General features: G+C 37.8%; 3 protein-coding genes across 9 annotated transcripts; 1 reads left to right on the forward strand and 2 right to left on the reverse strand.

Annotated features, from left to right (window-relative positions):
* Positions 1-4,371: 4,371 nt before the first annotated feature.
* Dnase2b (deoxyribonuclease 2 beta) lies at positions 4,372-17,758 on the reverse strand. Of its 5 annotated transcripts, none has more exons than XM_047539147.1 (8): positions 17,687-17,758; positions 16,955-17,319; positions 14,877-15,054; positions 11,463-11,544; positions 10,741-10,848; positions 8,188-8,349; positions 6,745-6,942; positions 4,372-4,831 (listed from the first exon to the last, which is right to left on the reverse strand). In XM_047539147.1, exons 2-8 carry the CDS (start codon positions 17,065-17,067, stop codon positions 4,491-4,493), a joined length of 1,182 nt encoding a protein of 393 aa, XP_047395103.1. In that variant the 5' UTR covers positions 17,068-17,319; positions 17,687-17,758; the 3' UTR covers positions 4,372-4,490. The 5 variants fall into 5 exon arrangements, with proteins under 5 accessions (XP_047395103.1, XP_047395113.1, XP_047395123.1 ...); XM_047539157.1 differs by having other exon boundaries at positions 16,951-17,319; XM_047539167.1 differs by lacking the exon at positions 10,741-10,848.
* A 112-nt stretch (positions 17,759-17,870) lies between these two features.
* Positions 17,871-48,182, forward strand: LOC124975056 (uricase). Of its 2 annotated transcripts, XM_047538020.1 has the most exons (9): positions 17,882-17,947; positions 20,217-20,337; positions 29,560-29,778; positions 31,703-31,819; positions 31,918-31,996; positions 41,828-42,014; positions 43,468-43,591; positions 45,475-45,558; positions 47,663-48,182. In XM_047538020.1, the coding sequence occupies exons 3-9, from the start codon at positions 29,602-29,604 to the stop codon at positions 47,735-47,737; spliced, it is 843 nt and encodes a 280-aa protein (XP_047393976.1). In that variant the 5' UTR covers positions 17,882-17,947; positions 20,217-20,337; positions 29,560-29,601; the 3' UTR covers positions 47,738-48,182. The 2 variants fall into 2 exon arrangements, with proteins under 2 accessions (XP_047393926.1, XP_047393976.1); XM_047537970.1 differs by lacking the exon at positions 20,217-20,337 and having other exon boundaries at positions 17,871-17,947.
* Positions 48,183-65,599: 17,417 nt separating this feature from the next.
* Positions 65,600-117,508, reverse strand: Samd13 (sterile alpha motif domain containing 13). 2 transcript variants are annotated; one of them, XM_047517622.1, is made up of 4 exons: positions 117,404-117,458; positions 112,671-112,755; positions 81,455-81,566; positions 65,600-66,758 (listed from the first exon to the last, which is right to left on the reverse strand). In XM_047517622.1, the coding sequence occupies exons 2-4, from the start codon at positions 112,721-112,723 to the stop codon at positions 66,615-66,617; spliced, it is 309 nt and encodes a 102-aa protein (XP_047373578.1). In that variant the 5' UTR covers positions 112,724-112,755; positions 117,404-117,458; the 3' UTR covers positions 65,600-66,614. The 2 variants fall into 2 exon arrangements, with proteins under 2 accessions (XP_047373578.1, XP_047373586.1); XM_047517630.1 differs by lacking the exon at positions 112,671-112,755 and having other exon boundaries at positions 117,404-117,508.
* Positions 117,509-144,179: the final 26,671 nt, after the last annotated feature.

The following is a 144,179-nucleotide window of genomic DNA, read 5'->3' on the forward strand; positions in this document are numbered from 1 at the left end:
TTGCTTGTTATAAGCATGAATCTACTTAAGCTAGTGGGAGCTAAATATGAGACCTTTAATGAAAGAATATAGGGGTGTGTTTTTGTAGAGTTTGTGACCAGGGATGATATCTGGGCTCCATAAGGAACCCAACTGGATAGTTGGATAGTTGGAAATAGTTGGATAGTTGGAAATTGGTAACCCTCTTCCTGTGAACCTTTGCTTCTTGCAGTGTATCTTCACCATCCTGTAGCCTCTGCAACCCAGTATGTTCTACTTTCCCATGCATGTGGCAGAAAATTATGATCTTAGCTCCAATGCACGTGACCTTTCAGATCCAGTGCCAAAGCCCCCCAAATTCAGTCTTGGTACCCTTTCTTTAAGTTCTCTCCCAAATCCAATTGCCTTAGCTTGGCCTATGGTTTATTTTCTCTGGTGTCACAAACCCACTCTTGGTCCAGTAATTTGGAACTGGAGAGGAAAGTGTCACTTGATATCAACAGAAAGTGGGTAATACCTTTTCTAGAAGGGTGTGATGGTAGAGAAGAAATTATTTGTTATCTCCATGTTAGAACTGCCATCCTCCACCCTAGAGCCACAGGTCTATTTCTGTTTTTAATTTCTATTCTTCACACTCATGTTAAGTAGCTTCCACCCAAACACAATCTTACACTTTTTTTTTTTAAAGATACACTCCCAACTTAGACATGGATCTTTTCTTCTAGCTTTTTGTAGCATAGTTTAGAACTTAAATTTCATTCATTAATATATGCCACATCTTCCTCTTTCTCCCAAAGGCAATCAATAAAAATATCCACTATATTCCGAGGTGTTTTAGCTTCCTTTCAGTGATGTCATTCCCTAAAGTTTTTTCCCCAATCTTCCTACAGGAATCAGTATGGTCGGTTGACAGTCCTGGGGATATGCTTGAGAAAGATAGCATTGCTAATTCTCTTTGGTTTATTATGATTGACTTTAAGCTCCTTCTCAGGGAATTACCAACACCAAGATAAATTCCTTCCTCCTAAGGCCAGTATATGGTATCCTTGAATCAACAGGGCTATTCAGTTTCTTTCCAGGATTTTTCTTTCTCTCAAAGGAAGGTCTAGCCTCTTCCCATCTCCCCTTCAGCCATGTCTTTCATGTATGTACCCATAGGTCAACATCATTCTCTTTTTCTTCTTTCTGTCACATTCCTCTACTCTTTATTCTATGGAATCTGATTTTGATCGTTTTGCCTTCAATTTTTTTTAATGAACTTGGAGTGCAGTCACAATTCTAGAAAATCTGGATTTATCACTTTGGGGAGGAGGCTCCAACCTATTGTATATTTTTAGTACAATAGAATTCTCCAGTTTTGCATACTTTTTACTTTTCATTCATCTCTCTGTATATCATTGGATCAAGTTTTGACTCTACTTGTCTTTAAAGTTCTCACCTTGTACTTTTTGATTTTCCTCTAATAATGCTATTTTATTGGGATTATTTATACTCAGATGCTCTCTGAGAAGCCAAAACATTTTTTCAGTCCTTTTTGTATTTAAACATGTAAGTCTGCTAGAGAGCATGTACCATACCCATAGCTTATATTTGCAACAGATAGGAAGATCTGCTTATCATCAAACCATTAGTCCCATGAATTTTGGCAGGTATTAAGCTCTCAGGATAGATATTTTCCTCTATTGCCTTATATCCTTTTATTGTCTCTTGGAATAGAAATTAAAGGCATAGCTTCAGAGGTCAAATAAACCCCTGCAATAAGAGAAAAGTTACTGAAATTCTGTAAACTTTTGTTTCCTTGTCAGTACAATGGGGATAATAACATTTCCTAATGCACAGACTTGTTATGAAGATCAAATAAGAAAATGTGGGTTGAATGTTTACTGTATAGTAAATGCTCAGTAAGTGCTAGCTCTAATTATTGTGATTACTTTCATTAGATGGTAATGGTCTTGAATTGGGACCATAACTCAAACTTTATTAAGCAACTAGGTCTTATAAGATCATTATTATTCATATATGTAATAGTTCTATTTAGTGATGAGTCCTAAAAATACTAAGGTTGTTAGATTTGATTCTTCTTTGTTATAATTTTTTAAGTTGATAGGTTGCATGTATACTGATTTTTATCTCTTATCTTGATTGAAATATTTTTTGAAAAATATTTGAGAATCAACCTAATAAAGGAGGTGAAAGACCTCTACACTGAAAACTATAGAGCACTAAAGAAAGAAATTGAAGAAGATCTTAGAAGTTGGAAAGACCTCCCATGCTCCTGGATAGGCAGAATAATATTGTCAAAATGCTCATACTACCTAAAGCGTTATACAGATTTAATGAAATTCCTATTAAAATCCCAAGGACATTCTTCATAGAACTAGAAAAAACAATCATGAAGTTCTATAAAAGACCTAGTATAGTCAAAGCAATCCTTAGCAAGAAAAGTGAAGCAGGAGGCATAAAAATATCAGACCTTAAACTATGCCACAGAGATAGTAACAAAAACAGCATGGTATTGGTATCAAAACAGACATGTAGACCAATGGTACAGAATAGAAGACACAGAGCAAACCCACACAAATACAGTTACCTTATACTAGACAAAGGTGCCAAAAACATTCACTGGAGAAAAGATAGCCTATTTAACAAATGGTGCTGGGAAAAATGGAAAACCACATGTAACAAAATGAAATTAAACCTCTTTCTCTCACCCTACATGAAACTCAATTCAAAGTGAATCGAAGACTTAGGTACTAGAACAGAGACCCTGTGCCTAATAGAAGAAAAAGTAGGCCCAAATCTTCACCAAGTTGGTCTAAAATCTGACTTCCTTAATAAGACCCCTAAAGTGCAAGAAATAAAATAAAGAATCAATAAATGGGATGGATTCAAACTAAAAAGCTTCTTCTCAGCAAAAGAAACAATCAATAATGTGAAGAGAGAGCCTACAGATTGGGAGAAAATCTTTACCACATGCACCTCAGATAAAGCATTAATCTCTAGGATATATAAAGAACTCAAAAGACTTAACACCAAAAAACAAATAATCCAATCAATAAATAGGCTAAGGAACTGACCACACACTTCACTGAAGAAGATACATAATCAACAAATATATGAAAAGGTGTTCAACATCTCTAGCAATTAGAGAAATGCAAATCAAAACTACTCTAAGATTTGATCTCATTCCAGTCAGAATGGCAATCATCAATAATACAGGCAACAATAAATGTGGGGAAAAAGGTACACTCATACATTGCTGGTGGGAATGCAAATTGGTGCAACCACTATGGAAAGTAGTATGGAGGAGATTCCTCAGAAAACTTGGAGGGGAACCACCATTTGACCCAGCTATCCCACTCCTTGGTTTATACCCAAAGGACTTAAAATAAGCATACTACAGTGATGTGGCCACATCAATGTTTATAGCAGCTTAATTCACAATAGCTGAACTATGGAATCAACCTAGGTGCCCTTTAATAGATGAACGGATAAAGAAAATGTGAGATATATGTATTTGATGGATAATTACTCAGCTTTAAAGAAGAATGAAATTATGGCATTGGCGGAATATTTTCTCTGATATGCAAATGCTAATTCACAATAAGGGGGAGTGGGCCCTAGGGAAGACTAGAGTTACTTTAGATTAGAGGAGTGAAGGCAGGGGAGGTGATACAGGAACAGGAAGGATGGTAGAATGAAATAGACATTATTACCTTATGTGCATACATGACTGCATGACCAATGTGATTCTGCAACATGTATAATAAGAAAAATGAGAAATTCATGTATGACATATCAAAGTGCATAAATGCATTCTACTGTCATGTATAACTAATTAGAACAAATTAAAAAATTTAAAATATTACTCATTTCTAAAACTTCTTTTTTGTCCTATTTTGATGAGTAGGTGGGATTTAATTTCAAATTCCACCAGTTTTTTCAGCTGCTAACTATGTGCTAGTCTTGGTCTTAGGTGCTTGAATATACCTAGATATTATCTCTCTTGCTTAGATTTAAAAACCAGGGTTCACAGAATTCAAGTGAGCGGCCCAACACCATACATTTAGTAAGTAGCACCTGCAAGTATAACAGGTAAGACTCAAACATAAACCAGTGAGAAAGAACTTTAGGAGGAATATAACCAAATAGTGTGGAGGTACAGGGAGAGAGCTGTTTTTCTTAAAAAAAAAAAAAAAAGACAGGTAAAAAGTCAGGGAAGTCTTTGTTAAAGAGATAAAATTTAATCTATAAGATGACCAGTCAATCATGAGAAATTACTGTTCCCTAACACTTTTTCTTTCATCCCCTGTGTTTCCATTTTAGTTATGTATATAATTTTGTTTATGACACCCTAAATGAAAAGTATATAAATAACCACTGACTAGATCATAAAATGATAAACATTGGAAAGATGTGTTTTATTTGACAATATGTTGAACATATTTAGAGGCTTCTAATCTTTAAATAATGACTCTAATGCAAGATATGACATGTATTCTTTCACTGATTTAGTTACAGTCTTCATAATACAAAACTAATCTTTGAAATGCTTGGTAAATATGCCGATTCTGGGTACAAATGAATCCTCCACTTCTGAAGGCTTGGTATGGGCTCCGATTTAGGTCTCCAATACAAGTCCAGCGGGTTTTGGTGCCCTTTTGGGAAATACACCATTTAGCATGGTCCTGGTAAGAACCAAAATAAGATTGTCGAGATATCTTAATGGCTTTGATATTGTAGACATGGTAAGGAAGGGAGCAGTTTGAAGGAAGCTCTTGTCTCTTTCGCTGCCAGGTTTCTGTTAGCAAGTGTATCTTCAACTCTTGAGCCATCCAGGCTGCAAAGATGTCTAGGGTTCAGAAGGAAAGAAAGAAGTTGACATTTACACTTAGATAAATTCCCGAAAATATCCTCAGGAAGGGATATCATCATTCACCTCTGATAGATGGGTGTCACAAGTACAATAGTAATAACATAATTGAGACAGTGGATGGGAAAACTTTTCTAAATCCTGAAGTGGTACGCAAATAAATGCTATCATCATTACTATGATGAGGTTGGTGTCTGCAAATGTCTTGTTTCACAGAAACCACGAAGCAATATGTGTTCTTGTCCTGAAAGATGTTTGGAAAGAATAAGGCTAGAGAAGTAATCAGAGGCCAGTTCTTATAAGCCATGATAATATGTTTGAATTTTCCTGAACTAAAAGGGGAATTTTCTTAAAAGAAATGTTAATGGAGAATTAATAAAAACTGATTTATGATGATAGATATCAGTTGAGAGGCAGTGTGCAGGATGACTTGGGAAAGGTGGGTTTGAAAGGGGATAGGAAAAATGTAAGATTGTTACAATAACTAGCAGTAAACAGAGGTGTGGACTAGGATGGTGGCAGGGAGTTTGGAGAGGATGAGGTAATTGTGAAAGTTATTAAGGACCTGAAACTGAATGGATTTGGGGGCTTGATAGAGTAAGAAAAAGAAGGGATCAAGAATGCCTACATGACTGTAGCATGCCAGAAAAAGAGTGGGTCTGGGAGGTTGATGATGAGTTTGGCATCTTAATTGGTGTGGTTGTACCACCTCCAGGTAGAAATGTCCCACTGACCTTTGACTATATCACTTGGTACAGAGGTCTGGGTGGAAATCTAGACTTGGCAGTTACATGAGGATTTACTGGAAAGGCCTAGCATAGAATGTAGACTGAGATAAGACAGGACAGAGGACCACATGGCAATTCCATCACCTCTGAGTAGTCAGAGGAAGAGGATGTGGTTGAAGACAGATAAAAGGAGTGGAAGGAAGACCAAGAGAGGTATACTCCCAATACTGGTGGAGTGTTTCAGAAAGGAAGCATTTCAATGGTGCCAAATTTGCAGAGACTATTTTTTTCCTGTTCATTTTTGCATCTCTAGTGCCCAACATAGGACTTGGCAAATAGGCATTCAGTATATTGTATGCAATCTATAAAAGAAGGAAGAAGGCAAATAATCAAGGGAGTCAGTGAGGTCACCTAAGGCAGTCACTGGTGGCAGGGTTGCAGGGGAGTCATTGGTATCTACAGGCAGAAGCAAGACTGCAGTGAGAGAGCTTTGAGTGAGAGCCCTCATGAGGATTTTAAAAGAAATTTGGGAGAAAAAGAAAAAAACAGAGATGTGGGGAATTTTGAATTGAGAGAAAGTTTCTGGCATGTTTATATGCTATGAAAAAGAACTTGTGGAGTGGGAGACTTAAGCAGAAGAGGCAAAACAGAGCAAGTGGACAAATCAAGGCATTTTGAGACTAGAATGGATTCCAGAGAACAGGGAGTATATTGCTTCTGTTGGAATAGGAGAAACCCTGCTAAAAAGGAAGGAAGGGGCTGGGGCTTGATACTGAAGTGTTTTCTGCCTAGTGAACTTTGTTGTCTTGGTGGGTCAGGCGGCCTAGTAGGGTAAAGAATTTGAGAATAAGGAAGACTCAAAGTAGCTGCTTCGGAAATGGAAGAAGAAGGGAGAGCCACGCCATTCAGTGGCAGACTGAATATTCACTGGCCCCTGGCCGTATGGTTGTTAGATACTTCTGTGGTTTGTATCAGCAATTCTGCTATTGAAGTGGAAGAAGAATATTTTTAAGTTGATCCCTAACTTCCTTTTCCCTTTCCTTCTACTTTCTTCCCTCTTCTCCTTCTTTTCCCCTGAATAATTGAAATGTTTTCTCTAGGTAATTCATAGTGAATCTAACAGCAGAGTTACACAGCATATCATTTGATGATGGTCTTCCCTACCATCAAGAAAAGAATCCGATTTTGCAAAATGGAGGAAGTTTTGTCCCTGGGCTGACTGAAGTGTGGCGAGGTGCCGGTCAGGAGTCATTAATGAGCTCGACCTGGCACACAGCTGGGGCATGTGGACAAGGTCCTGGTGAAAGGTGGCCGGGATGGAACAGCTGTAGACATTTGGGTTGCAGACCAAGAGCTGAGAATCTGAATCAAGAAACATCGAAGAAAAGTTGAGAATTTAGATACAAATGGAAATGCCTATGGGGATTGTAGATGTTTTTGTAAATAAACAAACAACAAAAAAAAACCCCATACACAGGCATTCCCCTTTTTTAAGCAAAGGCCTTCAAATGGCTTTTGCTTACAGTCCCTGACACCTATTGAGCACTTCATACTTTCCAGACATAGTGCCATGAATTTTACATCATTTTATTCTTGTGATCCTCAGAGCAACCTATTAGTAGGCAAATTGTGTTGTTATCATTATCCTCATCTTACCTAAGAATTAATTGAGCCTTTATGTCACATGTCTGTGTTTATAAAAATTGTAACTGAGGAAATTAATATTCAAACTCAGATCATCTGACTTTGAAGACCATATGTTTTTTCTCCAATACATACATATACAAAAGTAGAGAAGACCTTGTTTCCAGAATAACCAATTCATCAGTGTGCATACCTTGTATCTACAAAGTTTAACTCTCTAATTACCTCGTGACGCCAACTAGCTAGACTAGAACATGACTTAGGCTCAGTGATCCTTGTTATAAGACAGAAATTTGATGAGAAACATCTTCTATACCTCTTTCTGAAGGCAACATGCTCTTCACTGCTATTTAGTCGCTTTCTCCGTCAAAAGCGATTGGTAAAGCGGTGTTCCTACTTTTCCTCCTCCCACACCATAGTTTGCCAAACATAAGTATTTTTGGCTATTTGAGCTTGAGATCTTAGAAAAAGTTTATCTGGCTCAGATGTGTCATGTTGGCAGGGTACAGGCAACATTTGGTCTGCAAAGTTTTCTTTCTTTCTTTTTTTTAAAAAATAAGATTGAACCCATATTTAAAAATCAGGATCTCTCTTTCTCTTTCACACACATATACCACACACCCTAAGTTTCTGGTTCCTCAGGAAAAATATGTAATCAGTGGGCATGTATTCCCAAAGAGTTACAATATGATGGCGCTGAAGCTTCCAGGGGGAAGTCAACACCCCTGCTTGTCACTGTCTTCGTGCCCATGCAACATCTGGCCCCTGAATTTATTTGAAACTACTGCCCCAGATGTCATTGGTAGAACAGGAACTGAGGACCAGTAAGCCTTAACATGGCAGACAGTGGTAGAATCCAGGTATCAGAGGGTCTATGAATAGATTAACAAATGAAATGACATTAATACATTTCTCAGTTCCTTCTCCAACATTGTTATGTCCTTTAACACATTCTGGCGTTACCTATTGCTTCATACTGGTTGTACTTAAAGGTTATACAGATGCCACTTTGTCCATTTCGTCTCCCAGTGGATGGGTAATTGTAGCCTTCTTCAGGAATTGGAGGAAACCGGGGAATAGAATGAATCAGCCAGAACCCCTGGATTCTGTTCCACAGCAGTAAACCTACCCAAGATATGTTTAATACAGATAAATTAGAAAAAAAAAAAAAAGAGTTCCTTTAAAAATAGTGTTCAGAGCTGCAACATTTAAACCTGTTTATGCTTTAGCTTAATGTTTTACTAGGCTAATAATCACAAGGATCATGTTCATTTTTCAAAGATTTCAGGAGCAATTCAGACACACATCACAATGCCTCATTACTATGATAAGCCACCACAAAAGGGAAGTAAGGGCAGCCACCCTGTGAAGAGTTAAGAGGAATTTCATGTTGAACTACAAGGAAAATTTGTTTTGGCAGAATGCAAATTTGCTAAATTGGAATTTGACCTTGTTAAACTATACAGTCACCTGGCAAGATTCAGACAGACTCTTCACTGCTAAACAGCTAACCTATTTTCAAAAGACTGTTAACAGAGTTAGAGAAAATATCAAATGAAGAAATGCATTTGCAGTGCTTTGTTTTAAGAAACTAATGCTCATTTATTGGAGAAGAGTCATTCAGTTCTACAGATCCGATAAAAAAGAGATAAAGAAGTAAAAAAAGAAGGCCATGCTAAAGTATCTCTAGAGCCTTAATAGCATAATTTCATTCGTGGTTTACTTACTAGAGTGGAAACCAAATGCCTGCTGATTATTTCTTTTTCAAAGGAGTACACTTAAAAAAGCCTGCTTTCGGCTGGGAACAGAGGTACATGCCTATAATTCCAGATACTCTGGAGGCTGAGACAGGAGGATTGAGAGTTTGAGATCAGCCTCAGAAACCTAGTGAGGAAACCCTGACTCAGAATAAAAAATAAAAAAGGGGATGTGGCTCAGTGGTAAGAAAATAAAGCATACACCATTGCTCTTTGGGAGGAAATAAAATCAATACTTAAGTGGAACATGTTAAGGGTTCTGTTGCCTAACAGAGCTGGATGGCCTCCAAGTACTCCCCTTTATCCAGATAAATGTGCTGTTTGCTGGAATCTCAACCTCCCAGTATGAATGCCACAAATGTTAGGGTTTCTGATGGCAAAGAGAGCCCCTTACCCCACAACTTGACATCAAACCTTGTTTTCTTTTTCTCCAAACCCTTGCAGCAACTAATAGGGTGGAGTCGAAATGGCAGTCAGAAGTTGCTGGAAGAGAGGTTGGAGCATGTGGCATGTTATAAAAATTGTTAGGGTACATGTAAATAGGGATATCAGGAGGAGAGCAACTTGACAAAATCAAGAGTTTTCATTGCTCATGAACTTTGAAAACCACTACAAATTATATTCTTAATCAGAGGTTGCAAATTAGGAGTCCATGGACTGGACACACACTGAAGATATATTTTATTAGGCTTGCAGAGTATTTTTAAAACTTTGATGTCATTGCCAACATTTAAAAACTGGAGGTAATTTCAAAGAATACTGATTTCCAACATTTCCTGAAAAACTGCAAGGTGAGAAATAATTGTACCCTTTAGTCTATGTATGTACCTGCAGGTTCAGCCCACCTCACTTGCTAATCTTACTTGTCTGCTCCCTGAGGATATTTGAGTTTGGAACCTTCTAAAGAATATTTATTGTCATTAGATAGTTATTCATGATATATTAAGTTTAAAAATAGTCATTATGATAGTTTTATAAAAATGATTTAATATAAGTATTTTAGAAAGAATTAAGTCTGCTTATCTATGGTTATCAGGATTACAGATTCTTTTGTTTACCTGCATTTTGAATTTTTCTGTAAATATACATAAAGGCATAGCTCATCAATAGAAGAATAACAAAAGTCACTATAACAAAAATCACTATATATAATAGTCAAATTAAGGGACCAACCTAGGTGCTCATTAATAGATAAAATGGGTAAAGAAAATGTGGCATGTATATACAATGGAGTTTTACACAGCTATAAAGAAGATCAAAATCATGTTATCTGCAGGAAAATAGATGGAACTGAAGAATATCATAGTAAGTGAAATAAGATAGACTCAGAAAGTTAAGGGGCGTGTATATTCTCTCATAATTAGAAGCCGGAGAAAAAAGGGGGAAAGAAATAGGGATCTCATAAAAATAGAAGGGAGACCAATAGGGCTGAGGAGGGGGATGGGGTGGGGAGGAGGAGGGAGATAGGGGAGGTACTAAGAGATGAAATTGACTAGGTTATGCTACATCTGTGTATGAATATATCACAATGAATCCCATTATTATGCATAATTATTATGTACCAATATGAAATTTTAAAAGGACTGTTTTTGAAAAACCCAACTATTAAAGTTTAAACAATGTAATTAAATCCACTGACTGCATCATAAAGAAAAACTTTTTTGTTTGTTTTATTGATACTGGGGACTTAACCCAGGGGCACTTTACTACTGAACTACATCCTTAGTCCTTATATTTCTTATTTTGAGGCAGGTCTCACTCAGTTGCTGAGGCTGGCCTGGAACTTGTGATTCTCTTGCCTCAGTGTTCCAACCTTCTGAGTCACTGGATAATAGGCATGCGTCACCACACACAACTGTAACACAAACTTTTAGGGCAAGAACAGAGTAGATGTGAAGTTTCATTTGTTCATTTGTTTGTAAAAAAAAAAGATAGCAAAATAACTTTCAAATTACTATATATGGTAACAATATGTAACAAAATATATTAAAAATTACTATGGTATAAAAAATTAAAAATACTTTTTCCAAAATGTTTATTCCTAATGGAACTGTACATTATAAAGGGTGAATTTTACTTGACATGTATTATAACGTAACTACAGAGTGTGTGTGTGTATGTGTGTGTGTACATATTATACACACTCATAATATAGACTTCTTGGGGTATGTATGTATAAATATAGAGATTTTTACACTAACTGGTATTCCCAGTAATCAGAACTTGGATTTTTGCTCATAAACATGTATATAAAAATGTTAAGAAATAAAATGGGATTCCCAGAAAGTGGTATTGCCAAGTCAGATTATATAATTATATTATAACCTGTTGTGGAAATCATACATTTCAATTAATCAAAATAGACAATTAAAAACAAAGGTTATCTCTTTAATATGGAATGTGAGAGCATTCAAGATGCAAGTTTTAAGAAAATGTTGATTTCTAATAGGAAAGAGAAATCAAGAGCTGTTGTCACAATACCTTTGGTGTGTCCATATTTTCTGCTATAATTCGCAGATGTAGGAGCTCCGTCATTATATATTAGATAAGCTGTGCTGTTACTCTGCAGGAATACATTAGGGTTATAACGGTGTAAATCTACTCACAAATGCTCACAGTATTTCTACCAGCTAGCCATCCTGCAATACAGTGCTTTTGTTAATACACATGAGAAGGCATCCATTTTCTTAATAGACAGCTCCTCCATCAATATGAATTCTATGGTATGCAAGACAATGGGGGTGAAGGGGAAAGGAAGTCCATTCTGAACCATGCATGGTTTTGACTCACATGACAGAAGTGCTATGCATTAGAATCTGCATGTGAGGGTATATTCCTATTTCTCTTGGTTGTTTTGGAACTGGATTCTTGTTAAGCAACTGATGTATGATAAAGGAGTGATGAACTATTTGTTCAGGAAATGAAGTAGGAACACTCAGCCAAGGATTATACCTGGGTGTTTTTCCATTGGTATTATAGGCACAGTGCAGAACAGGCTGTCAGGGTCTGATTTCCTCTGTCTACTTTGTGCTTCACTGCCTGGTCATAGCTTTGTATTTAATCAGGATTCCTCATTATCTGTTCCTCTTCTTCTCTGATATGGGAAGCTTTTTTCTTCAATCCATTTCTCAGTGTCACTTCACCTTTCTAACTTGATATTTCCCTGCTTCAAGAGAGTGGTGAAATTTAATGTGTGATATTGGATTTCCTCTGGTATGGAAAAACCTGAGACAATTCTTAAGTTAACTGAATCTCTGAGTCAAAATAAAGCTACTATTTTGATAGTGTCTCTTTGTCACCTTTTAGAAACTTGCTTATTATTGTTCTGGGTGGTTCCATTCCATTTGTGTCATGATGCAGTGACTTTTATTGAAGCCAATAATGTTGATATTGGAAAAATTTCAGTGACATAATAAAAGCAGGAGAAGCCAATCCATCTCCTTTAAAATGCCTTCTCTTTTCTTTCATAAAAGAAGAAGTCAATACTAAATCTCTTGCAGTTACTTAATTATTTGATGTAATCTAAAAACATTTTTTAAAATGTGCAACATGGGTAGCATTCCTGGCTACTGTACTTGGCATATCCAGGAAAGTGAGATATTTTCTTACCCTCATTTTCCATAATCGACCATAGCTACAGAATGTCATTTATGCCATTCTGTTCTCTGGAGATCTCTGACAGTTGTTTTATGAACTGACACTGAATGTGGTAATGAGGTCATTTGTGTGCCTTTGAGGTGCAATGTGGAGGGACTCTGGGAAGACCTGGTGTAGGACCATATTTTTACCATAGATGAAATTTATCATTCATCTATTATAAACTAAGGTTAAATGAGTTGTAGCCATGGTGGGAAGAAAGGCTATTATTGGTAATAGGGGAAGATAATACACTTAAGAATAGGTAAGCACGGTGTGTTTCTTTGGACAGTTTTATTCCTTCAATACATACATAGAGTATTGTTTATGTTACTGGATGTTGAAGAACAGGGGATCAGTCTCTGACCCTAGGCTAAAGGGAACACTTTAGGCAAGAACAGGCAACTTCAATATAGTTTGATCAGTGTTATTATGGCATCTGGAGGGTTCTTATTTGCAAAAGCAACAGAAGGGAAATAATTCCAAATGTATGCACATTATTGGCCTTAGTCACCCTTGACATTTGAGATTTAAAATTATTTGGTTTGATCTTACATTCCACTCTCTGTTAGAGTTCAATTCCAGGTCAGGGGACAGGAAAAGTTATGTTCTCAGAGTCACTTCTGGCACATTGTTTCAGCTTCCAAAGAACATTCAATCTTACCTAGCTATCACCCACTGCTGTTGCTCTGTGCCAATCAGACATGGAAACCTGCCCCTTTCCTGTCATTTTCTTTTCAGAACCAATCATTCAAGGCATTGTGTATGAATAGATTTTACTGAAGGTAAGAAACATTGAATGGTTTTATATCACCACAATGTCCTATGCAATCTCTATGTTTCTTATAATTTTTAATTCCTTGCTTCTTCTTCTCTCTCTCTCTCTCTCTCTCTCTCTCTCTCTCTCTCTCTCTTTGCAAAACAGTAACAGTTTAGCTCTTTTTCCCTCCTAGGCTCTGTGCCTGCCTTTGCACCTCATAAGATCATTATTGGATTCTGCCACACTATGTACCAAGTACTCCAACTAAGATGAATGACAGAGGCTTGACAATGTTACTTTTTCCTCTTTCCTGCCCCAGCAGTTCCTGTGATGGGGAAAGGAACAATGTAGGCATTTATTTTTTCACTAATGGCTTAAGCTCCTGGTCCCATTCTCAACCTCGGGAAGCAAAAGCAGCTGCAGGCAGTTTACATTTTGCATAATAGTCTATTTGATCAAAATGGATTTGTTGTTAAGATTAAATAATTTTAAAAAACACCTAGAACTGTGCTTGGCACATTACATGTACTCAAACAGCCTATGAAGTGGTATTAACTTTGAGATTTCTCTCCAAAGACTGCTCTTAATGGCAGGTGAATAAAATGAGTATCACTTTGAACAGTGACAGCTCCCTGCTCTTTCTGAGTAAATATTCAGACACACATATGTAGCAGTGCTAGAGGCTAAAGCAGTCTTGTAGTGAGCATTAAATTACTTGCCATATGTAGAAGCCCAGCACAGAGTCTGGCATATTATAGTTATTGTTAGGAAATGCATACATGAGTGTAATTGGATGTTAATTATTGCTTGATTTTACTTGTCACCCTTGTTGGAAAGCAATTGCTGTACAACAGATGGAGCCTGAAATACTGGGAGGCTGCCCACACTGAACCAGCAGGCCTGCTTACCTATGTCTTTGACTGGCTAGCTCATTGCCTGATGAAGTCCAAATACCAGGTTTAGTCTCCATTTAGGCAAGTTCTAGGACCTTGAAACTACAGTCTTAGCTGTCAACCTGCCATCTTGAAAATAATTAATCAGAAGACCCAGTGGAACCCTTTAGTTGGATTGTGGTTGCTTATCAGCTCCATGGCAGTAGGAACCCATAACTCATGGCATGTTGATCACTGATCTATGTTACCTTGTAGTAGAGGGGGCTCTTCTTCCTGCTTCTATTAGATGTATAAGATAACAAGCACTGAGGGAACTGGCAGAGGTTTTGGCAGCCAGAGACTTTAATAAGCAATTGGTTTGATACCATTGGACATGGTGCCAAGTGAAGCAACAATTTGGCATTACTGTAGCATATGATGACATTTCCTAGGTCTTGATCAGGTTGATTCATTTAGTTATCCTGGGATAGTTATGGGCTCATTTATTTTTAGTTACTGGGATTGGGGGTTAAATGTGTAAGTAGGAAAAATCTCCCACAGCTGCTTTTGGAAGCTTTGAATTCTGTTTTGTGCATTTTCTGTGATTCAAATAAATGATTAACATACCTTGGAGGCATATGCTTCATATAGCGGTTGTAATGTCCTTCCCAAAGCACTCTCAGTGGTATTCATTAACTGCTCACTCCTCCTCCAGCTTCTGATTGTGGAGTCTAAGTATAGGTACTGTAGCCCAGTCTCTCCACTTTCCTTGTCTTGCCTTTTAGGTAACTTATAAAAGATAAACCTAATGAAGGAAATATTTATGAATTACTATAACTTATTGATGAATTTCCTGGTTGCAATCTGTATTAAATATTTAAATATATCTCTTGCTTATGTTTCACAGAAAGCCTCTAGGAAAGGGATTTGCTCAAGCTCTCCACCTTTTTATTTGCTCCTCCTCAGGAAAGGAAATGTGAATCTGATCAGATATGTCCTAAGACAATGGCTGGCCTGGTGGATGGGGTCCTTGAAATGGAAGTCCCTGCACATCGAGAGAGGCTCTCTCTCTGCTATTTGCACAGACCTTATGGCTGCAGTGGGTAGATGACCAAGGACCAGACCTGGACTGGAGAAGTCTTGGGTTTGCTTCTGCTACAAGTGCTTGGCATTCTCATCTGCAGCTGGCTGGGTATGAGATTTGGAAGTTTTGAGGAGAGCTGGAGGTTCCTTTGAGCCTCTGGACCAAGTCTCATTTTTCGACTCGGTTTATCCAAATGCTCTGCATGGCAGATTTGGGCTGAATACTAACTAATTATGTAAGCCCTTCCTTTCCTCTTCTATTGTTTCCTGTTGTATCTCTTCTTTGGGTATCTCACAGGGAGGACAGGTGGCAGGGCCCACATAGCACTCAAGCAGTATTAGATCATCTAGCTCAGAGTTTCTCAATGTACTCATTTATGTTTTGAGCCAGACTATTCTTCGTCGTGGGGGCTGTCCTGTGTACTGTAGGATACCTGGCTTCCATGTGTTAGGTGCCAGTAGTCTCCCAAATTGTGACATCAAAATCCATATTACTTCCTGCCTCTGTATTACCTCATTGCTCCTCTATTGACCTGAAATGCTCTTGCACAGCCCTATTTTTTTCTAGCTACTCCATCATTGTTCTTAAAACTTAGCTCAAAAACTACTTCCTTGCCAGGCATGGTGGCACACGCCTGTAATCCCAGTGGCTTGGGAGGCTAAGGCAAGAGGATTGCAAGTTCAAAGCAACTTAGTGAGACCCTGCCTCAAAACAAATAAATAAATAGGTCTGTGACTCCATGGTTAAGTGCCCCTGAGTTCAAGCCCTGGTACCAAAACCAAACCAAAACAAACAAATCTACTTCCTCAAAGAAACCCTTTAGGTTCCCCAATACCCTACCTATGTCTTTATCATAAATCCGTGAATTCCTTAAAGGTAGGAGCTATGTTTTATTCATATCTCTATCTTCAAAACTCAGCACAGGGTCTAGTGGGAGCTCAGTAACGGAGTTTATCTATGTTCTCTAGCCTGAAGTTTACACAACGTTTGATGTCATTCATAATGGCAAACCTAAACACCCTAAGTAAAGAACGAAGAAGTGATCAAAGCTTTAGGAGAATCCAACTATAATGCAACACGGTGTTGCATCTCTTTTGACACTGTACAAGAGGTCGGTGACCTCCCATCGACTCCAACAGCTGCCCAACAAACCAAGGTCAACCAAACAGGGCTGTGTAGGACCGAATCCTCCCTGTTCTCCTAAGGAGAAACACATACTCCAGTTTCAGAAAAAGAGTCATTGGCTTTCTCTCCTTTGTCAATTTTCTTTGTCAAAAGGATGTTAAAAAGGTTCTGTTAGGAAAAGCCACATGTAATTAAAGAAATTGCCAGTTGACAGAAGTTGTCATCTCAATCCCATTTCTTCAGTGACCAACACTCCCTGCTGAGAGGACTGAATCAGTCCTGAGAGAGGCTGCTCAGCTCTCATTCCAGGACGTTCCTGCTTAGAAGCCTACCCCTGTGTAGGAATTTAGCCCATTTGCACATTTTAAGTGCTATTCTTTTTAAAGGAAGGAAACGAGGCGGAAGTTCTCCTTAGGAACATCACAGTCAGTCAGTCTGCCTCCTATACTTTGGCTTTCTACTTGAATACATCTATAATTTTATTTCCTTTACCTACCAATCCACAGCGTCACCTTCTTCATTTCGGCATGATATTGTTGCTGCCTTCAGGACTGCAAAGAGGCCAAGGGAGAGCAAAGCAAGGGTTGTTCTTAGAAGTCTTGCTGTCATTTTCTCTCTTGCGTTTATTCCGTGCCACAGCAGGAAACTTTCCCCATAGATGGTGGAATCCAAGTTTCAACTCGCTCTCAGGCTGCGCTGGCTCTGACATTTGATTCCATTTACCTCTGCTCTTCGCTGCTCAGGCATTTTCAGAATGGGATAAATCCCATGTAATCGTGTGATTCTGTCACAACATCCCAGCGTGACTCTGGATGCCTTTGTGCTGAATTGTTGATGAGTTTGCAAAGTCATCAAAAAGTTCTGGAGAGGAAAAAGGGATCTATATGTATATATATATATATATACATATATATATACACACACACACACATATATATGTATATATACATACACACATATATTTAAAGTGAACATTGTGTATATGAAGTTCAGTGGGCAAAGAACTCCATGTTGATAATAAGCAGATGTTGAATTAAAATTTTCATGTTTTTCCCCTCTGATATGAGAGCAAATGCATGTGATTCATACATTAAACAGAAATGAAAATCCTTGCCTTAATAATTAGGATCTGTTGCTTATAAAAATCTCTATTTTAAGAAAAGAATTGCTAGACAGCACTTTAAAAGGTTGCTTTAAAGTAAGAGCATATTTAGTTGCTGAATTTTACCAAGTGCTGACTGAGGTATCTTGTATCTTCTCCACCTCCCTGGTTTTGGCCACTCAATGTGGTGCTTTGCTTTTAAAGAGGCTTTGCTGTCTAACTGACTACTATGCAATCAGGCAAACATATTGATCGCCTACTCTTCAGATTAAATAAAAAATCTTACAAACACTGGTTTTGTCCAAACTATTCTTTCTCATTCTTGACACTGAATCTGAACCTGAAGGCCAAGGGAAAATGACCCATTACCATAACAACTCTAAAAAGGTGAGACTCATCTATTTTGGGAAGAGGAAAGGAATAAATAGACATCTGAAAAGAGTTTCTTTAAAAGCATGGTGCTCTTTAATCAATTATTAAAGATGCCATCACAGTAAATAGCAGTTAATGTCAGTCCTGGAAGTCACGGTGGCTCTAATCTGTCTCTCTGATTATGGATCCAGATCAGAGTCATTTAAAGGATCCAGATGGAGCTATACCCTTGCAAATCAGGCCACTTCTGTGACCCAACTGGCACTGTTTGGGGTTCGCAGAGTTCTTAGGAAAGGGAGGGTTCATGGATCTACTTCTCCTAAGACAGAATTTTATAAGGAACACTCTGGGCTACTGACCCACATTATGTGCAGTATCTGCAAAAAGGGCAGATTTCTGAACCTGATCTCAAATCCATTGTCAGAATCCTTCCAGTTGGGCTGAGAAATAGATATTTTTAATGAGCTTTTTATTGATGCTGGTGCACCCCCAGATTTTATACTCACTGTCCTGAGGTTCAGTTTTATCACTTCTGGTAGACTAAGAGCTTTCTGTAGGGAGAAGACAAAACTGGCTAAACCAAGCAACATTTTTCTTACTATTTTTCTATGGACATCATCTCATTTTATACAGGTTTCTACTGTGTTCAGAAAAAAAGGATTTCAATAACCTGAAACAACAACATTAACAAAATTGTGGCATAAAGATAAATTTTCTGTTAAAATGGAGTAAAATTGATTTTGTTTGTTTATGTTATCTTGCAAAAATTACAATGTTGAGAGCCCCAGGTATAGGGTGTTCATTAATATATTCAGAGAATATAAGAAATTTATTTTCAGTTATGTAGGCTAAAGACTATGTTGAAGTAGTTGAATAGGATATAAACAATTCCTGCTTTCTTTCCCTCATTACATGCTTGGCACAGTGCCTGGTAATAGCAAATGATCCTTAAATGTTAGCTAAGATCATTATTACCTTCCTGCAAGGTAGACTGTGGAACATTTGTATTAGGATGCTATTTGCTAAATCCAATTTTATTTAAAGGTCTGAAAATACACTGTTAGTTTGGTTTCTTTCAGCTGTCACTTTCAATAAACTCTCTCTCCTCCTTTTTCTGACCCAGACATGCTGGTTGTCAGTCAACAACTTCCCTTTTACAATTGTGATTATAGAATACCATACCAGACACTGAAGGTCTCCGGGGATTTCGACATGACCCTAAAGCCTAGATTCCAGTGTGCCCCTGTTTTTACTAAAAATAGCAACGTTATAGTCTGGAGAGAAACCCATGAATTTGGTAAATGAAGAAAATGCAAACAGGGAAGGATATTTTTCACAATATTATCTGCTTTTGGAGTCCAAATAGTATAAAAGTAAGAAAAGACCATGACTCCCTCACAACTCAGTCATTTCTAAAATAATAGAAAATGCCTTAGCTGGAACTTGGCCTTGTATGGCCAAAAAGAAAGAATTCTTCACTTTGTAACAGGTTTCTGATTTCATGGGTGAAGGTTTGCATTCACTCATCCAGTAATTCTGGAAAATTCCAGTCTCCATCTCATCAAATAGTGTGTATTCTACATTTGCTTTATCACATCTTTCTAGTACATTCCATGTCTCTTCCATCTGCTTTAGCTCCTTGTATGTCTGTATTAGTCCTTGATTCTTTATTGGGAGTCATCTTCCAGTTCTCTAATTCTCTATTCAGGAACATTAATCTGTGGCTTAATTTATCTCTTCCAAATAACATTTTTTGAGTTGTGTTTAATTCTTAATACATTTCTAGAAGTTTTATTGGTTTTGTTTTTTCTAGATTTGCTTGGTCTTTTTTTTTTTTTAACTCAGTCCTTTTTTATGGTCTCTCATTTCTTGATCATATACTCAGACTTTTATTTCTATCAAAATATTGAATATATTATTTTATATTTTGTATTTAATTCCAATAGTTGAAGTGTTTGCAGGTCAGACTTCGTGGTTATTTCTGCAACTCCCTCTCATGGCATCTTGCTATTGTGTGTACTTTTGATTTTTGACTGTAAATTCATGTTCCTTGAAGCTTTATCTGTGAAGGTTTGTTATGTTTTGTTTTGTTTTGTTAGATTAAGATAAAGTTGGGTTTTTCTAGTCCCTGGTCTATGCTGGCTTCATCAAAGTACAATCATCCTGTGAGGACTGCCAGGAGTCAGACCACTGAATTTATTTGTTTATTTGTTTATTTTCGTATTTGAAGTATGATTTACATATCATAAAATTTATCTGTTTAAGTTCAGTTTTCTTTTTCCAGACTTTCACAAGACTGTTGGGCTGAGTGGAATCTAGAATGTGACCTACTGAAGGAAAAAGTTGATGTACTTGTGTTAGGAGGAAGAGGGGACAACTTGAATTATTTTGATAAAAAGAGATAAGTAAGTATAGAAAAGGAATTGTTCATGAGAGATGTGATTTAAAGAACATGACTAAGAAGAGGGAAAGAGGACTGGAAAACTGTATTTGGTCAATACCTAGCCTCCTTCATGTTGGTCTAAGAGTGCCAGTTCTTCCTGGAAGCCATCCTTGATCTCCCCAATCTGACTTAGGTCTCCCTACAGTATATTCCCAGAGCTCACTGTATTATCTCAATTAGAGTTACTAACACAATATGTTACTAGTTAGTTGGTTATTTTTCTGAGTTTTCCTCTAGATAGTAGTGGTCAGAACACACTTGTGAGCCAGAGCCTATTTTTATAAATAAAGTTTTATTGGAACACAGCCATGCCCACTCATTTATGTATTAAATATAGCTACCTTTACCTTATAATGGCAGAGTTGAGTAGTTGAAACAGAGGCCTTACAGTCTGAGAAGGCTAAAATATTTACTTGTTCTTCATCAGTTGGTCTAGTGCATAACCTCTATGAGGGCAGCTTGATGTCTACCTTGCCTGCTCTTGCATCTCCAGACCTACAACAGTGCCTCCTGAATGAGGGACTGGATGAGAAAGGTTTCAGAGACTTCTGTCTATAGTGACATGAAATTTAGAATGAATTAAATTGAATCAGAGAAATAAAAAATGCAGGTATATAGTAGGCAGAATCCATTATAAAGAATTTCATTCTGATGAAATTCTGGGAGGCAGCAGTAGCTCTAAGGACTAGGCAGCCCTGGCTTCAGTCCCTGGCTCCTATTCTGACTGCAGTAAGCTTCAGCTACCTTTGCTAAAGGCAGGGACTCCTGATCTCTACCTTCAAAGAGAGCCCACAGGACTTAGGGACATGCTACCGCCTGGCATATAACTGGTGCCACTGAATGCTGGCTCCTTCTGACTCTGTTTATGTCTCTCCCATGACAAAGTTATTTCCTTGTCCTTGCAGATAGATTTAAAACAGTCCTTTCTTATTGTGGTTTTAAATGACCTCGAATAAATAAATTTCAGTGTTTTTTTGTCCAGATGAAAGCCATTGTTCATCTCAACCACATGCCTGTTCTTAAAGGCTTGAAGCTGGACTTTCATCCTGCCCCACAGGGCAGCCACCCTTCCATTTTTCCCCTGCTGAGAACACAAACATGATGACCATAAACACAGAATACACCTGAGTTTAGCCTCCCTTGTAATCACAAAAACATGACTACAGTGCTAGCAAAAGGGACGGTTTGGGTAGGGGCATGTCTTGTGCTGGTAAGTTTCTGACTATTATAGTGGTTTTTCAGTCTCTGCAGCACTCTCTGCTACGCCAGTCTGCCTGTCCCTGTCTGACATTGGGCAACTCATTTAACATCTCTGAGCTAGTTTATTTTAAAATAGGGATTCTTTTTGCCAACTCACAGAATTGTTGTGAGGAATAGATAAAACAATGTAGGTTCCAGTGGGTGGGAAATTAAATGGTAAAAATGGTATATAAATGCAAGTATCTGGTAGTGTGATTAATTCCCTCCTTCTGCTGGGATCTGCGTGTTTTCTTTCTCTCTAACGAGTATGACTGTAGCAGCATTGGTCAAGGAGATCAAAGTGGGTGTAAGGACTGTGATACAGTGGGAAAGAACATGTCACTTGCAGGCACAGTGGCTGGGCTCTCATCTGGCCTCTATTACCTAGTATCTATGTGACCTGGGAAGTTACCTAGCCCTAGTGTCTTCCTTTGTCAAACTTGGAATAATAATACCTATTTCACAGGACTCTCATAAAGGATTAGAGGAAATATTATGTGCACACTTTCTGACACATATCAAACCCTCCATAAATGGTTGCTGCCATTATTTTTATTTTCAGTGCTATATATTCAGAAATAAACATTTTCAATATAGGTCGGTCAGTAAAATTGTCTTCTAAACACATTTCTGGAAGTCTTTATCAATTACTTGAGTTGGGGTTTTCTACCCCTATTCTAGAAGTTCTGGGGGCCTTGCTCCAGAGTCCCTGCCCTAAACCTATTGGCGCAGTGGAGAAGTTGGCAGGGGAATTAGCATCTCTCTTGGCATTTGGTGATGAGTCTCACTTCCTTAGTAATAGGTAGAAGAATGAACACAACCAAGTACCTGTAACTGGGGTCTTTTTTAGGTAATAGGTTACACTTTCTTTCTATCATAATTATTATACTGTTCTTGAAACATCTGCTTGACAAAATCCCTTCAGAGTCACATTTTAAACATAATGCATATTCCTCTCAATAGCAATAAACCATTCTACAGGTTAAAGCAACATGTCATTTTTTACTGGATATCAACATTTTCCCGTCTAACATTTCCAGGCAGCCAAAAAATTAAAATAAAAATACCAGCTGCCTCTAAGATTATTACTCACTGTTATTGTCCTTAAATTATTATGCAATGTTAAGATCCACCAAAGTGATATTAAGATTGCCATGAGTACTCCTTTTTTCTTATTAGTTTAGCATTTTTCTCTGAAGTCTTTTTGTTCACAAATGCCCAAGAAAATAGTCTAGCAAAGAAGAAACTAAGGCAGAAAATTGGAAGAACCTCTCCAGCACATTCCAAAGATAGAGAAAGAGGCTATCTCCCTGCACAATTCTTCCTTCTATTCTAGAACATTGCAACTGAATTGTGATATTTATACATGTGTGATGAGTCCAAAATAACTAACATTTTTGTATCTCTTATTATGGAGGGCAGAGATGATCCTTACAGAGACTGTTCTAAGATTTGAAAGAAGATTCTAGTTACTTTAAAATTTAAATTTATAAATGTTTCTCCTTATTTGGCCTAATATTTTTCCAGTAGTTCTCCTCTAATTAAAATCTACTTATATGAACACATGCTTGATGAATAAACACACATACCAGACCAAAATTCATTTTTAAGTATTCTAAAGAGCTAAAATTAACAACCTTAATCAAAGTATTTTCCTTTGCCAGCAGAACAGAGGAATTCAATGGTTGGAACATGGCATACTGGAATCAAAAACATAAGACCACAGCTAAGAGAAGCCAATAAAATGAAAGAATTCTCTGCAAAAAATAAACAAGTTTGTATTAGAGGTTAAAATAGTTGGAAATTGTTCCATAATATTACTACTTCTGACAGTACTAAATTATGTAGAAAGGTTCATGGGTGGTTTCACAAGATTTTTTATTCTCTTAGAATAATTTAAACTCACAAGTGACACAAGCAGATATTGTTTCTTTTCCCTGTAAGAGTTCTTATAGGGTAAATATAGACTAGTGTAGGTTGGTCTCCCTCCACCCCTCTACTTCATCCTGTAACTTGAAAATATGAACCTGAAGCTGAATTGATGGAGTGACTTAATACTGGAAACAAATGTTCTCCCTACTATAATAAAAATGACCTAAATTTTCTGAAATAATCTGCAAACTGAGGAAGTTTGTTCCTTGGTCAAAATAGTTTCTGACAATTTACAAGGCACTGTCAAGTGCTGTGAGGAATATAGATGATTTGCTGTTGCCTTCAGATCATTGCATTGGAAATACTAGGACATGCACACAGATAAGATAATAGAGAAAGAAAGTGACCTCAATAGCTAGTGCCTGTTCACCACAGTGCGCTGCAAGGACAAAGAGACAGGCTTTACAGAGGAGTCTAGTGTGAGATGAGCCACGAGGCCTGGAGAGCACATTCCAGGCAGTGGGTGCTGATAGGTGGTTAAAATCTCAGAGAGACTTGAAGTCAAATCCCAGCTGAATGGCCAGAAAAATGGACTTCTTTCTGTGTTGGTCCTCAACTAGAGAATGAGGAAATTCATCTGGAATCTGGTACATGTAAGTATGAGTGTGCGAACATTAGTGTTCAAAGGAAGCCTGGATAAATGCAAAGAGGATAGAAAGCGTGGTGCTTGGGAGAGACGAATACCAGCTCTAGATAAAGATTTGTCCCCAGTGTGTATGAGCAGGTGGGATTCATTCAAAATAGGATTTTTTTCCCCCTGGTACTGGGCATTGAACCCAGGGATGCTCTACCACTGAGCTAAATCCCCAACCCTTTTTATTTTTATTTTGAGACAGGGTCTTGCTAAATCGCCCAGTCTGGCCTCCAGTTTGCAATCTTCCTGCCTCAGCCTCCTGAGTCACTGGAATTATAGTTGTGCATTGTAATATGATTCAAAATATGATTTATATTGACAGGGATTTTCTTTGTGACATCATAACAATGGCACAAAGCAATGTGCGCCTGTGTGGTATGGTATTCTCAATCCTCTTCATCAAAAAGAGAAGGCTCTCTCCCTAAATTTAGTGATGGAATTGATATCAAAACATTCCAACCACTACTTCTTGTCAAATTGGCAGGACAGATAATGATAATAGCTGACATTTAGTGACACTTACTAACTGCTAGTCACTGTCCTAATACTTACTTTCAATCTCAAAATTATTGGTAATAAGTACTACATTATCCTATTTTTCAGATCAGAAAAGGAAGGAATCAAAAGCTTAAGTAATTTGCACAGGACTACATAGCTAACAGGTGGTGCAGGCTGTCTGATGCCAGAGCCCATATACTCTAACCCTCTTCATACAATACTGCTTCACGGCATGCAGGAGACTGCACACCAAGAATGTTCAAGTCACCTCCGTGGTGCTATCTTATGGCCAGTGGGCAGACATGGCAAGTTGACCAAAGTGTTCTAATAATTTGGACCCAACTTAACACAGGGCAACGTTTCTTAAACTTTTATAAGGCACGGACTCTTTTGGAACCTAATGAGATCTGCACATGTGTTCCCCAGAAAAATCCACTCTATACCCTAAAAATGCATAGGTTTAGTGAAGATGTCATAGAAAACATATTTCCACCTAAAATCCATCTACTGGGACTTCTGGATGTTAACAGAACTCGGGCTAAAAACCCCTAGGCCTGTCATGACATCTTAATCATTGTAAACATGGTTTAGAGATAAGCAAACACTCATGATCTCATTGCAAAAGTGAAAATTGGTGTCATTTAAAACCCATGAGTTCCCTCCACCATTACTTTGTAGACAGGTATAATTCTCTATCCCTTTATATTTTAAGATATGCACAGGAAAGGAGATTCTTCTAGTGTAGAGACAGATAAAGATTTATTCCTGCTGACATTTTGTGCAGAGCATTACTCCAGGAAATTCAGTTTCCTTTTTTTTTTTTTTTTTTTTTTTGTGGTGCTGGGGATTGAACCCAGGACCTTATGCATGCTAGGCAAGTGCTTCAATCCTTGAGTTTCCTTTGGTAACTTGTTTCCTCAAACCACACACTGAAGGCTGAGGAAGGACAACCAAAGGTATGAGTATCAGTGATCATGAAACTTTTAATAAGGCCAATATACCTGAGTGTAGACAGATAGAAGTAGCAGCCATTTGATTTTACCTTCCCCAGCTTTGGTTTGTATATATTCTATCTCTACAAGTAGCTGGAAGGATCCTTTAATGTAAAGTTTGACACTAATTATTATTTATCAATGATAATTAGAACATTTATGGAGTGCATTGTTTTCTTTTCTATGGTTTTATGTTTGTCCCATGTATTCCTCACTTCAATCCCAAGAGGTGGACACTACTATTACTCCCTTTTTATAGATGGAGAAATTTGCTTTTAATCAGAGTTAATAGGTGACAGAACGAAGATTCCATGTGTGCTTCCTGACTTCAAAGTCCAAAGCCCATCCTCTCAGTCTCTGTGCTTGTCCAGTCCATGATTTGTTGTCAAGTCTTGCTGAGAGACTCTTTTGGGTGTTCCATACTGGACTTGTTCCATCCTGCTCCAGTTCAGACGGTTAGGTTCTTTTTATTCTGATTCATTGCTCAGAAACTTGCTTACTCAAGCTTTGCACTAGTCCCAATTTTTCTTAGCTTCCTCAGGATCTTGCTAAGAAATTCTGGCCTCTCCCTGATCTAAAATGATCTCTGGCCTGGGATCTCTGCATTGCACTTAGCACTGGGAACACTTTACATTGTGGACTCCCTCTGCTCTCATTTCTGTCCTTCCTGGGTCTCTGCTCTCCGTTCAGGCTGTGGTAATCCGAAGGCACAAGTTCCTATCTCCACTTTCTCAGGAAGAGGAAGTTCCTGATCGGGTCCTGGCTGAAGCAGTTCTTCCTGTATTGAAATCTTTTGTGTATTTTCATTGACTATTCTGTGTCATCACACAAGAAGCGGAGGTGGTTAGCAGCAACATCCATTCATTCATGACACATTTATCAAGCACCTATTTATGTTCCAGGCACTGTGCTGAGTGCTGGGGTTGCCATGGTGACCAAGAAAGAACTTGTTCCTGCTTTTGGAGTTTACTGTTTTGGAATGAATCAGGCACACGAAGAGGCAATTGCAGTACAATTTGACAAAGATTCTAAGGCAGTAACAAGTATTTTGGGAGAACATAAAAGGGTACCTACTCCAGACTTGAAGGACTGGGGCAGATTATCTGGAGGAAGTGTCATCTGAAATTTGAAGTTTAACTAGAAGAAATGAGGTAGGCGAAGAGGTTGGTGTTTGGGTAGTAAGAAAAAGAAAGAATGTTCTAGAAAGAGGAATAGCAAATTCAAAGGCCAACAGGCAGAGAAAGCTAGCACAGCCTGGGCAGCACAGTTAGCTGAGGAATGCTGAAGCACAGTCTGAAGCAGGGTATGAACAGATAGGAAGCAGGAGAGATGTGGATCTGAAGGGTGGCTGCCATGCAATTCCCCTGCATCACATAGATACCACTGCACAAGCTTCACTACTACAGCTTGGATGTTCACTGCAGGGGATGGAACTGAGGACCAGATTTCCTGGGTTGGGTCCTGCTGCATGTTGGAGGCAATAACTGATTTCAGAGATCTTTGGCCTGGGCCCCAGTTCATGTCACTTAGGGGCCCCAAGCAATCAAGTGCCTTTTCCCCCAGGTAGAATATCTTCTAGCTCAAGACATGACAGAGTCTTCTTCCTGCTGCTGCCAGACATGCTTTCCTTCTCCAAATTGGTGCCCCTAATTAATGTCCTTTGGCTGCTGTGGCTTCCATAGGCAGTTCTGATGTGGTCACTGTTGCTGCTCAGAACAGAGTCAGACCTGTATTCACCAGCAGCCTACAGGTAGAGGTGGTTATCTTCACTGATGCAAATGGGAACACCAAGGCTCAGAGACTTGAAATCACTTGTCACAAGCCACCAAGTTATAAGTGGTGAGCAGAATTTGGACCTGGTCTGATATCAAATCCCCTATGAAATCCCCAGTTTTTCCTTACCTGTTGGTATTACCGTTCTTATTAGACTCTCTCAGATATGCTGTCAGGTTCCTTATCGACCCTTTTTTTTGATTGCAAGTTTCCTGAAGGTTAGATCAGAAGCTTTGGAGGGACCTTTCCAAGAGTTTCCCCTTAGTCTCCTGGCTGGGAAGGACCAAATCCAGCCACTTCACCCCCACCCCCAGTGTGTTATATGACCTACAAGAGCTTGCCTCATCCAGCTCCATCCCCAGGATTTGAGACAGCCTTTCACACCACAGTTTGAAATAGCAATAATTTCTGTTCCCCTCAGAGGAACTGATCATTTTTTATGCAAACCAATTTTTTAGGTGACCCATTGTGTATCTGAGCATCCTAACTGTACTTTGGCAGTGAGGTTCCTTGTCATCTTACCCAGATTCCCACTGTGTGCTGTTTTTTGTTTATATTCATTTCTGTCACTTTCATTACCATTTTAATGTTCAATTTCCATGCTAAATGAAATAGGTTTTTTTCTCTCTCTGCTCCCTCCTCTCACACACCAGTAAAGCCCAGCGACTAGTCTTATGGATTCTGCCAGTGGAGATGGACATGTTTGCTAGCTAAGGCTCCAGCTTCAGACTAGGGTTCTAATGAATCACCAGGCTTTTTTTTTTTAATGTCTCTTCACTAAAAGCATAGTTCTCTCTGCAGCCAGATGGCCCTGGCTCTGCACTGCTGAAGGTAATCTGGACCCTGTCACCAATTATTCTTCTCCTTCCTGGCAGCAAATAGAAAAGGCAATTTTCAAATTGTTTCTATTGATCACAGGGCATTTTCTCCAGAATATCACTTTCTATATAAAAGGCCATAGTATTATTTCCAGTTAACATAGCCAAGAAATTTTAGAAACAGAAGGCAATTTACATAGTGGCCACTTTATAATTTGGAGTCTACAAACTTGAGTGTGAATCCGAACTGTCCTTTACTGTGAGCTAGACAAGTTGCTAAATCTCTTTGAACCTCAGTTTCTCTCTCCGTAAACCAAGGATATTAGTGTGCAGATCTGCTAAAAGGATTAGATTATTAGGAATTAAGTACGACAGAACAAGTTAGCATAGTTTTGACTCATGAGGTTCTTTTTTTTACTACTTACCATTTTAATAAGAAAGTCATTTACCTGTCTGTCTTCAGGACAATCTGATATATTTCACTTTTGGGGGGAATTTTTTTTCTATATAAGTTCCCATTCTTCCTCAAAGATGGGATGTGATATTGCTTTCATAACTACTCTGGATCTTTTATAATTGAATGAAAAAATTGAAGCTTAACAATATGGAGATTCCTCAGCAAACTTGGAATGGAACCATCATTGACCCAGCTATTCCACTCCTCAGTTTATACCCAAAGGATTTAAAATCAGCATACTACAGTGACACAGTCACATAAATGTTTATAGCAGTCCAATTCACAATAGCTAAACTGTGGTACCAACTTCGGTGCCCTTCAACAGATGAATAGATAAAGAAAATGTGATATATATACACAATGAAATATTATTCAGCCTTAAAGAATGAAATTATGGCCTTTGCTGATAAGTAAATGGAGCTGGAGAATATCATTCTAAATGAAATAAGTCAATCCCCCCAAAAGGCTGCATGTTTTCTTTGATATATGGATGCTAACTCACAGGAAGGGAGGCAGTATCTAGGGAAGAATAGAGGTACTTTGGATTAGAGAAAGGGGAGTGAAGGGAGGGGAGTGGGTATGAAGGTAGGAATGATAGTAGAATGAATCGGACATATGACCCTATGTACATGTATGATTACATGATCAGTGTAAAACTACATCGTGTACAATCAGAAGAATGAGAAGTTATACTTCATTTATGTATGATGTGTTAAAATGCATTCTACTGTCATATACAACTATTTAGAACAAATAAAAGTATTAAAGCTTAAAGAAATTTCAGCTGACTTTTTGCTTTCATTTAACCTTCTTCAATAAGATGATCATGTTTTCATTGCAGAATGATGAAGTGGAGTTTGTGCGAACTGGCTATGGGAAGGATATGGTAAAAGTTCTCCACATTCAACGAGATGGAAAATATCACAGCATTAAAGAGGTGGCGGCTTCAGTGCAACTTACTCTGAGTTCCAAAAAGGATTACCTGCATGGGGATAATTCAGACATCATTCCTACAGACACCATCAAGAACACAGTTCATGTCATGGCAAAGTTCAAAGGGGTAGGCATCGTTCTTCACAGGTGCTGCCTATCTTAAAGCAGAATTCACTGTAAGATAGCATGGGGATATTGCTTGATTTTTAAGGTTTTCATTACCGTTTCACCTATTTTTTGACATTTAAGCCATTTTTAAAAATTTCCTTCCTACCACAAGATTCTCAGTCTTTTGTTGTTATTGTTGTTTTTTTTTCCCCCAATCTCATGGTGCTGGGAATTTGAACTCTAGCCTTTCTGCTTGCAAAGCCAGCGCCCTACAGGATGGTCTATATCATCAGCACAAGATTCTCAGTCTTACAAAAAAATTAAGAAAAAATTTTGCTCCTCTTTTTTTTCTTTCTTCCTTCCTTCTTTCCTTCCTTCCTTCCTTCCTTCCTTCCTCCCTCCCTCCCTCCTTCCCTCCCTCCCTCTCTTTCTTTCTCCTCCTTATTCTCTCTTCTTCAATCTTTTAGAGTAATAATCCTATAAAACAAATCAATATATTATCTCTAATTAGCAATTATAGGCAAATCAGAGTCCTGGGAGGATTTCAGAATGCAATTTAATACATTTCTGTCATCTATTTCTTTGAGTCCTATCATTAGTTGTTTCTTTTAGAATGGTGTGCATTTACAGTAGAACATAACATTTCTCTTCTTCTTGTTACCTAGAAGAAAATATTGAGAATAAGATACATTCCTTTTTTATTGTTGAAATCTATTTAATGCCTTCCTAGCTTACTCCATTACCACTTACTTTCCATAGTGGTAGTTAATTGTACTCTTCAAGAGTGACCTAGATCTGATAGAACTTGATATTTTGCACTTCCACCTCCAGTTTCTTCAAGTGTGAATGAAACTGTGCTGGACCACCAGCAGACTTCTGGGCAATTCTAAATAAGTGTTTATTTGCCAAGAAATCTAAAAAGGCAAGAAATGTAGACTCAAAGTTTATTTTTTCATGTTTTTATGTTTTTTTTTTTCATGAAATCCACATCCATAACACATTAAATGAAAACACTAATTGCAATGTAATTTCTGCAAGGTCTATTTCCATTCTGAACCTTGCTCTTGCAAATCATAATGGCCCAGCAAAAGGGAAGAGCTGTGGAAAAAGAAATTGCTCTTAAAATTTTTTTGAGAATAGGACTGTGCTATGATATGAAAAAGGGTCAGCTACCACAGTATCCTATGTTTTCTGTTTTGGAGAAAAGTGAAGGAATAGACCTGAATGTTAAAACAATTTAAGTTTATTCATTAGATGAGTGACCATATAATTTCTTATCCAAACCAAGATACTTTTGAATGTGAAATGGGATGATATTTAATACTTATTCTGGGACAAATATAAAACAGATCTATGTTGGAGAAGCCTACAAATAGTCAACCTTAATTACACATAAAGGCATTAGTAATTCACAGACTGTGCTAGAACTTTAAAATATTGTCTAGAGGTTAATATAGAGAATTTGTGAAAACATGGTGGGCAGGTTTCTGGGAGTGCAAAGTCAGGAATTCTCAACAGAAAGCCCATTTGCAAGGCAAGACAGGCAAGATATTTCTTCATTAATATTTTTTCAATGGGAAACTGGGATACCCAATTGCAATGTTATGGAGGGTACTGTGGTTGATGTAGCTGATGACCGAGCTCACTATGAGAACAATCTGAATGATAAGTAACTTTTTATTCATCCACTGCTACATCCTCTCCCAAAAGACAGGTTTCTTTAAAAAACAGGTTAGATCTCAGCCTGGGATGGTAATCTATGAACACTTGGGAACTCCAGTGAGAACTTGGGATAAGAATCAGTTTGTCTCCTGAGAGTCTTTCTAATTCTGTTTCTTTTATTTTGTAAAGCAATCGACCAGATAGAGCTCAATGAGTATTTAAAAAATATTTTTAAATGGGGAAAGCATTTCTGTTTACTAGCATTTTGTTTCTTTTTACAGATCAAAACCATAGAAAACTTTGCTTTGAATATCTGTGAGCATTTCCTTTCTTCTTTTAACCATGTCATCCGAGCTCATGTCTACGTGGAAGAGGTCCCCTGGAAGCGTTTTGAAAAGGTTATCTCACTCATTTATGGTCCTGGTTTAATTAAAGAAATTGGCTTTGTTATATATGCTAAAATTTTATTGAAACCAAATTTTCCCCTAATTTTCAGAATGGAGTTAAACATGTCCATGCATTTATTCACACTCCCACTGGAACACACTTCTGTGAGGTTGAACAGATGAGGAGCGGTAAGAAACCATTTTTTCTGTTTTAATTCTGCAAAAGTAATTTCATGTTTTTTTGCCTTCTAAACAATTCTGCTTATTAACATATACAAAAACTGTAGAGAATTTTTAAGGATTTTACATCTGAGATGGGAATGAACATTGTGACTTTGGATTACATTAAAGAATTATCTACTTTTGCTTGAAAATATAAAAGTGGAACAATTAATTTTGTAACACAATCTGGAGGTTGAGTAGAATAGATCATTTTTGTTATCCAATTTTGAGGTAAGGCAGGAAAAAAAAGGCCCAAGCTGACAAGAACTAAAATCTCTGAACTTTGTCATCAATATTTTTTTGTACCATATCATGCTAAAATTATAGCAACTTCTATAGGAAATAGTTACTAAATAAGTGTTAAATTTTCTTGACACTTTATTTGCATAATAAACCACTAATAACAATATAATTTATATTAAATGAATCTTATTTAAAATAACAATAATAATTATATAATTCTAGTTACCAAGAAATTTAAAAATTAATGATAGAACATTATTATAATACAGACCTAATTGGTACTGATAATTAAGCAGAGCAAATATTAAATTTCCCAAGTCTCATGTTCCACTGATTTGTTGAGATTGTCGGGGCAGAGTTAAATAATTCACCAAGATTTAGATTAGATGATTTGTAAAAACCATGGAGCCAAAGATAGGAGAAATATCTTCATCCCAGTAAAAAAATAAGCTTCAATTATCATCAAAAATTGATTGTGTAGACTCTGAAATTTTTTTTCTGAATTTTCCTTTCCCTTTTGCCTTTGTCTCTCTATCATTCTTCTCTTACAATCTTCATTAAGAATTGAGGTGGCATCTGAGAGGTGTCAGAAATACTATAAGGTCAATAAAATAAAAGGTATCATTTCATTCTGCATTGTGTCCTTTTTAGAAAGTTCTAGTATACCAGTTATCATTTAATATTTTTAACTATCAATACAGAGTTTAGATATAGGTAGGGCCTTCTCAGTGTTTGATTGACAATTATAAGATTACGGATATGTGAAAGAGATTGAACAACTGTAGTAAATTGAAAAAATAATTTTTATCCTCTAATGTGAAATCACATCATATAACTCTCTGATTTTTTTTAGTTAAAATGAAAATAAACTTCTATCCTTCCTTTCCTCTTCCTCTCCTCTTTTCCTTTCTTTTTTATCTTCCTCTTTATCTCCCTCTCTTCCTTCCTTCCTTTCTTCCTTCCTTCTCTCTTGCCTTAGGTATGACTATGGAGGAGAGAGAAGAAAATTTTCTTGACTGTCAGTGGTTTCCTGCCCAAACCACAGAGACTACCTTCATAAAATAGATACTCTGAACCAACTTTGTCTAACTGAAATAGACTGCAAACCACATATATAATTTGAAATTTTTCTAGTAATCACACTAAAAGAACAAAAAGAATGAGAAAAATTAATTCTGATAATATATTTCATTTGACCCAATATAGCAAAAATATCTTTATGCAATAAATGTAAAAATCATAAATAAAATCTTTTACATTCTTTAAAAATATTAAGTCTTATCTCAGTGACTTAGGAGGCTGAGGTAGGAGGAACACAATTTCAAAGTTAGTCTCAGCTATTTAGTGAGGTCCTCAGCAACTTAGCAAGACTCTGTCTCAAAAAAAAAAAATATATATATATATATATACATATATTGTCTTTAAAATCCTGTGTATATTTTATATTTTCAGCACATCTTAAGTCACACTAACCATATTTCAAGTGCTTAATAGCCACATGTGGCTAGTGGCTATTTTATTGATCAGTGTATCTCTCAACTGGTTTTCAAATATGTTCAGGACACTGAACACATTCTTCATTTCACTTTCAATTATATAAAATAACAGCATGGGATAGAATTAGGCTTTGGGAGATCTTATTAAAAAATAAAAACATTTATGAAATGTTTATGAAAAGGGTTTATGTCATTCATTCCTATACCATTCATTTAACCATTAGATTTTGGGAACATATTACATACAAAAGGGCTGTAGATAAAGAGGTGCACATCTCTGATTCTATCCCCGACCTTAGTAAGTTTACAGGAGATGAATCACGGCAGGTAGATCTATAAACAGATTCACTGCAATATGAGAGACTAAACACCACAACGAAGGGATTTAAGGAATGATAAAGGAACAAAGAAGTACCAGAAACTAACTCTGACAAGGGAAGCCTGGAAGGCTTGACAGGGGAAAGGAAATATTCCAACTGACTTTTGAAAAATAATTCATAATATGTTGGGCATAGAATGGGAGAAAGGGGCATATAAGCAGAAGAAATGGGACACATATGGGTAGAATTCATGAAGGAGTAGAAGAAACTGAAATGTTTTGAGCACCAGCCTCAGGCGGAGCACTGTATTAGGCAAGTACTTGATTGTTGAAAAGTCAAAACATTTGAGGACCAGAAACAGGTTCAGTGGGTTTGGTTCCCAGAATGGAGGAGATGGAGATGAGGATGAAGAAGTTGATTCAGACTGGACTCTGAAGGGCTTCATGCACTGTACTAACAAGTTTAGTGTAACTCCGGGGCATATTTTTCCCCTCACAGCAGTTAAGCACAGAGGTCTTGCAGTCAGAATGAACCCTCGATTTGAATTTGAACTCTACTACCTAATAATTTTGTGATCGGGAACAAGTGATTTACACAATTTAAGTGGGTTTTCATTTGTAACATGAGGATGCTAATGCCCACTCTACAATTGTCCAGAGAAATGAAGGAGAGAAGTGTTAAACTTATTTTATTAGAGCATTTAGCACAGTGCCTGGCACAAAGGAAGCACTACTTAAATAACAGCCATAATTATTGTTTAGTATGACAATGGAGAACCACAGGAACCTGTAATGATCAGATGAGTGAGTGAGGGTGTATGCATGTCTGTGCTTTTGTTCAGTAACGCTGACCAAGGTCTGGTGAACAGGCTGGAGAAGCAGGCAGTAGTGAGACATTTGGAGAGATGGAGATGTGATAGGGTCTGAACTAAGGCAGTAGAAATAGAGATGGGAAGACTCAGATGTTGCTGTGGGCATCGTGTGAGGATGTGTGAAGTGTAGGTCTCACCGGTAGGTCTCAGTTTTTGTAGAGGGCTGGAGGGTTGGAGGTAAGGAGGACTAAAGTAGGAGGACTAAGGATGGGGGAATCAACTCATAAACAAGGAGGAAGTTTATGGGAGGAGGGTGGTAAGTGTTACAATATGGGATAGAGACATATTTAAGGACTATCAACACACTGATAGGTCAAACATGTGAAAAGAGATCATTCCAGAAAAGCACATAAAGTGAGAAGAGGAAAGATGAGGACCTGGGGAAAATTCCTTAGGTTAAGGATTGGGCCATTCAAAGAGTGAGACAGAAGAATGGTCAGAGAGGAGGTATGGGTCAATGATGTCATGAAAGCAGGAGAAAAAAAGTATAATTCAAGAAGTCAGGGATAATTTTTGATGTAACAGGAGGCATAACAAGTAGGTCTGTATGTAATAGCTCATCACAAGAAGCTTTATGTAAAAGTCGAGTTAAGTGTTTGTTTATGGGACCTCTGCTCCATGAAGTTACTCAGAAATCCAGGCTAATGACAACTTTACATTTTTAGTTCTTACTTTCTGGGGTTACTTGGGAGTTGATTCCTATGCCAGGCAACTAGGAGAGGCAAAGAAGTTGGAGGAGAAAAGGAGGGGGGCAAAACCTTGCAAGCATCAGCACCAGGCCTGAAATGGCACAGAGCACTTTTACTGGAGAGAGTCACATAATCAATCTGACTGCAAGAGAGGCAGAAAAATGCTGTACCCAAGAGGAAGAGGAAAAGATTTAGTCTCTGCCACAGGAGGGTTAAGAAGTTTGGTTAAAAGAGGACAAAACAAACAAACAAAAGAAACTCTGCTGTTGGCAAATAGACGCATCATTAGTGACTTCTACAAAAATACTTCTAGCACAGCCATCTAGGTGGAAGTGAAGTGGCCAATGATCTGCTATTTATTAAAAACAAAACTAAACAAAAACAAAAGTTTCTCTTTCTTCCCAGGAATTACCTAAAGTCAGTATCTACCTGAATTCTAATAACCTCGCCACTGTAAAATGGAAAAACTAACCAGGGCAATCAGGTTAAACCTTTTTCTTTCGGCAGAAAGCTACAGAGCTTCTGGGGACTGAGGTCACTGTGGCCTTAGTCCCCAGAGGCTCCAGATTGAATCATCTAGAGCCCAGCCCTCCTCTGAGGTCACTCAGGGCTGGCAGGGATCAGGGTATGGAAAGAGGCATCTTTTGCCCTAAGTGTACACAGGTACCCGTGTGCACAGGCATGTGAATGTGTATGTCTTCCAGGGTTGTGATACAAGGACAATGTTCATACACCGTCCCTCTTTGGAGAGTAGGCATATGTGCTCTTTGGTAAACAAGTTGAATTATTAATTTGCTTATTGTCTCAGAGATAAAACTGTAGGAATTGTGACCATGAGTCAATATGACAAGCATTGTTGTAAGAAATACCCTTGCGTGGGTTTAGTAGAAGAAAATAATCATCATCTTACACTCGCACACATACCAACTCCAATTGTGAAGGCTGCTGTTTCAAACCTGAGTAGTGTCTTTACTAGGGGGCTGATTAGAATCATGAGAATTCTTCCCCCTCAAACACATGCACTTAGTCACTCATTCCACCATTCAACTCCCAAAAGGAATTCTTCCCAGCAGGATAGGTGACTGGGCTTCTTTTGGTAGAATGGGTTCATTGCTGTTTATCAACTGATTGAATAGTTGGGGAAAGCCTACTGAGTCTCAGGGTCCATTTTAGGCCCTGGGGATTGCTCTAAGACTCCCATTACATTATTTCCTCCTAGTGGATCTTGAAAGTCATGACATCGAGCTGTATTTTTAGGTGTTCCAAAGTCTGCTGGTTCATTGAGAGACTCTTGAAGAGAGGAAGAAATTTGCTAACCTGAACAGCTGAGCATTGCTCTTGTGTTGGTGACTTCCCTAACCCTGAGAGGGGAGCTAGGCTCTGCAGAGGTGATGTAGTCTGCTGGTTTAGGTGTCATTTGGATCCTGGATCTTGGACTTTCTCAAGTTGTCTCTGTTGAACTACAAGCTTAGCCGAGCCTTGATGTCACTGGGATGATTGAGTCACTATTGAACTTAATCAGCCTAGAAACCTCTACACTGTTGGTATTAAAATTCACAATTCTTTAAGCATCACATTTCTCCTATTCTGACACTAATTATAAAAATCTAGCTAAAACATAACTAAATAGAGAAATGGAAGATGGAGTAGAGATTTCAAGTAAGAGACACTGTCTTCTGGTAGTAAAGAAAAAAAAGAAAGAAATGTTTATTTGATGTGAAGAGGTGGTGTTATGGCAGGGGGTTGATGAAATCCAAGTCCAGGAGAAGAGATTTAAGAGGTGATAAGCTTGACAGATGGGGAGGGGAGAACCAGGGCAGAGATGGCCTCTGCCAAGGAGCCTATTGATGTACTTCTGATATCAAGATGCAAGGTCTTCAGTTTCTTCACGATAAAAGTTCTTGACAAGCCAAAGTCTTACAATCACCTTGATCATTTCTTAGTTGTACCAAAGCATGATGGCCTTCCACCCAGGTGATGTCATCTCTCCCCATATAGAATCACAGGGAGGGGACTTTTGTGCACCCTGCATAAGCTAAATGGACTCTGAAAGGCAAATGCTATTTAATTGATCTTCACTTTTTTTCTAGCACTTTACAAGTTTGAGATATTCTAGTAGAATGATTTATATAGTTTTAAAATATCCTACTTTTAGCTATTTGTGTCCTTTTTGGAGGTGTTAAATGTGGAAGCAATTATCCTCTTCATGACAGGTTTTTTTTTTTTTTTCCCCTTGGCTCAGTGAAGCTTTGTGCTTTGTGACACCTGATGCGTAGGTAAGGATTGGGCTTATTTTCTATTAATTTGCTGTGAGATCTTTCCCTTAGAGAGCTAAAGGGTAGATATATGCTTCTCTGAGAGATAAACCACAGTCTGTTAAGTGTGTAGGAGGACACTAAGAGCTAGAAAAGATTATGTTCTAGCAAAGCAAAATGTGAAAAATCTTCTTTTTGCATTACTCCTTAACCATGGCAGGAAAGGGGAGGAAAAAGCTGATTAAGTGGTTTCACAGGAAGTAACCTAGAAAAGGACAGTCTTCTTGGTTGAATTACTTCTTGTTAGTCTAAATTGGAATCTCTTTTGAGTGTGTGTGAGGCATCATATTTTAGTTGTTGGCCCTAGGAATTTGAAAGCCTCAGGTCCTTACCAGTGTTTTGGAAGCTGGGGCACTGCCAACAGAGGAGATAAAATAAGCTCTCTGATTTCATCCAGTGTGTCTAATGTGTGCCAAGGAAAAAATTCCTATAACTTTGAAGAGAATAGTTTTTGTTGTTCATGAAACCATAGGAGCACCAGAGGAGATGGTTTGTGCTCTGCCAAAACTTGTGGCAACAGTTAATTGTTTTGGGGAACACGAGATATTTTATGCTGTGGGAAACCGTTGCCAAAATACACTAAAAATGCAACCATTTTCTCCATTTTCTGACTCTAGTGAAAGAGTATATCATTTTGAAGTGGCCTAGGGAGACTGACACTCCTCTGAGATCAATAAATCTCATCCCAGGGCTGACAATAGACTGGATGGCACAGGAGAAGTAGTTTTCAGAACCTGGTGAGGATTTTGAAAAGCATGGGAAACACTTACAGATGGTTGAAGTCAATAAGAAAAAGCCAATTGTGGCAAAATCACCAGAATGACTTACAGAGCACCTTCTATATGCAGCCATCTACTAGCCCTTCATGTGCATTGTCTTAAAGGTGTATCAACTCCAGGGAACAGATATGATTGTCATCTCCATTTTAGAGGTGAGAAAATTAAAGTAGAAAGAGATTAGGTAATTTCCTCAGGAATATAGTGCTCATAAAAAGGTAGGTTGAGGGCAGGAAAAGAACTGAGATTTGAATATAGGGAAATCTGAGTCCCAAAGCTGTGGAATCCAGAACCACTTTGCAATGCTGCATTCAGGAATCCTTCTATGAGTAAGAGCACTGGACAAGCTAAAGTCTGATTGGTTTACCCAGATGCAGAGAGTCAAGGCCAGCAGTATTGGAAAAGGTGAAGCAGGTTGTTTGTCTTTGGTTATCCTTCACCTTTTATTCCCTTCCCATAGTTTCTAGTACTTGTTTTAACTCCACTCCTGATTGCAAATCTGTGTTTCACTCCAATAGGATTGTGTTTTCTAGAAGGGATTACTGTTGGAGGTAGATAATATTAGTTTACAAAGGCTGGAGACAGAAATTTTCAAGGAATAAAAACATTTCCAAGATAGAAGTCATTTCTAAAACTGATGCTTCAATCTCCATTTTGGATCATCAAAGATGATATTTTCAGTCTGGGACCAGAGGCCCTCAAAGAACACTGTAGAATGAGAGGCAGCCACCTTCTCGTCTCTTGGAAAGGCCTCTTACAGTACAGGAATGGGGAAAGAGAGTTAAAGGGAAGAGAAAACATTGCACAGATGGAGAGTGATATAAAAAGGGGGCAGAAAAGCATGGAATTCATATGTGGTGCTGAATTTAAACTCCACCTCTGCCAGTTTCTAGCCATGTGACTATGGGCAGATGAATAAAAATCACCTGCATAAAAATACCTACTTCTAAACTTCTGAGGATTAAGTAAGATAAAGACTGAAAAAGGCAACAGTCAAAGGCATGACTACAGACAGGACATTCTCATTCAATATTGATCCCCCTCTCCTTTCCGGTTTCCACAATGTATGTGAGAGTTGGAAGGAATCAGGAAGGGAAACAGGGAAAAATTGATGGAAGTGAACTGAACTCTTATTCTTGACATGCATCAATCTTGCTACACTCATTTATTGAACAGGTAACTATTGATTACATCTTCAGTTCTCTTGGGTTTGACATTTAGACTCTTGCATTTAAAATGCGGATTCTGTGAGACCTTGTCATTGTACATTTAGGTCTGATAAACTCAGCCAACTGAAGGTGTTAAAGCATTGCTATCCTTCTCTCGATCCTTCTTCAGATGTAGCTTCCAACAAGAACTTCAGAAAGTTAAACGATTATCACTCTCTGTTACACCACATTATCCTGGAACACTATGCACAGAACAGTTTATTTAATCAGAACATATTTAATCAGCAAATCTATCACTAATTTCTGGTCATTGCTCTCTCTGGTAGGTGTACCCATATAGCACTAAAAATATCAAAATATGTTTGTTGTTTGTTTGCCTAGCTCTGAAACCTGCATGTTTCAGAATGTCCTTGGATGTGTATTCATATATGAGCATAGGAAAGTTATTTCCACTTCATTCTACTGCCTTTCCTATTCCCATCCCCCCTGCCTTCCCTTCATTCCCCTTCATCTAATCCAATGAACTTCTATACTTCCTCTCCCAAACTTTGCTTGTTATGGGTTAGTATTCACATAACAGAGAAAACATTCTACCTTTGTTTTTTGTTTTTTTACTTGAGGATCAAGTTATATTCCTGGTCTTCAACTAAGACCATGTAGTCGTGATACCTCTGACCCTTAAATTTTAGGCTAAACAGGCCAAGAAGAACTGGTATTTTTCAGGACCAAATTAGAGACTGAAAAGAGGTAGACTTAATATAATAACCCTGCTATGACACTTTGCTATTGGGACTTCTCTGAGTGCAATGCCCAGTATCCTCAGCAGTCTGTGCATACAAAAAAGGTCATGACAATGTTGATTCCTGAATTTTCATAATCTTATGGCTTTCTCACTATTAAACTGCTAGACTTGTGCAGTCAGACTCTCCCACTTCTGGCAGACTTGAAGGGCTATTTGTCTCACATGTGCTGAGGAAGAAGTTTGCACCCATTGGGTTCAACTACTACCTCTCCAGCTCTGCCCTATTCTCTTCAGGCTCCACTAAACTGCTGGAACTTTCATGTATTCCATATAGAAAGAGAAAGGGAATCCCCCTTCCCTAATTTTGTGCCCCACCTGTCACCTGGGCCCTGAGCTATAACTGCCTAGCACACAAGTACACAGTTTCTTTGAATTCTGCCTGTCTCCTCTCCACCTGCCCTATCACCTTATGAGAGGACAGCTAAGACAGGGGAGCTATACCATATCCTCCATTTTTTCAATTCTCCCTGTTTCCCTGAGGTACCCATGAACAAACTTCAGCCAAAAAACAACTCTTCTCCATCATCCAAATAAACAAATAAATAAAGTCTATGTGGATATCAATTTAGGCAGATCCATGCCTGTGAATCATCAGCCTCATCTCCCCAGTTTAAATTTAGGCTCAGCCAAGCCCACGCTGCTACCCATTCATGAAGTTTTCTGGATTTGCTAAGGTAATAACCACAGGGCACTGAGATGTCACCAGGATCTAGTGGTATTTGAAGTCATCAGCCACTGTAGATGGTCAACATGAGGGCTACCTCCAATAAAGGTGTCACAGGAGAGAGAAGAACTGGTCCTGAGGCGCTCATTAACTCATTTCAGCATGCTTGTTGGTCAAATGAGATGGAGCTAAAATGTGTGAGGTAAATTGTCTGAGAAGATACCCTTGTACATAGCTGAGAAGAAGGGAGTCATGGAATCCAGATATCCAGAAAGGCACAACATCCTTATCAATTAGAGGAGACAGGAAGACAGAAAACATGGGCAGAAGATGTTCTTTGTACAAATACAGTGTGCCATGTTTTAATGGCCAGGGTCCACGGTGCTAGGTGTCAGTAAGAAGACAATGTTCTGTTTATGACTTCATCTTCTCTTACCTTTCTCTTTGAAATAGGATATCCAGTCATTCATTCTGGAATCAAAGACCTCAAGATCTTGAAAACAACTCAGTCTGGATTTGAAGGATTCCTGAAGGACCAGTTCACAACCCTTCCTGAGGTGAAGGACCGATGCTTTGCTACCCAAGTATACTGCAAGTGGCGCTATCAACAGAGCAGACACGTGGACTTTGAGGCTACTTGGTATGAATGAGTGTTAGGACATGGAGCATGGGCAGGTTGTAGCTGCCCTCTCTCCAGGGGACCAGAATTCAGTCTTAGATATAAATGAAAAATTTAGAGGCCCTTCAACTCCATCTCCCCACTGTTCAGAAATCCCTTCTGTATTTTGCTTCATTAAATCGGTGGTTCTTAAAAGTTAGAGTGCATCAGAATCACCTGAAGGCTTGTTAAAATGAAGATCCCTAGCCCACCCTCACAGGTTCAGATTCTGTAGGTCTTGGGGGGAGACTGAGAATTTGCATTGACTACAAACTCCCAGGAGATGCTGACACTGCTGGACTTTAAGAAACACTGCATCAATTGGAGATAATATCTAGCCTCAGTACCCCACAGTGACGCTGAGATGGCTAAGCCAGGGTGACGAACCTTTCCTAGTTTGCCAGGGACTTTCCTAGTTTTAACTCTGAAATTCCCACATCCCAGGAAAACCCTTGATCCCAGGCAAAGTGGGACAATTGGTCAACCTAGGCTAAATGCAAAATGATAGGATATTTAGAGAAGTACCCTGCAAATGACAAATTCTTTAAAAATGTAAAGGTATGATTATTATTATAATATCTTTGACAAGGAATAATTAGGCTGCTGAACTCCTTGGGCTTGTTTTTTTAACTAGGTATCTTATTTCTTCGCTGAAGCTCTAATTGTTAGAAATTTCTACCCTATGATGAGCTGGAATCTGCTCCTCCCCCACATAGTTTCCTCCCACTGGTATAGTTTTTCTCCGTTTAAAAAAAATGATGTGATAGGTTTTAAAATGCTTGAAGAGAACTTCACCTCAGTCCTCTTTTTTCCTTTTTTAATTTCAATTGCTCCCCTAGGCAGCAGGAGCCTGCTCTATTTATGTTGAAAAGAGCATGAGATTAAGCATGCCAAAATCAGGGTAGTGTTCTGGGTCTCTCATTGAAGACATGGACTCAGTAGATCATTTAAACTTTTGAACTCAGATTCATCTTCTCTAAATAGGGGAGAATAGTAGTGCCTGCTTCAGCTATATTAAGAAGTCAATGACATTGTTCCATAAAATGCTTAGGCTGAAGTTTGGCAGGGAGTAAAATCCCTAAGGTAACAGTCAAGGAACAAGCCTAGCAGGGCCGTGAGAAGGTTAGAATGTTTGGGAGTTCTCTTCAAACATGATGGGAGACTTACCCTAAAAAGTCCATTAGGCCCTGGTGCTAATCCATGAAGAGAGTCTAGTGGCATTCAGCATTTGCTGAGTGGTGTGTGTGTATGTGTTTGTATGTTTGTAAGGAAATGGGAAGTGAGTTTTGTTTTTTGACATTATAGGAGAATAATCTCTTATAAAACCATCAACATGAATGTTTTCTGGGGGACAGAAATGCCACTCCTTAGTTTAATAATGTATTCTTAAAATGCTATCCCCTGAGAGTCCTCAGTTTCCTTCCCTGTGTTTTAGGGGCACTGTTCGGGACATCATCCTGGAGAAATTTTCTGGGCCTTATGACAAAGGCGAGTACTCGCCCTCGGTCCAGAAGACCCTCTATGACATCCAGGTGCTCTCCCTGAGCCAGGTTCCGGAGGTATGTTTTGTCACTTGCCATTCTGAGGATTTAGAGAACTTGTGTCTCCTGTCAGCTCTGAGAAAGAGTTTCGAGTTAAAATAAGAAAGTGGAAGACACATGAAAAATGACATCTGTTGTTGTTCAAAAGCTTGTTATAGCAAGTGAGAAGAGAGCAAAAATGGAAAAATCTGCTCAACCTAAAAACACAGGCCACTGCTATAGTTCTCTAGTTTTGTCGAAAATTCTTTAAATCCCTTCAACCTGTCACTTATTTAAGTCATTCACGACACTTCAGTGCCTTGATGAGATAATTAGATGGAGCTTCTATCTTTTAGGAGATCCAGAGAATGAAAGAGAGATGTAAAGGAATTCATTCCATCCATCCATCCATCCATCCATCCTCTGGCAGTGTGCACAAAGGATACAAAGATAAATTAGATAATATCCTACTCCAAAAAAGTGGATAATTCAGTGAACAAAGAAAATAAGTAAACAAACAATACACTAGATAGTGGATTATTATGGAAATACAGAGGAAGCATTTAACTCAGGCATTGGAGACAGTGACGGCCAGATTGAGGGAGATGTGTATGTGTTCAGTCTTTAGGGACAAGCAGGGGAAATTTGGGTTTATACTCTAGGATGAGGGAGAAGGGTAGGTATGGAGCTAACAACATGATATTGTCCTTTACTACAAAGAGTCAACAATATATGGAGTTCTAGAACTGAGAGTCCTTCCATGTGAGCCCTTCCTTTTACTTATGAGGCAGAAACTAGTCAAGAGGGCCTTTGTGGGCTTATTTATAGAGTCTTTACTTTATCCTGAGAGTCATGAGGGGTCACTGAAGAGTTAAGGCAGGTGGGATATGACCTAATTTGCATTCTAGAAAGATTACTATGTCAGCAGTATGATGAACTAAAAAGATGATGGGACCTGTTGGAATGCTACTGCAGAAATATGCAAGGAGAGCCTGGGCCAGACCATGATGGGGTTGGAAAGAAGTGCCCCCTTTAGACCTGGACAAGAGAGACTTGTGCCATGGCCCCCCTTCAGGCCTTCCTCTGGCTGTGCCTCCTTCTATTGGGTGAAGAGTTGGTGGGCCCAAGGCAACAAACTCTCCAGGGGCCAACATGGCCTCCCAAACTTCCTGCCCCAATGGCTCTGAGATTACTTCCAGAACCTTGGCAAACCTCTTCTAGAGACCTATCCTAAGGAAGGCACATGGTGCTATTGGTGTGTTCATTCTTGGACCTGAGAGTGGACAAAGGGGCAGATGTTTGCAGGAGGTATTGGTGGGACTTGGCATATGATCTGGAGTATCTGCCCACACGAGTCCAAGAAAAAGGGTGGTATAGACCAAGAGCAGAGAGTTGGCTCTTTCCACGTAGCATGATTTGGCATGACACTCCAAAGCACTGGAGAATTTGACATTAAAACCTGGCCTTCCATGTTGTTATGAAAGTATATTTCTCAAGTTAGGATAGACATATTTCACTTAGCATTTTTAAGCTTGATTTATAACTTTTAAATCTTTATATGTGATATTTGGGGACAGGCCTGGAGAGGAGGGAATGGAATGAGGAGGAGTTTAGGGTGTTGACTAATCTGTTCCTGGAGGCCAGTTGGAGGCTGAAGAGTTCTCCTAGGTTTCTGACTTGAGGAGCACATATTTTTTTAGAGAAGCAGATTTCATATACTGAGGGGAAAGAAGTGGGCCTATCATCTAATAATAGGACTAGTGAGAGAGAACAGCGCTGGGCAGTAGAGGAACATCAGAAGCTGTCTTGAGGACAGAGCTGGGAATTATGTAAAGGGCTAGTGGGGGTTGAGTGGGGGGGTGGAGTGAGAGAGAGAGAGACTCACAGTTGCCCCATGTGATGCGTACTATTGTGGATTCCAGATAGAAGACATGGAAATCAGCCTGCCAAACATTCACTACTTTAACATAGATATGTCCAAAATGGGCCTGATCAACAAGGAAGAGGTAAGAGAACTTTAGAAATATTTAAAGCGCATTTCTGTCCCACCTCCCTTTAATGCCTCTTTGTAAACTTGAGACAACAATATCACTGACTAAAACTCTTAACAGCTGCTGCTTTGGGGGATATTTATAGTTGCCACTGATTAGAGCCCTCTCAGTCTATGGGCTTTTCAATGCCTGAGGCTGAAGTACCCCAGGAGTGGACCAGTGATTACAGAGGAGGGTGGGAAGTTGCAGAGAGGAAGAGATAAGGAAGGAACAGAGTGTGCCCAAGGAAACGGCTCTGAGATCTGCTTCTCGGAAAAGTGCCATGCAAGGTCGCAGCTTCATTATTCCTCCATCACGAGGCAATGAAGAGAAGAAAAGATTCTATTTTCATTTTCTTTCATCATCTCTACCTTTTGATTAAGTAGTCAATTCAGTAGCACACAATACAACCAGGAAAGATGAAAGCGTATTTGTGTTTCTAGTTGCAATTACAGGAGGAAAGATGAGGAAATTCATCTATTGAAAGGAAAGCTTTGTCTTGGAAAATGCACTGGCCCTGAGGTCTTTTCAGCTGTGGCAGAAGGTTAAACCATTCAGTGTGTCTGACTAGGCAACCTGGTGGTGGTCCTAACTGGTGGTCTGTGTGGTCAGTTCTTGGGCGATCAGAACTGTCCCTTTCCCATTGGCTGCTTTCAGAATGGTAGAATTTCTCCATTGGATTCATCTTTAAACAGCATTTTGGGTCATTTATTTTAATATATGGTGGGGAGTGAAATAGGAAAGGGGCCATCTATTGGCATGACCCTGCGACTGTAGACTCATATTCTTTGGTAGATAAAGGTTAATAAAGGGATCTCCAGAAGGTCCCACATTCTGGGCCTGCTGACCCAGAAGTCTTATAATTCCTCTGGTCAGGTACCTTGTTTCTGTTCTACAAACAGTGTTGGTGGACTCCATTGGGCTCTGCACCTCCTTTAGCTGCAGGTGGATGCTGGAGGGTGACATTGGAAAGCAAAGCTCATTCTTAGGTGTCTGTAGAGGTGATCTCAAGCTTGGAGTTGCCGGGGAGGGCAACTTTAGTCCTTTGCATTGTTTGTTCTGCTAAAAGGAGAGGCAGCAATATTTACCTCAGAGGAAGGAAAGGATGATGATTTCCAGAATTTCATTGATTAGGATTTAAAGTGTTATTACAATAATTATCTGCTAAAGGACAAGAGAGAGACCTGGAAGGAATCCTGGTCACGTCCACCAGAGGCAAAACAAATGGGCCCAACAGAAAAAGCATCAGGTGTCGTGACTACAGTAGAGTTTAGCTCAGGATCCTAGGCAAAGAGGGAGGGTCTCTTTGGTGCCCCTGAGCCTCAGACCCCTACTGATCCTTCCGAGGGCTTACTTGTAGACTGAGGTCTCCGTGGCTCTCCCTCTAAGAAGTCAGACTCACAACGCCCTCCTAAATCCCAGCTAGGTTTCTGGAGGCCAGAAGGCCCAAATTATTTGAGTCGGATCTCTGCATAAAGGCATCTGCATGACTGAACAAGGTGTCACTATATCTTGGGGATGACTGGAGCCACTCTCAGACCCTCATCCAGGTGTGTACAGAGTGGAGGCAACACACAAGAAGCAGGAAGTTGAGGCACACTGACAGCAAAGAAAAGTGACAAATGACAGGGTGGGAAGATAAAGGAACTCAAAGAGCAGAGCTGTCCGGAGCCATTAGCACTGTGCTGGCAGTCCTGTGGACCTCAGCTGCTCTGGAGGGCATGACTGGATTATAGCATTGGATGATGATCGATATGCAAAGTGAGTCATCAAGTAAAGGTCAAATTGTATTAAATATACTCTATTTAAAAAGCAGGGACATGTAATGCATTTTAGAAACATTTATATTCAAGTGATTACAAATTAAAAAAGAAAAAAAAACCTCTTTAATTTTCTGGGAAATTGACTCATCTCTCAACTAAGGCCAGAAAAATAAGGCAATACCATGCCTGAAGTAACTTTACTGTAGGGCATGTACATTTTACTATTTAACAAATTGTTTTTGCTGTTGATTTAAGAATTCATAGAAAGGAAAGGGCCAGCTCGATGTCTCTGAAGTTACCGTGTGTTTTTTATACAGGTCTTGCTGCCATTAGACAATCCATATGGTAAAATTACTGGTACAGTCAAGAGGAAGCTGTCTTCAAGGCTGTGACATTGTGGTCACCCTATAAGAATCCATTCTCCGTTGAAGAATCACTTCCTTTGTGATGCTGCAGATTGTAGTGTGTTAGTCATGCAACCTTTCAATGTAGTGTGTTGATTTACTCATTTTCTTCCTGCACTTTTCTTCATACTTGGCTTAACAAGGCATTTTGTGGATTGCCTTATTAGTAATAATAACATGCTTTGTGAATATAATTTACTTTAAAAACACTGAGCAGTATTAGAACAATCACAAATCAATATTTCTTTTTGGTGGTCTTGTGCCTTCTTATCTTGGAGAAAATTTAGAATCAATTCATTAATAAAATAATCATGAACTAATGGAGGTGCCACATCAATTAATTTGAGTATGAGTTGAAGAAGCAAATATTGTTTTCATTGTAGCGATGCTTCTGGGGAATGCAGAAAATGTAATAAAATCATATTGAAAAATATCACCATTGTGACTTCTATTAACTGAACATTTGAATTTTTAAAAATTCTTTAGCATGTGTATCATTGGTAGTTTATTTCTACCTAGTGCTTTTATGCTCTTTTTCAAAAATTTTTAAAAATATGTTTTAGTTGTCAATGAGCCTTTATTTTACTTACTTATACGTGGTGCTAAGGATCGAACCCAGTGTCTCACACATGCTAGGCAAGCATTATTCCACTGAGCCACAATCCCAGCCCACCTTTATGATATTAATGTACTGATTTTGTGACTTTTACAACCCTTAAAGAGAATATTTAGTACACATTCAGATGTAAAATAAACAAATTATTTTTCTTTGAATAAGCATCCCTTTGACACAAAAAGCCATATTTAATAAATGTTAAGTCAATATATGGATGGATGAATAAACATATAGAAAGATGAGAGAATATATAAATATATAAAATATCAACAGAGATAATTTTTGGATGAGATTATTAGTGGATTCTAATTTTCACCATGTACTTTTCTGAATCTTCCAAAGATTCTTACCGCTTTCTTCATCAGAGAAATAAATGTAACTGATTATTTTAAGATGCATACCAATTTGAAAGGTCATTATCTTCTTATCAGTTGACTAACATTACTATTATATGTATTCCACAAAATTTCATAAATTATAATTTCAAAAACTCATGGTTAAAACCTGTCCATATGAACATTCTAGATGACCTCTCTCCCTTTAAAAAAAAATCTCCTTTTATGTTTTAAAAATTAAAATCTGTATTATTTTAGAGATACTTGTGAGCCCTGAGTATTGTTTTATAATTCTGTTTCATTTACTTTTATACTACTATCTAGTAGAGTAGCGTGGTTTTGTTCATTAGCTAAGGTAGTATGGTTTTATTAGTTAACTTTCTGTTACTATAGCAAAATACCTGAGGCAATTAAATTAAAACAAAAATGTTTATTTTGGCTTATGGTTCTAGAGGCTGCAGTCCAAGATCAGGTGGTCCTTTGCTTTGGGCCTCTTGCAAGGCCAGCACATCTTGGTGGGAGCACCTGAAGGAACAAAACCACCTATCTCGCAGCCAGGAAGCAAAGAAGAAGAGAAGACCCAGGTCCCAAAACCTTTTAAAGAGTATGCCTCCAATGATCTAAGTACCCTCCCCTCAGACCCATCCCTCGAAGGTTTCATCACCTCTCAATAGCACTACCTTAGGAACCAAGCATGTCACACATGGACCTTAGGAGCACTCATCCAAATCATAGCATTGGTGTAACAGTTAATCACACAAACTAAGTCCTGACTCCACCTTTTCCTACATACATGAAGTTTCCTCAACTGTAAACTGTAGGTGAAAATAGAACCTACTCCACAAGTCTTTTGAGGATTAAATGGGTTAATATTTATAAAAAGCTATGATAGTATTTGTGACAAACATGGAAATTTCTGTGTGTTTGTTGAATATAATAAATATCCTGCTTTCTTTTCATTGTTGCGACACTCAAACAGGAAGGCATTATTGACTTCTGTGGGTCAGGTGAGAGGTGGGCAACCTTGAGAACAGCAAACCCTACCAGATGCTGGGGGCCATTCACACGTGAGGGCCTGCTTGGAAAGAATATAGGATAAGAAAGATGAAATGATTTGATAGGCAAGTTTGGGCTACATTGAATACTTATGTTGCAAAACGTGCTTCTCCATCATGTAACTTTCATGGCCAAATGGCTGGTACATTTTATTCCTCTGCTAATTTGATAATTCTGTTCTAGAAGAGTCTAGTATGACTTTTTAAAAAACACAACCAAAAACTGAATTAGGCCTCTCTTACTTGACATTCCCTTGTTCAAGTAAGTTTTATAAACACTATTTTTTATTATCAGAAAAGAAGCCTATATTTGAGCAGAATCCTTAGGAATTATGGCCTGTTTCATACATATATGCAGTTTGCTTTTCCTGAACTCTTACTATTCCTACTACAATAGATGGCAAGTGAGTTATAGGACGTTGTGTCCCACGCATGTGGTGGGAATGCCTGTCAAACTGTCAAGGATCAGGTTTTTGTTTTGTGAAGAATGTTTTCTGTGGTTAGAGTTTTAAACTGTGAGCTGAAAACTAGCTTTGGGTTTCACCTGCTCCTTCAGGCTCTGGCAGGCCTGAACTGTGAGCATCTGTGAGGTAATTTGTATAAAACCCTTGGTGATTTTGCTCCAGAAGTCTACAGGGATTCTGCTCCCATTTCCTAGGAGGCAAAGCTGCTCACTCAACACTGTTCCCTCTCCTTCCCCCAAACCCATCTCACCATGGAGGAGTAATGCAGGTGATTCTGAGGTCATGATTCCAAGGTCACATACTACATAAGAGGTCCTTTGCCTGGTATCCAAGGAACAGGCTTTGTTTGTGATTTTGGTAGTCAAGAATCTGGAGGCTTGTTCCATATGCTCTCATCCCATATCTTTCATGATCTCACTCCATGACTTTTCATAGCAAGTCTCAGACAACATATCCCCTTCCTTCCTTCCTTCCTTCCTTTCTTCCTCCCTCCCTCCCTTCCTTCCTTCCTTCCTTCCTTCGGATTGAACCCAGGGGCACTTAACCTCTGAGCCCCATCCCCAGCCCTTTTTATTTTTTATTTTGAGACAGGATCTCACTAAATTGCTTAGGACCTCGCTAAGTTGCTGAGGCTGGCCTTGAACTCACAAGCCTCCTGCCTCAGTTTCCCGAGTGGCTGGGATAACAGGCATGTGCAGGGTTCCCAGCTCCATCTCTTTCCTTTTTAGAGTCAGATTTAAATTCATACCATTCCTTAATTTTAGAAACCAAATTTTCTCTCCCTTAGAAATAAATCTTTTGAGACATTGTTTTACTTATTTGTCACTGGAGCAGAATTAATCTTTTTCAATCATTTGTAGGTTTTAACTGCAGAAATTTGAACTTTTTTCTAAACTTTTCATGCTTTATCCAGAGAGAGCAGATTTCCTTTCCTTCAGACTCTGAGCTATATGGCGTTCATCTTTGTAGTGGCCTTTGCAAAACCTAACTTCTGCCTCTGAGCTTGAACTTAACTGGTTTCCAAATACATGGATTTTGAGCTTCCTCACCAGACACATCTGCTTCCAAAGGTTTGAAACTCAATCTCTTTGGATTTTTCAGCCTTTGCTCTCGTTTTTTTCTTATAGCACAGTGGCCTCTCATTCTTCCACTTACTCAGACTACCTCTCAGAAATTCTGGAAGGGTTTTGGAGGCTATTGAGACAGTGTTGAGAATATAGTGGCTATGGACCTTCCCACAGAAATGCTCATTCCTGTCTCTACAGGTGCCTCCAATCTCTACCAAGGGACTAGTAGACACTAGTGGAAATTCTATCCTTAAAGTATAAAGGAGTCTACTCAGAAACTTAGTGAGGCCCTAACCAACTTAGCAAGATCCTGTCTCAAAAAAAAAAAAAAAGAAAAAAAAAAAAGGCAGGGTGGGGTTGGGGGAGCTGAGGATGTGGCTCAGTGCTTAAGCACCCCTGGTTTCAATTCCTGGTACAAAAAAAATGTATAAAGGAGTCTAATGGAAATCTATCACATGGGGAATGCATTCAGTCAAACCTGGAAGGTAAGTGTACTGTTTGCCTTTATATGAGAAAGAGAAATATATTTACCAAAAAAAGAAAGAAAGAAAGAAAGAAAGAAAGAAAGAAAGAAAGATCCCAGGGTATGTTAATTTTTTGAGGTTGCCTTAACAAATTACCATAAATCTGGTGTCATAAAACAATAGAAATTTATTCCCTCCTAGTTCTGGAGACCAGAAGTTCAGAGTCCAGGCGTTACAAAGGCTCTGGGGGATATCCTGCTCCTGTCTCCCTCAGGGGTTCTCGGCTTGTGGCTGCATCATTCCAGTTTCTTCCTCCATGCTCACATTCTTTCTTTCTCTTCTATTTGTCAGACCTCCTCTGTATGACTCTCATAAGGATGCTTGTCACTGGATTTAGGGTCCATGAAGACACCCAGGGTGACCTCTTCATCTTAAGATCCTGAAGATGTGCTTAGGGACAGTGTGTTTCTTAAAGGCAGCTTTTCAGGTACACACAAGTTACCTGGGGAATAGTCACATTCCCTCCCAGTTTTCTGAGCTGTCACGCAGACATTTATAAACGGGTGAAAAGCATGGACTTTGGATCCAAGTAGTGCCAGATTTCAGATTGAGCTCTGCAATTCTCCACCTGGGTGACCTTGAGCAAGTTACACTCTAAGATTCAATTCCTTCTGTTGTGAAATGGGAATGAAAACAATACCGACCCACAGGGCACAGGTGAGTGAGAAATAACTGAGGTCAGGCATGAGTTCGAATGATTTTGGTCCCAGGTAACTGGAGACCTAAGAGTGTCTTGAGTGAAAAGGACATCTTGTTAACTGAAGAAGTTTAGAGGCAGGCTACCCCAGGATTGATCTGGTAGCTCACTGATGGCATAAGGACTCAGGCTCATACCATCATCTGCACTGTCATCCTTAGTGTGTGATAATATCTTTCCTTCCTGTGGTTAGAAAATGGGAGTTAAAGTTCCTGTTAAAGATTTTGTGGTACATTACCTTTTGAGGTCAAAACGCTCGTTCTCCTCAGATGCCAGTAGTGTTGGTTGCTGGTGGCTTATAATTGAATCCCTCTGTAGAAATTGCCTTTGGTCGAAGGAAACTTCTACTCCCAAGTTTATACCCACTTCCTGGAAGTAGCTCACATCCAATATCTAGTGAATGTGGGAGACGGCAAATCCTGACTTCTTTATGTCAACTGGGACAACTCTGTAGGGCCATTCCAGCTCCAGAGTTTCCATTTAGCTGAAGGTCCCATTGCAACTCTTCAACTTCTCTCTGTCCAAACCTGCTTCCCTCAGTCCTCACCAATATTGTTCCAGGAAGTGCTCCACAGTGAACCTCCTGCATGAAAATCTCAGGACCTCACTATATTTGTGGGGGTGCAGGGCGGCAGAGCACTGACCTATGATACTGAGGAGTAGTTTTAGGAAGAGGACTCTAAACTAGGATTTTGGAACTGGAACACTCACTAGTTAACTGGCAATGAGTCCCTGGAATGCTGTAACATGCAATTGTTAATATTTTTCCTGGAAGTAAATTTAGATGAGATACTGAAGGAATGAAACACACTGACTGGCAGGGGCGATGTTGCAGATGCTTGAGAAGTCTAAGAGAAATAGTGATTATAAGGACTATGGAATTTGGGTAGGTGTTTCTGGGAACCATGAATGCATTAAGAAAGAAAATGCAAAGCTCAGGATAATTAATAAAGAATGTAATGCAAAGTGTGAAAGCAGGAGGACCTTTCTGGCAGCATATGAAACAACTTTAGATGGCAGAAAAGCTTAGGATAGGGCCAGGACTTAATTGTAAAAATAGCGAAGCTCCAAGGACTATGGAATTCTCAGCCCTGACAGGTATTTTACACTAAGGTTGGGGTCCTGATTGATGCACTGGAAACTGTGAATTCTCAACATTCCATCAATGCACTGGGCCTGTAGATCTGGCCTACTCTTCTCTGTTAAAGGCTACCATGCTCTTCTTGCTTGAAGACAATGCAGGGGTTTCTGCCCTTTGGGACTTTGCCCCACCTCCTTGCCACTAGATCTATAAATAGAGTAAAATCACATCATTAACTAGCTGGGCCTGCTAAGAAAGGAAATGGACCACAGTTCTTAACAGTGGAAAATTCTTAGAGAATTTAGACAGTAACTGGAAGATTATGCATGAGTACTGGATAAAAACCATGGGATTTTCATATCAAGGAGGAAGAGAAGTAGGTTCTATTCCCATGAGATGGGAGGTTACATATATTTGTGGCCTTACTCCAGGATTACAATAATTTTCCTGGTCTTTTTGTATGGGACCTGGGTTATCTGAACATTTCACAGAACATCACATTGGTCCACTGTGTCCATGATATCATGCTACTTGGACTGGATGAGAAAAGAGTGATACTTGTACTCTGGAGAATGGAAGATACCCACAGGGACACACTGCATTAGTGAAGGTTTTAAGACTCCAGTGATCTCAGACAGGGATTGGAAAAATCTGTCCGCTACCTGTTTTTCTAAATAGTTCCACTGGAACATACCCAAGCCCATTTTTTTTAATGTACTGCTGTGTTTGCTGCCATATTATAAGGGCAGAGTTGAGTAGTTGCAACTGAGACTATTTGGTCCATGAAGTCTAATATATTTATCCTTGGACCCTTTATAGAAAAAGTTTGTTGATCCTTGATCTAGGACATTAAGGTCTCTCTTCCAAAATAAAGGATACACTATTGGATAGCAAACTTTATGCTACTAAGAAGAAGACTCAATGCCTGGTAGTTTTCTTCAGGTTTTTGAAGAATGGTGTTTCACACTTGGGAATATAGCTCTAATCCATATCTTGGGTGACAAGGGAGGCTTCCAACTTTATGTGGGGCCCAGAGCAGTAAAAGGCTATGTAGCAGATTCAGAAGGAGTACAAGCATTGCTTCTGCTTGGGCCATATGAATTAGCAGGCTCAATGATATTAGAGGTATCTTTGACTGGGAAAATGTTGTGTGGGGCTTATGGCAAGACTCACTAGGAAAATTACTGCACAGATTTCTAGGGTTCTAGAATAAGGCTACCCGTAGCAGAGGATTAGTCACCAGTTTGAAAAATAGCTCCTGGTGTATTACTAGATATCAGAGAAAACAACTCTCTGACCATGGGACACCAATGGACTTTTGACCAGAGCTGTACATGATGAACTGGCTTCTATCAAGCCAATCAAGTATTGGGGTCTGGTGGGTCCAGCAATAATCCACTTTAAGATGGAAATGAGAGATCCAGGATCAGACACAAGAAGGGACTAAAGATCACAAGAAAGGCACATGAACAGGTGGCCCAGATCCCCATGCTTCCCACCACTGTTTCTCTGGCACTTCTCACACTTATGCTATAAAGGCAGGATGGATTTAGGATGGTGGTAGAGGGCAATCCTCTCCATGAGTCAGCTTTAGGAAATACTTCCAAGGGTCACTACTTCATGGGTAGCATGTCCCTAGGTTAGAATATATATAAACTTGTGGGTAGCAGAAAATTACTTGTTTGATTAACCAGGCACTTGGAAAGAGAAAGATTAGGAGATTGGACAGAAGAAAGAGGTTTCAAAGTGTGTCTGTGGGAGTGAGCATTTAATGTGCAGCTCTTTGTTTTACATATTAATTTATGTGTATCAAAAAGCATCGATCATGAAGAGGAACTGAATAATTAAGCAGAAAGAATGACTTGGCCAACTAATGTCAGGTAGCGCCTGTCTTTGCCAGTGCAGTGCTAGCACAGTGAATGCAAGGACACAATGGCCATGCTTAGCAGAGTGATGGCCACCCACGTGCCCAAAAGCATGAAATCTGGCTTTCTACAGCTTGTAACTACTGTTAACAAATATCCAACTTTCTAGCAATGAAGACCAATACTAAGTGAGACCTTAATATGGCACCAGTCTTTAAGATGACTATTCAGCTACTTGAACCCCTTTTACTCTGAAAGGGACAGAAATTCATCTTGACTAAAATGGATACATATTTTGGGTATAGGTTTTCCCTTCTTGTCCACAGGGACTCAGTACCACTATCCAAGCACTTATAGAATCTCATATAACATCACTCAAGCCAAAGGGTCCCACTTTAAAGTGAAGGAGAAGCAATCTGTAAGTGACCATCAATGGGCCCTAGCACATACTGAACCATCACAAAACTGCTGGCCCAATAGAGTGATGGGTGATTTATTTCCTTCCTTCCTTCCTTCCTTCCTTCCTTCCTTCCTTCCTTCCTTCCTTTCTTCCTTCCTCCCTCCCTCCCTCCCTTCTTTTCTTCTTTCCTTCCTTCCTTCCTTCCCTCCTTTCTTGATGAGGTCTTTGCTAAATTACCCAGACTGAGTTCAAACCCATTATTCTCCAGCCTCGGCCTCCTGAGCAGCTGAATTCAGGCCTGTACCATCACATCCACCTCCATGGAATGTTATCTTGAAGGCATAACTGAGGTTTCAGCTTGGAGATGATACCCTGCGATGATATCCTCAGGAATGAAGTGAATTCTCTAAATACTTGACTCAAATGGAACCATGTCTGAAGTAGGTAGAATATATAGATATAGTAACCAAAGGGTGAAAATAGGAACAGACCTTCTTACCTTCATTCCCAGTGACCTACTTGGGAAATGTTTCCTTCTCAATCCCCTCAACTAGAGGATCTGATTGTGTCCTGTTCATAGGGGGATACTTCCATCAGGGGACACAGTGGGAATCACTTCAACTTAAAGGTACAGGACTGTACCATCAGTAAACTTGACAAATCTCAAGAATAATAGCTGCTCCTAGCACACTGTAGAGAACCATAATTAGAACACAATCTTACGACTTTATATAGGGGAAATGAGATTGTAGTGTATGAAGATATTGCGAGTTTTAACTGAATGGTGGAGGGGAACAGTGACACATATAACTCAGATCATTGCATTATTAGAAAAAACAAAGAAATTGAGTGCTGGAATAAACTTGTAGTTGTTTATTTTAGATAGGTGGCAACTGAAGTAGGAGAAATGAAGAGACACATGCAAGTTGCTTGTCTCTTCACTACTGATGGCTCAGTAGCTGAGTCAGTAGCAGATGGGAGACCAGAACCCAAGTCTTCTGACCCTTACTCTGGAACTCCCTTCCTCCTTCGCTGTGGGTTCCTAGCATCAGTTTTCCTTCTTAACCATGTATGGATTAAGCCTGTGTTAATTTACTCTACATACGCATACACACCACTCAGAAGGTGTATGAATAATCCACAGACATTCTGGTGGCTGGGAGAAGTCACTTTAGCATTAAAAATTCATTATAGAAATCTGCCCAAATAGATAATTAAGCAGACTGCCTAATTGACTGTCAAACTAATTGACTCAAATTAATGCATGCAGCTCCACTCAGACTTTGTTAAAAACATTTTAAAAAAATATAATTTTTTGCTGTTTGTTATTGACCCATACCACCTTCATTAAAATCACAAAGGTATCACAATCTTCCTTTCATTGGTTTCACAAAACCATTCTGAATGCCATCGAGTGTTCATTTAGAATTCACCAGTGCCTCAAACTAACTTCTTTAGGTCTTTAGGGACCATTAAAAACTTACATGCATTTTTCTCAGTATATTTGTCTTAACTCAGCATAACACTTTTTTTCAGGGACTTAAATAGTGCAAGTTTTTTGTTTGTTTTAGTTTGGCTTTTGTGCCTTTATGAAGATAAAACATCTAGAACTACCTGATAGCTAAAGACCTAAGGAAGCAGTACTATTTTATTTTTAGCAATATGAGCATGCATCAAATAAGTAGTACCTGGGTTCAGTATATACTTGTTAATTCTGTGACTGTACTAGACTTGAAGTGGGATGAGATCATAGTAATAAACATTTAAAATTTGTTATTTATTAGTGCTTTATAGTTATACATAACAATAGAGTTCATTTTGAAGTATTCATAGAAACATATAAGATTGTTTTCTTCATTTCAACCCCTGATACTTTCTTTTCCCCTGTCCCAATCCCCTTCTTTTATTCTATTAGTTTTCGTTCTATTTATTGAGTTATTTTCATTTATTTTTAATTGGTGCATTATAGTTATAGATAAAATTAGAATGAATTGTGATATATTCATACATGCCTAGGTTGACCAAATTAAAACCACATTTTTATTCTTTATTTTTAGTTGTACCTGGCAGTAGAATTTATTTTTATAAAATTATAAAGCATGGAATATATCTTATTCTACTTAGGATCCCATTCTTATGGATGCACATTATGATGGGATTCACTATGATATATTCATATAAGTACATAGGAAAATTATTTCAGATTAATTCCACTGTCTTTCCTTTTCCTATCTCCACTCCTTTCCTTTCATTCCCCTTGGTCTTATCTACTGAATATCTGATCTTTCCCTCTCCTAACTTGTTGTGTGTTTGCTTCCACATATCAGTGAAAACATTCAATCTTTGGTTTTTCATGACTGACTTATTTCACTTAGCATGATAGTTTCCAGGTCCATTCATTTACTAGCAAATGTCATAAGGTCATTTTTTTTATGCCTGAGTAATACTCCATTGTGTATGTACACCACAATTTCTTTATCCATTCATCAGTTAAAGGCATCTAGATTGGTTCCATAGCTTAGTTATTATGAATTGAGTTGCTAGAAACACTGATGTGACTGTGTCACTGTAGTATGCTGATATTAAGTTTTTTGCATATAAACTGAGGAGTGGGTAGTTAGGTCAAATGGTAGTTCCATACTAGTTTTTTGAGGAATCTCCATACTTCATTCCACAGTGGTTACACCAATTTGCAGTCCCACCAGCAATGTATTGGTCTACCTTTTCACCCACATCCTTGACAACATTTATTATTACTTGTATTCTTGATAATTGCCATTCTGATTGGAGTCACATGGAATCTGTGGTTTTTAATTTGCACTTCTCTAATTGCTAGAGATGTTGAACATTTTTTCATATATTTGTTAACCATTCGTATTTCTTCCTCTTGTGAAGTGTCTGTTCAGTTCCTTTGTCCATCTTTTGATCAGTTGGTTGTTTTTGTGGTGCTAAGTTTTTTGAGTTCTTTTTATTGTTCTATCTGAGGTACAGGTGGCAAAGATTGTCTCCCATTTTTTAGGCTCTCTCTTCACATTTTTATTTCCTTTGCTGTGAAGAAGCTTTTTAGCTTGATACCATCCCATTTATTAATTTTTTATTTTACTTCGTGCACTTTAGGAGTCTTGTTAAGGAAGTCAGTTCCTGAATCAATATGTTGGAGTATTGGGCCTGCATTTTCTTCTAGCAAGTGCAGGATTTCTGGTCTAATTCTCTAGGTCTTTGATCCACTTTGAATTGAGTTTTGTGCAGGGTGAGAGAAAGGAGTTTAATTTCATTTTGCTACATGTGGATTTCCAATTTTCCTAGCACCATTTGTTGAAGAGGCTGTCTTTTCTCAAATATATGTTTTTGGCACCTTTGTCTACTATGAGATAACTATTTTTGTGGGTTTGTCTCTGTGTTTTCTATTCTGTTCCATTGGTCTTCTTGCCTGTTTTGGTGCCAATACCATACTGTTTTTGTTACTATAGCTGTGTAGTATAATTTAAGGTCTGGTATTATGATGCCTCCTGCTTTGCTTTTCTTGATAAGGATTGCTGTGGCTATTCTGGACCTCTTATTTTTTCAGATAAATTTCATGATGCTTTTTCTATTTCTATGAATGATGTCATTGGGATTTTTATGGGAATTGCCTTCAATCTGCATAGTGTTTTTGGTACTATGGCCATTTTGATAATATTAATTCTTCCTATCTAAGAACATGGGAGGTCTTTCCACTTTCTAAGGTCTTTCTCTATTTCTTTCTTTAGTGTTCTGTAATTTTCATTGTAGACATTTTTCACCTCTTGTTAGATTGATTTCCAAGTATTTTTTTAAAGATATTGTGAGTGGGATGCTTTAAAACTACATTTTAATCCTCTTCTTATGTAATACCAATGATTGTAGCACACACTCTCATTCAGTTCCCCATCAGCCTTACGCAGTTGGCATTATAGAAAAACTGTCAGCTTTCTCAGTATATGCATCATCCTGTCCTTGTTCAGCTGAACACCGGGCTGCCTGAAATAAAGACGAAACCTCCCAGTCTCCTTGCAGCTAAGTATTGCCAAATGATTAAGTTCTTGTCAAAGTGATGTCAGCAGAAATGCTGCCATACCAAGTGTGCTTCTCTACCTCTTCTCCTTGGTTGGAATACAGCTGTGGTAACTGAAGCCCAGGCTGCCATCCTGAGCCACATAGGAAGCTATGTATTGAGGGTGGAGAAACTCATGAGAAGGCTGGAACCCAACCATGATGGAGTAGGCATCCCAGCCCTGGACTGCTTACTTCATATACACAATCAAGAAATTCTATCTTCTGTTATTTTTGTTCTCAGCTGAAATTAATCCTAAGTGATACCCTTGAGCTACACTGTCCTAATTGATATGTGCTGCAAGTATAAAATACAGAGTGGGTTTCAAAGGTAAATTTAAGAAAAAAGATTGTGAAGTTTATCTTAACATTTTTACTTCAGTTATATATTAAAATAATATCTTGGATATGTGGACATAAAATGATATTGTCAGAATGATTTCTTCTGATCCTCTTTCTTTTTATTTTAGTACAGGGATTGAACCCAGAGGTACTTTACCACTGAGCTATATCCCTAGCCCTTTTTTCTTTTTTTGATACCAGTGATTGAACCCAGGGACACTTGACCACAGAGCCACATCCCCAGCCATTTTATTAGAAATATTTTATTTGAGACAGGGCGTTGCTAAATTTCTGAGGCTGGCCTCAAACTTGTAATCCTCCTGTCTCAGCTTCCCAAGCTGCTGGGCTCTTTCTATATTTTTAAATGTGACTACTAGAAAATCTTAAATGTAAATGTCTGTGGTTCACACAATATTTTTATTGGGCTAGCACTGATCTGCCTTGTCTCTGTACCTAGAGAATAGAGGAAGTCCCTGAGGTGAAGGGGAACCACGCAATTTAGCCAGGTTCCCATGTCAAGTCAGCACATTCAAGCTCAGGTCTCCCTGGCCCAGAGCTTTCACCCCTGCAGGTGGTGTCTGCTTCCGAGTCACTCTCTTCAGGTGTGAAACAAAGAGCCACCCAGCACTAATTCTTAAAGGCAGGAGTTGCTGGCTACTTGAAGAGTTTCCCTGATTTTTCCTGAAACTATGTTTATAATCGGATGGGTTCTATCGTACCATTGCAGGTAGTTATTTCCCTGCATATAAAAATAGCATGTAACCCATTGAAAATGGATATGAAACACAATTTACTGGATGACTCTGCTGCCTTTGATTCAGGAAGAAGACATTTAACTTGAAACACTTTGCCTTAGATATAGCCTACAGATGTCAGAGCTGGAGGCCCCTGTGGTCAGACTGACCTTTTTTGCTTTACCTCACTTGTCTGAAAACTTAAGGTGTCTAATGCTGGTGACTAGGGATGCCCCCTGGGTGGTGTCTGGGTGACAGCTCAAACCATCTCACTGCATCTTTCCCCTTATCTGATTGTGTAGATTTGGCTGTCTTTGGCAAAGCATCCCCCTCAGGTAGGAAGTATTTTAGGATTATTTTAACTTTACCTCACTGACCTTACCTACTCTTCTGCTGTAGTAGTTTTAATTCAGGAACTAAGGAGGCTCTCTGCATTCTTTTTTTAAAAACATTTATTGAAGTGTGCAACATAATGCCAAGACTAAATGTTTTTTATTCAGTGCCTCTTCTACTTCTCCCAGGAGCACTATTGGGTAGGTGCTGTTCTATCCCCATCTTACAGATGAAGACATAGAGATTTACAGAGATTGGTTAAATTATCTGCATTCTTATTCGGAAGAAGAGGGGCTCATTTTCTGTTTGGAGATGGCCCAGCATCTCCAACTTTCCTGATTTCTCTTTAGAGACAACTGTAGACAGGGGCTATCCTGACCAACTGAGGTGAAGACACATCAATTTCACTGCCTTCTTGGGTAGAGTCAAAAACTCTTTTCACTTCACTTACAGGACCTTCCATTGTTGGGCACCAGTGCTAGGCTGCACGCAACTCTCCCTCCAAGCTCACCACTTCCAAGTGATTCTAAAATACACAACAGCCACAGTCACAAAATGAACCTGGATCAGACCATTGTAATCTCTTTCTCTCTACTTAATACTGCCACGATGGGCCACAAATGGTACCCAGACTACTTAATTGCCTATGGAGCTACAGCATGAGACTAACGAGCTGTTCATTAAGGTACCCGATGCGCTCCCTCTCCTTCCTGTGGCTTCTGTTCCTGGTTTAGAAGCAGAATTAACAAGTTTTCTCCTAAGAGGCGTATCTGTCCTGCAGCAGTCAGCTCTTTGAACATTTAACTTCATCCTCCAAATCATTACCGGAAACACTTAATGGCTCTGGGCCCAGACCTGACCCCTGCAGATCCCATTTGCAAGGATTGTCAAAGGCAGATGAATCACCACCAGTAAGTACTTTTTGCATTTGGCTTCCAAATATGGGAGTGGTTGGGCAACTCTGGGTCATTAGATTTCTGCAAATTAAATTCCCTAAAGATATATGTCACTAATACAATCAAAGGACAATGTGTGTCCCTGACAGCATATGCTAATCTCAAAGGGACAAAATCCTATATTCATGTAGGATATTTGTTGAGAATAGAATAAAGACATTACCACCACTGGCCTCTTTCTTCACATTCATCATCATGTCCATTAAATACCAAGAATGATGCTCAAATCTGCCATACATTTTAATGTAATAAGCCAGCTCATTTCAATTAAATCTATTTACAATTTCTAGTTCCTGGATTAACTTACTCTGAGAAAGCTCTCTGTGTGTTTTTTGCTATAGATTGGGCAGGGGAAGGAGAGTTTCTAAAACTTAAATGTCTTTAGGGTGCTGACAGTTACTGTAAAAGTGTTAAGTTGCTGGTTTTAAGCATTAGAGTACAGAAGATACTAACTTTAAATGGAAATTTCAGTTTCACTAGAAGTGTGTGAATGTAGTGTAGAAAGTAAACACAAACTACATTGGCCAAAGGAAAACATGTTGTTTAGATTCCACTGAAGAGCGGCCAGTTTGTGGCCTAGCCTTTAAATCAATTCATTAAATCTCATATGTAGGGTCAGAATCCAAAGTTCGAATGTGGTGTGGGGAGAGAAAATGGAGTGGCAGGTACTTTCTTAAATCCCTTCTGGTTCTGAAATCTTGTCTGCCTCTTGGGTTAAGAATAATCAAATTCAACATTAAACAGTTCTCACATAAACCTTTGCCATAAAATATACTGGCATCTGGGTACACTCTTTCCCACTCACATTCATGAAATGCTTCCCCATGCAGCACATGTATTTGCTACCAGCTGCAGACAAGATCACGTTAATAGAAATTCGATGTGATCTGAAAAGGAATCATGCATCTTGCTTTCACAGCCGTCTGGAGACAAAGGCTGCCTACCTGCAGAATCTCAAGCTTCTCTCTGTGGCCTGTCTTGATTACACTGCCCTGGGTGGGTGGGGGGCAGGGAGATGGAAGCACCTTCATCTTTGCCAAGGCTCTCAGGCTGCCTGCTGTAGGTCTTTATCCTGAGTGTAAGAAAGGCAGACAATCTTTAATTTGCCAATTTTACCTAAAAGCTGTCATGAGGCTGAGGAATGATTTTACACTTTTCTGTTTTCTTTTCAATTATTTCCCTTTCCCCCTCCAACAAAAACATAAGAGAAATCAAGGTCTGAAGTTTGAGTTGACAGAGTCCATGTTTAATCTGGAGAAAAATACAGCTAAAGACACACTTTCAGCATTATTTGCTCTGAGTGCTTAGTGGTGGTCCACTGACAGTGATAATTATGAATTGTTGCTAAATGTCCCTTTCCCCTTATATACAGTGTTAAAAGAAAAAACTGAGAACAGTTAAATTTGTCAAAGTTTGCTGGCACAAGAAAATGTTTCCAAAACTGGGTAACATTATACACCAAAGATGGCTTAGAATGCCCCTTTTTACAATGTGGTGAGCTCTTTTTATAACCAGAAAGACAGGAAATGACATACAGATTATCCAATTAATGAAATCTGGTGTTTATCTTATTTGGGTATAATATGGCAAACTTCAGCTTGGGACTGGCTGAGGGGTTGGCTGCTGTAATTTGACTGAGCCTCAGTTGCTTAGTTACAAGGGTATAAACTTTAGGTTAGGTTACAATTTGCTTATACTTCAAGCTAGGTTGTAGTTCACTATACATGGAGATTGATTGGGGCCAAATTTTATTGCTCACATACAGAGGCTGGTTTAGGCCACATTTATTTCAGTTTAAGACCAGAATAATGAGACTTGGAATTTTAGTTGAGTCCATGGTTTCCAAGTTAAAAAAGAAATATTTCAAGCTTCACTTGCAGCTCAGGTATGGTGATGAGATTGAATTCTGGTCAGTAAGATAGAAAGAAGTGATATATATGATTTCTTGGAAGTGTCCTTAAACAAAGAAGATCTGTTTTTCCTCCTTTCTTCTCACTCTTGGTTGGAATTCATGCGATGATGGCTATGACTGAAACATTCATTTTGGGCTGTGAAATAATTCTGAGAATGGATGTTAATGCATGATGGAGCAAAAAAGACAGCAGATGCCTGTGTTCCTAACATGATGGAGGACCATACAATCTTTGATACTCCTATCCAGGCATTTACACAAAGAGAAGATGATATCTTATTTACATTAGCTAGTGGGGACAAGGGAAGGAATGTCTATGGCTTACAGCCAAACCTATTGCAAACTAATATAAAGGTATCAGGTAGATGCACAGAAGCAGGGTTTAGATATTCTTCCTGTTCACCTTTTGAGTTAGAGGCAGGTCAAACATCATCATCATTTTACTGTGGGAAACTCCTTTATAAAAGTATGAATCAAGTTCTTTACTCCAGCCTCCTTCTCCTTGTCTTCCTACTTGGTCTCCAGAAATTGCTGCTCTCATCTTTTGTGTCTGTCACTTCTCATAGCACTTAACTTGTACTCTGCCTTTGTGTTTGCTGCCTTGGGTAGACTATGGGAATTTGGGGATAGATAGTGTTACCACTTTCCCCCTTTATAGCTCAAAACAAAGCATTTCTTTTTATTAAATTTTGTTTTAGTTATAGATAGACATAATACCTTTATTTTATTTATTCACTTTTATGTGGTGCTGAGGATTGAACCCAGTGCCTCATACATGTCAGGCAAGCACTCTATCACTGAGCCACAACCCCAGCCCAAAATAAAACATTTCTTAAGTTTCAGACACTCCATAAATATCCTAATTGAAATAATTTGGAGTGCCTTTTTGAACCCCACTCACTATCTATACCAATTTCTATGTCTTTTTATTCTTACCTTCAGATTTTTGGTTCTTTGGAGGAATTATTTCTACAGGGCATTCAATTATGATGCTCTAAAAATAGGAACTCTTGAGGAGGAAGAAGAGGGAAACCCAGAGAGTCCATCAATTCTCTGTAAAGATCTATATGTGGGAATATGAACTTCTGCCTGGAGAGAAGCTCCATCACTTTTATCAGAATTAAAGAAAAAAAAGTCATGACTCTGGAAGGCAAATTAAAAAAAATTCTTTGGCTAAAATTATAGCTAAAATTGATTATTGGGGGTTGGTAAGAGAAGGAATGAGATCTACTTGGATGATTCAGTTTATAAAGAAGATAAATTCACTTATAGATCTATATATTTTCTATAGTTAGGCATTTTTAAGGCTTAATTTTCTTTCTATGGTTTTGAAAAGACCTTAATCTTTAAGCCCCAAAGAAGTAACCAAACAGAAGAAATCAAAAGATACACTAGAAATAAACTGAAGCAATGCTTTATTGTAACCACAAAGCACCAATTCAACAAGGCATTGACACACAGGGATTGGACAATGTCTCTTTGAACAGAGATGTAGCAAGCCCACTTTTTCAATTTTTTAGGACAAGTACTCAACCAGAAATCAAACAAAGAATTGGACAATTAAAAAAATATTACAGCATCATGAAGGAATATATATATATAAAAATATTCTGTACTAATAACAAGGATTTTTATGTATAACTCTTGGCAATTTTTTTCCAGAAACAAATTATTATAAATACTAACCATAAAGTTAAAAAAAAAATGCTTTCTTCAGAAACAAAGAACCAATATAAGCAAATCTATGCAGAAAATACCATTACCCCATGATAGTTAGCTGGATATCCCCACCATACAACAGAGTTTCTCTATTCAGAGCTGTGACTCTGTTCCCAAAGGGGCCAGATACACCTCACTTCAAACATCGCACGCAGAAAATCCCAGTGAAACCTTAATAAGGTCAAGTGGAGGACCCTCTATAAAAAAGGGTTTTGGCAAATCCATCCAAGTAATACAAGCTCTGCGGAGCAGAGGAGTTCAAGGAAGAGAGTGATACCTTTCTATTTTTTCCCCTCCCCAAGTACTCTTGGTTTTACTCTAAATCTGTAACCCAAAGATGCTTATTCCATTAAAATATTTTTTTAAGGATTTTTAGAAAAGCAATCCATGAAGAAATGGAGAAAATCCTTGTGATTTTTAAAGCCTTTGTGGGGAGGGGCATCTAACAGTGTCAAACATCAATCTACTTGACAAACTGCACAAGGAAAACCATCTGTGTATGTCTTGTCCTTGCTCCTCCTGGCTGGATTCAGGCCAGCCGATGGATTGCCTAGTCTATCCAATAGGATAACATTCATTTGATTGAAATTCTTTACATATACACATGTATGTATTCTGTTTACAAAGTTTCATTACATGAAACCAAATTGTGTCACTGTGTATTTTTTGAGGTCTAAGACCCCAATTGACTGCACTATGAAGAGCTATTCTTCAAGTGCTTAGTCTGCAGAGGTTTTACGTGATACTCGTAGATTTTCAGAGCAGGCCCCAATTTTAATTGAAGTCCTGTCAGCACATCATTCCTTGTCATCAATAGCAGGGATTTTCCATCAATTTCCTACAATGGAAGCAGAGGGTAAAACCAATATGTTAAGTCCAAAAGCTCAAGGATAATGAAGAATGAAGGAAAACACAAAAAGTCAAACCAGTTGTCCCCAAGCTAACAACATTGCTTTTTTAGTAGTGCCAAATGGAAAAATCATAGGATCTTCTATTTTTATTTTTCATCCATCAGTTGTATTTTAGGATTAAACACAATCCACAGCTGATCTTATTTTCAAGATTACATAACAAATTTCACATCTTAAAAACTCATGGCAAATAAATGAAATACACACACACACACAGTTCTTCATGGCAAGTTTTCAGCATGTCCCCTTAAGGGCCACAGATGTTACTTCTGGAAGTTAGGAAAGGGTGGCATGGCATTTAAACTCTGACTTGCTTAGAGCCAAAGCTGATTTTTTTTTTTTAATAAACATTTTCTGCTCCTCTTGATACTGAGAATTAAGTATATATTACCTAAATGGTTCAATGGGGGTTAAAGTCTTGGCTCTCTCTGGGAATCTTGACAGTTGCAACAATGAGCATTAGTAGATGACATTCTTTAGGAGGTTGTTTCTACCCTTTAACAGAACCATTCTGTTTCACGCCAAAATCACCCTCTCCATTCTGAGGGCTCCTACCACAGTCCCACTCAATAGATCCTGAAGACTCCAAATAAACTGTTCCTGACAGCCAAAAATCCCTTCCCTGTTCTGAGTCTGTTCCTCCCATCCTTTAGGCATACAGTTAGGTGCGCTCCACTCCGGTTATTCTGGAGACTATGAAGCTTTGGGGTGAAGTAAAAATAAAAATGGTCTTTTCACTAAAGAGACAAGGTCCTAACCACAGAAAGTGGTTTGAAAACTCTAGAAAGGAAATACTGAGAATGCTGACTGCCATCTTACATTTGTTATTGTTTATTATAGAAACCTTAAACTAAGGTTAAGAATCTAAGCTGGTTCTTAAGAGAGTTGGGGGTCAAAAGATGAACTGGCTGTCCTTGGCATTTTTGTTTCTGATTTTACTCACATACTCCTGTACTTACCTGGACCATAGACAAGGGGACTATGCAACAGCACTACATGAAACTGTGACTCCCTTTTCACCAACCTCAGAGAAGCCACTCCTTCCAACTTTCTCATGTACCTTTTCAGGCAGTGAAGAAATGTGCTTTGGATGATGAGAGTATAGGAGTAACAGCTCCAGGTTAGGGGGCTGTAGGAAAACCCACTCTGTGACTTCAGGAAAGACCCCCCTTCCTCCTCTTTCTCCTCACTTGGTGATGTGGGACATGGGGTTTCTGACAGGTTTCCATGAGAGCCTGCTCCTGAGCCATGAGTGACAGAACTGAATGCTGTTCTCCCTTGAACTATGCTCTATAGGCTGTGATCCTCATTTCACTTGCCAAACACCTAGAATGAACTGGAACCAACAAGGAACTTCTAACTGGTCTATGGTGTTTTTGAGTTTTGGAAACATTTGTCAGTTACCAGCAGACAAAATGTCTTACCTTAATTTGTGAGATACAACTATTCAACACTATACCACACAAAAAAGCAATTGCTTGCTATGGTAAGAGTAGAAAAGCTCTAAGGACACAGGAACTGACTCTCTCAAGATAAAGCTTTCTCTCTCTCTCTCTCTCTCTCTTCCCCTCCATTAGTGTGAATCCTATGAGAAGGAATTTACTTTCTTTTAGTTTCTCATTTTATTGAGAAGTGATTTTGTTCCTTGGTGCCTTTTATTTGCCTTTCCATCCTCCCCTTCCTCCTCCTCCTCCTTCTTTCTCTTTCTCTCTCTCTCTCTCTCTCTCTCTCTCTCTCTCTCTCTCTCTCCTCCTCTCTCCCTCTTTCTCCATCTTATTCTCTTTTCCACATCTGGAAAAGCTTATTATTTCCTCTCTGGCCCTGGTGTTACTGGAAGAGGAGCTCTTGGTGGCTGAGCTGAAGACACGCTGAGTCCCAGGTTCCTGAGAAGCTGTGCTCTGCTCTGGGCTCTGATGAACATGGACATGGAGGAGCCCTTCCTGCTCTTCATCTTTTCTTTGCTGTTGTTTGCTTATAATAACACTTCTACATATTTTAAACAGGTTTCAGGGAAGAGGAAACTTCTTCACTTCTATGCAAGAAGAAAACTTCCTTTACTAACAAAGTGAATTTAAAAAAAAAAATCTTTGCTGATTTAAAAAAAGGTCCTTCACTACTCAGCATTTCTGTCAAAAACCAAGTATGTCTGTGAAAATTGCTAAAATTTGAATTTTACTGAACACAAAGTGGAAAACCATGCTTTATGCTCCAACTTGATTATCCCTTTGTTCAGGGAACACACTGCAGTTCACCTCAAACCAGAGCTGGTAGAAGGAAGCTCCATCTGGAGATGCTTATTATAAAAAAGTTAAAATGTATATTGTTAATTCATCCATATGAAAAATCTTCCTTCTTAAACCATGACTATGCAGCTCAGATGAATGAGGGTGGAATAAAGCATATTGGAAATGTAAGCTTCCCAGTGGGCAAACCATAGTCTGAAGCCTGTCTCCACAACTTACTGTGTGGCCTGGTAAGGGCCTAACCTTCCCTGAGCCTCAGTTTCCTCACTCACAGAATGGAAATAAAACCCTGAATGACTCTGGTGATTAGAAATGATTGATGTAAAGTGCCTAGCACAGTGCCAGTCACAGGAGGATCTTAGCAACTCCTAAGTAGAGATTTATGGGTTTTGAAATAAATGAGATGTGTTCTGAATCCAAATCCATCAGTTGCTTCCTGTCTTCAAGTGTGGGCCCTTTGGCAGAGGGAAGCAGGCATATTCCTGCTCAAGTTCAGAAAATTTATTATGATTAAAATGCTCAAAAACTACACAAAATATTTATCTAATAAAAATTGTACATATAGGAAAGTTCTTTAAGAAAGATAATAATTTGTTATATAACTCCTAAAAGAGATGATTGAAAATGAAATCCAAATTTTGCTAATCATCATGGTGTACTGGATGAGCTTGGCACTGGAAATTAAAAACAGAGATTCTAGTGTAGAGTCCATCAGTAACTTTCCATAAGGAACAATTCCTATGAATCCCAATATGTCCATTAATACAAATCAAAGGGGCTGAAGTACAACCAACTCCGAGAGAGAGAGAGAGAGAGAGAGAGAGAGAGAGAATGAGAATCATCTGTTAGTTTCAGTGAAACCTGTAACAGTGATTCTTTCAAGTGAAAGTAACATTCAAGTTCCTGTTAGGCCATAAAATTTAAAACTTAAGTTCCTACAAGTACTCATGCATTGAATTAAGGTTTAGAGTTTATAGGTTTAAATTTCCTATTAGGATGAGACCCTAGATTTAAAAATAAATGAATAGGACCTTTATATATGTTATAGCTCAGTATATAAGAATGTGCTTTAGAGTAGAACACTATTTTACTGCTTATTAGGTGGGTCCTGGGGCCTGTTACTTAATTGCTCTATGCCTCATTTCCTTATCCATATGATGGGGGGAAAGCAGATACCGAATTTCACTGAGGAATGGATTTCTGAGATAATACATGAGGTAGAATTCCAGATATCAGGTGGGCATTCAACAAATGCTAGATAATAAAACTAAGAAAAAAAGCATATAAAAAGCTTAACCCACTTACTTTTCACTCTTTCTCTCTGCCAGAATTAATCTATCCTTAGATAACTCTTTGAATTGAGCCTGACTGTAATATGGTCCTCAAAAAATGCAAGGGAAGAAAGTTGAGGTGGGAAGAGAAGCAGCAAAGAGAAAGAGGATAGGAAGGAAAAGGAACAGCTGCCAAGAGAAAGGTGACTGGTCGACACCAAGGTAGAGGAGGAAAAATGCTGAAGAAAAGCTGACGGGGTTTGTGAAGGAGTGCCCTGCAGCTGACTCAGAAGTCACATGTGTGTGGTAGTGGTTTCTACTGTCTCTGGTAGTGTGTAGGAAAGAACCAGAAGTCTGGGCTGGCGTGCAACTGTGCTGCTTACTAGTTTTTTGTGTCAACATCTGACCTGTTACCTCCTTCCTCAGTAAAATGAGAGATTTGGACTAGCTGACCTCTGTCCATTCCAGTTTAGCACATGCTCAGATTTTAAGTCTATCTGTCTTTGATAAGCATCAAGGCACACCAGCCTCCCCGTTACAGAACACAACAGCAACTCCTTACCAATAAGGTGAGGGAATCCTGTGAAATAGTCTTTCTTTTTCCACTTCAGTCTCCCCCCTCACGTGTTCTAGAACTTTCTTTGTAACCACTCTCTTGCCATTCACTATCTGACTGCAAGTAGTAACCAATTTGAAGTTTCCCATTCCACTGCTTACAAAGGGTACAAATGTCTCAGAGGTAGGGAGACTTGATCTAAAGCCCACTGATCCAAAAGTAGAAAATCCTGTGTCCAATATGGGGATCACATCAAAGAAAGAGGAGCGAAATCTCCTGGCTCTATTCATGTGGCCAGGAGAAAAATCATCTGAGAAGTGGTGTTCAACTTCAGAGGTATTCTCAAAGACACGGCGTGGCCTCTCAAAGCATTGTTCTTCCTCCAGATGTTCTTTGAATCTGCTGTCTCTTTTGTTTTCCCTTTGGATGCAGTTCCCTCTGGACCTGTCATAGTCCTTGCGCTTCTTTGCATCTGACAATACCTCATAGGCCTCTGCCACTTGTTTGAATTTCTCCTCAGCAGCCTCCTTGTCCTCTGGGTTCTTGTCTGGGTGTACCTTCAGAGCCAACTGGTGATAAGCCTTCTTGATATCAGAGAAGGAAGCATTTGAAGGTACCCCTAATACTTGGTAAAAATTCATGGTTCTTCAAATAGCCTTTCCCCACTGAGACCCTGGATTTATTTTCTGAAGAATTTCCATATAATTTTGGAAAGGAAGATGGCGGGCTATTCAAGTTTACACCTTTGGATCTTTTCACATTGTTCTTGGTATAAAGTCTTCTGGGGAGAAATACCTCTTGGGTGTAGGGATCCTCCACATGCCCCACCCTCTCCCCTTGGCCTCCACAGCTCACCATAGTGGGTGACTATGAGATCAGAATTCCAAGCCAGCAATCTCATTGATGCAGTGCTACCCTACTTTCCTATTGGTGGGAAATTTGGGGTAGATAATACACATATTGGGGAGGCTCTATCTTATTTAAAAATAAACACACACACCCCACCCCAAAATGAGCACTGAGTGGCTTGTTAGCAGAGAGAAACTATTTGCTGGCACAGGGTGGGTGATAAAGGGGCTGTATTAGATTTAAAAAATCTTGTACACATTTCTGAGGAAGGAAAAAGAATAAATATCTATCAGTGAAGAACTGGGTCACAAGACTAATCTAGGTAGATATAAAAAAAGCTAGATTGAGGGACACAAAGACTTCACGTATATTAAGTAATGCTCTTTTGGTTGATCTGTTAAAATGTGCCTTTTTGAAATTTACCTCTGGACTTAAGAACTAAACTAAGTAGTAGCATCAAATGGTAAATGCTTTTGAAAAATGGCTTTAGAACCCCAGTGTAGCAGGGGCTGATGGTTGCTCTTTATACAGGGCACACACTTCACATTTCCCAGACTTATATCTTGGTGTGGGGCCTGTGACTAAGTTCTGGCCAATGAAATGTGGTGGTTTGAAGCATGCCTCTTTCAGCTCTGGCACATAAACCACCTACACAGGCTCCTCCTTGTTCTTTTCCCTTACATCAACTGGTATTAATGCACAGATGACCTTGAAGGCTGCCAGTTAAGATGACAGAACCTCCAGTAGCTTGGGCCTTTGAGTTACAGGGAAGCGGAACATTCCCCTGACTACCTGGGATTATTTATATGAACAAGAAATAAACTTCTGTTAGAGTTAAACCATTATACATGTTTTTATCTACTTGGGACAACTTAGCCTACTCTAATACACCAACAATTTCGACAGTTTCACCTTCACTTTTACAACCTATTCCTATTATATCATCAAGAAGAGTCCCACCTTTGCAACACTGAACATCCAACATCCTGTCCCATTGCTTCCATGAAACCCACCTTTTCGTTTCAACTCCCCTGTCTCCAGGGTTATGAGTCCCTTCTTACTCTTTTTTATATCAGTCCCATGGTTCACCATGGGGGCCATTCTTCTACTACCCTCTAAAATAGCCCTGTGAGGTGATTAACCTTCCACTGTGATTACAAATACCCCATCCAGGAAGAGTCCAGTAATCCAGCCCCTCTAAAACCTACATCTGGTGCAGCAAAACAAACAACTCCCCTCAAACCAGAGCAAATAAACATAAGAAACCATGACGAGAAAACACTATACATTTGCAGTATACTACTCTCTGCTGTCAGTGCAATATATCAACAGTTCTTTTATTTATCCTTTGTCATCTCCCTTTCCCATTTCACTTGGTGTCCATTCTTAATCCTTACTGTCTCCTCTAAGTCCTTATTAAACCCTTATCTATCCCTCATCACTCTGAGGGCAGTGCTTCATGTTTAGTAAAAACAAAACAAAACAACAATAATAGAGGCTGTCAGGAACTCCCTTAATGTCCCTGAGGACAAGAAGCACTAGTGAAGGTCCTTCAGAGAAACAGAACTAAAAGGATACTGGTTAGATATAACCAAGATTCAATCTGGGAAACAATGGTGGGGGAAGGGGTTGGGGTAATGGTATAAGTTCTGGGAAGAATCTGAAGGTCTGAGAAGCAGCATTGGTCTTAGTATCTGAGGGCAGGAGAAGATGTATGTCCATGGTCAAATGGAGTAAATTCTCCCTTCCTCCACCATTTTGCATATTGCTGCCCACCCACATTGATAAGAGAAGTCTTCTTTATTCAGTCTACTGATTCAAATGCTAAACGCCTCCATAAATACCCTTACAGACATACCCAGAAAAGTTTTCTGGGCATCACTTAGCCCAGTCAAGTGAATTCGTAAAAGTAACCATTATACAAGGGTAAACTTAGATCTGTACACTTCTTCACCTATGCTCCCAACTGAGAGGAAGACACTGTTTTTATCAGTACTAATTCCTTCATATTCTTTTTAAAAATAAAATATGTGAATATTTTATTGACCACATTGACCCATCATGTATTATGCCTGGGATTACCTATAAAAAACTGTATAGCAGTAAAATGAATATAACATGAAATATGCCATGTTAACCATTTCTAAGTATGTAGAATTAATTAATTAACATTTACAATGTTATAGTCATCACCACAGTCTTTTTTTTAGCTTTTTTCATTACCACAATTAGAAACTCTATACCCACTAATCAATACGCTTTCCTTTCCAACAGCTCTTGGTAACCTCTAATCTAGTTTGTGTCTCTAAGAATTTACCTCTTAAATATTTCATGTAAGTGGAATTATATTGTCTGGTTTATTTCATATCACATAATGTTTTCAAATTTCATCCCGTTATAGTATATATCAGAACTTCAAACCATTTTATGGTTGGAATTTATTCCATTTTAAGTACATGTCATATTTTGCTTACTTATTTGCTCCTGGACACCTTTGGTTATTGTAAATAATGCTGCAATGGCACAAATGCAAGTATTTGAGCCCTTCTTTTAAATTATTTTGGGTGGAATTGCTGAGTCATACAGTTATTCTGTTTAAATTTTTGAAGAACTGCCAAACTGTTTTCCATAGTGGCAGCACCATTGTATAGTCCAACCAGCAATGTACAAAGGATCCGATTTCTCCATATTTTTGCTCCTCATTGCTCTTTTGATCTCATCCCTTTCCATAGCCTCAGGAGGTTTTGCTTCATTTAAGTGTCCTCAATTTTCTATAATTTTAACCTGTCCAATTCTTTTGGCTACTTTCCTGCATGTAAATAAGTCTGGATGTCTCTACTCTTGGAAACGAGCTCTCACACCCACACGCCCCTGCCTCTCCTTCACTGGCCTGCATGCATCCAGCACTTTCTTAACTGGAAGGAATGGGTACTCCACACTCTTCCCACCAGCTTCTTGGAATTCCACTGCAAACTTCACCATCGCTCCCAGACCCCACTGTACTTGACATTTTGAGATAATTTGATTATTTCATTTTTCTTGAAAGTGTCCCCTTCAGAGGTTTGGTATTTTTTTGTGTGTGCTGGGGATCAAACCCAGGGCCCTGTGCATGTGAGGCAAGCACTCTACCAACTGAGCTGTATCCCCAGCCCTGCTTCAGAGGTTTATACAAAACCTTTCATTACCGATTCTCTCCCCAGTTCCCTGAAAGTTCTTTTTCAGTTGCTTTTCTCTCCTAACAATTAAAACTGTGGGGGTCCTCAGGTGCTGTCCTAGGCCCATTTCCCATACAAGTGCCTTTATCCTTTTCTCTCCTGTTCTGTGTCTGACAATGACTCTCAAATCTCTGTTTCTAGGCCTCACTCTTCCTCAGCTGTCTGCTAGATAGACTCACTTAAATATCCTACAGACCCTCAAATTTAATGCCCCCAAATTCTATCTTCCCTTCAAGAACTTACCTTCACAAATATTCTGGTTAACGTTACCACTTTACAACTACCTAATCTGGATACTCGGCAGTCATCCACGCCTCCTCCTTCTCCCACCTGTGGGACTGGGATCAGTCCTATAGCTACCATAGAGAATGAGATCTGACAATTTTTCACTGTCCATTGGCAATGATCAACTAAATTGTTTTAACCTTCTTCCCCATACAGTCACGCAATGTTTTGGTCAACATACTGCATACATGATTGTGTTCCCATAAGATTATATTTAGTTATACTGCCTAGTGACCCTAGTGACCATAGCTCTCTTACTTTATGCAAGTACATTCTATCGTGTTTGCATAATGATGAGAGGCTAATGATGCATTGTTCAGAACTTAGGCCACCATCAAGTGAAGCATGAACTGTACTTTCTAGCTTATTTTTCTCTTTCCAATTCCAATGGGATCATTCAGCATCTTTCCTGCCTTCGAGTTCCTTGTCCTCCAAGCCACTTCATGAATCTTTAAAAAAAAACTAAGTCTCAGCACTGAACTCCCCATTTAATATCCTTCAGAGATTTCCTGAACCTTCTTAGATAGTCTTGTGTAAGGCAATCCAAACTCTCTGTTATTTGCACTGCTTACTTTTCAGTCCTACCCATGTCATTCTCTGTCCCATACCTACTAGTGAAACTTACTTGGAATTCTCAAGATAAACATGTTGTTTCATGTCTCTCCACCTTTGTATTTGGTTCTACCTCTGCTGGAATCTTCTGTGCTTCCAGCAGAGTTTGAATCTCCACATTTCCTGTTCATTATGCTATAAAAATATTTTAAGCTTTCAGTGGCCTTCAATTGTTAAGAAATATCTGGCATCGAAGCATCTTGAATATCTTCAGTACTGGCATTATTAAATGCTGATAAAATAATTAAAGTTATTTACAATGTGTGAGGTTTTAATTGGTCTAATTCAGAGCTAGATTTATCATGAAGCTAATGAAGCTTGGGTTTAACTTTAATAATTTTGAATTTGAAATTTTATAATTTATTTTTCAAATTAATTACAGGGCTCTTATAATTGTGTAAACTTGAGGCCCTACAAAACTTGGATTTGTCCTTGATCTAACTAGAAATATCCATTTAGAATCACTACAGTTGAATTCAATCTGGGCATGACCTAGGACATGATGCTCAGTGTTGTTCTGATTGGCTTGCCACTTAACTACTCTATTTTGAGGTGTTTAGTATTACTTGGCAATTTGTAGCAATAAGAAATTTTATTTCTCTTTATTAAGTCAGTGACTTCAGAAATTTATCTAAAGTTAGCAACAAGCCAGCTGTAAGGAAACCCCAATCTTAGTGTTTCACATGAACAACCTAAACAATCATTTGGGCATTACAGAGTAAAATACTATTCTTACTCATGTGGTTTGAGGAAAGTGAGGGTTCCATAGGGTTAAATTAATTTGTCTGTTCTGTGAGTTGTGTATTGAGTTGTATATTATTTTGTTACGATATTCTGAGAATAAAATGATCTTGGAGACACATATTATTCTAGAAATAGGATCACTGATGTCACTCACTGCTAAGTACAAGATATTTAACAATCTGAACTATATAACAGTGACTGAATGACAGATCTCTATCTTCCATCTTCACACATATGTGAGTCAAATGGAAAGAAGCATAGAAATAAATTGACACTACAGTGGGGAGAATTGTTTTTGTGACTTGAAATTAGGTTCAATTTAAGTGATGATTATACTAGAATGCCACAATTCCTCATCTGATAACTAAAAGCACTGTCAATGAAGATGGCTTTATGCCAAAGAAATTTGCTCATTTAGCTTTCAAAAAACTGACAAAGTAAATCTTATCCTAAATGTTCTCTCTGAAGAAGTTGGAGATGCTTTTGGATGAGATTAGTCAAAAAGGTCTTTCCAAAGCTTTTAGGAAAGTAGAATTCCTGAGGTACCCTTGTTTGCTAAAAACTAGATGACCCACACCCATGGGAAAGTGACATATTTTTATTATCTATTCACAAAACTCTACTGTGTCTCAAGTGGGTTATGTGTCTAATGCTGTGATTTGGAGCAGGCTTCTGAGGGCCAGTTCCAAGATTACCTCTTTGACTCTTAAAGCAGAAGCTTGAGCAATGTTCCGTCTGTTTAACTCAACATTTACTTTATAAACAATTGGGTTGTAGAAAGGTAAACTCCTCAGGCAACTGGAAGAAAATAAACCATGAATCATGACTTGCCTTCATGACCTTTACTGTAGCCTGAAAAGTCTGTTTGCCAGAATTATCACTGGCTTCTCCAGGAAGGGCTCCTTCAGCCTCCTGCTGTTATGGGCCAGTGAACCCTTTGGGCACTATGTTAGTGAGTCCCGTAGGCCAGAGTCCCCACATGGTGAACAACTGCAGATCTGATAACACAAGACACACGCTAACCCAAGAGGGAGCAAAAAGAGGACCAGCCAGAACAGTAATATAGCTTAACACACCAATATTATTGACACTGGGTCATCAGTGGTGAGTTGAGCAGGCACTTAGGACTTCCCTCTTGATAGTTCTTTTGACTTGTAACTGTTGTGCACACATAAGGTTCAAACAAAGTTTGCCAGAAAATTTGATGGAGATAATTGTGCCAGAGAAGGAAAATTAATAGACATAATTGTGATGTGGTGGCTGGATGCCTGGACAGGGAAAAGGAAGTTAGAGAAAGATCACCAGCTTAACCTATCTGCCAACCCATACCATAGGAACTAGGGACATCATTCTTGTCCTTCAGACAAATCTTGCTCAATAGCCTTGAATCTTCCAAAAGGACACACTGTTAGAAAGCCATATCTGACTGTGGTTGTTACAGCAACATAGTATCCAATAATGTACTGTGAAGACAGATTCTCTCCTAAAGGTCAGCTCACTTAATGGTGGACATGTTTGACATCAATGTTAGTATCTTGGTTAGTACGGGCTGCTACATCAAGATAGCACAGACTGAGTGGCATACACAACAGCAATTTATTCAGTTCTGGGGGCTGGAATTCTCAGATCAGGGTTGCGAGCATGGTTGGGGTCTTGGTGATGGCTCTCTTCCTGGTTTGCAGATAGCCTGTCACCTTTTTATTGTATCTTCATATGGTGAAAAGACAGAGAACAAGCTCTTTGGTTATTCTTAGAAAAGCACTATTCCTATCATGGTGCTTTATCTTCATGACCTCATCAAAACCTTATTACCTCCCAAATGCCCCACTTCCTCATACCATCACATTGGGAGTTAGGTTGACCACATTATGAGTTCTGGGGTACACAAAAATTAATTCCTTAAGAATCTGCCATGAAACAATAAGCTCCCCATATCACTGGCAACTGTACTGCCCTGTTTGGACCTACTTTTTTCAAATGTGGCTTAGTGGCTGCCCTCTATCCCTGTTCCATTTGGGTCAGATGGCTAGGCAAAGCCTTCCCTGAGGTGACTGTAGGATATGGCTATTCTTTTGGTTTCCCAGCTGCTGTAACCTAGAAATGTGCCTGGAAGGGTCATGAGTTTAGGCAGGAGGTAGCCTGCAGTCTTCCTCTCAGGATGTATTTGGTGAGTCCATTGCCAGGAAGACCCTCCTTTCCCTCTGTTTCCTTTAATGGGAAGAGGGAAAGCAGTGAACATTTCAGGGCAAAAGAAAGATATGAAATGCTTCCAGAGAATAATCCAAGACTCTTCACCCATTCCACTACCCTTCCATGAGAATGAAGGAACTTGAGCTTCTGGACTATGCATGCTTGCAAAACCTGTATTCTGGAAATTCATTTTTCAGGCTCCTGAGTTGGTAATCCCAACCAGGAGAAGGGTGATGCCCATTTCCCCCTTGAAGGATTCTGAATGAAATGTTCCCTTTCATGTCTCAGTGTACCTGATGCCAGAATGAGGTCATCCTTGGGAGAAAGGGCATGTTTCTGGGCCAAGTTCAGAGCTAGCCAGTTCCATTTCTGAGGTCATGCACAGAATCTGCAAGGACCAGAGAGCACACTGTCTTCCAGTCTGGGATGCCTGGGCAAAATCCCCATCTGAAAAGGCTTTCGGGCATCTGGGAATCTGACCAAGAGACCTTTTAGCTAAATAATTTTTGTTGTTGTTGCTAACCTTTTAAAATATTATTTAAATTTAATTTTAGAAGTGAGCTATTCAACTGCAATGACATAAAGGATATCATACCATTAAACAACAAAATAAAATATGTTAAAGCCAATCAACTTTCACTTTTTAACCTGAATTGCAATTTTCACCAGAATTTCATTATAAAAATTTTCAAACATAAAGAAAAATGGTCATCATTTTATATTGAACACCTATATCCCTACCACCTAGATTCTACAATTTATATTTTCTATACTTATCTTTTAATATATCTATCCATGTAGTCATCCCTCTATTTTATTGTAAATCCATATTTTTATGCTTTTTGAGGGAAATTGTATACATCAGTATATATTCCCCATTTTCATACCATGACTTATTATTTTTATAATTTTTTCCTTTTAAGGTAAATATATATGCTGTGTAATACAGATATGAATCAATCACATATGCCAGTGTATATGCAGTGATCGAAGCTTATACCTGTAATACAGATCCTTATCAAGATACAGAATCACCATCACCCAGAAGTTCCCTCATAGCCCTTCCCAGTCATCCTCCACTCCACCTATCTAGAGGTAAACACTATTTTTTTTCAACTATTGTTTTCCTCTTCTGAAACTTAATCTAAATGAACCCACTTAGCATGAATTCTGCTGTGTAACACTTCTTTCAATGTAATGTTTTTGAGATTCACCCAAACTGCTGGATGTATCAGTAATTTGTTCCTTTTTATTATTGGGTAGTATTCCATTGTATGAATATATCACAGTTTGTACATTCATTTTTCTAATCTTGCAATATTTGAGAATTATGAAAAACGCTGCTAAGAAAAATTTTGAACCCTTTTTATAGATGTGTGTTTTCATTTCCCTTGGGTAAATATCCAGGAGTGGAACTGTGAGGTCATGGGCAGACGTATGGCTGTTTATTTTACACCCCCACCAACAACGTAGGAGAGTTCTGGTTGCTACACATCCTCATGAACATTTGGCACTATCAGTCTTCCTAATTTTAGTTTTTCCGGTGGGTGTAAAGTAATTTAAACTTCTATTTTGTCAAATTTCCAAACTAGCAAAAAAATACATATGTAGAAGGATCAGGTTTGAAGGCAACACTAGTTAAAGAGATTGAAGTGTATGATATTAGAAAAGTTACTTTGTCTAGACTCAGGCCACACAACAAATAGCTTGAGAGAATGAGCAATGCTAATGGGATGCAAAAGAAGCAGCCAGACGTATCCTTCAGTGTGTAATTCTCCCAACTATAATACTACAAAAGTAGTTACTGCCTAGAAAACTGCAGCCATCATTGGTAGAGAAATGGGAATTGTGTTTCCTTTGAGCTGGCCTGGGTGCACCAATTTACTTCCTCATGGTCAAACATCCAGGAGGACCATCCCTGTAGAGCTGGTTCAGAGCACAAAGTGGAGTCATGCATCACCCAGACTATTCTAAGAGATGCCTGTTTCTCCCTCTCTCTTTCCAATACCAACCCTAGGTCTGAAAGAAAGGAATTAACATTTCTGAGCATCCACAATGTGCCAGGATCTCTTAGGCAATTTGCATATCTTGTCCTTTCAACCTCACAACATCCCCATATAGTTAAGCAGTGACAGTCTTGTGTTATAGATGTGAAACAAAGACTCAGAGAGCTACAGTAACTGGCCTGGGTCACACACACACAGAAGAACCAGAGTCCTGCACTATTTGACTATACCTTGTTAAGTACATGGAAAACAAATTACAGGGGGCTAAATAGTTCAGTGGGTATTGAGGCCAGCAGTAGAAGGTGCTGCATGTCTCTTGGTCAGATGTCTCCCTCCCCTCTCTCGCTCTTCTATTTTCTGCTTTCTAGTGTTTGGAAAGTAGAGCTGATTCCCTCTACCTGAGCATGATCGGTCTTTCAGAAGATGCAGGTGCAACAAGTAACAAGCTTTAGCCCTCTTCTCTGCAGCTGCAACATGTCTCAGCCTTGGGTTTTCCTCTGAAGGAAAGGAGTCATTAGCCTCCCACTTTCATCCTCCCTCCCCCTCGGTTTCTTAGAGCCTCACTGTCCCTTCACTGCTCCTTGGTCTCTTCTTGTCACTCCCTCTTTCCAGTGTGGGGACGGGAGGTAACTGTTCATCCAGAGTGAGTTACCTGTTCCTGAAAAGCACTAGCTTGCTCCTCAAATCCTGCTGTTCGGAAATAATTGACGACATCCATCACGGCCCAGTCAGCAGGATCAGGTGGTCTTCCGTTTTCCATGGAACTGCAGAACACAAACCCAGACAGTTGTCAGGGCACTGGGTGCATACAAGTAGGTTCAGGCTCACTGATTTGCCTCCCAGTGATGGACTGGGTCAACTCATTATAACCCTGGTCCTCTCTACTCTCACACAGACCCCAGTCCCCACCTTACACCCTCCAGAAGGGCTGTGCTCAGTTTTTCATTTTTTGGTATCAGATGATCATTACTCTTACTGACTCAGTCACTGCTTTTGTAATAAACTATTTGACTTCTAACATAAATTTTTCCTCACATACTTTTTTTTTTTAATCAAAGACATTGAGAGTGGTCCAATGACTTTTAGTGACCTGTAGCTGGATATTTATTCTGTACTTCACAGTACAAATATTCACTTTACAGTGTGACTCCAACATACCTCTCTCCCATCACTTGCCACCTTCCTTCTCCCCAACCCTGCACATCCAGGGATAAAGCTATATGGGCCACACTCATTCATAGACCCAGCCTTCTCACATTCTGACACAGTCACTTTAATGCTGCCTCTCCTGTCTCTACCTGACAAATTCTTCCCATTCCTACCAGCTCAAAGGCCACCTCTTCTCTATTTTCTGGCACCACCAGGCATATTTTAGTTACAATCTCCTCTGAGTTCTAGCACTCCATTCAAACTCCCATTGTAGCACCTTCCTTACTGGATTATATTTTCTACTTATTGGACAGTCCTTCCTACTAGAGTGGACCTGTGGGCTAGAGATACACATTTGAGACTGGGTCACTTCTCATTTTATTATTCCTAGTGTCAAGCATGAACTTAGGAACTCAATCAGTATTGTTCAAATGAATAAACAGGTGACAGTCAAACATTTGTGAGAGGTTCCATGGTAATCCTTCTCACTGGATTCAGAGAGGAGGGATGGAAGTAAAATAAAGAAGAGCAATGAACTGTAGTTGCTGTAACTCTGCCTCATTTCTATGTTTCAGGAGTATCTATCTGCATAATAATCACACTGTTTTCTCAATCACATTGTTCATCTGCTTAAAATCTTCCAAGGCTTTCCACTGCTTTTAGGATAAATTCCAAACAGTGTAAGTAGGCTTAGGAAGTGATTCAGGACAACGACAATCCTGCCCCCGACCTGCCCCCGACTCCACTTCTCCAGTTAGAAATACATTAGCAAGCTAAACCCACACAGTGCTTATTCTTACAAACCTTACAGTCCTTGGAGGTGGCTACTGATCAATAACCATACAGGTAAATGTACAGCTGCAAGTTGGGCAAAATGCTAGTAAGGACAGCTGTGCTGTTCTATAACAGGCTTTCCTATGGAAGTTTCCTTTGGTAAGGCCCAAAAGACAGCTAGAAGTTAACTGTATGAAGTCAGGTGAAGATCATTCCAGGCTCTGCAGCAGGAATATATACAGCCAAGGCAAACATACAGGTCTTAGAAGCCACACTGAGGCTTAGGAATTTTTGCTATGAGCACTAGGAAGTTGTCAAATGGCCTCACAGAAAGGGGGTGACCTGACCAGATTTATATTTTGAAAAAAGAAGGTATTGGAGAGGAGCCAGAGAGGAACAAAAGGCACAGTTGAGAAGAGAACTCTGTTGCGTTCATCCAGGTCAGAGATCATGGTGACCCGGACTAGAGTGGTGGCTATAGAAACAGAGATAAGAATGTGGATTTAAAAGCTATTTAATGAATAAGACTGGCATAACACAGTGGTGGACAAGACATAGAGAAGGAAGGGGATGGAAGTGTTGTGGAACTGAATGGGAGGTGGTACCTTCACCAAAACGGCATCCCTAGGTTTGGTTGGACATACTGAATCTGAAGTTCAAAACAAAGGAGTGAGCTGGAGATACTCATTTGGGAGATAGGCATTCAGATGGTGATTGAAACATTAAGAATGAGAAGAAAACTAGGTTTAGAATTATATTGAATGAAGTTCAACAGTTAGTGAAAGTTGAAAATATTCATGTTACTTTTAATAGAAATGAAATTACCCAGACTTAGGGGACGAATTTCTAAAGATCTTCAAACATCTAAAAGTTAAGGGTCTAGCTATCTCATTCCCAGCTAAATGCTTTGGTCATGGCAAGAAGCTGAAACAATTGATTAAAAAATTTTAAACCAACTTCTGCTCTTGTTAAAGAAGAGGGAGCCACTGATCAATAGCACATGTGATTGCTCACTTCTCAATAGCATTTACTTCTAAAACATTTAGAGCCGATGCTTACTAGTTGGAACTGTTTTCCTTTTTGATTTAGAGACTATGTACCCATGCACCCATATGTGTGTACACACACTACTTCCTAGCATTTAATAGGCAACCTACACTGGGAAAAAAACCTACTTTCACCCTAATGTTGTCAAACATTAATTATGTATTTTTAAAATCAATGCTAAATGTTTTCTTTTCAAGTATCCATGTGCTGGATTTTTCTGTCATTCTAAGAACATTAGTAATCATAAGCTGACACCAGGGACCCTCTTCGAGGTACCATTTTATTTTTCTGTCCTGTTTAAGGTGAATTTGAAGAAATGTCTGGGCAGAAGTTCTTTGTTCTAGCAATTCTTTTAAGTTTTCTAATCAGCTCATTTCTAGCAGTGAGCAGAGTCTGACTGGACACACTTTCAAGTGACTGAAAAATATCTGAATTCACTCTCCCTATGAATGACTTCAGTTAGCCACCTTTCCTCATAAAGAAGAGTTATCAATTGTAATAAGAAAGTATGATACATTATTATTTTAGGATGGAAGGCTTTCCTGATTCTTATTCTGTTTCAACATTATCACTTTAATAATTCTGAAATATCATGAGTACCAACAATACCACAAATAATAAGGACTTTATAAAACTGCTGACCATGAAGAAAAGGAGTGACATGAAACTAAGAACTCTCACACCGTTGTAAGGTGAAGGAATTCACCCAGAAGAAATAAGGACTAGAAACCAATGGATACATTTCATGATTGTTCTATGTAAGTTTAAGCCTGATGGCCCCCAAATCACAATACTTTAGAAAAAAATGACATTAGATGACTCATTTCCTGAGAAGAAAATCCTATCTATCTTCTCTGTAGCTCAGCAACACCTAGCACAAGTCTGACTGGTACATAGTTTATATATAGCAGAGATACTGTTACATCAAATGGACTAACAACCAGAAAGCACTTACAGTCTATGAAATGCTCTTCAGAAAAGTTCAGAAAGGGTAACAAATTCACCCAAAGTGCATAACAGATAAAGCCAAGGTTGGATTCTGGAAATGCTTGGTTCCAACCTATCCTTTTCCCAATGTACTCCCTTCACTGATTCAACAGCTATTTACTGAATGCCTATAGTCTTCTCAGTACTGTGGTAGACGCAGGATTACAAGGACCAAGAATGAATAGTTCCTGCCCTCAAGGAGCTGGCAATCTAGGGAAGGAAGGCAGGTGGAAACAGCTGACTCTAAGAAATACTAGAATTGAGGGGTGAATAAAGTGCTACCAAAGACACATGCAATGGAGGGCATATTTTTGTCTGAATTGAACACCTGGAGATTCTCTATGACAATTTAGAAGGACATCTATGGCTCCAAACACACCGAACTGGGACTGAGAGTTTGCAGAGGCACGCACACTCAGGTGCACATCACAGCTTCTACGTTGCTGATGATAAAGCAGGATGGATGATTTTGTTGAGCCTTTCCAGGGGTTTTAGTGATGGTTTTAAGGAACTTGAGATGATTCAAGGTAGCATGAAGGTAGTGGTGAGGTGGAGGTTGGGGATAGCCAGAGCCAAGGCTAAATAATATCTGGCACTGCAACATTTTGGAGGTTAGATTAAGTGACATTTATTCCTTCAGGGAAGGCAATGTCTCTCCTCAAGGACTGAATATTTATGGCCAAATTGAGACTCTTAACTTTATTCCCTTATAAGTGGTCCATTCTCTCCACATCTGTACTTACAATGTATGCATATTAGACTTCAGAAGGAATTTAAATGTTACTTATTAAAATACCTCCCAGTTGGTGGCTCCATTGTGGCTGCTAATTTTGCACTGATGAAATGAGAAGGCAGATAGGGAAGTTCCATGTCATTGGGTATTTATTATTTATTATCATTGAAGCAAAGTGTTTCTTAGAAAATAATACATGTTAAGATAATAAATACTGAGTATTTTTCCAGGCATTGGAATCTACGAAGCATACATTTTGCTGCATTATAAAAAATTAGCAAGAAATGAAGGGCATAATTTGTCTTCAATTCCCTCTCTTAATCAAATAAATGTTTCCATTTAACCCAGTCACCTTTTAGCCCTTGTGCATATGGTTATGTACGTCATGTGCTGACAAAATTCAATCATGTGTGAATAATTCACACTAGGAAGTGATTATCCTCTAATTAAACAATCACCTCACTTTGAGAGAGAGCTACAGAGACACGATCATGGGGACAGAAATGCCATAAATAACCATTTGGCAGATATAATACAGATTAATTGAAGGCTTTTTCATATGGGCACATCATAATTTTAAGTGCTGGCAGCAAATGCCTCCATTTCCCTTTACGTGCTGAGAGGTGGGAAATAGTTGAAACGTTCTCTAAATCTAGCACATGTGTGTTTTATGGTGCTTATGATATTCTAGATTCTGAAAATTAAGCTAAAAGGGTACTCTAGATAAACAGAATCCATATGTGATTTTACAACTCTATTATATTGATTCACTGCATTTCTGTTTCAAAGTTCAGAGAAAAAAAAAAGGATACTTTAAACACTGGTTAACATATCATGGTGATATTTTTGGTGCATTATTCCTTTTTACAAAGCTAATTTTGAATGTTACTTATTTTTACACTTAAAATGCACTCTAATTCTGTACAGCCTTAATCTTTCTAGATTATTTTAAAATTAAATTACCCTGCTCCTTGCCCATGTCTTAAAACAGCCTTTGGCTAAAAGCAATTTAATTCTGAATCTAATGAATTAATTTATCGATCCCTTTGCCTATAACATATCTAAGAATGAAGCAACTAAATGAGCTTAGTTTTCTCCTCTATTCTGCTTTTCCTCCCTCTTCATGCTAACAAGCAGGGATCTGGCTAAAAGGCAGAAAGAGAAAGGATGAGACAAAGGTTCTTGACAGGACATTTTTCATTTAAAAATACTCAGGTAAATAGGAGTTGACTGCACTGGCTGCAGCATACCCAAATGATGAAAGCACTGGAAAAGCAAAGAACTCATCAAGTCTTCAGTATCTTTTAAATTCTTTAGCTTAGCATTCAGAGACTTGATTCAAAAGTAGCTTTCTAATTTGTACTAAAACCCAACTGGGCAATAGCCTAGACTTGCCCACGTCTGTGGCTTTGCTTATGTCACTCCAATCCTTTCTGTTCAACTTTGAGGGCTTACAGTCTTACTCATTTTTAAAGGTACCAGTTAAATGTTCCCTTCCGAATATCTGCAATGAATATTTTACTCCAAACATTGATTGATAAATTTTAACCTGTTACTATGAGCTAGGTCCTTAGCATTGTAAATGCACAGTATAGTGAGGAGGATAATCTCAAATCAGTTGTGACCTGAAGAGAGTCATGTTTGTTCTCTGCCTTATTCCAAAAATTAGTTAGGCAACAGAGTGAATAGATGATGGATGGAAGGTAACATGGCAATTTGAGTTAGGCCATGCTAGGTGTGTGGACCAGAGGCTTTGGAGCTCTGAATTAGCCCCAACACCAGAAGCAGAAGCTGGGGACAAGAGGGGAATCTTCCTGCACCATTTCTTTTCTCTTTGATAGGTATCTTCCTTGGCTGCTGACTTTTCTCTCAAGTATTCTGTCCTTGGACACCTCTCCCAGTACCTTATCCCATCTTTCTTTTTGAAAATAAGGATGGATCCTATGAACAGCCTTTTTTCTTACCTGTTAACTTCTAGTACAAATAAAATCCTCAACTAATATAAAGACACTCCTTTAAAGAGTACTCAATGAAGTCTTGGTTTTTACTTATGACTGGGTAAAATTCACGCCAAATACAAACATATCCTAATTATTAATGTTTAAAAAAGTGGCCTAGACACTACCAAAAGAACTCTCCCTTCCTGCCCTGAGCCACAGCACAGTGGTCTCTTCTCCAAAGGACTTAGGTATAGCTTTGTCACTTAGACAAACTTGGTTTTCCTTCTATAAGGATCACAGTAGCAAGACAGAAACTGTAGAAAACAGTATTAAAACAGATATAGTGCATGTCTATGAATTCTGCTGGCCTTGACTGAAACCCCTGTTGTTTTCACACTTAAATATGACATCTTAATAGGTACAGTTTTATGAATTTTACTCTTTTGAAATGTATATTTATTTTAGGTTATTATTTGCTATAGACAAAATGGTATAACTCAAAAATAATAAACAAACTCAATTCTTAATTATCACTTATTTGAAAGAAATATTCAGTTACTTATCACAAGGTCACATATCAGAATGAGCAGACAGCAATTAAGTATTAGCTTCTCTTAGAAAAACAACACTATGCCAGCTATAAGTATCACTGTTAATTTCTACTTATTATTCACATTCAAGAAATCATTCAACATAGAAAGAGTGGACTGGAACATACTATAAGCCAAGTGAAACCAAAAGCCCCACACAGAACACTCATCCTCAACACAGCAGAGCACAATTCTTGTCAAGCAATGCAACATTCTCCAGGGTAGAGCTCATGTTCTCACAAACCAAGTCTTAACAAATTTAAGAAAACTGAAATCATACCAGCTCTCTTTTTGACCACAATGGAAAGGAAACTAGAAATCAGAAGCAGAAGAACAGCTGGAAAACTCACAAATATGAATTTATGGAACTTAAATGATACACTTTTGAACAACTAATGGATCAAATAAGAAATCAAAAGGTGAATTAGAAATTGAGATAGGTGAAGATGAAAACACAACATACCAAAACTTAGGTCACACAGTAAAAGCAGTCCTAGTACTAAGAGATGTTTATAATCATAAATCCCAATCTTAAAAAAAGAAAAAGGAGCTCAAATAAACAATTTTACACATCAAGGGAATTAGCAGAAGGAAGGAAATAATAAAGATTAGGGAAAAAATAAATGAAATAGAGAATGGAAAAACAATAGATAAAAACAATAATTCTAAGAGTTGGCTTTTGAAAAGATAAGCAAAAGTGACACACCTTTAGTAGACTAAGGAAAGAAAAGACTCAAAACAGAAATGGAAAAAAGATATTACAACCGATATTACAGAAATGAAAATTATCGTTAAGAGACTACCATAAGCAATTATAAGACAACAAATTAGTAACCTAGAAAAAAATGGATAAATTACTAGGACATACAACCTACCAAGACTGAATCACGAAGAAATAAAAAACAGGAACAGAGTGGAGTGCAGTGGTGTGCCGTAATCCCAGCAGTTCGGGAGGCTGAGGCAGGAGGATCATGAGTTCAAAGCCAGCCTCAGCAACAGTGAGGCATTAAGCAACTCAGTGAGACCCTGTCTCTAAATAAAATACAAAATAGGGCTGGGGATGTGACTCAGTGGTTGAGTGCCCCTGAGTTCAGTTCCCAGTACCAAAAAAAAAAAAAGGGACCAGATATAACAAATAAGGAGATTGTGTCAATAACCAAAAACCTCCCAGCAAAGAAAAGCCCAGAACCATATGGTTCTACTGGAGAATTTTATCATTTAAAGAAGAGTTAATACTAATCTTTCTCAAATTCTTCCAGAAAGCTGAAGAGAAGGTAATACCTTTTCTGGTTTATTTATAACAACTTTATTCATAATTGCCCAAACTTGGAAGCCACCAAGATATCCTTTTTTTTTAAGATGCCACTTTGTTTTAAAATTTGTTCTTTTGAGATATGAATTAGAATGTATTTTGACACATTACACATACATGGAGTATAACTTATTCTAATTAGGATCCCAATCTTGTGGTTGTAGATAATGTGGAGTTACACTGGTCATGTATTCAAATATGAACATAGGAAATTTGTGTCTGATTCATTCTACTGTCTTTCCTAAGCCCATCTCCCCTCTCTTTCCTTCATTCCCCTTTGTCTAATCCAATGGAGAAGGGAATACTTCTGAACTCATTTTATGAAGCTATCTTTACCCTGATACCAAAGTCAGAAAAAGATGAATCTCCGCATCATATATAATCACAAGACTGGGATTCTAATTAGAATAAGATGTACTGCTTGTTGGAACAAATATGTCAAAATATATTCTACTGTCATGTGTATCCAAAAATCTAAAAACAACAAAAAATTTTTAGAAGATTAAATGAGAAAAGAATACTACAGGTCAATATCCTTAATAAATAAAGAAGAAAAAAATCCTCAACAAAAAATAACAATAACAACACCTTAAAAGAATAATGCATCATAATTAAATGGGGTTTATTTCTGGGATACAAGGACAGTTCAACATATGAAAATTAATATGCACCACATTCACAGAATGAAGAATAAAAATTGCAAGATCCTTTTAATAGATAAACAAAAAGTGTTTGATAAAATTCAACACCTTTTTAGATGAAATCATTATACCCAAGAGATTCTTGCATTCCCATGGTACTGCAGCACTGTTCACAGAAGCTAAGATAGGGAATCAACCTAGAGGATGGTTTCCTCTCCCATCATGGATGAGTAAAGCAAATGTGATACAGACACACAGTGGAATATTATTCAGTCATAAAAGAATGGAATTCTGTTATCTGCAGCAAAACAAATGGAACTGGAGATCATTATGTAAGTGAAATAAGGCAGACACAGAAAGAAAAATGCCACATCATGTTTTCACTCATTTGTAAAAACTAAAAACTAAATTCAATCTTATAGAGAATGGAGTAGAACGGTAGTCCCTTGGGACTGGGAAGAGAAGGGAATAGGGGAGAATGGAAAGAAATTAAGGGCCACCAGAACACAGGGAGAGTTCATTTTGATTTTCTATAGCACAGTGGGGGTAATTACTGCTTAAAAGGAATATTTCAAAGTGATTACAGGAGAAGAGTCTGAAATTCCATTCACATTTGTAGAGATGGAAGTGCTTATTACTCTGATTTGATTATTATATGGGTATACATGTATCAAATTATCATAATGAACTTTATAAAGATGTACAAATGTCTCAATAAAAAAATTCAACATTCTTTCACGATAACGACTCTCAACACACTAGGAATAAATTACTTCGACAGAGTAAAGGCCATATATAAAAAGGCTATAGCTAACACCATATTCAATCATGAAAACTGAAAGCCTTTCCATGAAGATCAGTAACAAGACAAGGATGCTATCCTTGCCACTTCTATTCAGCACAGTGTTGAAAGTCCCACCAGGAACCATGCACTGCAAGTACTGCCTCTTGCAAAAAGGCAAGAAAAAGAAATTAAAAGTATCCAAATTAGAAAGGAAGAAGTAAAACTGCTCCTGTTTACAGCTGATAAGATCTTATGTATAGAATACCCTAAGGGCTCCACAGAAAAACTGTTACAACTAATAAATTTTAGTAAAATTGCAGTACACAAATCAGCACATAAAAATTAGTTGTATTTGTGCATACTAGTAATAAACTGTATGAAAAGAAAATTAGAAAACCAATTCCATTTATGATAGTATCTGCAAGCACAAAATATTTAGCAGCGTTTTAAGCAATTACAGAAGTGAAACACTGAAAATCACCAAACATTGACGAAAGAAATTAGAGACAAACAGAAAGAGATCTGATGTTTACAGATTGGAAGACTTAATATTGTTCAAATGTCGAACTACTCAAAGAAATCTACAGATGCAATGCAATTCCTACCAACATCTCAATAATATTTCTTATAGACATTAAAAATAATAATTCTAATATTCACACGGAACCAGGACAGACCTTAAATAGCCAAAATGATCTTGAAAAGGTACAAAGCTGGAGGCATTGCATTTTGGTTTCAAAACACATTACAAAGCTACAGTATATTAAAGCAGTAGGATACTGGCATAAAGACAGACATATAGACCAGGGTGGGCTGGGGATGTAGCTCAGTGGCAGAGTTTGTGCTTAGCATGGGAAGGCCCTGGATTTAATCCCAAATACCACCAAAAAAAGGAAGAAAGAAAATTAAAAAGGGCACCTAGCTCAATGTTACAGAATAGAAAACCTAGAAATAAATCCACACATATATAGTCAAATAATCTTTAACACAGGTGCCACGAAAGGACACTGTGTTCAACAAATGTTGGGAAAACTGAACATTCACATGCAAAAGAATGAAATTAGACCCTTATCTTACCCTTACATGAATATGAACTCAAAATGTATTAAATATCTAAATAGAAGATCTAAAACTATAAAACTCCTAGAAGAAAACATATGGGGGAAACCTCAAGACATTGTTCTTGGTGAGATTTTGTGGATATGATGACCAAAACAAGAGCAGGAAAAGCAAAAGTAGACAAGTGGGACTACATCCAACTAAACGCTTTCTGCACAGCAAAGTAAACAATCAATAGACTAAAATGGTAGCCTATGGAATGGGAAAAAATTAGCAAACCATGTTTCTGATATATCAAGAATATATAAGGATCTCCTATAGCTCAATAGCAGAAAAACTAATAACTGTATTAGGAAATGGTCTAAGGACTTGAATACAGATCTCTTCAAAGAAGACACGCAAATGAGCAATGGGTATATGAAAGGAGGCCCAGTGTCATTAATCATCAGGAAAGCCACAATGAGATATCATTTCACAATATTTAGGATGGTGTTATCAAAACAACAATGACAAATGCTGGCAAAGATAAGGATCAATTGGAACCCCTGAATTCTCTTTGTGGGAATGCAAAATGGTGCAGCTGCTATGGAAAACAATACTTTGGTTCTTCAACAAATTAAAAATAGAACTACCATATGATTCAGCAATTCAACTTCTTGGTATTATCCAAAAGTACTGAAATTGGGATTCCAAAACGATATTAACACTCCCGTGTTCACTGAAGCACTGTTCACAATAGCCAAGATGTGGAAACAACTGAAAAGCCCATCATTGCATAAATGGCTAAAAAAAAAGAAATGATTTTCATTTGTGACAACTTGGATGAACCTTGAGGAAATTATGCTAACTGAAATAAGCCAGCCACAGAAAGACAACTTCTACAAGATTCTACTTAAATGAGGTATTTAAAATAATCAAATTCAATAAGGCAAATAATAGAATAGTGGCTGACAGAGGTCAGGGAAGAAGCAAATAGGCCGTTGCTAATCAACTGGTATAAAACTTCCATTATACTAGATGAGTAAGTTCTAGAGATCTGCTATACAACACTGCCTATGGATAACAATACTGTATTATATATGTCAAGGAAGATGGCGGACTAGAGGGAGGCTGCATTCCTTGTCACTCTGTAACTTGAGAATCAACTAGAGGATATCTGTTCCTTGGTGAGGTAGTCTTTGATGCTTATCAATCCCCTGCTGTTTACCCCGTTTTTCACCTGCAGTCTGCCAGCATACTGGCTACTTTTTGAGTGCAGATTGCTCACTGACTGTCATCTATCATCTGCCATTTGCCTGCCTCTTGCCTGCCCATCCCTGCCTTTCACCTACCCATCACCTACCACCTGAGTTCCACCTGCCGATCGTCCACTGGTAGCCAGCAGATCGACTGCAGACCATCAGTGGATTACCAGCTGCCCGCTGTTGTCTGGAAGTCCACTGTCACAGTACCGGCAGGTTTGGTTACACATGATTGCCGCCATTTTGAGACAACAGCCCTGCCTCCAGGACCCTTCAACTAGACCAACCACACCCTTCCTCCGGGACCCCTGGCTGTCCACGCCCACACCCTGAGCTGCAGCTCCCCATTTTCCAACACATTTGGAAGCCAGAGCATCCATCTTGTATTATCCTGGAAGCGGTAGCTCCCATCTTTAGGTGGGGCAAAATCCATTCTGAGATGCCTGCTGGAGACTTGAAGCTCATTTCAGGTACCTCTCATGCATCAGGGTACTGAAGACTGAGAGATTTGAATACTATATGACTGTTATAGTGTAGATATTTTTTCCTTTTTGAAAATTTTAAAGTTTTTATTTCTGTACTTTTCTTGCTTTCTCTAATTTCCTTTTGTTTACCGGTTTCCTCAGAGTCTCCCTTTTCTCATGCCAACAACCAACTTCTTTTGATTACATTTTTATTCTTTCTATGATCTAGAACTTCTATATACTCTTTTCTCATCCCATTAACAGTTACATCCTACACCCCTCCCCATCTTCTTTGTCCTTCATGAGAAACTGCAGACCTTATTGCAAATCTATTTGTTATACTGTAGATAATAATTTAACTCATTCTCTCTGTTTATTATGATAATATTGTTAACATTTTCATAGGGGCTATCTGGTTCAGATTATCTGTACTGGGTGCTGCTAATATTGATCTCCCTCTTAAAGAAGAGGTTTTGGAAACCTTTAGGGTCACTGTAAGCCTATGGGGGGAAACTGCAATACCCCAGATCTGCACTGCTAGAGGGGAAGATATGTGAACGACATGAAAAAACAAGGGAAGAAAATTTTCCAAACCTGAAGAATGAAATGAAAACTCAAATACAAGAGGCTTACAGAGCACCAAATGCTCAAAATTACAACAGATCCACACCAAGGCACATTATAATGAAAATGCCTAACATACAAAATAAAGACAGGATTTTGAAGGCTGCAAGAGAAAAGCATCAGATTATATATAAGGGAAAACCAATATGGATATCAGCAGATTTCTCAGCTCAGACCCTAAAAGCAAGAAGGGCCTGGAACAACTTATTTCAAGCTCTGAAAGAACATGGTTGCCAACCAAGAATTCTATAACCAGCAAAACTAACCTTCAGATTTGAAGACGAAATAAAATCCTCCCATGATAAACAAACGTTAAAAGAATTTACAAATAGAAAGCCTGCACTATAGAACATTCTCGGCAAAATATTCCATGAGGAGGAAATGAAAAACAACAATGTAGATCAGCAAAGGGAGGAACTACCTTAAAGGAAAAACCAATCAAAGGAGAAACCAAGTCAAGTTAAAAACCAAACAAAAGCCCAAATGGGAATACAAATCATATCTCAATAATAACCCTAAACATTAATGGCCTAAACTCATCAATCAAAAGACACAGACTGGCAGATTAGATTAAAAAGAAAGACCCGACAATATGCTGCCTTTAAGAGACTCATCTCATAGAAAATGACATCCACAGACTAAAGGTGAAAGGATGGGAAAAAAACCTACCATGCACACAGACTCGGAAAAAAGTGGGGGTTTCCATCCTTATATCAGATAAAGTGAACTTCAAGCCAAAGTTAGTCAGAAGGAATAAAGAAGGACATTTCATACTGCTTCAGGTGCCCATAAGTCAGGAAGACATAACGATTGTAAATATTTATGCCCCAAACAACAGTGCATCCATGTGCATCAAACAGATCCTTCTCAAACCATCCAGGAATCAAACAGACCACAACATGATAATTCTGGGTGACTGTAACACAGCACTGTCACCACTGGATAGATATTCCAAACAAAAACTAAACAAAGAAATCACAGAATTCAATAACATAATAGCTTAGACTTAACAGATGTATATAGAATATTCCATTCATCAATGATCGAATACACTTTTTTCTCAGCAGCACATGGATTCTTCTCTAAAATAGACCATATGTTATGCCACAAATCAGCCCTTAGTAAATGGAAAAAAATGGAGATACTACCTTGTGTTCTATTAGATCATAATGAAATGAAATTAGAAATCAGTGATAAAATAAAAAACAGAAACTACACCAACACCTGGAGACTAAATAATATGCTATTGAATGAAACATGGATAAGAGAAAACATCAGGGAGGACATAAAAAAAATTCTTAGAGGCAAATGAGAATGACGATACAACATCAAAATCTCTGGGACACTAGGAAAGCAGTACTAAGAGGAATATTATTGCATCGAGTGCATTCAAGAAGAGAATAAAGTCAACAACTAAAGGACCTAACATTATATCTCAAAGCCCTAGAAAAAGAAGAACAGAACAATACCAAAAGTAGTAGAGCACAGGAAATAATTAAAATCAGAGCTGAAATCAATGAAATTGAAACAAAAGAAAAATTCAACAAAACAAAAATTTGGTTCTTTGAAAAAGTAAACAAAATTGATAAACCTTTAGCAACACTAATGAAGAGAAGGGGAGAGAAAATTCAAATTACTAAATTTCGTGTTGACAAAGAAAATATCATGACAGACACCACTGAAATACATAACATAATGAGAAACTACTTTGAAAATCTATATTCCAACAAAATAGAAAATATCGAAGACATCAACAAATTTCTAGAGACATATGATCCTCCCAAACTGAACCAGGAGGACATGCACAATTTAAACAAATCAATTTCAAGCAATGAAATAGAAGAAGCCATCAAAAGCCTACCAACCAAAAAAAGCCCAGGACCAGACAGATTCTCAATTGAGTTCTACAAGACCTTTAAAGAAGAACTCATTCCAATAATCCTCAAAGTATTACAGGAAATAGAAAAGGAGGGAACTCTTCCAAACTCATTCTATGAAGCTAGTATCACCCTAATACCCAAACCAGTCAAAGATACTTCAAGGAAAGAAAATTTTAGACCAATATCTCTGATGAATATAGACGCAAAAATCCTTAACAAAATTTTGGCAAATCACATACAAAAACATATTAAGAAGATAGAACACCATGATCAAGTGGGGTTCATCCCGGGGATGCAAGGTTGGTTCAATATTCGGAAATCGATAAATGTAATTCATCACATCAATGGACTTAAGGTTAAGAATCATATGATTATTTCAATTGACACAGAGAAAGCGTTTGATAAAATATAACACTCCTTCATAATCAAAACACTAAAGAAAATAGGATTAATAGGAACATACCTCAACATTGTAAAGGCTATTCGTGCTAAACCCAAGGTCAACATTGTTTTTAATGGAGAAAAACTGAAAGCATTCCCTTTAAAAACTAGAACAAGACAGGGATGCCCTCTTTCACCACTTCTATTCAATATCTTCCTTGAAACACTAGCCAGAGCAATTAGACAGACCAAAGAAATTAAAGGGATACAAATAGGAAAAGAAGAACTCAAGCTGTCACTCTTTGCTGATGACATGATTCTATATTTAGAGGATCAAGAAACTTCTACAAGAAAACTTCTAGACCTCATAAATGAATTCAGAAAAATAGCAGGACATAAAATCAACATGCATAAATCTAAAGCATTTTCATTCACAAGCAATGAAGCATCTGAAAGGGAAATGAGGAAAACAACTCTGTTCAAAATAGCCTCAAAAAAAAAAAAAAAAAAAAGTTGGGAATCAATCTAACCAAAGAGGTGAAAGATCTCTGCAATGTAAACTACAGAACATTAAAGAAAGAAATTGAAGAAGACCTTAGAAGATGGAAAGATCTCCCAAGTTCTTGGATGGGTGGAATTAATATTATCAAAATAGTCATTCTTCCAAAGGTGCTATACAGATTTAGTGCAATTCCAATTAAAATCCCAATAACACTTCTCATAGAAATAGAGAAAGCAATCATGAAATTCATTTGGAAGAACCAAAAAACCCAGAATAGCCAAAGCAATCCTGGGCAAGAAGAGTGATACAGGAGGTATCACAGTACCAAACCTTAAACTCTACTACAGAGCAATAGTAACAAAAACAGCATGGTATTGGCATGAAAATAGACAGGTAGACCAATGGTACAGGATAGAAGACACAGAGACATACCCCATAAGTACAGTTTTCTCATACTAGACAAAGGTGCCAAAAACTTATAATGGAGAAAAGATAGCCTCTTCAACAAATGGTGCTGGCAAAACTGGAAATCCAAATGTAGTAAAATGAAATTAAACCCCTATCTCTCACCCCGTACAAAATTCAACTCAAAATGGATCAATGATCTAGGAATTAGACCTGAGATCCTTCACCAAATAGAAGAAAAAGTAGGCCCGAATCTCCATCATGTTGGTTTAGGACAAGACTTCCTTAACAAGACCTCCATAGCACAAGAAATAAAAGCAAGAATCAACAAATGGTATAGATTCAAACTAAAAAGCTTTTTCTCAGCAAAGGAAACAATCAATAAAGGGAAAAGGGAGCCTACAGAGTGGGAGAAGATCTTTTCCACACACACTTCAGACAGAGCACTCATCTCCAAAGTTTATAAAGAACTTAAAAAACTTTACACCCAAAATACAAAGAATCCAATCAATAAATGGGTAAGGAACTGGGCAGACGCTTCACAGAAGAAGATACACAGGTAATCAACAAATATATGAAAAAGTGCTCATTATCCCTATTAATTAGAGAAATGCAAATTAAAACCACCCTAAGATTTCATCGAACCATAATTAGAATGACTGTTATCAAGAATACAAGTGATAATAAGTGTTGGTGTGGATCTGGGAAAAAGGCACACTCATACATTGCTGGTGGAGTTGCAAATTGGTGCAGCCACTCTGGAAAGCAGTATGGAGATCCCTCAGAAAACTTGGAATGGACCTACCATTTGAACCAGCTATCTCACTCCTCGGTTTATACGCAAAGGACTTAAAATCAGCATACTATAGTCATGTAGCCACATCAATGTTCATAGCAGCTGAATTCACAATAGCTATATTGTGGAACCAACTGAGATGCCCTTCAATTGATGAATGGATAAACTGTGGTATATATACACAATGGAATATTACTCAGCATAAAGAAGAATAAAATTATGGCATTTGCTGGTAAATGGATGAAGCTGGAAAGTATCATGCTAAGTGAAATAGACCAAGGCAAAAAAAAACCAAAGGCTGAATGTTTCTTCTGATAAGTGGATGATGATATGCAATGAGGGCGGTGGCAGGGGGAAGAAAATAATGAAGGAACTTTGGATGGTGTAGAGGGAAATGGGGTGGGAGGGAGTGGGAGACAGAAAGAAAGTAGAATGAAACAGACAGTATTACAGTATGTATATGTATGATTACATGAATGGTGTGAATCTACATTGTGTACAACCATAGAAATGAAAAGTTGTAGCCCATTTGTGTACAATGAATCAAAATGCAGTCTGTAAAAATAAAAAAAAAATTAGTAAAAAAGTACTGTATTATAGACTTAAAATATTAAGAGGGTGAATTCCATATTAAGTGTTTTTGGAAAGAAAATAAAGAAATGAGAGAAAATGAAAAAAAGAGGGAGGGAGGGAGGGAGAGAGAGAAGGAGGGAGGGAGGCAGGGAAGGGAAGGAAGGGAGAAAGGGGGAAGGAGAGAAGGAGAAAGGAAAAGAAAAAAAAGAAAGAAAGAGGAAGAAAGGAAGGAAGGAAGGAAGGGAGTCATATTACATTCTAACTTATTCTATTGTGTATCTGCAGAAGGGTCACAACATCATATCCTGATTTAAAAAGGTCACTTTTTGGGATTGAATTAGTGACTCAATTTGTTTCTTTACTTTCTAATTAGCTATTTACTGTGTCTTGGGATTTTTATTCTACTTTACTTTGCTTTCAGTATAGGGCTTCTTAGCATCATGATCACCTTCCATGACCGATTGCCATTCCCTGGGAAGAAAAGTATCTCAGGAATCATCAGGTAACTGCACTCAGGCAGAGTCAGGGCAGCATGTTAAGAACAGACAAAAGTTGCCATGATGGAAAGAAAGCACCAGGAACTATCTAATAAGTTGGATAAAAACTCTTCATTGCTTTCAAAGAACATCCATTTGAGGACTGCTGATTAATGTGATGCTGCAGGAGAACAGGTTTAGGAGTAAGTAAACAAAAGGTGAAGCAATGATCAGGCACACAATAACTTCTGAAAGTTTTTCATTCCTTTCTCCCTGAGGAGCCAGACTAGGCTTCCAGGAAAACAACCCAAATCCCATGAAATAATTTGCTCTATTTCTGATGTGCCTGATTTCCTTGGATATGGAGACCTGATGATGTGGACTGTTGCACATGAAAGCATGGATGGACTTCAGGAGGCAGAAGTAGCCACTGTTTTATTATGATACAAAAAAAGTTTTCTTTGGTAATTTTTCAATGAAGACAGAGCTCTGACATTCTAGGAATATCAATAATTTCTAATTCTAATATTTTACTCCTACCATTCACATGGACAAAAGTGACAATTTCCTTAACTTAATACTTAACAGGTTTTAAAAGGTTTAGAGTTAGCTGTCAGTGAGGGTATTTCAAAAGATAGCATTATTTTAAAGAAAAAAGCATCACATTACTAATTATGAGAGCAATGTTCTTTCTGAAATAAAAATACTGACTTCGCTTCATAATGAAACACATGAACACAAAGGCAGAGATATATGGTGAGATACACACATACAAGAGAAGATGTGGCACTAATACAAAGTAGCTTGTTTTGAATGTCCTTGCTTAACTTTGTTCCTGAGAACTCTCTGTGACAAATGAGTTTTTCCACTGACAAGGTCAGGGGCATGGTGGTGTTGGGAAATATGCTACTTCCTGTTGCAAAGCTGCTAACTTACAAGCATCTGCCATGTTGGAATATTGGTTTCTCCACTAGTCCTAGGATAAAGGAAGAGGGGGAGAAAACACTTCATGATGAAAAAGAGAGAAAGACTAACTGAAAGGCAATAAATAAATAAATAAAATTTACATTGAATACTTTGTGATTTGGACAGATATACATATACATGTAAAATACCTAGAATATTTTTCAGAAGTTATTAAAATTTCTAACATGAATCTAACATGGCCAATGATATAACAATGGTAAGAGCTTGTCACGTTCCCAAGTTTTATGAGTAATTGAAAATCTACATATCTGAAATAAAAAAAACAGAATACTATAATTCCATTTATTCACTAAAGTTTATATATGTGTGTTCTTTGAATGTATGCACATGTTCTTCTACACATTCTCATATATATATATATATGTATATTCTTGAACACATGTGAATGTGTGCATTCCTTTGTGACAGAGTGTGTATACAACTGTCTAAAAGGATAATATTCTCAACTATTATGATGGCTCCCTGAGCTGTTTTTAATAAAAACAAGTGTCCACAAATCACCCCCCAGGCAAAATAAAAGCTAGAATCATGACAATAACTACATCTGTCTTGTGGTTCAGGTCACCACCCCAGCTCTTGCCACCTGGAATAATCATCCTCCTCAATCTCATGTTTAGTAAACCTTCCCCTAGTGGGCATGTGCAAGAATTTCTCTTGGGTATACACTTGCATCTTTCAATAGCCACTGGTAACATATGGCTATTCAGCATTTAACATTTGACAGGGAACTAAATTTTTAATTTAACTTAATTTAGTTTACATGTAAATTAAAAAACTTGAAGTGGTACAAAATATGTCTGTTAAACACAACTCCCATTGTTTTGCTACAACTACATTTCACTTTAATTACTCCATCCCACAGAATGCTGTTGTTGAATTTAAGTTCACACATCAGGTGGGACACTCCTCCCATACACAAATCATTCATCTAGTAGTTGTGTCATTAGACAGATTCACTTCAAATGACCTTTTCCTATGAATCCAGATAACATTGTAATGTGTTGGTTGAATATTTGCAGACAATGAGTTATAAAGACTCTTTTCTGTGTTGTAATTGATAATTAAATTGATAGTTGTGTAATTGTTTTAATTATTACATAATTAAATATTTTAATTAAAAATAAAGATAGACACATTTTAAAAAGAGGTGCAATTGGGAGGAGATGCAGAAATTAATACCAGGATAATAAAGGAAAAAGGGGCCTGGAATAAGGTATGTTCACAATATTTTGAAGAAGTTATAATTTGTCAAGAGCAGAGCAAAATGAGCAAATATTGTTTGTTGTGTACAAAAAATGGTAAAGATATGAAATGGATAATATTAGAAGACATTTTCTGCACGAAAGAATGAATCTGATAAGTTTCTTCTCAAAAAGCAAAAAAGGAATTAATGAAAGTAATCACCTGAAATAAACATTAAACTTCCAAGAAAACACTTTAAAGAGATTTAAATCAGAATCTGAGCTTATAACTTTGTTTAGCATAAATGGGTTGGATTCCTGTTATAAAAAAATAAACACAAAAAACATTTTTTTCCCATTGAACATCTGGTTATTTTGGTTTTGTTAAAATATTATGAGAAAATCCTAAAAAGGAACTTCAGAAAAAGTAAAAGATTTTCCAAACAAACCATCGAATCATTGTCAAAAGAATACAAGGTCTTCTAGAAACAGAACCCACGACCAACTGATTAAAACTTGAAAAATCACAAATACTTTTCTTGAGCTTTAGATGAAAGTATAATATAAAGATGCTGCCCAGTTAAGACTTGAGGCATGTTTTATCTCAAAAGACTTCTAATTTTATCAGGAAATGGCAATTTACAACCTGAAAAAGTGAACTCATGATTAGGTATTTTAAATCATTTGCTTCTGCCAAAGAATTTCAGCTAAATATGAAAAAAATAAATTCTAAGGCAATGGATGGTGCTTCATGTTAGGTTAAAAAAAAAAGCTGGGCTTACTGTAATTTTAAAACAAGAGATTGATGTTTTCTTTATTGTTTCATTCAGTTGTATAATATCTACATTTAATTTCCTGCAGTGAACTCATGAATAGTGTCATAGATACTATTATTATATTGTTCAGCACACATTTGCCAATGGTATGGCTCAATACCAGTAAAGAAACTGTTAAAAGAAATAAAAAATAATGACTTTACCAATCTGTATTATTTGTCAGGGCTTATGGTTAAGTTCTGGAAGAGTTATACAAATATTTGTAGTACTATAAGACAAATTAAAGATTTGATTTATTTTAATTAAAAGAATGTTGTCTAAATGCTCAAGAATTAAAGACAAAAATGGAAAAGTAATTTGTTTCCTTATTGATATCACACGTGCATACAAATGAGCTAAATTTGAAGATACAAGAGGAAAAATTTATTTTTCACCTAACTAAATAGGTATAAAATTTTTATGTTGAAATCACAACTTTTCAGAGTATAATAAAATAATGGTTCTAAGCATTCTTCTAACATGAATAAACTTTAAGAAAAAAAACTGCACAATGGTTTATTGACACTGATAAACTTATAGTTGCTTATCAATTTATGCAAACCCCTGAATTCAATGTTAATAATATTAAGTTGATCTGTGCATTAATAAACATATTTAACTTAGATAAATGTAGTTTTGAGGCCAACAAACTTTTGCTTCAAAGTTAAATCATGATAAACCAGTTGTGTCAATGTGGATGCAAATATGACAAGAAAATTATAGTTTGGTACTTGGTTCAGTTATTGTAAAACTTTTAAGTATATTTAGAAAATTAGTTGGGGATGTGATTCTACTTTTCGACAGTAAATTTTATGAAATCTAAATGCAGATCAAGTACTTTCAAGTATGTCCAAAGAAAATTTTAGGTTCAACTAGAAGTATACTATAAATCTACTACTCTCTATATTTAGAAAATTTAGGATAAAGGGGGATTCAAGATGAAAGAGTAGAGGAAGTCTGCATTCCTAGTTGTTCTGTGGCTTGCTGCTCCTCAGTGAGGTGCGTGAAAGGAATTTCACTAAAATTCAGTATTAGCTAATCAGAGTATCTTTGAGACTTAGAATTAGGATACATTAAAAAATAAGAAATAATACATTAGAACCAAGCCAGTTCAGCAGCAGCTATAGTGGTGCTGGTTCACCAAAGAGGGAGGGAGAACATAGAGAGAAACAGATTTAGTATGGAAAAAGCTGAGACCAGAAAAGAGGCCCAAACTTAGCTGATCCAGAGGTTGCACTGTGCATGGTGCTTGAAATGTGCTCTGTTTCTAAACTGGCGGTGGAGAACAGAGGCAGGAGCCATCTTGAGGTGACCATGCTGCAGTATTAAAACCAGGAAGTCATTGCAAATGCTGCCACACTGTCCTGGTAAGCACCTACTTTGTGGCCTAGTCTGTACCTAGCAGAAAGTGAGTGAATCAGGCACAGAGAAGATTTACCCAAGGGATCTGAGACAGAAAAGCAAAGGGGAACCCAACTATATTCTCTTTTGAGTCTGGTAACTCAAGTGACCAGCTGAAGTAGGTTGGGAATCTGATTAGGTGGGTGTGAATGAACTCAAGGATTAAGCCTGGGAAGGCTGTGTACCTGAACAGCAGAGTGTGTGGAGGACTGGCTCCCCTGCCCGAGTAGAATTCTTGGGAGGCTCCTGGGATCTTGACCCGCAAAAGAGATTGGCAACTGCCATGCCCTAGGGATGTAATGATCTAATCTCTTCAGAGCAAACACCAACCAACAAAGCCTCTGAGGCCTGATTAGATCCAAGTCCCAGAAGCGGGAACTCCTCCCACTCTGGGAGGGCACCCATCTGGTCTGTATAGACAAGACTCCACTGACAATACTTCCTATGCCATCCTACCTCATACTGTTGAGAAGGGAAACTGAGATTTCAAACAGCTTCAGTCTTAGGCCACTCCAACTGGCAGCTCAGAGAGCAATACAGAAAAAGGAAGGGGTTAACCACCCCAGCCCTTGCTCTCGTTCTTAGTACACAGCTCAAGAAGAAATGGAAAGAATGACAGTAGGGCATAGAGAGTGACCATTCATTCTTATCAATTATCTTGATCATCTCAGTGGATATTATTCTGTCATTTTTCATTAGGAAGCATTATATTTTTCTTCCTTTCTTTGTGTGTGTTCCTGTGTGTGCACGTGTGTGTTCTTGTGGGGCTGATTGGTCCAGGACATATATGCGTACACATATTTGTATTTTTTCCTCATTTTGGGCCTTTTTAATGTACTTGTTTTGCCTTTCTTGTCTTTTGAGATTTAGGATTTTTTGGCTTGTATATTTTGGTTTTGTTTTGTGATGTTTTCATGTGTTTGATTCTCTTGTTTCTCTGACTTTTTTCCTCCCAGCAAGAGCCAATTCTGTTGTGCTCTCTTTCTCTCTCCCTTTACTTTGCTTCTCCTATTTTTCTCCTCCTTCCTGCTGCAGCTCTTCTGTATTCTCTATGTTCATTTTTGGAAATTGTAAACTCTTTTCTATCTTCTTTTTTTAAATTATTTTTTAGTTGTAGGTGGACACAATACCTTTATTTTTTTATGTGGTGCTGAGAATTGAACCCAGGGCCTGACTCGTGCTAGGCTAGCACTCTACCACTGAGCCACAACCCCAGCTCCCTCTTTTCTATCTTGCTAGTACATTTTCTTTTCTTTTAATTAGTAGTATTTTTACCAACTTTTAGAACTAATTTGTATATATACCTCCTGCCCCACCATTAATAGTAATGTAATTATTACTGTTGATATATGATGTCTGCTACAAAGTCAGATCTAGTTCATGGTTATTGTTTTTACTGGTGACAATTGCTGATCCTACCATTCCTGTTTTGTCTCTGTGTGTGTGTGTGGAAATTAATATTGTACAAGTCACAATAGTAAATGGGTATTTATATATTTTTGTACCTGTTGTTGCTGTTGTTTGTTTTGACCTATTCTGGGATATGCTGGGAATCTACAGGGACACTACAAGCTTACAGGATAGAGACTCTTTTGTTGAACTAAACTCATCTAAGAAACAGAACACGCCTTGCTCCGTACACAAATTAATGATGCTTGATCTTCAGCTATACTTTAATGCAAAGAATAGAAGAGACAAAAACCCCAACTAACAACTAGGCCCCAAGTAGAAACAGATCAGGTGCAGGCCCCATGGTCCCACTTACAGACATCCAATGCTATAGCAAAAACAGAGAATTAATGCAAAGGCTGTGGATACCACAACTACTAGGGGGCTTTATCTAGATTACTCTAGGACACTTTGGCAAGCGAAAACCATGCCCTAAAAAGACCCTCATATAAGCAAAATAGAAATGCTTCCCAATAAATGCATAAAATCCCAAAAAGGAATATGAGAAATATGGAAAAAAACATGGTAACATGACACCTCCTAAAGTTTGTAATTCACCAGCAATAGACCCTAAAGATAATGAAGTAGATGAAATATAAGCTAAAAAATTCAAAAGATTTATTTTCAAAACAACCAATGAATTCCAAGAGAACACAGAAAAAAAAAAAAAGTGAATGAATTAAGGAGTCAGTATAGGATACAAATGAGAAATTAAATAAGGAGATAGAAATATTCAAAAAGAACCAAATAGAAATCTTGGAAATGAAAGACACAATGAATCAAATAAAATGTTCAGTTGAAAGTCTCTTTAAAAGACTAGACTGAAGACAGAATCTCAGAGCTGGAAGACAAAGTGGCCAGTCTTGAACATTCAGGCAGCATTTAAGAAAAGAAACTAAGTAACCATGATCAGAGGATACAAGAATTCAGGAAACATATTAAGAGACCAAATTTAAGAATCACTGGAATTAAGCAGGGTTGTGAGATGCAGGCTAATGGAACTGATAATCTTTTCAGGGAAATAATAACAAAAAAATTTCCAAACCATGAGAATGAGATGGATATCCAGATGCAGAAGGCATTCAGAACTCCAAATAGACAAGATTAAAAAACAAACAAACAAACAAACAAACAAATAAAACCTCTCCATAACACATTATAATTAAAATGCTTAACATGAAGAACAAGGATAGAATTTTTAAAACCTCAAGAGAAAAATGTCAGGTCATATTTAGAGGCAAGCCTATCAGAATTGCTTCCAATTTCTCAGCACAAACTCTAAAAGCCAGAAGGATTTGGAATGATGTGTTCCAAGTACTGAAAGAAAATAACTGTCAACCAAGACTGCTATATCCAGCAAGCTCTCCTTCAAAACAAAAAAGGAAAAAAAAACCTTCAATAAGCAGAAACTAGAAGAATTCATGACAACTAAACCTGTACTACAGAACTTACTTAATGAAATACTCCACACAGAAGAAATCAGAAACAAACCCAAGAGCTCAAAAATGAACAAATCTCACTTGAAGAGTAGCTAAGCAAATGAGAAACAGGACCAAATTAAATATTATCAAAATCAAAATGGCAGGAATAATAATCATCTCTCTGTGGTACATTTAATATAAATGGTCTCAACTCTCCAACTAAAAGACATTAAAAAACAAGACCTACCTAAGTGTATGTTGTTTGGAAGGGATACACCTTATAGGCAAAAACAGACAAAGGCTGAAAGTGAGAGGATGGAAATTGATATATAATGCAAATGGAGCCCCCAAACAAGCAGGAGTAGTTGTTATTCTCATATCTGTCAAAGCAGACTTCAAATAAAAATTAATGAAGAGGGACAAAGAAGGTCACTTCATAGTGATAAAGGGAACAATTCAACAAGAAGATACAACAATAATAAATATTTATGCTCCAAATGTGGGTGTAACTAATTACATAAAAGAGACACTACTCAAATTGAAACCTCAGATAATACTGGGTGATTTGAACACACCTCTCTCACCATTTGATAGGTCATCCAGACATAAACTTGGAAAAAGACTCTTTGGACCTGAGAAATATTATAAATCAAATGAACCTAATAGACATCTATAGAACATTTCATCCAACAACAGCTGAATACACTTTCTTCTCAGTGACTCATGGAATCTTCTACAAAACAGACTATATTTTAGGCCACAAAGCAACACTTGGCAAGTATAAAAAAATGATACAATTCTTTGCATCTTATCAGATCATAATGGTTTAAAATGAGAAATAACATGACAAAACCCTATGGAAACTATATAAATACATGAAGATTAAACAATAGTTTAGAATGATGAACAGGTGATAGCAGAAATCAAGGGAGAAATTTTAAAATTCTTAGACTCAAATGTGAATAGTGATACAACATATTAGAACTTCTGGGATGCTATGAAGGCAGTTCTAACTCAAGTTTATAACTATGAGTGCCTAAATAAGAAAATCAAAAAGATCACAAATAAACAACCAAATGATACATCTCAAAGCTCTTTGAAAAAGAAGATCAAACCAATTCCAAAATCAGTAGAAAGAAAGAAGAAATTAAGATCAGAGCTGAAATCAATGAGATTATAAAAATGACAGAAAGGATCAATAAACAAAGAGTTGGTTCTTTGAAAAGATAAACAAGACTTAGCCCAACCAACTTAAAGGAAAAGAGAGAAACCTCAAATTAATAAAGACATCACAGAAATTCAGCAAATCATTAGGGACTATTTTGAAAATTTAGACTCCAATAAATAAGAAAACCTAGAAGAAATGAATACATTTCTAGACAAATATGATTTGCCAAAACTGAATCAACAGAATGTGGATATCCTAAACAAACAAATAATTAGCAATGAGATACAGGCAGTAATAAAAAATCTTCCCATAAAGAAAAGTCCAGGACCAGATGGATTCTCAGCTGAATTCTACCAAAATTTTAAAGAAGAATTAATGTCAATACTCCTCAAATTATTTATGAAAGAGAAAGGGATGAAACATTTCCAAATTTACTCTATGAAGCCAGTATTACACTCATACCAAAACCAGATAAGGACATATCAAGGAAAACATCTCAGGACAAACAAAACAAAGAAAAAACAAATATCAAATCAAAAAAAAAAATTCCACTATATTTATGGGAATATAAAAAACATCTACCATCCAACAAGATGAAATTATACTGTCTAGATTTTAATAAAAAATAACCATACATGCAAAGAAGTAGGAAAATACAGTCCCAGTGGGAAGGAAAATCAGTCAATTGTTTAAACTGAGAAATCATCCAAATGATAAAATTAATATATAAGGATATAGAAACCTTTATAAGAGAAAAGACTGAATATGCAAAGTTGGGTATGGAATAAATCTTTTAAAAAGACCAAGGTTAACTTTCAGAGGTAATAGCTACATTGTCTGAAATGAAAAATACATGGGGTTGGATTAACAAGAGATTAACGAGAGATGAAAAATTTTAAAGAAAAGGTTAGTAAACTTAAATGCAAAGAAACAGAATTTAATCAAATGAATACAAAGAAAGACAGAAAAAAATGAACAAAGCCTCAGTGAATTATGGAATTATATCAAGTGATCAAACAAAGTTGTAAATGGAAAAAGGGAAAAATGGTTGAAAAATAGTTGAAAATTTCCTAGACTTGATGAAAGCTAAGCCCCCACATACATCTAAGATACGAAACAAATCCCAAGCATAAGAAACATAAGTCTCATAATCAAATTGCTTAAAATATAAATGATAAAGAAAAAAATATTAAAGGCATATGGGTAAAAAAGACATATATACAAGAGAACAAAGATAAGAAAAAGACTACCATGAGCCAGGTATAGTAGCTCAAATGTGTAATCCTGGCAACTTGAGAGGCTGAGGCAGGAGCGTTGCAAATTCCAGGCCAGCCGCAGCAATGTAATGAGACCCTCAGTAACTTAGCAAGACTCTGTCTCTAAATAAATCAATTAATTAGTTAATTAATTTTTTAAAGGGGTTTGGGGATGGGGATATAGCTTGATGGTAAAATGCCCCCAGATTAAATCCCCAGTACAAAAAAAAAACCAAGGTGAGAAACAAACAAGCATGCCTGCTTTTACCATGTTTTCCCAATATTTTACTGTTGGTTCTACTTGGTACAATAAAAAAGGAAAAATGTCAATAAAAGGTATCTGCAGTTAGAAGGAAGAAGTGAAACTGTGTTTAACGACAAGATAAAACTCTCTGTTTTAAAAATCATGAAATCTACAAAAAAGCTATTAGAAGTAATAAATGAGTTTAGGGAGGTGGTCGAACACAAGATCAATAAAAGCAAATCAAGTGTATTTCTATATAGTAACAACAAGCTGCTGGAAATTCAAAATAAAAAAGCAATACTGCTTACAATAGCAAAAAAAACCATGAAATGTGTAGGAATGCATCTGACAAAAATGTGTAAGATCTGTATACTGAAAACTACACAATACTGCTGAGAGAAGGTAAAGTAGACCTAAATAATTGGAGAAACATACCATGTTCATTTACTGGAAGACACAGTATTGTTAAGATGTCCACTCTTACCAAACTGACTGAGACAACGTCAATTGAAATGCCAGCAGGTTTTGCCAAACTGGGTGCCAGCAGGTATTTTGTTTGTTTGTTTTGTGGAAATTGACAAGCTGAATCTAAAATTACCATGGCAATGTAAAGAGCCAAAACAACCTTGAAAAAGAAGAACAAAGTTAAATGTCTAATACTACTTTGATTTCAGACTACAGTTATCAAAGCTATAGTTATCAAAGCAGTGTTATATTGGCATATATATATATATGTATATATATATATATACACACACACACACACACACATATATATCTTTATGCAAAAAGATAAATGGAATAGAATAGAGTCTAGAAATAGAGTCATGCATGTATGATTGATTATTTTCCAATAAAGTTGAAGGAGCACTTGAACAAATGGTACTGGGAAATTTGGACATCAACAGGCAAAAAACCAGCCACCATCATCAACAAAAAAACTTCAATTCTTCTTTCATATTTCACATAGAAATTAACTCAAAAACTACAGCCCTGCCAGGCATGGTGCCTATGTCTGTAATCCAAGCAGCTCCAGGAGACTGAGGCAGGAGGATCTTAAATTCAAAGCCAGTCTCTGCAACTTAATGAGACCCCAAGCAACTTAGCAAGACCCTGTCTCAAATAAAAATAAAAAACAGGCTGGGGATGATGCTTGGGGGTTAAGCTCCCCTGGGTTCAATCCCTGGTACAAAACAAAAAGAAAAACAAACCAAAAAAGCCATAGTCCTAAACCCTAAAACTTAAAACTATAGAACTTATATAAGAAAATGCAGAAAATCATTGAGACTTTGTTTAGGCAAAGATTTCTTAAATATGACATGAAAAGCATGATCCATAAAAGGAAAAATTGATAAATAGAACTTTTAAGAAAAAAATGTTTGCACTTTCAAGAACATTATAGAGAAAATGAAAAGACAAGTCACACACTGGGAAAAATATTTTCAAATCTTATATATGATAAAGGACTTGTGTTAGCAATATATAAAAACCTTCTATGCAACGAAAATGAAAAAATAACTCAATAACAGAGAGTGCAAAATATATGAACAATACTTTACCTAAGAAGATATATGAAAGTCAAATAAGCACAGGAAAACATGCTCTACATCATTAGTCACTAGGGAAATAAAAGTTAAACCTACACCAAATAAAACATCTAATATGGAAAAGATTGGTCATACCAAGTTCACAAGGACCTGTGCACTGAAACACTACTGGTAGGAATGTGTATGGGACAACCAGTTTGAAAAATAATCTGGTAGTTTGATAAAAATTAAATACATACCTACCATAACCCACCTAATACCATTCCTCTTCCATGGAAGAGAAATGAAAGCATATGTCCTCACAATAGACCTGTACTTGAAAGATCAAAGCAGCTTAATTTGTAATACCTAAAAAAAATGGAAACAACTCAAATGTCTATCATGATGTAGATGGACATAGTTAATAATCTGTTTTATATCCATACAATGAAATATTAGTAACAAAAAACAATGAACTAAGTAATACCATGTATGAACAAAAATTAATTATGCTGAGTGAGACACCAGACCATATATACATGTATACAAAATTCTAGAAAAATCAAACTAATTTATAGTGACAGCACAACAATGGTAACCTGGGGATGCAAGGGCAGAAAAGGGAAGGAGAGATTATAAAGGGTTATAAGAAAACTGGGGGTAAAGGATATGTTCATCATCATAACTGTGGTAATGGTTTCACAGGTGTATGCAAATGTCAAAACTTACCAAGTTTTATACTTTCAGCACATGTAATTTGTTATAGTTCAATAAAGTTATTACCTCAAACTTATTAAAATTAGGCAAATTGAAACTTCAGTACATCAGTTAACACTAGTCCCCTTTCAAGTTCTTAAGTGCAATATATAGTTAGTGGCTACCATTTTGGGCAGCACAAATACAGACTATTTCCATGACTGCTGTACGTACCATTGGACAGCACTCACCTACCTCATAAAGAAGCACCCATTTATCTACGTTCAACTTTAAGAATGGGAGTAAGCACGGCAGTATGGCATTGATATATAAATTACACAAGAATTATTAAAAGCAGATTTTTATTAAGTTAATTTTAATGTTATTCTGCTGTGAAGCAAAATATACTTCCTATTCATAAACATATACTTTCTATTCATAAACATAGCACACTGCCTCCTAATTTAGATATCACAGTTTCTATGGATTACATTTAATTAGTTTCTTCCAACACTCAAATTGACAACAATTTTAAACCAAATGACATGGAAAGAAATGAAATAGATAACACTGTCTTGGAATTTACTTTCTCCTTGTAATCAAGCTTCAATACAACTCTTAAATATGAATATACATTTTTAATACACTTACTATATCTTGTAAATTAGCTTTTGTCCTGATTCAGAATATAATGCTATATTATACAATTGAATTTTCTTATTTAAAAAAAAATCAAGCATATAACCCTTACACAATAAATATCATCAGAAGTTTCAAATGTGGGAACAGACATTAAAATAGAACACCATGGTAGGCACTGAGATATTTTGCGTTCAAGGAACAGTTTAAAAAATCAGGGCAGAGAAGTTGTTAAACTTAGTAGTCTCACTGAAGCTTTTCTCTTCTTTCACTATAGACTCTCAGTTTTGAGAATTGGAGGTTATTTTATTCAAAAAAAAAAAAAAAAAAAAAAAGGAAGAAGAAGAAAGAAAGAAAAGAGAAACAACTCAAATTCTATTTTCTGCCCCTACCCTAGTAGCCTATGGACTTGGAAGGCAGAGTCTATGTTTACTGTTTTTGTTTCAGTATAGGGAATATAGGGCTTAAATCCTCAATCTTCCTGGTTCCATAGCTTGATACACTGACCCGTGCCCATTTAGATTATCTGAGTCATCCCTCTCTTGGAAATGCAATACAGAAAAGGGCAGCTGAAGTAGGGTAGGAGACCAGAGGCTGGTGGCCAGTGTAGACAAACCAAGACAACCCCCCAAATGTGTACTGTAGTAGATAAGCAAGACCTGTAAAAACAGAAACCAAGTCCCTCTGTTGTTTGCAGCAGCAGAACTCCGAAGCCAGCTTCACTTACTTTTTTACACCGACAGAGCCATTTTCCTTGTTTTCCATGTCAACAGATAGCATGGGAAGGCTGCAGGGTTCCTTTACTTCAGCAACTAATCAATAAGGGAGAAAAGCCTGTGTTTAATTCTGAGAAAGTGAAAGAAGAATATATATTCTGAATCAGACATAATGGTTCCTTTTACAGCTTCACACCAGTTCACGTATGTTTGTTTAAATCTCTAGTTCCCTCAGCGATTCGATAGATGTGATTAAACCTAAAGAACTGGAGGAGATGAGATGAATTGGGGTGCTTTCATCTGTACTGGCACTCCCAGCCTTGACAATAAGCTTTTGCAAATGAAATTGAATCCTCCTTCAAAACAAGTGCTGTGTGACCTGGCACAGCTTCCTCTGGGTGCCAAGCTCTTACTGAAGACACTGCAACTCATAAATGAGTCCAAGTGGAGAAAAACAATCCCCCTTTTCCTGCCCCCTCCCACCATGAACTGTGATTTCTTTTATTGATGCCTTTTTTTTTTTTTTTTTTTTTTGTCCACTCCCTTTGCTCCTAGATTTTTTTCATTGTAATGCAGGAGCGCACTTACAGCCTTTGTCAGCAAGTATCCCCCTACCTCACATATTCTCAGCGAAAGCCTCAAAAACCAGTCTAGGAGATGACCATGCTGTGGTAAAGCAGGAAGCTCACAAAAAAATGCCAGATCGTCCTTAGTACAGAAAGGTGGTGCTGTGTGTGTGTGTGTGTGTGTGTGTGTGTGTGTATAAGAGGGGGTAGGCAGCTCATTAAATTTATATAAAACCATCAAAACATTTAAGGAGAAATAGTAGCATCTATCACTCTTTTTGTTTGTAGGACGAGGACTATGAAAAAATTAAAACCCTTCACAATTAAATAGGCAATTAACAAGATGAAAAAGCTATGAACAAAACTGCTTCAAGGAAAAGAAAAAAAGAAAAAAGAAAAAAAAAAAAAAAAACAGAAACAGAAACAAGATAAAACAAAAAACTAGTCCCGGAACGTGTTTGTTCTTATTCAGCTGAAGCCATAAATTAAATACATTTCCTTTCAAATCACTTTATACTTCAGCACTTCTTCTCCAGGGATTACTCTGACATGGCAAGTGCATCATTTAGTATATTCACAAGATTTTATCACTGTTAGAGAAGTAGATGATTAACAAATAACACCGAAAGTGTGGGATAATCTTCACTCCTGAAACACACACACACACACACACACAAACTTCCAGGTGCTAAACCACTTAGATCACTGCCAAGAAAACCAACATTTAATATACATATAGATATTAGCATCCATCCATCCACACACCGTTAGAGTAGGCAGGAAGCTAGTGCTGCTGCTCCATGCTAAAAGAATGATTTCACTTCAGTTGGAAACTGTTACACATTCACCATTTTCTAAGCCTCTCAGAAACAAAACAAAACAAAAACACTCACAATGATACTCTGCAACATCACACTACATTGTCTTATTACTATTATTTTCTTTCTTTCTTTCTTTTTTTTTTTTTTTGGTGGAAGAGTAAAAAGAAAACCTACCTATCAGCAACTAAAACATATCATTTTTTATAGGCTTATCAAGAACAGCCAAAGAAACCCCAATGTTTTCTTTCACAAAGTAGGCTGGCAAAGGAATTCAATAAGGAGGTACAATTTGACACAGTGAAATAAAACCAGGCTGGCTCTCAGCCAACATGACGTTAGGAATCACACACAAGCTGCACCAACTGCCTTCTGGTTCATGGCTGACTTTTTAAAGCTACAGTGTGCCTGTTCACTTTGGCTAACTACCTTCAGCACAATTAGTGGAAGTGAATGAATCATGAGTACAAAAACCGGCAGAATTTTCCCTGCACCTGTCTTGTACTAAGAAAAACAAGCTGTCTTAATAGCTTCTTCATTTTCTCGGGCCCCTTCACTGTTGCTACATGTCTTTACTGTTGTTCTGAGATTGAATGCCATGTTTCAAACTATTTCTTTTTCTCCCCTGTAGGAAAAAATAAGAGAAAGCCCAGGGCTTACAGGCTCTACTCAGTGAACAACCAGAAGCTGTAGTCCTGCCTTACTCATTTTTCCTAATAGAGAGACGTGGACAAAGTTCCTAGAGCTGGCTTTTAAGTAATCTCTTTGTGAGAATGAGAAACACACTGCCCAACAGCAAATCCCTTTCCTTCATTATGCAGGAAGTAGCACACTTCAGAGAGGATGCAAAATAGATGACCAGATCTCCTAAAAACACCCACGTTCTTTTATTTTGGCATTCATCCTATCCAAAGAAGCCAGCAAAAATTCAAACAGGAACAAAGCCTTATTCTACAAAAGAAAAACAACTAGTTCTGTGAGGTTTAATTTGTTTATCCCAGTTACATAAAAAGCATAATTCAATAAATGCAAACAACACTTAAAACCTATGAGTACCTGATACTATATGAGTCACATAAAAATAAGAAGATATATTCCCAACTCTCAAATTCATAGCCTTCCCACTACCATCCTAAGTCCCAATTCAGGAAATGGGGGGTAAAACAGAGAGGCTGGGTGAGACCTTCCAAATAAATTTCCTTGGTCAATCTCACAGTTCCTCAGTTTGGCTGGGAATCACTTGTGCCTGAATGTGTGGGTAGGGGCGGGCAGGATTCTAAGCCCATAAACTGTGCTTTACATATACAGAAAACATACGTGATTGCTTCTTCATAGAAATAAACACCCATCAACATTTGGATACTTTTAGGTCAAAATAGCCACAAAATCTTTCAGAATACACACACAATCCCCAGAAATATTCTGGAAAGAAATTATCTTCTATAGTGATATAGTGTAGACTTCAGGTAGAATTGAGAAGAAAGTGGCCTGCCTCCAATTTCTTTAGTAATCTTTAAGGGGCATTAGGAGATCAGCAACTATGATCTAATTTGGAACATGAATTCCAAAGTCAAAAATTTTTCCCTTACTTATTCTGGGAATGAGATTACAAATCTTCAATTTCCTGAAAGACCACTGCTGAGAAATACTTCTAGTACTCTCTTCTCCCATCTTTGCAAAAGCAAAAAACCATAAAATAGGGACCAATTCTAAGTGTTCAAGTATTTTTGAGTACCATTTTTTTGTGGATGTGTCACCACTGCTGATCAAAATTATGGACTCTCATAGAGATAAAGAGTTTTCCACAACAGATTCCATAATGTTTTTGAACTTGATCTGAAATTCTTGAACCATTTTCAAACTAAATTCAAGGAAGAGAACTGGACTGTGAGTCCTGCAGGCAGGGGAGCCAGGAGGGTATCCTGACAGCACTGCTCACAACAAAAATATGCTTGGCTCACCTCTTGAAGGGAAAGAGGCAAAGAAAATGTAGTTATACCCAATTCTTCCTTAGATACACTCACAGGAGGAAGGATTCTGTGAAGTTTTTCCAAGCATTTTTTTCCTACATATAGAAAAGGACATCCCCTCCTGCCTTGCCTGCTGTGTTCAAAAGTTGCCAGTTAAACAAGTGTTAGGTTTCAGAAAGTGCTGTTGGAAATCAGTCCCATTTAAAGAAAGTGAGCCGCAAAGGCATGACAACAGGTTTCACTTACCAGTTTCTAACTTTGGTAATAAACTGACAATTTGTGAACATAAATACATATACTAGTATCCACCCACTCCCTCCTCACTTGACCCGACAAACTGTTTGACGTTAACCCTTTTCTCTAATGACAAGAATAATCTGTAGGTGCGTAGTGTATGTGTATGATGCGTGTACTGTGGTGTATATGGTTTGTTGTATGTACGTGTGGGTATTTGTGATGTGTCCTATGTGTGGATATAGAACTCGTGGTATGTAGTGCATGTTTGTGTATGTGTGTGTGGCGGGGGGCAAACAAATAAGAGAGATCCAGCACATTACAGGATGTGCTAAAATAACTTTGGAGGTCCTAGCATCAGGATTCCGGAGCAGAACATACGGACCCATCTGGAAGTGCACTCAAACGGGGGTGGGGGCACGGGAAACTGGTGCCTCGATTGGTTTCTTTTATTCATCAGCACTCATCCCCCGAGCAGCGCAGACTCCCGTGGAAAGCCAGCTGTGTTCTAAAGGAACCACCAGCCACAGCCCCTGTCCCGGCTCTCCCCTCAGGCGCTTCCAGTTCCGAGTAGCCAAGGGCAGGGGCGAGCTCTACGCGTCCCGAAGGGCGTCTCAAGGGAAAGGAAGCGTATCCTGGAGAAGGGGCAGTGGGTGTGGGGGCAGGACACAGAACTCCAGGCAGCCTCTTGGACCTGCGCCGCCAACCGAGAGTAAAAAAGACTCGTGTGGCACGGTCGAGAAAGAGTGGAAAGTTTCTGGCTGAGACTTTCAAGGAGAAACAGTGCCCGGTCTTTGGTTTAGGGACTCCCCGTGGAGCCCGTTTTGGGAAAAGGGGGTTTGGGGGTGTGGCGCTAGCTGTGCCACCACCCTGTCCCGTCCTGCACGCTCGGTCCCGCAGCCCGCGGCTAGCCCCGGCTCTCCGCGGGACTGGGCAAGCTTCTGCCGCCAGTTCCACTCCAGGGCGACACAGTCCACGCCCGTGGGTGCAACAAGCTGCGGGAGCGCTGGACACAACAGACACGAGGGAGGGCGGGGCGCTTTTTTTTTTTTTTTTTTTTTTTTCCCCAATGTGGCGATTTTCGCTTCTTTTCATTCTGGAGAGGGGAGAGGGCGGGCGCGTTCCCAGGCCCTCGCCGCACGTGCCCATCACTTACCTCCCGCACGGCCGCGCCGGGAGGTTTGCCCCGCGCAGAGCTCGGCGGCCGCCACGCGCCGAGCCCCGAGCAGCCGGCCGGACGCGCGCGGCATGCCGGGAGTTGTAGTCCACCGTGGGCCGGCGGGGGTCCGAGAGGTGTGGGCACCGGGAAGCCGGAGTGCGGGGCCTGAGGAAAGGGCCCTGGCAGGGGCCCTGTGAATGTGAAACTCAAAACTTCCAGAGAGTTGAGGGCAAGGGCAGCCTTCTAGAGAGATTTTTAAAGTGGAGGTTTTCAGGTAGTTCCATTTGCTTCCTGTTTTACTGGCTCCTGATAACCCTGCTGAAGTTTAAGCTGGACTTTGGCAGTAATGGTAACTAGAGATTTCCTGGGCCAGGTTTCCCGGGGCCAATAGTATTTAGGACTCTACTCTCCGTTTACCCCAAACACACATGTGACACTCTCTGCTTGAAACACCTATTCAGTTGCTCACAGAATAACTCAGTTGAAGCCCTGGGCATGCAAAGGAAAGGTGAGTAATTGCACCTTGCACTCGTAGAACGCCGAACAGCACTCTTTACAAAGCACTTTTACTCAATATTTCATTATATTAGAACCATAAAGCAACAATGGGATTTAGGCAGAGAAAAACTAAAGTTGCGGAGAGTTTTGTGTATCCACACGTGTGGAGTTGGAGCCACCCCGAACTATTCATTTCCTTCTCTAGCCCTTCTTTTAGCAGCTGGGAAGAGAAGATGGAGAGAAGGAGGGCTGGGGATAGATGTGGTGGACACAATGAAAGAAGAGTGGCCTGCTGTGAAGTATTTTCTTGAAATAGCTAATGAATAAATCCTTAGTAAATAAGGAAATGAAAAAAGCACCATGGATTGGAAGAGTACAAGGGGAAGAAAAAGGCGTGGGATAGGAATACTCAACAGAAGATTGTAAGCAGGCTAGAGGCAATATGAAAAAGTTGTATCAGAAAGAAAGCACACACATTTTAGAAGCCCAAGAGACCCTGAATCCTGATATTGTTACTTCTGAGTTAATTCCGTGACCTCAGGTAAATTATTTAACCTCTACAAACCTCTTTTGCTTCATCTTTAAAATTTAAGTAATAGTAGTTCCTATTTGTGATGTGACTGGGCAGATTAAAGAAGACAGGAAGCAGTTAGAATAGTGCCTGGCATATCATGAGTAATCAGTGTTATCTACAGAAACTGCTTGTAGAGTATCAAAAGATAGATTGCAGTGGGAGTGCCAGTTAGGAGGCTTGACAATAAGCTACAGATAGTGGTATCTTGACCTACTGTGACAGAAAGGAAGCAGCTATCAGACACTTTGGAGGGGAAATGAACAGGGCAGAGAAATGAATGTGGAGTCTGAGGAATAGGAATCACAGATGGATGCCATTTCTAGCTTGAGTGAATGAATGATGCTGCCGTTCACATAGGTACAACCAGTGGTGGAGGAAGGTGACTAGTTTGATTTTGGACAAGTTTAACTTGAGGATTTCTGTATGTGAATGACCAAATAGCAGTTGGAAATGTGGGATTAGATATTACATGTAGAAATGATACTTTGAAAGTCATTTATTTATAGGAGAGGTAGTTATTAAGAGCCTGTGTAGAGAAGAAAGGAAGGGCAGCAGGGATGGGAAGGGGTAGGAGAGGAGTTAGACGGAGCTGCCAGGCTGGAATTGGTGAAAACAGAAAGGGAATGTTGCAGGGTGCAGTGACAGGGGAACCAAGAAGGAAGGACAGGTGAGGAGGAGCATGCCAGCAGGTCAAAGGTGATGTGACAACAGAAAGCAGCCACGGGGTGTGTGGATCAAGATACTGTTGAAGTAGAACTGTCTGTAGGGGTCGTTTTGGAAATTTATCAGAGTGATTTTACTTTCCCTAGTGAATGGGGAGTGGTGCAACTGGAAAAGAGTTGGTGGACCCAAAAATTCTAGGCGTCTTCCATTACCTGGAAGTTCTGCACAGCAAAGAATTGTCCCACATCCTTTGTCCTGACTGTCCCACTGCTCATTCATGTAGGCAAAAACCTGTTTATAATTATCTGAGCCTGGAATCTGTTATACATAGGAGGTGTTTTTTCCAGTTATAGTATGTATTGATTTTTCCTGAAATGCAGTAAATTCAATGGTAATAGTCACGGAATTCAAGTGACCAATATAGTTCATTTTGTGTCTGTCCTTTTCTTGGTGATTCTACAGATGAACACAAACACCTGACTACTTCACTGGCACTTATTTCTCTTATCTAGTGATAACTGAGCATTCATTGACCGACTTTCCCCATCCCTCCCTACCTCCCGCTCTCCCCAGTCTCTGACACACTGGCCTTGCGGATTTCTGGGAGAAGACACAGAAAGGATGCCAGTATGGCTGGATTGAAGGGACTGAGAGGTGAAGAGGAAAGATGGAGGACTAACCCCTGATGCAGGATTTGTAGGCATTACAAGGACTTGGCTTTCACTCTGAATGAAATGGCAGCTGCAGTTTTGAGCAGATGAGTGCATGGTTAGGCATATTGGTAAAGGATTATTTTGGCTACTTTCTCAAGGATAGATTATAGGTATTGATGGTGGAAACAGACAAAGCAAGAAGTTATTTCAGTGATCCAGGCAAGAAATAATTGTGGCTTGAACCAGAGATAACAATGAAAAATGATGGATTAGATGTGGGAGAAAAAAATAAGAATTTCTGGGTTTGCAGAGAAAGGGTTTCAGGGGTTGGGGAGGGATAGAAAATAGAGACAGACTAAAAGATGTGTAGGGCCTTGTGGGAATGAGACTTTGGGAACGACCTGGGAGTCTGGAATTTCTTGTGTTGACTTCCATAAATAGGGACAAAGGGGTTAATTAAATCAGTCCAAGGGGCGTCAAGAAATAAAAAGGTGGGGAGGCTGTGAGTGGGGAATATGTTTGAATAGTAGGCTTCCTAACTGTGGATAGATATGAAGAAGTCAAAGAATCAAATGGATTCCTTATCCATGTTGCAATGTTGAAGGCCCAGAGAGGGGAGGACTCGATGCCAGGGCAACACTCACTCACGATCCCTGCCAGGAGAGAGGCACACTATCCCTCTGCCCTGGATCTCTTTGATGAACTTGCCCCCTCTGATGGAGTTGAGGATTGAGCAAAGCTGGTACTTACTGATAGCTGGACCATAAACAATGATGATTCTGTAAAGTATATGTCTCGAATGCTGACAGAGGTAGATTGTAATTGTGGAATGGAGGAACTTTGAGAATTTGGCAAATGGAGAATTTTGGCAAAGAAAGGTTAGAGGAAGCTGGACCTTTAAAGTGAACCTCTACTCTGGGATTGGGAGCAGGAGACAACTAAAAAGTGAAGTGAAGAAGCCCTTAGGAGCAGAGATATGAAAATCCAGAACAGAGGGGAAGTAGATGTGATGACATTCTAGAGAAGAATCTGTGAACTGTTTATCCTTGGAAGGAAAGCAGTACAGTTCTTGCTATAAGAAAGAAAAGAATGATTCAGGAAAATTCTAAAGAGATATGAGAGTGGAATATTAAATTTTGTGGTAATGTGTTATGAGAAAAAAATGTGTGGTAAAAAAATGAAAACCCTCAGAAACTAATAATAGAAAGTAAAAATTCCCAATGAAAGCATTCCTAATATAATGCCTGTCTAAATGTTTATCCTGTGCTTGTGATTTCTTGTTTTGTAACTATTATATGGGCACCTAAGATATGAGTAATTTTTTTCATTATAGGCTCTAAAATTTAAATAATAAATAAAATTTATTGAGTACTTATTATATTCTACACCAATATTTTGACCATGGTATTCAGATCCCTCATATCTGTGTATTTTTTCTTGATATAAGAATCAAAGAAATTTGTCAAAGTCCCCCAATATTTCTCTAAGTTTTTCTCTTGTTGAAGCTTTGCTTTATTTATTTTAATGTTACATTATTTTGTGTCAGTGTCCTCTCTTCCACCTCCCATGTGAAGGGGAAAGGGTTAATTGCCGAAGAACGATGTTGGCAGTTTTTCTCTCTATTACCAAAAAAACTTACCTACTCAATAAACACACCAGAGCCAATACTCTTTTTATGAGAGAGGGTGTGATGGGTCTAGCCATACCAACTTTGGCCTCTTTACAACAACCGAGCTGCCCAACTCTCCTTTATTTATAATATGCAGGTAAAGGTGGGCAAGGACCAGGAGCTTCTTCTGTGATGGACAGGATAGGGTGGAGTTAGGGGAGCCATCTTCTTAGGGGGAAAATTTCAGAAGGAGAAAAAGAACCACTCCCACACAGTACCGCATACTTCCAGGCAGTCTGACTTTCCACGATTTTGTACCTGGAGATTTATACTAGTAATAACTTTAGTGCAAATTTTACCTTTTGCCATTATAAAGTGGTTCTCTCTGTCCCACTTGGTACTTTTAACATAGTCTGTTCTATCCCATTTGAAATTATTTTAATTAGATAGTTATGTTTAATCTTGGTCATGTCTGTTTCTTTTTTGAATCTTTATTACTTTTTTTGTTTTCTGTTTTCTGATCTATGCTTTTCTTTTTGTTTTTCAGTACATTCGTGTCAAAGTTAACAAAGCTGGACCATATTAAAGAGATAAATACAGATTTAAATCAGTAATAACTATTACAACTGAGAAACAAGTCCAGAATGAATAGAACTCAATGTCAATTTGTACAGAGATGACTGGGCTAAAAATGGAAATAGGGAAGAGGACAAGTGGGGACTGTGTAGTTCAGAGGAGTGAAAAATTACAAAGGCTTATCAGCATAAGGTGGTAAGTTCAGTTGTGACTGGTAGGTGGCAATGATAAAGGTTGGGCTTTTCTTCTCCCACAGAGGCAGACCCAGGAGGCCCTCTCCTTCCTCATGGTTACATTTCAAAGAAATGTCTTTTGGGTCCTTGAGTTAGACTCTCCTGAGATATATGTGAGCATTCACAAAGAAGGAGGAAGGACTCCCAGTAGTAAGCCTTATTCAGCAAATGCTCTGAGAAAGGGTGCACAGGGGCCTATTGTTTGGTGCTGGCTAAAACAGACAGTAAACACTTTGGGCAGCTTTGAGCATTTTCAGGAAGGCACTTTAAGAGGCTCTATAGTCAACCTACGGATGTGACCTTGATTTGTTAGAAAAGATTTAGTATTTATTGAAGTCTTTATGGGTCAAAGTTGAGGGTTCATCAAGAAGAGGACTCAGAGGAGCCTTGCTTGATTTTGATGAAGAAAGAAATTGTCATTAGTTACCAATTGCTATGCAACAAACTATCCCAAAACCTAGTAGTTTGAAAAAAAAAAAAAAAAGCCACATTTATTATTTTTAGCATTCTGTGGGTCAGGGCTTCAGTCTGTCTTAGCTGAATCTCTACTTCAGGGTCTCTCATGTGACTGCAATCAAGGTGTTGAAAAGGACTCCAGTTTCAGCTGAAGGCTTGACCTGGGGAGAGTCAATTATGTTTGTTGACAAGATTTAGTTTCTTGAGGATTGTTTATCTGAGGGCCTCAATTTCTTGCCACATGAGCTTCTCCATGGGTAACTCACAACATGACTTCTGGCTTTATCAAAACAATGTGAGATGAGATGAGTTACAATATAAGAGTTGTAGTCTTGTGTAGCCTAATTTCAGAAGTGAAATCTCATCACTTTAGCCACATTCTCTTTGTTAGGGACAAATTATTGGGTTGGACCTGTACACCAGGACATGAATAATAGCAGGAGTTTGGAAGCACTGGGACCCATTTTCTAAAATTGCTGCCTGTCATGGTGGCAGCTTGGAAGTTTTAAAGTGTCCTTTAAATGATATTCTTACATTAATATTTCTCAATTAACTTTAGAAATGAAATGATGATGCAAGATGAAAATTGGTCTACTTTCTCTTTCTTATCTCCCCACCTCTCACCTTTCAGTTTGGAGAGCATATATGATTCTTATTGTAGTCTACTACCATCAAAATATTATTTTTTGTATTGTATAATTTTTCTGTTAAGCATTACCAATTATATCTAATTTTATGACAAATACCAATTTGTTAAATATAATTTTATACATAAGCAGATTGAAAAACTCATGGTTTAACCTTTGTACTTCATGAATTTCAGATTTATAAATTCATATTGTTACTCATCTGTTCATTGTCTTGATTTTTTTTCCTGATAGATTTTTCATTAGTGCATAAATGCTATGTTTCTTGAGTTCTTACATATTTGAGAATTTCTTCCTGTTACATAGGGAAAGTGGTTAGACTAGGTATGGAAAGTTTTCCCCTTCAGTAGTCATTAACCATTGTTCCATTTCTTTCTAGCATCTAACATTGCTTGAAACATGTCTGATTTGTTTACCACTGTGACCTTTCCCCCTCTGCCTAGATGATCCTAGGATTCTTTTCTTTTTTCTAAATTCTTAGTTTTAGGGAAAAAAAAAAAAAACCTTTTGTTAAATTTTCTTGGAATATGATGTGCTCTTTCAAAATGCAAATTAAGACCTTCTTATTTCATAAATTCTTCTATCATGTAGATTTTTTTTTATTCCCATTAGTTCATCACATCTTCAAAGATAGGAATCATTCAAATGGTTGCTCTCTTTTGTCTATGGCCTACATCTTTCATCTTCTTTCTGATCATGCTGTATCCACTAAGTTCTGTATGATTTCTTTCTTTTATTCCCTTTTTTTAACTTGTAGCTGGACACAGTTTCTTTCTTTCTTTATTTTTATGTGGTAGTGAGGATCAAAGCCAGTGCCCCACACATGCTAGGCAAGTGCTCTACCACTGATTTCTTTTTTTAATGACTTGCCCTCCATCCAGTTGTTTTTTGTGTTTTTTTTTGTTTTGTTTAGTTTTTGCAGTTTTCACGTTCTCTTAATGTAGTTTTCAGTGGTTTAATTTCTTCTTGTTGTTTTTCCTTTGCTTTTCCAAATCTCTTTTATTTTTACTATTGTGTAGGTTCCAGGCTATTTTTTACAACTCTCTCTTTTTTTTTTTAATCTTTGAGGGACATCAGTGAAATCTAGTTGATTTGTTCAAGAATAAAGTGAGTGACATATATTGCTGGTGAGACTGCAAATTGGTACAACTGCTCTGGAAAGCAGTGTGGACATTCCTCAGAAAACTTGGAATGGAACCACCATTTGACCCAGTTATCCCTAAAGACTTAAAATCAGCATACTATAGTGATGTAGCCACATCAATGTTTATAGCAGCTCAATTCACAGTAGCTAAGCTATGGAACCAACCTAGACCTGGGTGCCCTTCAACAGATGAATGGATAAAGAAAATGTGGTATATATACACAATGGACTGTACTCAGCCATGAAGAAGGATAAAATTATGGCATTTGCCCATAAATGTTTGGAACTGGAAAATATATTGCTAAGTGAAATAAACCAGTTCCCCAAAACCAAAGGCCAAATGTACTCTCTGATATGCAGGTGCTAACACACAATACGTGGGGGGTGGGGGCTGAGAATAGAAGTTCATCAGATTAAACAAAGGGGATTGAAGGGAAGGGAGCAGGAATGGGAATAAGGAAGATAGTAGAATGAATCAGACATAACTTTCCTATGTCCGTATTTGAATACATGACCGTGAAACACCACATCATGTACAACCACAAGAATGGGAAGTTATACCACATGTATGTATAATATGTCAGAATACACTGTACTGTCATGTATATCTAAAAAGAATTTTTAAAAGATTTTCAAATAAAGTAAGTGATTTTCTCACTCTCTCTGTTCACCTGTGTACTGTTTGTTCATCCATTTAAAATGTAATCTGGAGGACTAATGTTGAGGGCTCATCAACTTGGATTGGTCATTCAGTGATGGATGAGCTGGGACAAGAGGAAAATTTCTTGAGAATGAGGAAGAAAGCGTCAGAAATCCACTTTTTCTTTCTATTTATTTTATCTACTTTTTTTTCACAAAGTATTTGGAGTACTTATAAAAAACAATTTAAAAAACTGTTCAACATCAGAATGAAAATAAAATATTAAAGCCAGAGATGTAAAAAAATGCAGATTTGTAGCTATAGCACCCTGCAGTCATTAAAATTAACTCTTGGCTAAATGTTTAAACTTCCTGGCAATCAAAGCAAGAAGAAACATATAATTAAATATATGATTTTCATTTCAACCTATCAGTTATTCATGGAAAATAATTTTGTAGCTCTTTGTTCTGGGGAAAAAATCAAATGGAGCAGTGTTTTTAATGATTTTGGTTTGTAAATGCAGTAGCAGTATTTGTGAAATTACTTCTTACAGTATTGCTCAATGAAAACTAAAAACATGCATCCAAACACAGTTCAGAGAAAGTCAATTCCTGTGTTTCTAATATAGTGTGTTCCAAGCCTAGTTGGAAAACAAAATCTCTTTGGAGGAATAGATCGTTTTATGGGTTGAATTATGTCTTAACCCCCAGTACTTCAGAATGTGACCTTATTTGGAAGTTGGGTCATTGCAGATATAATTAGTTAAGATGAGGTCATTCTGGAGTATGGGGACTCTATTCCACTATGATTGGTGGTGGTGTAGAGACGGGAGACTGCTTTGTGAGGCCAAAGAGATGCACAGAGGGAAGATGGAGGTAGAGATTGTAGTTATGCTGCCACAAACCAAGAAGCTTCAGGAGCTGCAAGGAGCTGGACAAGGCAAGGATAGATCCTCCCCTAGACACTTCAGACACTTTCCAAAAATCTTGCCAGCACCTGATTATAGACTATGGAAGAATAAATAAATTTCTAATGATTTTAGGCACCCAGTCAATGGTACTTTATCACAGCAGTTTTAGAAAACTAAGATAGGTGCATTTCATCCAATAATGTTTCACCAATATTCTTGGTGTGTGTTGGACAATAGAAAGTTTGATAGGAAACTAAGTAGGTTTCATGTGTGTAATTGAGAATAGCTCCATATGCTTTCAATTAACATTTGCAAATATTGGTAAGATTGATATCTCTGTGAGTATTGTAGCACCTGAGATTCACACCTAGAAGGCTAACCTTTACACCTTGTGGGGAAGAGTCAATTGTATATTTTAAAATAAATCCAGAGTTGTCGTTGTTGTAACAGTGTAGGATCTGTTTTATCACATGAAATAAATAAACATTGCTGAAATGATTTAGTCTAGAAAGTTTACAAAATAGATTCCTAAACTTCTCTGGAAGACTTGGAATGATATATGATTATTACCCATAAGGCAGTTAGAAAGACAGGATAATTTTAGGATAGTTGATAATCCAGAATTTATGGCAGTAAGGGAATCTAGATTGAATCCTCTGTTGAAACTACCTCCAGTCATTGAAAAACTCACCATTGTAGTACAGAATACCTCCCTTTCTGTTCTCCATTGTGATAGTACATACATACAGATTTTCCAAAAACTGTCTTCCCTTCTTTCCTTATTTCTTTCCATCCAGAGATTTTTATTCCCAGACAGATGGTATTAAGAAGCAAGTTTGTACAGTCTCATCCAAAGGTCAAACTTTTGGATATTCTCCAAAACACAGCAGCAGTCTAGAGATAGGGAAAGGAGGGGGTGGGTCTCTGAGAGTTAGAAATAATTATAAACTCTCTTGAGTTAAAATTATGACTTTTTCAGTAGACATTTTTACAGTCTATTTCTCTTTCCTGAAATTTTCATTTCCTTTTTAATTTAGTAATCATATACATTTTAGTTTTAGATCTATTCATGCCTTTAAAAAAGGCTCAATGTTTTCTGACATGTGGATGCTAATACACAATAAGGGGGTGAAGTCTAGGGAAGAATAGAGGCACTTTGAGTTAGACAGAGGGGAGTAAAGGGAGAGGATATGGGGTTAGGAAGGATAGGAGAATGAATTGGATATTATTACCTTATGTGCATATATGATTATAGGACTGGTGTGATTCTACTTTGTGAACAACTAAAGGAGTGAGAAGTTATACTCCATTTATGTATGATGTGTAAAAATGCATTCTACTGTCATATATAACTATTTAGTACAAAAAAAATTAAACACTGTCAAGATCATGAAAAGAAAAGAAATAAATAAAATAAAATATGATTTATTTATACATGTACATATTTATATATATTTAGTTATGTTAAATGTGTGAATAGAAGTCATCTTTCTATATTTTAAATTGTATTCTTATTATTTCAAATTGTTTATACTTTAGGATTTAAGAAACTTGTTCCTGGGAATAAAAATCTGGATGGAAAGAATTAAAATAAGACACTTTTTGGAAAATCTGTATGTACATACTATCACTATAGTAAACATGAGGGCAGGCATCCTGTACTACATCCCTGGATGATTGATCCTGGTCCACTATTAACACCCCTGATTTTAAGTAAATAAAAATCACCCTGTGCCTGCTGGTTAGTATGTCTTTCTCCTGTCACTGAGTGTCTCCAATTGGTCATCCTTCTGTAGAATTCATTATTTTAAGTCAGGGTTTATTTTGCTGGAATGAATGTGAATTGGTGTGATTATTTTGGAAAATAATTTGGCATTATCAAGTAAAGTTGAATATCTGCATACTCTGTTATTCAGCAGTTCCCACCTAGGTTTAAATCTGTGGTAGACAAAATAATACTCTCCACAAAAAGATGACCACATATTAATTCTCAGACTGTGTTGGATCGTGTGGCAAAGGAGAAAGAAGAACTAGTGCCCCTGAGTTCAATCCACAGTACCTGCCCCCACCAAAAAAAAAAAAAAAAAAAGGAAGAAAAAGAAAAAGAGAAAAGAAAGGGCCAGAAAATAGATCCTTTCCTAGAGTTTCCAGAAAGGAACACAACCCTGCAGACACCTTGAATTTAGCTCAGTGAGACTCACGTCAGTTCTCACCTGCAGAACTTTAAGATAGTACATTTGTGTTGTTTTAAACCACTGAACAGCCAAAAGTAGCAATTCGTATGACAGAAATAGGAAATTAATAAAGTATTCTGGAGAAACTCTTGCATGATAGCAATAGGAGACAAAGGCAAGACTGTTCAAATACACATACACAAAATGAAAATAACCCAAATTTTCATGGTTGGGAGAATAGATCTGTAAGTATAGTGGAATAATAATGCAATTGAATCACATAGTAGAAAAATGAATAAACCACAGGCATATGCATCAACATGATATTGAGTGCAAAATCAAGTGACAAACATGTTGGAATATCATTTATATGAAGTTCAAGAAATTAAAAGTAAAATATGTTGCTTAACGATACATAATAATACTACCATGTGAATGGAAGAACAGATAAACACACAGTTCACCTGGTAGTTGCTTCTGATGAAGAAGGCAGGGATGGAAGATTGATGAGTGGAACACAGGGATCACCAAGACATTGGCAATGCTCTGCAATAGTGACTTCACATTTTGTTATGTTATGTAATATGCTTATGTATAGTATATGTCATTTTGTAGACAACAAATATTTCATATTAAAAAAATAGAGGAGAATAAAAAGAAGAAGAAAATTAGGTGATCAGAATATAGCTTTATTATTATGGTGTTTAAATTAATTAACCAAACAGGCATTTTAATATTCATGTAAATGTTAAAAATGCAATTTTTTGCTAATTTTGGTAACTGGGAATTCCTGTGAGTCCATGTGGTTTAACTGACAGCTGATTCCTGCTCATAGAGTCAAAGCCAAGAAGTCAATGAGAATGTCATCTGGAGAGTGTCTCAGGTCCAACAACCTTTCTGGCACCAATTCCCCTACTCTAGACTGGTCAACAGTAATGAATGCTTGTTCATTTCAGGCACTGTTCTAACCACATACAGTCCTCACAACAACTCGTTGATACAGGTGCTATTATTATTTTTATTTTACAGATGTTCAAATGAATTCATCTTCCAGTGATTAAAAATCTTGCCCAAGATCACCCAGCTAGGAAGTAGCTAGGAAGTAGCAGTTTTTGCCCTGAACGGAATCTGAGTCCAGAACTTAAGCTCTTATGTGTCATCCTACACTATACCTCAGTTGTTCTCCAACTGTATTGTAAATAAGATTTATACTGAGGCCCTGGTTGGTTTAAAATGTAGATTCTTTTGACATAGTAGCTAGAAAATTGACTTCAAATGAGCTGTGGAATATACAATGTAAGCAGATACTTTAAGCATTTGCCATTAGTTCAATTTATCCCTCCTACAAATCTGATCATACCCCTCCTCTGCTTAAAAATTTTCCATGTTTTCCCTAAGCATTATGATTCAGATCCAGTTTTCTTCAAATTCAGTCTCTTTATCCTTTGGCCCCTAATCATAACTTTAGAGTCACATATACCCAGACCCCAAGACTCCTTTACTTCCATCTTTATGGACCTTCTTCCAAAACCAAGCATAATGACTTTTCATACCTCCACTCCTTAGTACACATTGCTTTTTCTTACTCAGAAATGTTCTGCCTACCTTCTTCAGTTAGGTAACTCCTACACATCCTTCAGGATTCTGGATCTTCATTTTATACCTTCCCTCAGTATTGATTAAGAAACTTCTTCTTTCACTGTTAATTATGGCACTAACTACAATACACTTATAAACTTCAGTGTTCTTGAATGTTTTATCCTCTGGTAGTCTTTAATAATAATAATAAAGGACATTTATTGAGCACTTCTTGGAAGTTTACATATATTCTAATTTCCAACACAGCTCCAAAAAAAATAACTACTTTGAGTTACATTTTCAAGTTGAGGCTCAGAGAGTGAGATAATGAGTTCATGGTCATAGCATCATAATGGCAGCATCCTAGTCACATCTGGTTCTACAATGTCTTTGACTCTGTCCTCCCAGCCTGGCACTCTCCTGATTAGACCGACAGGGATGGATGGATGACTTGAGTTGAAATAAATCCTAGTTTTAAAGAAAAGAAAAAAAAGGATAGACTCATCCTTGAGTTTTGCCTCTCCTTCTAATAGCTACTAAGGTAGGAGAATTTTTAAGCAGCTACATATTTCCAAAGGTGATTATTATGGCAGGTGGGCTTCCTGAGAGGAGGAAGACTTGGTCACTAGAGGCTTTGTATCAACAGGGAGGATGGAAAGGGCCAGGTTCTTGTTGGTGCAAGTTTTCTTGGCAAAAGAACTATTGTTGTCATGCAATTTTTATCTTAGTTCCTCAGATGGGAAGATAGTGATTTGTTATCTCTGTGTGCAACTGTGACCAAAGAGATTGATGTGGGGGTTTGGTCTCAGGGCCAATGTGTGCACACTGCCTGCCTTTTAGTTTATGTCTGAGGCTGTTGATTTCTTAAAATAGAACCTCATACTGCCTCTGACTCAGTCCATTTTCACCTCCTGTTCTCTCTGGTACATTAGTTCCAAAAGAATCAGCCCATCTCTGATTGCTTGCTATATGCCATATTTTGCAAAATATCACCAAGAAATTTAAATTTTGTTTTATTAACTCCAAGAAGTTGGCATCATGTCATTCAGAGAATATTTATTTATTTACTTAATGTCATCTCTCTGATGATTTACAGAGTCATGGGGCCTCCTATACTCAGTTCTTTTAATAAGGTAACAATTCACTGAAACTGCCTCCTTGGAGTCCACTCCACCTCAGTTGGAGAGTGATGTTCTGCCTCTGTGTTAGTCTTTTTAACTTGGCATGACTTGCTGACCCCTTTTCCCCTCTCAAGGAGCCCCTTTCCTTTAATAGCTTCCTTTTAAGTGACAGTTTAATGGAGGTTTTCTGCAACCCATGTAGCTGGAAGTGGTAATGCTGCAAGTTGTTCTGAGCACCTGCAAAGCCTCCCTCTGCATTCTAGCCCATCGATTCCACACCTCCATTCCACACCTCTGCAGAGAAGTCCTACTCTGGACCTTTTATCCCACCACTCCCAAACTATGATGTTGAAACACTATTGCTTTTTGGCTCTTTTCAGAATTTCACTAACTGGTTAGACTTTGGGCATTTAGTTTACTATGATACAAACTCTTTCGGTTATACATAAGTATGTCTGTCTGTTTCTCACTGACTTACTGTCTCAGTCAGTATAGTGCTGGTTGGCTCAGCAATGGATCCTATTCGGTTTTCTGCCTCTGAGTCTCTTTACTCTCTGACAAGAAAATCAAGGAGGTAGGGGGAGTCAGGTGTCTGACACATACAGTGATTAACTTTTTTTTCTTCTTTTTTTATAGTTAGTATTTTTGTTATGAAAATAATACTTCCTCCTCATCAGTAAATAGTCCAGAACTGGGATAATTTCCCAGTCCCATTTCCTGCTCACTTATTCTGTAGGCATTTGCTAAAAATAAAGTCAGATGAAATGAAATGAGGTAAAATGAAAATCACACAAAATATACTATATATATAATATATATAGTACGTTTATATAATATCTATATATATTATATATATACTACTTCTAATGTCACTATTCTGCAACTGACTTTTCATTTAATAATCATGATCATTTTCTATGGAAGTGTATTTGTTTTTCTTTTTAATACTTATGGAATACTGTTGAGTTAAAACAACTCAACTCACAATATCTCAGGCTGAAGAAACAGAACTTACTGATTCAGAAGACTGGGGAGAAAAGAGATGTGACTGTACTTGAAAAGAATTGGGTCCAGGTACCCAATGGTATTGTGGGGAATGCTTTCTATTTCTGTTTCTTGGCACTGATGTGATTAGTCTCCCTTTTTAGAACAAAGCAAACTTATTCCATGTGATAGGGAAGGGTCACTCCTACTAGTATCTTCTCTTATATGAGTCCAGATTTGACAATCAGGGGTGCACAACCCTGAACTAATTTCTTCACATGTCTATACTGCAGCTCTGCCATACTAGTCATACTAGGAGGTGTTTGGGGCTCACTTTCCTCAGCTTCTTCCTGTGACCCAGTCATAATGATGCCAGGTGTGGAAATCAGAAGTCCAGGAAACAAAGTGGCCAATTACTTCAGTGCAGCTCCCTATTGGTACAAAAGGTAGTACTCCTAAAAGGGGTGGAGGAGGAAGAGAGAGAGAATGAACGAAAGAGCACGCCACATCTCAAAAGGCCACCTTGAGGGCATCATCTTGAGATCCATCTCCCCTTGCCTATGCCTAGCCTTTGGGGCTCTAAGAGAAAACCAGGCAGGTAAATGCCAGAAAAACACACCTAGAAATATTTTTAAATCACAGAAAATCAAAGTTCAATGAAGAGAATCCTGAAAAAGTCAGAGGAATAAAACATCTTAACTATACAGAGATATAAGAATTATATCCAACTTCTCTACAAAAAGTATGCAAGCTGAAAGAGAGTGGGATGACATATTTGAAAATTTGAGAGAAAAAAAATCCACCTTAAATTCTGTATCCTGTGAAATGATCTTTCAAAAGTGAAGTAGAAACAAAGACTTTCTCAGAGAAGCAAAAACTGAGGAAAATTGTTGCCAGTATCCATTCCTTAAAAGTTTAAAAACTTCCTTAGAAAGAAGAAAAATAACATACATCGGAAGCCTGATGTTATGATTTAGATGTTAGAGACAATGAAAGAAAATTTAGAGGTGAAATGATTGAGTTTTGATAATTTAACCTAATCAGTGAGTTAATCCACTGATAGGGATTAACTGTGTGGTAACTGCAGGCAGGTAGGGTGTGGCTGGAGGAGGTAGGACCCTGGGGATGTGTCTTTGGGGTTTATATTTTGTCCTTGTTGAACAGAGCTCATTCTCTCTCTGCTTCCTGGTGCCATGTTCTGAGCTGCTTTCCTCCATCTTACTCTTTTGCTGTGATGTTCTGTCTCCCCTCCAACCCAGAGCAACAGAGTTGGACTGAGACTCTGAAACTGTGAGCCCCCAAATACACTTTTGTTCCAAAATTCTTGTTGGGTCTTTTGGTTGCAGCAATGGAAAAGATAACTAAAACACCTGAATATATGTAAAGAAAATAAGAACATCAGAAAAGGAATAAATAAAGATAAAATAAAATGTATTTTTTCTATTCTTTATTGAACTAACATAACATTTATTCAAAATAATAACAGCAACAGTTGATTTGATTATATGGGCACATAGTTATGTATTCTTATGTATAAATGGAATGAGCAACAGCAATGATACAAGCATAATAAAAATGAATTAAGGTTATTTTGCTTTTATAAGGGTCTTGCACTTCCAATGAAATGGTACATTGTTATTTGAAAGTGCACTTGGATTAATTGTAAATGTATATTGCATACTCTACGGCAACCACCAAGAAGGTTAAAAAAAGAAAGCAACTCAATTGATATTCTGAGAAAGTGTAGAAAATGGAATCATATAAAACACCCAATTTAAACAACAAAGACAGAAAAAAAGTGGGAAACAAAAATGGGAAAAAAGAACTCAGAAAATAAATAGAAAAACCATAAAAACTATGGTAAACATTAGTCCAACTCTTTCAATAATTATTTTGAACATCAGCGATTTAAGTGTACCAATTAAAAGGCAAAGATTGCCAGAGTGGATAAAAAACAAAACCTAACTATATGTTGTTTACATGAAACCAACATTAAATGTAAAGACACATGTACATTGTATGAGTAAAGTAAAATAAATAAATGGACAGAAAAAGATATACCATGCTAATACTAATCCAAAGAAAGTGGAAGCAGCTATATTAATTTTAGGCAAAGCAGACTTCATGGCAAGAAAAAAATAACAGGGATTAAAAAAGGACATTATATAATGAAGACCTAACAACCCTAACCATAAAGCACTATAATACACGAAGCAAAAACCAATTGAGCTGCAAGAAGAAATGGATGAACCCAGTACTCTTGCTAGAAATTTCAATATATCCATCAGAAATGGGCAGAATCAACAGGCAAAAAATCAGTAAGGCCATAGTTGAACTCAATACCACCATCCATCAACTGGATATAATAGACATTTATAGACTACTTACTCCAATAACAGCAGAATACACATTTTTCTCAAGCTTACATGAAACATTCACCAAGATAGATCATACCCTGAGCCACCAAACACATCCTAACAAATTTAAAAGAAATCCTAATTTGCTGTTCTCAACCACAAGGAAATTAAATTAGAACTCAATAATAAAAGGTAGCAGAAGAATTAATGAATAATACAATCAGTATTATTGAAAATAAAGAAGTAATCTCAAGAATAATTTTAAACACTATATTCTGAATCAAATGAGAATGAAAACATAACATCAAAATTTGTAAGATGCAATGAAAACAGTGCTTAGAAGGTATGATAGTTTGGATATGAGGTGTCCCTCTATAAAGCTCATGTATTAATAAAAGAGGTGAAATTATTATAAGAACTGTAAACCAATCAATTCATTTGACAATTTGAACTGATAATTTGAATGGATTATTAGGTAGCAGCTATAGACAGGTGTGGCACAGATGGAGGAAATAAGCTAATGGCAACATTCCTTGGGTATTATATATTTTTTCCTGGATCTTTTATATATTTTCTTCTGTGCTCTTTCTGCTTCCCATCTGTCATGAGCTGAGCATAGTTCCTCCATCATGCCCTTCTGCCACAATATTCTGCCTCAACTCAGGCCAGAGCAATGGGGCTGGCCAAACACAGACTGAACCTCTGAAACATGAGTCCAGATAAGCTTTCCTCCTCTAGGCTGTTCTTGTCAGGTATTTTGGTCACAGCAGGGGAAAGCTGACTAACACCAAGATTTGTACTCAGAAGTGGGGTTATTGCTGTGACTAACCTGATCATGTGCTTCAGAAGCCTTTGGAACTATGTTGTGGAAGAAGTTTTGAAAAATTTGGACATGTAGGCTAGGGAAGCCTGAGAATGTTGTAAATAGAACTTAATGGGTGATTCTGATGGAATCTCAGAGGACCAGAATGCCTATAGGAATGTGGACAGAAAAGACCGTATTTATGAGGTTTTGTTTTTGTTGTTATTGTTTGCTTCTTTGTAGGAAAATAGATTTTATTCAAAGTCACTTTTGAAGAAGATAGAAGAAACTTAATTGTTTCAAAAGTTCTGTGTCTGGGATCCCTGAAAATTAGCAGAAATTGTAAAGGAGAAGAGGTAGGAAAATGACAAAGGACAGAAAATGTATATGTGGAGATTTAGTTAGCCTGCAGTCTTAGGGAGGAGTCTCCATCTTGGATCCCATCTTTAGTGCATGTCAGGGTGGGGATTGAGGTCACAGCCCTTCTCTCATGTGTTTATGAGGTTTCAGAAAGGAATGAGGACTGAATTGGGAATTGTTCTTGTCAGGTATTTTGGTCACAGTGGCCATTTCTTTTATCTACAATTTGCTCATGTACTGAGACTTTCTGTGAAGTCAAATTGAAAGGTGATGTACTAATTAATCTGGCAGAGAAAATTTGAAGGCAGCACAGCATTCAGGTAGTGGCATGGATTTTGCTGGCAGCTTTTTAGTTAAGTTTACTGTGAGACCCAGAAGCCCAGAAAAGCAGAGCAATAAGATTTGAAAAACTGGCAGTTTGGCCAGAGAAGAAGCACATGTAAATTGGGCCCAAGGAAGGTGTAGTTGTTAAAGAGATTACTACCACTAAAAAGAAACTAAGTCCTTTGCACAGAGAAGATAGGGAAGATACCTTAAGGCATCTCAGGAATCATCAAAAGTAACTCCATCATAAACTTAAGGCTGTAAAATGAAAATTCCTTTGTGAAGAGACCATGGGAACACCATGCTTGCATAGCATTGAATGTAAATGTTAAAAGAGAAGAAAAAAATGAAAAAATCAATGATGTATAAGCTTCCACTTAAAAAACTAGAAAAAATAAAAAAAAATTAATCCCAAAATAAGATAAAAAAATTAGAGAAGTAAATGAAGTTAAAAATATAGATTTTAATAGAGAAAATCAGCCAAACTAAATGCTGATTTAGTTTATTTAGTTTATTGATAAAATCAATAAACTGCTGGTCAAGCTAAATACAAAAAAAAATTAAAAATAGTGAGTGATAAAGATGATACAAATCATTACTTTCAGAAATGAAAGAATCACTGCAAATCCTATAATAATTAAAAGGCTAATAATTACTATTAACAAACCTATGCCTATCAAACAGATTTGATAACCTAGATGAAACAGATCAATTCCTTGAAAGACACACTCTGTCAACTCACACAAGAAAAAAAAATCTGGGTAGGTCTATATCTAGGAAGGCCTATATTTAGGATTTTTTTTTGCATTTTTAAATGTCTTCTAATTAGTTATACATAACTGTATAATTCATTTTGCCACATCATACATAAATGGAGTATAATTTCTCATTCTTCTGGTTGTACATGATGTAGAATTATACCGGTTGTATAGTCATATAGGTACATAGGGTAATAATATCAGATTCATTCTACTATCCTTCCTACCCCTAAACCCCTCCCCTCCCTTCACTCCTCTCTACCTAATCTGATAATGAACATTCTTCCAAAATAGAAAGCACCAGACCAAGTTGAGTTTACTGGCATATTCTACTAAACAGTTATGGAAGAAATTATACCCATTTCTTTATTAATTTCTTCTAAGAGGATAGAAGCACAGAGAGTATTTCCCAACTTAATCTAATCTGGCCAGTATTACTCTAGTACTAAAACCAGAGAAAGATATTTCAGGACATGAAAACTACACACAAATATATATTATAGGGGCAAAATCCTCAACAAAATATTAGCAAAATTAGTCCAGCAATGTATAAAAAGAAGTATACACCATGACTAAGTGAGATTTATCCCAGGTATTAAAGAAGAAAATTCATATTATCTTATCAATGTATGTGGATCTTAAAATACTTTAAGTATACTTTGAGTATACTTAAAATACTCAAAATTTATCACCTATTCATGATAAAAATTCTTAATAAACTATAAATAAAGGAAGTTTCTTCAACTTCAGTAAAGGGTATCTACAAAACTTATAGATAGCATTATATTTAATGGTGAAAAATTCAGAGTTTTTCCAAAATATTGGGAATGAGGCAAGATTTTCCCCTTCACTACAGTTTTTCATCAGTTTGTTGAAAGTCCTAGATAATGCAACAAAACAAGGAAGGGAAATAAGACATACAGACTGGGAAGGAAATAATAAAAATCGTATTTGTTTGCAGATAATATGATTACTTATGCAACAAGTTTGAATGAATTGTCAAAAAAATTTTTGGCACTAATAAGCAATTATAGCAAGATTTCAGAATATAAGGTTAACATACACATGCAATTGTTTTCCTATATGCCATCAATAAACAAGTGGAACTTGAAATTAAAAACACAATACCATATTTATTAGCACTCAGAAAAATGAATACTTAAGTTTAAATGCAACAAAATAAGGATAAGATCTATGAGGAAAACTCTAAGAATATGATGAAAGAAATCAAAGAACTAAAAAAGGAAGAGATATTCCATGTTCATGGATAGAAAGACTCAATATTGTCATAATGGCAGCTCTTCAAAGCTTGATCTGTATATTCAGTGCAATTCCATATAAAATCCTTTGATGGTTAATCTGAACTGATTGGATTAAGAGATACCTATGATTAAGAGACTTCAGCCAGCCGTGGTGGCACAGGCATGTAATCCCAGCAGCTTGGGAGGCTGAGGCAGGAGAATTGTGAGTTCAAAGCCAGACTCAGCAAAAGTAAGGCCCTAAGCAACTTAGTGAGACCCTGTCTCTAAATAAAATACAAAATAGGACTGGGGATGTGGCCCAGTGGTCAAGTGCCCCTGAGTTCAATCCTCAGTACAAAAAAAAAAAAAGGCTTCTGGGTATTTCAAGGAAGGTATTTCTAGGAATGATTGACATGTGGGACAGCAAACTGAACTGAACTCTAAGTGTGGGAAGCACCATACAATAGGTTGGAGGTGTGGATGGAACAAAAAATTGGAAGAACAAGGAATTAGCAACAGACATAAGCTGTTGAATGGGTCTTTGCTGCTCCAATCACCTGAGGACATCAGACTCCAGCTCCTTCACTCTTCTAAAGTGGTCTCTGTGCAGTGACTCTCCAGGCAGTTTCCAGGCCTATAGTCTGGGACTGGAGCTGCATCATTGATCTCTCTTGTTCTGAGGTTCCAGCTTCTTAGACTGAGCAGCTACTGGTTCCTCCACTCTCCAGCCTGAAGATAGCCATTGTGGGCCTATCCAGCTTCTGGTTGTGTAAGCCAACCTAATAAATCTCTTTTTATAATCATTCACACACAACACACACACGCACACACACACACACACACACACACACACACACACATGCATTTATATCTCCTGTTGGCTGTGTTCCTCTAGAGAACCCTGACTAAGGCAAATTCCAACATGCTTATTATGCCATTTTGGGAATATCAACAAACTGATTGCAAAGTTTAAATGCAGAAGCCAGAGACCTATAATAGTCAACATAACATTCAGGGAGAAGAACAAATTTGGAGGAACGACACTGCTTGACTTCAAGACTTACTATAAAACTATAGCAATCAAGATAGTGTGGTATTGGTAAAAAAAAAAAAAATAGATAAATAGATCAAAGGAATAAAATAGAGAGCACAGGATTATGTCCACATAAATATATTCAACTGATCTTTGAAAAAGGAGGAAAAGTAGAACAATGGAGTGAAGATAATCTCCCAACAAATGGTCCTGGAAAAACTGGACATCCACATGAAATAAAAATCTAGATAGAGACCTACTCACTTCTCAAAATTGAACTTAAAATGGATCACAGAACTAAATTTAAAACATAAAACCATGAAACTCCAAGAGAATAATTTAAGAGAAAAATCTAGATGACTTTGTGTGTAGTTATGCATATAGTTTTTAGATTCAACTCCATAGGCATGATCCATGAAATAAATAATTGATAAGGTGGACTTCATTAAAATTAAAACTTTTTTCTGCAAAAGACAATTTCAAGAAATGAAAAGGTATGTCACAGACTGAGAAAATATTTGTAAAAGATACATCTTATACTATTATCCAAAATATAAAGAACTCTTAAAATTCAACAAGAAAACAAACAACAAACAACAAACAACTCAATTAAAATGTTGACCAAAAAACCCAACAGACACTCACTTAGTAAGATATAGAGATGACAAACATATGAAGAGATGTTCCACATAATATGTTATCAGGAAAATGCAAATTAAAACAACAATAAGATACCTTTATTACATTTATTAGAATGACCAAAATCTGGAACACTAGCAACAAATAGTAGCAAAAATGTGGAGTAACATAAACTCTCATTCATTGCTGGTAGGGATGCAGAACAGTACTGCCACTATGGAAGACAACTTGGTAAACATACTTATCATACAATCCTGCAATCACACTTCCCTGGCATTTACCCAAAGGAGTTGAAAACTTATGTCTTCACAAAAATATGCACATGGCTGTTTCTAGCAGCTTTATTCAAAATTGCCCAGACTTTGAAACAACCAGGATATCCTTCAGTAGGTGAGCAGATAAATAAACTGTGATACAGCCAGACAATAGGATATTATTCAGTGCTAAAAATAAATGTTATCAAGCCACAAAAAGACATGGAGGAAATTTCCATGCATATTACTAAGCAAAAGAGATCAATCTGAAAAGGCTGCATACTGAATTACCCCAACTATGTGACGTTCTGGGAAAGGAAAACTACAGGAAAATATTAAAAGGTCAGGGGTTGCCAGGGGTTAGGAGGCAAAGAGTGATGAATAGATGGAGTACAGAGGATTTTAAGGCAGTATCATTCAAACTACTCTGTACAATACTATAATAATGGATCTGTGCCATTATGAATTTGTCCAAACCCATAGAAATTACAACAGCATGTGGGAACCCTAATGTTAACTCTGACTTTTGTTAATGTGGTTTTAATCAGCTGTAACAATCATACCATTCTGGTGGGGCATGTTATAAGTGGGGGATGTTGAACATGCATATTTGAGGGCAGGGAATTTATAGGAAGTCTCTAGGCTTCTACTCTATTTTACTGTAAATCTAAAAATTGCTCTGAAAATTAAAGTCAATTAAAAAAAAGTAAAACACTTTATTTTATGATCAGCCAGGTTGGGAAGGACAAACATATAAATCTACTGGTGTAATCCTCTTTGTTGAACTTCACCTTTCTAAAGAATAGCACCTGGGGAGGTATTGGTTGCTCTTCCTGATGCAGAGATGACTGGCCCTAGCCAGGAGCTTAACAGAAAGGTGTGGTCAAGCCTCTCCCACACTTTTATTTACACCAGTCATTTTTATTTCTATTTTTAAAATGTGTTCTTCCTAAATAGAGGGACTTCCAGGTTTTATTACTCCTGCAATTTTTACAATTTGGGGAATTCCTTCTTAAGGAAAAGAAAATCAAATAGTAACTCAAAATTAAGTGGAAAGAGGCCCTTGCAAATAAGGGATCCTAAAACTCACTTTTCCTTACTTTCACAGCAGATTATCTACCTCTTTACAACTTTCTTATTTTGGAACAATTCAAACAAATTCTATTGCTCAAATAGTGTACACCTTCTATATTTACTGGACAAATGGAATTTGTGGAAGTAAAAACAAAACAAAACAAAAACCCACACAGAAACAGTTTGTCTTGCTGAGACATACAAAAACTCAGCAAGAACATGTCATTCAAGTCCCTGTGTTATGAGACTGGACGGTATTTTAGCATGACTTCCAGCAGCCTGAGCCTTGTCCCTGGGAAGACCCAGACCCCTTTTGAGTTCTTGTCTGCAAAAGCTCAGCTCTATTCTCTCTTCATTAGAGCATTTGCTATAAAGGGTCAGCAATGGCTAATTCTTCCTCTGTTCCTTCAAAATAGACATGTCTCTCCTACAGCTCATGAGTGTGTGTCTCAAGGAACTGAAAGCCATTCCTTTGAAATTTAATCATCAAGAAGGACAGGGTCCCTGTCTCTCCACTTGTGGAAAAGAATTCTAACTTCAGTAATTGCCAGGTAGCAGACACAGTTGTCTTAATCATATTTCCATTGACAGGCACTATAATTTCTCCCTTCCCAGACTGTACTAAGCATTCACCCAGCCCCTCCCAGTTCCCCTAGTCTCCTCTGTAAACACCTAGTTACCTCTGTACAAATCTGAATGGAGTTAAGGCCTTTCCCTCACCTTCAGTAGTTACTGAATAAAATCTGTTTTGGTGTTTTAAGCAGTATCTGGCTTTGTTGTAACCAGTGAGCCTAGAAGAGTCTGAGGCTTATTTTTTAACCAAAATCAAGAACATAGCTTTGTTGGTGAGGGGACACATCATCCTCTGTACAGTTGTAGAAAGAGCAGAGTGCTTCCTTTAACCTGTCTGCCACCACTTATCTGACTCACCTCCTTCCACTCTCCTTCTCACTCACTGCTCTTCAGTCTCACTGGCCTCCTTGTTTTTCCCCAAGTAGATCTGGCATGCTCTTGCCTTAGGGACTCTGTACTTGAGGCTTCTCTTCCTTAAATTAAATTGTGTTGTCCCTGTTTTTACTGCGGAGGACACTTGGGATCAGAAAAGATAAGTGCTGTGACCAAGTGATTAAAACCTGAGAAACCATTCCTGTTTTTCCATTGGCTTCATTCTGGTTGCCCCTTCTTCCTCCCTGGAAAAATTGTTGGCTTCACCTTCCAAATATGCGGAGTTCAGCCAGTTCTCCCATCTCCACTGTTGCGTGGGTTGGGGCCTCTATCATCTTTTGGCTGCATCTCCATAGCCCTCCACCTGCTCTGCTTCTCCCCTTCGCCCGTAGTCTATCTCAACACAGTACCAGAATGGTTCTTCTAATACAGGCTAGAGTATGTCACTCCTCTGCTCAAAACCTCCTAATGCTCTATTTCCTCCACAATAAAAGCCAAAGGCCTTACAAAGGCCCATAAGAGCTCTACAATTATACTATCTGAGGTGGTAATCACTGGCCATGTGGAATGGAGCATTTAAAATGTGGTCAATCAGAATTGAGATGTAAAATCCACACTGGATTTTAAAGTCATTGTTTAAAAGTAAGACTGTTAAATAGCTCATTAGTTGTTTTATAAAATTAAATATTGAAATTATAATATTTCAGATAAATAAAGCATTAAAACTAATGCCACTTGTTTCTTTTTACTTTTTCAATGTGACTACTAGAAAATTTTAGATTATATATGTCATTTACATTCGTAGCATGAATTATATTTCTATTGGACAGAGTTGGTCTAAAGTGTCAAGTCCCTCTGTAAAACCTCTTCTGACCTTGGGTCTTATTTCCTTTTTTCTTCCCTTCTCTTCCCTTTCCTTCCCTTCCCTTCCTCTCTTGGCTGGGGATGAAACACAGGGCCTCACACACATGCTAGGCAAGCACTCCACCCCAGTCCTCACTTCTGTCCTTGCTTACTCCAAATCAGCCAAATTGGCTCCCTTGCTATTCCTCAAGCACAAAAACATATCATGTGTGCTGTTGCCTCAGGGGTTTTATACTTGCTGTTTCCACCCTTGAAGAACCTTCCTTCCAATTATTTGGGTGCTCCTTCATCTTCTTGGACTTTATTCAGATTTCATCTTCTCAACGAAGACCTCCTGGAAACCCCACTGAAGACTGAATTCCTCATTCACTTCAATTCATGTATTGACTGATTCCGCTAACAGTTTTATTTTTCTCTATAGAAACTGTTACCATACATGCTGTTTATTTTTCTAATTTATTTTATGACTCAACTTCCCCTCTAGAATCCATAAGGGCAAATTTCGTTTACAGCTGTGCTCCCAACATCTAGAACTTGACTTATAATGTAGTAGATACCCAGTAAATATTTGTTGACTGTAATACTGAATGAATCTTCATCAACCACTTGAGTCTGCAGGTGATGAAACCGAGGAGTGTGGCTTTTTCAGGATCTCACAATGAGGTAGGGGTGAAGTGAATCAGCCTCAGTGTGCTCAGATGCTACTGAGCATATATTGAGATGCCACCCACATGATTCCACTACTTTACATGTATTTATGTTTCTTTACTGGACTCTGCCCACATTTTCATGTCTCTTTTAAGCTTTGCCCTTAAAGAAAGAATGATCTTCTACAGAAATAATCTCCTTAGTCATACCCAGGGAGTGACCTCAAACATTCTTACTCCAAAGATAAGCCTTGAGAATTTTGTTCTCACACAGGAATTCTGGATCTGTTTGGATCTAAGAAAACTAATGACGTTTCACCAGGGGAAACAATTTCTTGAAGGAAACCATTACATTTTATTATATAATGAAATATAGTCATGCACTATACAAAGATGTTTTCATCAATGATGTAAATGATGGTTGTCCCAGAAGATTATATTGTCCAGTGATATCACAGCCATCTTAGTCTATGTAAATACACACCTAACAGTATGTCAGAAAGTATCCTTGTTGTTAAATGATGCATGGCTATATTTAAACTGTAGTCAGGAGAATTCAAAGTATTTCATTTATTTGACTTACTGACATATTTTTACAAAGCACTGATGTATATCAGAAATTGTTTTAGGTGCTGGTAATACAGGAATGTGATGTAGTTTTCAAGGAGCTAACAGTTTAGTGGATTTATATGGAGGAGGGTGGGTAAACAAAGACAAAATGTATGAGTTTCCTATTGTTACTATAACAAATTATCACAAATTTAATAAAAACAACATACAATTTAATAAAACAACATACAACAAATTTATTCTTTTGTAATTCTGGAAGTTAAAAATCCAAAATGCATCTTATTTGATAAAATCAAAGTGCCAGGAGGCTGTGTCCTACTCTTACCTCTAGGAGAATATCCATTTTCTTGTTTGTTTTTAACTTCTCGTGGGCACCCGTATTCTTGATTTGTAGCCCCTTCCTCCATCTCCAAAGTCCATCATTCTATGCTCTGTTTCCGTCATC

The sequence above is a fragment of the Sciurus carolinensis genome, chromosome 1 (assembly GCF_902686445.1).
Source record: "Sciurus carolinensis chromosome 1, mSciCar1.2, whole genome shotgun sequence".
In the NCBI taxonomy this organism is placed as follows: Eukaryota; Metazoa; Chordata; class Mammalia; order Rodentia; family Sciuridae; genus Sciurus; species Sciurus carolinensis.

Bases quoted from the DNA above. Each gene is read 5' to 3' on its own strand.
- LOC124975056 (XM_047537970.1), top strand. From the start codon at position 17,918: ATGACCCATTACCATAACAACTCTAAAAAG. The intron at 42,015-43,467 runs GTATGAATGAGT...CCTGTGTTTTAG, and splicing joins GTGGACTTTGAGGCTACTTG to GGGCACTGTTCGGGACATCA. The intron at 45,559-47,662 runs GTAAGAGAACTT...TTTTTTATACAG, and splicing joins GCCTGATCAACAAGGAAGAG to GTCTTGCTGCCATTAGACAA.
- Dnase2b (XM_047539147.1), bottom strand. From the start codon at position 17,067: ATGACAGCAAGACTTCTAAGAACAACCCTTGCTTTGCTCTCCCTTGGC. The intron at 6,943-8,187 runs GTAACGCCAGAA...TTCTTGATTCAG, and splicing joins CAACCAGTATGAAGCAATAG to ATTCTCAGCTCTTGGTCTGC. The intron at 4,832-6,744 runs GTAGGGAAGACC...TCTGAACCCTAG, and splicing joins ATCGGATTCTTTTCTTGATG to ACATCTTTGCAGCCTGGATG.
- Samd13 (XM_047517622.1), bottom strand. From the start codon at position 112,723: ATGCTATCTGTTGACATGGAAAACAAGGAAAATGGCTCTGTCGGTGTA. The intron at 81,567-112,670 runs GTAAGTGAAGCT...TGTGTTCTGCAG, and splicing joins GGCTCTGTCGGTGTAAAAAA to TTCCATGGAAAACGGAAGAC. The intron at 66,759-81,454 runs GTAACTCACTCT...CTTCCATTGTAG, and splicing joins CTAGTGCTTTTCAGGAACAG to GAAATTGATGGAAAATCCCT.